Source organism: Durio zibethinus, chromosome 7 (genome assembly GCF_047325235.1).
Source record: "Durio zibethinus cultivar Kanyao isolate XHJ-2024 chromosome 7, ASM4732523v1, whole genome shotgun sequence".
NCBI classification, from domain to species: domain Eukaryota; kingdom Viridiplantae; phylum Streptophyta; class Magnoliopsida; order Malvales; family Malvaceae; genus Durio; species Durio zibethinus.
Genome location: NC_143168.1, coordinates 23,940,045 through 24,081,109, shown reverse-complemented (window position 1 = coordinate 24,081,109; position 141,065 = coordinate 23,940,045). Strand labels below are relative to the sequence as shown.

Here is a 141,065-nt window from a genome sequence, read left to right as displayed (position 1 = left end):
CCGACATGATGGCACAGTAGCCGGAGGTCAAACGCTGGCATAACCCATGGAGCTCTTTTTGAAGCTCTGAAATTTTTTTACAGAAAGGATAAAATGAGTTGAAAAACAATTTTGGTTTTGTATAGAAAAGTAAAGCCCAAAACGACATTGTTTAATGCTAAGAAGGATCCACGTGTAGAAAGGGACCCGACCCAAGATTCACACGACCTGTCCTTCAGTCAGCTTTGAATAGGTTCAATTGAACTGCTCGTCGAACCACCCCTCAGTCAATTCAACCAGGCTGAACTAGAACTGACCAAACCGACATTGATCGAAATGTTAACTTGTCCAGTTCATGTATTTTTTATTTATTTTATTTTTTTACAATTTTTTAATATTATTTTTGTTATTTTAAATTTTATTATTTTTATTTATACATATCAAAATGTTTAAATTTGCTAGAATAAATTTTTGTTATTTTATAATAACAAATAATAAAGATAAAAATAAACAATTAGTATAAAGCTAAAATTTTTTATAATTTTGCTAATTTTAAAAATAAACCTTACAAAATAAATAATAATAAAAATATATATAATTATTATAAAATAGAATAATAAAAAAAATTTTCCTTGCTTAGATGTTGGAAGGAATATAATCGTATTTCAAAAAATAATTCTACCTAGATGTTGTGAAATTATAAAAAAAAAAATTAAAAGTATAAAAAAATAAATAATAAAACAATAGTAAAATTAATAATAATAATAATAAATTTTCATAAAAAAGAAATATGTGAAAATTTTTAATTAATTTTCAAAAATTATAAAATCGAACTTGCTTCATAAATTCGCCTAGATATTAGAAATTTTTAAAGATGTTCGCGTTTTCTTTAAACCCTAAAAACCAAACCCTCAAACCTTTAAAACTCAAACCAAAACTCTAAAATCCAAAATCCAAAACTCAAAACTTTATTTCTTAAAATTCAAAACCTAAAACCCCAAATTTGGTACGCAATCCCGATTAATCACCCAAAAGTCACTGAACTTTAAAAACTTGACCCATACCAATGTTCAAACCATTCCAAAACTCTAAGGATACATGCAAAAATCTAACTTAAAATAATTTGTTCTCGAATGTCACCTAGACAATTGGGCATTTAAGAAACTTTATTTCATTAAGTTTTTCACGCAAATCCTTAATTTACTTTAATAATGGAATAAATATAATATAATAATAAAATGGGATCTTAAATATGAATAGTTGCACTTAAGCTCTACCTAGATATTGAGGAGTCAAGGTTATCTCATTATATTTAAGAATCCAATTTCAAATTTGTATTTCATCATCATACACAACACTTATTGGCTTACATGCATTTATTTGTTATTGTTTACACTCATTTGCATTTCTTTGTCTTAATTTTTACATGCTATTTGATAATACCCTCATTTACTTTTTTTGCACAAAATGTTTTATTTTAAAAATACAAAGTTATAAAATAAAATAAAAATAATATCCCAAAGGGAACAATTCTTGGTACTTTGCCTAAATATTAGAGAGTTATCAACAATTATCTTTCCCAAAGAATATTGTTTTTATTTTCAATGGATGTCATGGTAAATATCAATTAAAAGCGTTATCGTTAAAGTTCTACCTAGATGTTGAAAAATTTTAAGATAATTTTTTAACTTAAAGATTTTCTCGATACTCCTAAATAAAAAATTTTGATAAAATTAATTTTCTTTTTTTAAAAATAATAACATAGGATTATTATTAAATTTCAAATCGAAACCATTTCGTCCTAGAATGAAAATAATGCATGATTAATTGGTATTAATTTATGAGCATTGTGGAGGTGTTAATCCTTCTCCATGTGTAATCGACTCCCAAATTCAAAACCTAGTTTTCGTATATCAAAATTTATCTTTTGATAAACTTTAAACTCATTTTTATAGTATATTTAAAAAGACAAACTTTTGGGTGGCCAATCACACCCTAAATAAAATTGGCAGTTACTCCCTATTTTTTCTCGATTTTAAAATTTTTTGCATCTGGTAGTCCCAAAACCATTGCAACAATTATCTCTTTCAATCTCAATTAGCCTATAAGCTTGAAATGCTACACCACTCTACTATGTTTTTTCATGCTTATAATGTAATCCATAGTCTAATTTTATATCAATGCACTAGAGAATTAAGGATAGAACTTTTTCTACCAAGGTACAAGCTTCATAATCATTAAAAATTAAACTGAAATTGAAATTTTCAACCTATTAAAAAACTAAAAATTTAAATGACTTAATTTTTTTCAATGTTGTGGATAACTCATTTTAGAAATTACAAAAATGAAAGTTTTTCAATGAAAAGTGTTTATAGTTTGAGAAATAGTGTGTTTACCTTGTCAAGTACACATTCAACATGAGCAACATATGTGCATTCTTTACAACAATAAATTGGATGTTTTGGATTTCTTTGTTTCTCATAAATATCACAATAATATATTTCGCTATCATCTTCTTGAAATGAATTCATAATTGTGAGAGAATGTCTATGGTATTTATATATAAAAATAGATGGTATTAAACAGTTAAAATGAATGTTGAAATTGCATAGCATGCTACAATAAAAAGCACCCATCTCCATATTTTTGACAAAAAAAAAAAGAGCATTTGTTACATTTGAACCTATTTAAGGGTCTAAAGTTATTAATGATTAAAATATTCAATCTTTAGACAAAGCAAAACCGACACAATTAATAGAATTCACCTAAAAAAATATATGATATTACTCATAATAATTGCTTCTCATGTTGATTCACCTACCTAAGCATGGGTTTATGATGTTGTATCACCATGTTATGTTTAATGGCAAAGGTAAGAATTGGGTAAAAAGGGTGTTAAATACTATTTTCAAAAGGGAAGGGGGCAAAGTAGTATTTTGGTGGGACTATGCACTGTAGCATAAGAGAGGTGAAAATTTTTTGGGGGTTATGACCTTTGCTTGCCCACTTGGCTTCACCCCTGGTTGTGTTACTTCATGCTCCAAGCCAATGTGTGGTCCATAGTTAAATTTTGTGGCCAGTGACCAAGAACATTAAGGGTAACACTTTTAAGTTCAATTTTTCTTTTTATTTTCCCTCCATATGCAAATGTTTAGTACATTATATAGTTAAATTACCTTAAAAGAGAGTAATCAATGTGGTTACTTTTTCAAGTGTACATCAATATGAGTAATAAATGAACGTTCTTTACAACAATAAACATGATGTTTTGGATTTTGTTTTTCCTCACAAATATTACAATAGTATTTTTTACAATCATCTTCTTGCAATGATTTCATAACTATGAGAAAATGTTTATGATACTTATGTATAAAAGTATATGGTATTAAACAATCAAAATGAATGTTGAAATTGCATTCAACACAATGGTAAAAAATGCTCCTTTCAACACGCTTGGCAAAAAACATATGAACACTTGTTGCATTTGAACTTAATTTTTTTATATGTACTTTGGAAATAAGTAAGGTCATGCTTATGGCATTCATGTTTTAGGGAGGGTTTGAGTTTATCATAAAGATCATAAAGATCATAAAGATGAAAATTGCACTTACGACAAATGTAGATGTTTTCACTATAGCCAAATTCTAAGTTAAAGGCATTGCAATTAACATTGAAATTGTAGTTGTCATGTATCCAAAGAGGGTGTGAGGGATGGAAAAGGTGTTGTAAGATTTTGTTTGGTATCTTAATCAAGCATGATTGATGTACGAAAAATTTAACAAGACATTGACAACAACCATAAGACAGTCCTGATAGAGGCTTTTTGTATCAATTGCAGCATTACTCATACTCTTTCATGACCATGTTATAGTTGAAGAGGGTCAAGGAATGCATTTGGCAAAAATGCTTAATCATTTTGCCTAAGTCTTTAGAACTTTTGGTCTATTGAGGTTTTGACCACTAGTTGAATGCACATATAAGATTAGGGTTAAAACTACAACGAAAAAGCAAAACATTTATCATAAATGAAAATGTAACCATCAAACTTGGGATAGTACAAAGAAAATTGGTGTTTGGAATGGAGAAGATGTGAAATGTTTCGAGGCTACTATTACTCACAACATCTCTATTATAATGTATAAATCTGTAAATCTATAGCTAGACATAACTGAAGGAGTTGCCATTAATCTTTTTATTAAGGTGTGATTAGTCACCTAATTGATTCATGTCTACAAAACCAAAACTAGGTTTAAGAGTACAGTTATGTGTGAGAAAAGTTATAGAATAAAGACGAAAATAATACATTAGTACTCGCAAGTTATTCAGATTCAACTCAAATAAAACACGGATTTGACTCAATTATTATCAAGTCGAGCTCAAGTTCAAATAGCTTGACTTATCGATTGGGTCGAATTCAAGCATTTTTATATTCTTAAGTAGCTCACGAGTCTAATCGAACTTTTATATTTTAATATAGTTTAATTATTTTAATTAATAAAATATCTCAAACTTGAGTTCAAACTTGAGTACAAATAATTGAATTTTTGTAAAGTATAAAAATCGAGCTTAGTTTTATAAGTTAATTGAGCTGAATCGAGTGAGTTCAAGTAGCTTGATTTTTATCTCAAGTTGAGCTCGAGTTAGAAAAAAGAACGCGATTAAGCTCAAGTCAAGTTTTGAGCTTAAAGTTTTGAGTTGAGCTTCAGCTCAAGCTTAATATTGTATCGGCTCAAACTTAATCGATTACACCCCTATTATAGCACCCCACATCACCCACCCAAATGATGGTATCAATTTAATTTTATGTTATCCTACCAAATAATTTAATATAAAAAAATTATCCTTAAATTACTCCAATATGTTGGTAATAAATCAAGAATATCCCTTCACCTAAGGAGTATTCAAGGAGACTATTTGTCACACTTTGAAAAGGCTCCATCGTAAGACTCATTTTTATTAAATCCAATTTTTTGGATAAAAAAGCTCTTTATTTTCAAAAATATCCTCCAATATATTGGTAAAATTTTCTGGTAGAAATTATCCTCCGATATGTTAGTAGGATTTTATGGCAATTATTTCTTTTTTAAAAATTAATGTTTATTTAAAAATCATAACGTTCTCCAATATGTTGGTAAAACCTTATCTTAAAAAAAAAATCAAAATACTCTTCAGTATATTAATAAGACTTTATTAAAAAAAAATTTTTGAAATTTGTTTTTCATAAAAAATTTAGTAAGGTTCTCCAATATGTTAGTAAAATCTTATTTCAAAGATCTTATTTCCTTCCAATATGTTGGTAAGGCATTTTATTTAAACATTAATTTTAATAAATTTGAACCCTCTAATATGTTGATAAGGCTAAAAATTTACTATAAAAATTTATTTTAAATAAAAAAAAAAGAGAATAAACTAAGTAACATAAATAAATATACAAATAAAGAAGAAAAAAATAGCAATTATCTTGTCTTCTTTCTTATTTCTCCAAAACCCTCAAAATTTTTGTTGCCAAAACTTTTTCTTGAATATCTTTTTTTTTTTTTTCTTTCTTCTCAACTCATTTTTCTAAGATAGAACTCTCAAAAGAAAATTTTAATTATCTAACCCAAAACACAAGAAAAGACTATAAAAAAAAGTCTTAATTTTTTTTTACTCTTTCTCTCTACTTTTTGTTGTTTATATCTCTACTCTTTTTTTCTATCTTTTTCCATTGAATCTATGTTCATAATTATAGGGTTTAAATTATGAAAACCCTAAACTAGAAAAGGTTTTAATTTCACTTCAATTCTAACTTCAACTTTGATTTTAACCCAAATTTTATAATCCTAAATAAATAATCTCATACCAACTCAATCACCCCAAACTTTTCCTAATTTTTCTTTCTTTTTTTTTTTTGTTTTTTAACAAAAAACAATTGCAACCCCATACAAATGAAGGTGTCTACAATACCTCATAATTTTGGCATTCATCATAAACAAGCAGTGTTCATAAAGTTTTGATATCCATTTCAAACAAACAAAGAAATTAAGAAATACATTTAGGTGAAGATTGAAGAGAGAGGTAGAGTGGGAGCTATAAGGGGATGGAAAGGGTGTTACTAAAATATGAAGGCAAAACAATGAGTCTCAAGTGCTTAAACCATGAAAGGAAAAGAATATAATTAAAAATAAATAGGAACAAATTTAACTTTCCCTTCCCACATTGGAAAGAATAACGAAAATCATATAAGTTTATGCATTTTCTATGGTTGAAGAAAATAATTAACTTTCAAAGTTGCAAAACAATGATTTTGCAATTGTGAAGGAGAGATGCATGTACAATACTTCTTGTTGTGATATATAAAAGACTAAAATCTTGGGTTAACAATTAAAGTGACTCATCAAGAAATAATAGAAATTGCTTTTTCCCTTTCTAAAGAAAAAAACAAAAACATTTGTTTTTCCTCCGCTTAGAGCTTGGAATTGTTTAACTATGTGATGAGAACATTAAAAAAAATTTTGTTTTAATGACTTTACCTTCTTTTTTTTTAATTCCGTTATCCACTATGTTATTTCTTAACGTCGTTACTTAATTTATTGACTTGACATAAACAACTAATAAGATGCTAATATCTATCCAAAGAAATCTAGACAATGTTACATTATCAATTGTTACATCAACATTAATAGAAAATTCTAAAAAATTAAATTCTAAAAAAAAAAATTTTTTAAAAATTAGGAATATTTTAAAATTTTATAAAAATTTAAAAATATCAAATAGTTTTAGAAATTATAAAAATTAAAAATTTATTAAAACTTAAGAAATTAAAAAAATTCTCAAAATTTTAATAAAACATCCAAAAAAATCTAAAATTTTTTAAAAGATAAAACTTTTACCAAAAATAAAAATTCCTTCAAATTAAAAAAAATGCAAAAACGTAAAAATTTTTTGTGATATTTTTAGGAAATTTTTTTAAATGTTGATGTGGCAATCGATGATATGATACTAATTGGATTTTTTGATATGTGTCAGCATTTTATTAATTGGATTTTTTAAATTGTAATTAGCGTTAATCTTAAATACAAAAATAAATGACGAAATGAAAATTAAAATTGAAAATTTTATTTTTTTAGATACAAAACTATCAGAAAATATATAGTTTAGATACTATTTTTATATTTAACCTTAAAAATAAAGTTGAGAGTAGTCATTGCCCGTTTCATTATCATACACAAGCAAAATAGCAATGTTGACTCCAAAATTAGCTCGTTGTTTAATATTTTTTTGGAGAAGAGTGAGAAACTTTGCATGACAGATAGACCTATTTATAGATGGAAACCAATGACCTGGTCACTATTTTCCTTAACTAGCAGGTAAAGAATTTTCAAGAAGAATTATTTTTAAATAATTCGACACTTTTATCCCTCTTTATTTTACTCATTCTACGCAGTTATTATATGCTTAAATTACTGAAAAATGGTCTTGGAAGTAGTCATGATTCAGTTTAAAAACATATATCATATTCTTGACTTTTCACCATCCAAGTTGAATATTGTTAGTTATTTAACAGTTCAAATCTTAAAATTGAATATGAGTTTCCATCTTATTATGCTAATTTCATAATATAGTACTAATTTTATCATGATGGAAAGACTTGTCGTTTCTCTTGGAGACCTATTTCTCTCTAATTCAATTAAGGTAATACATGTTCATTTATTCTTTATTATTTTGGTGCAACGGGCCAACAAATTTTACGTAGAACTTGATCAATTGATGTCCAAATAGCATGTTTCACAGAGCACAAATACAATAAATTTATGTTAGGCTTGGAGCTTCTGTTCTATCTCTGAAAAATCTCTGTTTGAAAAGTCTATTATGACATGTTCATAGATACTTAAGATATGACATTAATGCTTATTACATTGAAAGCATTGATTTTTTGTAAGTTTACTTAATCTTGCTTTACTGGAAACGTTTCTTTGATCATTTCCACCGTTTGGTTAGCATGACCGGAGTAGTTTACAAAAGATTCTAGAAGCAATATAGTCTGAGAATTGGGGATGAATCTGTTGGAACTTAACTCTTCTAAATTGAACAGAAGTATTGAATATCATTACTCAGGCTTGGCAAAAAAATATGAACACTTGTTACATTTGAACTTAATTTTTTTATATGTGCTTTCGAAATAAGTAAGGTTGTCTTGTGGTATTCATATTTTAGGAAGGGTTTGAGTTTATTGTAAAGAACATGACGATGAAAATTGCACTTATGACAAATGTATATGTTTTCACTGTAGCCAAATTTTAAGTTGAAGGCATTGCAATTGACATTGAAATTGTAGCTGTCATGTATCCAAAGAGGGTGTGAGGGATGGAAAAGGTGTTGCAAGATTTTGTTTGGCATCTTAATCAAGCATGATTGATGTACAAAAGACTTAACAAGAAATTGACGACAACTATAGGACAGTCTTGATAGAGGTTTTTCATATCAATTGCAGCAATACTCATACTCCTTCATGACCATGCTATGTCATAACGTCTAGATCCGAGTATCCATCGCTAGACATTGACTTGGAGGAGTCGCCACCAATCTTTTTTATCTAAGTGTGATTGGCCACCTAAGGAATCTATTCTTTCGGGGAACATCTAAATTTAAGGGTCCCTAAAAGAGTAGGTTCGGGTCTACTAACCAAAATAGAGTTCGTGAGTTCGGTTACGTGTAAGGAAGGTTATAGCACCCTCACAACGCCCATCAAAAGATGGTACCAACATAATTTTGTGTTATCCAATAAGCCTTAAAATTTTACCAAGTAATTAACTATTGCAAATTATTCTTAATTGACTCTAATACTTTTAGTAGAAAATTGAGAAAATTCCCTCACCTCAGGAGTATGCAAGAAAACTACTGTTTCACTTACAGAGGCTCCATCGTCGGATTATTTAACATTAAAAAAATAAAAAGGAATAAAAGAATGATTGTGCAGCGAAAATTAATACTTTAAACTTTTCCCCAAAATATCTTTTGAAACTTTAATTTCGAGAAAAATTGATACTTTCAACTTTTTCCAAAAATATTTTTTGGAAACCTTAATTTCGAGGAAAATTGATACTTTTAACTTTTCCTCAAAAACCGTTTTTAAAAATTTATTTTTAAGAAAAATTGATACTTTCAACTTTTCCCCAAAAATATTTTTTTTATTTTATTTAAAGAAAATAAAATAATAAAACAAGATAAAAGTAAAAATAAAAAAAAATAAATAAAAGTAAAACAAAAATAAAAATAAAATAAAGATAAAAGAATATTAAATAAACCTAATCTAATTATAAAAAAAACAAATAAATAAATAAATAAAATAAAAACCTAGAGCGGCTCGGCTAAAGGCTCGGAGAGGTAGATCACGCGCGGGTCAAAAAACGGGTCAACGCTCGGGTCGGATCAGATCTTGGCAAAACACGCAGATCCTCTGGGTTATTTAACGCAAAAACGGCATCATTTTGGGAGGATATATAAGGCTGAATCATTCATTTTTTCAGCAGACCGAACCTCTTCCCTCTCTCTTTTCCTTCTTTTTCTTTCCCCTTTCTCTAGAACACCCGAAGAACTCTAGTTGAATATTCACCAGATTCTAGAAATTTTCATCGAAATCTGGATTTTTCGCCCGAAGTTCGTCGAAAAATTGATCGGTTTCTGGAAATGCTGTCGAAAACTGGTAAGTTGGCTAAAAACTTCCAACTTGGCCGAAATTTTCGTCGAAAAATTCAACGTTCGTCGAAAAATTTACCGGAATCTGAAAATTTTTTAGAAATTTCTAGAAAAAAAATTCGTACAAAAATCTCCAAAAATTTTCTCCGATTCCTAAAGCTATTCTTACGCCTCTAAACCCATCTTTAGCCTTCAAATCTCTTCTGTATGCCTTTTTCTCTCAACCAGTAGTTGTTTTTCTCTCTGTTTTCTTTTGTCTGTTCTTTCTATTCCTGAGGATCCCTTTTATAGGGATTGATCAGAAAAGTTTCTGATCAATCTCAATTCCTCTTTGGATCGAGATTCAATCATTGAATCCAACATGGACTCTTCTGATTGAATTCCAATCCAATCTTCAGCCGGATAAATCAAAAAAAATAAAAAAAATCAAATAAAAATATTAATGAAAATAAATCAAAAAAATCAAAAAAATTAACAAATAAATTAAAATTAAATAACAGATAAATTATAACATATAATCTGATATACATATAAATATTAACAGAAAAAAGAAAAAAAATAATAAAGATATATATATTAATAAATAGTAATAATAAATAAATAAATAATAAATACATAAGATACAAAGAAAAATATAAAATACAAAGCAAAATTGAGCTTACCCATTTGGACCAGGCCCAATTGATCCGTGCTTGGACCAAATTGGGTGTCTACAGCTACCCCTTTTTGTACATTTTCTGTGAAACAAAAATTACGCAAAGACGTAGACACCCAATCAAGACTCAACTCGACATTTTGTATTTTTTTGTTGTTTTTTTTTTTGTTTTTGATCAAAGCTCTTCTAAGCAGAGGCTTAACGATTTTGAGAAACATAAATGGCTCCTCTAATCAAAGGCTCAACAACTCGAAAAATAAATTGCTCCTCTAAACAGAGGCACCATGACTTTGAAAAGTAAATTGCTCATCTAAACACCACAACTTTGAAAATTAAATTGCTCCTCTAAACAGAGGCACCACCACTTTGGAAAATAAATTGCTCCTCTAAACAGAGGCACCACCACTTTGGAAAGTAAATTGCTCCTCTAAATAGAGGCACCACGACTTTGAAAAGTAAATTGCTCCTCTAAACAGAGGCACCACGACTTTGGAAAATAAATTGCTCTTCTAAACAGAGGCACCATGACTTTGAAAAGTAAATTGCTCCTCTTAACAGAGGCACCACGACTTTGGAAAGTAAATTACTCCTTAACAATCATGTCCAAAGGAGTTGAAAATTATGTTTGAAGGAATTTTAGGAGTTTATGCCCAAAGGTCTTATAAATCAACCCTGATACCAAAAGACATCCTATTTCAAGGATTAGGAACTTACCTGACAAGTTTCTTTTCAAATTTGAAAATATCTTCATATCTGTCTTCTCTATGTGGGATCTTGAAATACCTCTGCTTCTCAAATTTATACACTATACTTTCCTGAAAGTAGTATATGCTATGCAATGCATATGAATTTCAAAGCATACTATGCAAATGTTGGCTAATTAATTCCTATTCAATGTATGGTACTCAAGTTTCTCAAGCTCTTTTCTTAGGCATCAAGCCCTTTAATTCTTCAAAGATCCAATTACACTGCTCTTCTAAAATTGAGCCAGTGTAGCTCTTAATTGTCTCTTCCACTCACATTCTTCTTGTAAGAAATCTCTTCCCAGATTCAATGTCCTAATCAGGAACTGAACATCTCGATTCTGCCTTTGTCACTCTTGACTTATTCAATGTAATGTAAAAATCTTTCATGTTGTTATTCATTCATTAATCATTATTTCAAACTCAAAAAGTAAGAATTCATTTGCACATTTTTTCCATGGTGGGGTATTAGAAAGAAAGGAATATGAATGGTTAAGAAACAGTCATCAGAAAAAGACACAAAGAATGAAATATAATGTCTCTTATTAGCAAAATGTTGGCTAATTTCGACCAAAGGAGAATTACAATGATAAGCATGGGGACAAAGCCCAAAATGAACAATCAGATAATCATGATAACACATTTCAAAGTTTTTTTTTTGAAAACTCAACCCTTTGATGTATTTAACAACTTGGAATTCTTTCGAATTTGCTAGCCTTCATGTCAGCGGACTTTCAAATTTGATGCTGTATTCTCCTTATCTAAGCTACCTTTTCAGGTTTTCAACTTAGACAAACTCCCTATGACTTAAACCACCCTTTTAGGGTTTTCGCCTTGAGTCCTCCTTTTTCATTCACTTTTTTTCACTTTTTATTTTTATTTTTTTTAAGCATAGTATTTCTTCACAGCATCAGAATTTATAGGATGGGGTAAATTATTTTCATCCATCTCAGTCAATATCAGTGCTCCACCCGAAAAAGCCCGTCTCACCACATACGGTCCTTCCCAATTCGGAGTCCATTTTTCTCTACTATCATGCTAGATTGGGAGAATTCTTTTCAAGACCAACTTTTCTTCTCGAAAGCAACGGGGCCGAATCTTCTTATCATGAGCCTTCATCATTCTTCTTTGATATAGCTGACCATGGCACAGTGCAGTCAATCTCTTTTCTTCTATGAAATTTAACTGCTCATAACGTTCTCGAATCCATTCAGCTTTTTTCAACTCAACTTCTTTTAGAACTCTTAAGGAGGGGATCTCTATTTTCACTGGTAGTACAGCTTTCATCCCATAAACCAAAAAAAATGGGGTTGCCCCAGTAAAGGTGCGAACTAACATTCGATATGCATGCAATATAAATGGTAACTTCTCATGCCAATCTTTGTAAGTCTCGATCATTTTTTTCAAAATCTTTTTTATGTTCTTATTGGCTGCCTCAACTGCCCCATTCATTTTCGGACGGTATGGTGCCGAGTTATAATGCTTGATCTTGTATTAAGCACATATTTCTTGCATCATCTTACTATTTAGATTCTTGGCATTGTCTGAAATAATTCTCTCTGAAAGTCCATATCTACAAATGATCTCTTTTTTTATGAACTTACAAACTACAGAGCGTGTCACACTTGTATATGATGCTACCTCTACCCATTTTGTGAAGTAATCTATCATCACAAAAATGAATCTGTGCCCGTTAGAAGCTTTTGGGGTGATTGGATCGATGACATTCATGCCTTACATTGAGAATGGTCATGGTGATGCCATAACATGTAAAGTAAATGGTGAAGCATGGATCTTATCAGCATATATCTGGCATTTATGGCATTTACAAGCATAGTCAATGTAATCATTTTTTATCGTCAACCAGTAATATCCTACTCTCATGGTCTGTCTCGACATCATATGTCCACTGGTATGTGTCCCACATATTCCATCATGCACCTCTTCAATGATTTTTCTCGTTTCAATCTTACTTACGCACTTCAATAATACTTGATCCCTGCTTCTTTTGTACAAGACATCTCCATCCAGGAAAAAGCTCATAGCCAATCTTCAGATGACCCTTTTATCATTTTCTGTTGCTTGAACTGGATACTGCTGATCCTTAATATACTATAGGATGTCATAAAACTAGGGCTTTCCATCCTCTTCTTCTTCTATATTAAAGCAATAAGTTGGTATATTTTTAACATCTAATTTAATGGGCTGAATGTCGATATTATCATTAATTCGAATCATTGTTGCCAGAGTAGCCAATGATCAGCAATCAAATTCTCTTCTCGAGGTAAGTGATCAAACTGGATATCTTCAAATTATTTCATCAACTCTAGAATATACTTATGATATGGAACGAGTTTTGAGTCTCTTATTTTCCATTCCCCTTTCAATTGGTATATAACTAGAGCTGAGTCTCCAAACACTTTCAGTGCTTTCACTCTTCTATCTATAACAGCTTGTAAGCCCATGACACATGCCTCATATTCAGCGATGTTATTTGTGTAATTAAAATTTAACCTTGCTGTTACAGGGCAGTATTGTTCTTTTGGAGAGATCAAAATTGCCCTAATTTCATGCCCCAAGGCATTGGCAGCTCCATCAAAGTACATTCTCCAACATTTTTCTCTATACTTCCCTTCCTCCAATTGGGAAATAGTCATTAGGTCTTCATCAGGGAATTCTAACTTCATTGGCTCATACTCTTCAGTAGCACAATCTGTAAGAAATTCTGCTATAGCATCTTATTTTATTACTTTTTGGCTCACATATATAATATCATATTTCGAGAGCATTACTTGCCATCTAGTAATTCTTTCAAACAAAGAAGGCTTCTCGAAGATATACTTAATTGGATCCCGTTTCGCTATGAGCCACGTAGTGTGATAGAGCATATATTGTCTGAGTCTTTTGGTAGTCCACGCTAATGCACAACACATTTTCTCCAATGAAGAATACTTGAATTCATATTCCGTGAACTTTTTACTCAGATAGTAAATAGCTCTCTCCTTTCGGCTAGCCTCATCTTGCTACCCTAACACACATCCCATTAAATTTTCACTACAGTTAAGTATAAAATTAAAGGTTTTCCTAGAACGAGTGGCATTAATACTGAAGGGTTCGATAAGTACTACTTAATTTTATCAAACACCTCTTGACATTCTTCATTCCATTTCCCAAGATTATTCTTATGGAGAAGCTTAAATATGGGATCACATTTGTAAGTAAGCTGAGAGATAAACTGAAAAATATAGTTCAATCTCCCCAGAAAACCTTGAACTTCTTTTGATGTGCTGAGAGGTGACAGATTTTAAATGGCCCGTATCTTATCTGGATCAACTTCAATTCCTCTTTTACTGACCACAAAGCCTAGCAACTTCTCTGACTTTATCCCAAAGGTGCACTTGGCTGGGTTTAATTTGAGCTAGAATCTTTTCAACCTCTCAAATAACTTTCTGAGGCTGGTGACATGATCTTCATCCTCACACGACTTTGCAATCATATCGTCTACATACACCTCGATCTCTTAGTGCATCATGTCATGGAAGAGTGTTATCATGGCTCTTTGATATGTTGCCACAGCATTCTTTAACCCAAAAGGCATGACTTGGTAGTAAAAGGTTCCTCACAAGGTCACAAAAGTAATCTTTTCCATATCATCTGTAGCCATTTTTATCTGATTATACCCTGAGAAACCATCCATAAAGGAAAAAATCGAATGCTTAGCCATATTATCTACCAGTGTGTCGATATGAGGCAAAGGAAAGTTATCCTTTGGGCTAGCCTTATTCAAGTCCTGATAGTCTACACATATTCGTACCTTTCTATCCTGCTTAAAAACTGGGACTATATTGGTTACCCACTCTGGATACTTAGCCACTTGTAGAAAACCTGCATCAAATTATTTCTTCACCTCTTCTTCAATCTTTAGTCGTATTTCGGGCTTCATCCGTCTCAGTTTCTGTTGAACTGGCTTACATTTTGGTTTTAGGGGCAATCTGTGCTCCACTATCTCTGTGCTTAGCCCTGGTATATCTTGGTAAGACTAAGTAAATACATCTACAAATTCTCGAAGTTGGTCTGCCAATCGTTGCTTATCTCCAGATGAAAGTGAAGTGCTCATTCTGACATCTTTCTTATTCTCTTCATCTCTCAGATTCACTAAGTTCACTACCTCCTGATGAGGCTCAATTAGCTTATTTTCTTGTTCAATCAATCTCATTAGGTCCGAAGGCATAACATATTCTTCAGAATTCTCTTCATTGTCAAGTTTATCAGTGTTAATTGAATTCTCAAAGCTAACCTCTTGATTGTTATCATGATTATCTTCATGTTTATTTAAAGACCTGAAATTGAATGAAATGGGATATGTTGGCAAGATGTGCTTGGAAAGATGGAAATAATGAAGACACAAGAAGAAATGAATGAAAATGCATCCTTCTTTTTTTTTTATTAAAAATAATAAAAGGTGAATGGCCCAAAAAAGAAAGATCACCCCAATGCCTTGGGCAATAGCTATTGAGATGTTATAATTACATTGTATTAGTATCAAAAGTCACAGGCATCTCGATGGCACTCTAATTATTCAGCTCATAATCTAACGGACAAAGGCAAACCCACTCCTCTTGATTAAGCCCCACTTTACCATTCACATTATGATTCGGCAAAGAATTTTCACTAACATTCAGTGCAGTCACCCCTCCCGTATCAAAACAAATCATTCCATCCTTGATTAACTGTTGCACTTTATGTTTTAGGGTGGTGTAATTTTTAGTGGAATGACCAGCAATCCTATAATGGTAGTCACAGTGGGCTGTGGGTCGTACCACTTAGGGTAAGATGGCTTGAGGGGTTCCAATTTACTTGGAGCAATCAAATGACTATTGTAAAGCTCCTTATATAATTCTGTATAAGTCATTAGAATTGGGTCAAACACAGGTTTCTCATAGGTAGTTCGTTGCTCCCGCGAACCACCAATGGGGTTAGTTGGGCGATTTTGAGGTCTTGGGATAGGCTGAGTGTTAGGACTGTACATGGTATTTTGAGGCCTATGAGGGGTTTGATATGTTTGGGGGTATGGTGATTGTACAAATAGTTGGTATGGGTGAAGAGAAGTGTTATTTACAGTAAGGTAATATGACAGATATCCTGGTAGTGAGTGAGGTTGATAGCCTCAAAATTACTGTCTATCAAAGCTCACAGCCTGAGCTTTAGTTTCTTTTTTCTTTGGGACTCTTTTGCTAGATGCTTCATTTCCTTCTAGTTTGCCATTCTTGATGGCACTCTTAATAATTTCTCTCGAAATTACCATATCAGCAAAGTTTTTCATTGCATTTCCTATCATCTTTTCATAATAGAGAGGTTTTAAAGTGCTAACAAACAGCATTGTAGTCCCTTTTTCAGTCAAAAGAGGTTGTATTTGAAAAGTAATATCCCTCCATCTCTAGGCATACTCTTTAAAAGACTCGTTTACCTTTTTTTCCAAATTTTATAAAGACAAATGATCAGGTGCCAAATCGATAATATGTCGATATTGATCGATGAAATCATGTGCCATATCGCTCCAAAAGCAAATATGGGTTCTGTCCAGCTGAACATACCATCTGGCCGTAGAGCCAGTAAGGCTATCCTGAAAGACATGCATTAATAGTTTTTCATCATGAGCATGAGCTACCATCTTTCTGCAATACATTGTGATGTGAGTTCTGGGGCAATTTGTACCATTATATTTTTCAAATTTTGGTACTTTGAACTTATGAGGAATGACCACATCAGGGACTAGGCAGAGCCCAGCAGCATCAACTGACCCATAAAAATTAAATCCTTCCATAGCCCGTAGCCTTTTCTCTAGCATACTAATCTTGGAGATTTTTTGAGTTTCTACTCTTATCTTTTCTTTCTCTTTCTCTTTTAAATCATCTAGATCAGGAATTGGCTCTACCGCCTTTTCAGTAAAGACAGGATTTACATAGCTATTATAATGCCCTGGGTTGGAGGTTGATGGTATTCCAGGATATGTTGGATATGTGAAGTGCTGCGGTGGAACCTCTTGAGCAGACTGGGCTTGAGGTGGGCCAAAACCTGAAGGATACAAAAGGTCAGCCACTTCTTGTAGTGAGGGAACTTGTTGGCTTGTATTTTCTTCAACTCTTTTTCCCTTATTTAGCTTATTAAGAGCATCCAAAATTTTGCTCAACTCACTTTCCATCTTCTCCTGTGCTTTTTCTATCTTTTCAAATCTGTGAGAATTTTTCTGCTCCATTTGTTTGGCTCTAGATCTTGTGTTGTATCGATGGACAGGGTTCTCGCTAGATGGAGCTATCCTTGAACCTTGAGTACCATATCTTAGAATTAGTAATGTTATGCTATGCTTTATGTATGATGCTTTGATGCACGAATGAAATGTATATTTTTCTGAATGAAATCTAATATGAAATGGATGCAAATGATTGTGTTAAAACATGATCATGAAAGTAATACAGATGCATAAAATCAGACAAATAACATAGTTAGTTTCATGGATGAAATGAAAGTGATGCTGATGCATAATGTTACATATGATAATGAAAATGATGCACAAAGTTAAACAATCAAAATGATTAGATAAACACCCTTTTTGTGTCTTAATTTCAGGGTATATCTATCATTGGGTAGAAAGGGCTCCATCCTAGGTTTAGGCACTCTTAAGGTTCACTATATGCGGTTTTAAGGTCAAAATCTAAAGGTTCCCAAATTGCTCTTTACATCCATGTCCATCACAGACTAGTAAGGCACCCTAATCCTCACCTATTACAGGCTACAAGCGAAAAAGGTTCAATTTGAGTGGGAGTATTTCGTTAGCCACTGCGGAGGCATTAGATCTCACAAAAGCAATAAGTACTTTACTCCCTCCTAGAGGAATGGAGCTCGGGTGTAGAGCTCATGTTATGCACATGCATATGAATGACATAATTAACAAGGTAAATAAACATGAATGAATAATAACACATATATACAAAAAGGTTCAATTTTATTAGGCTTTTGGATAACATAAATTATTTACTGGCCTGACTCTCAAAGTCTCCAGTGGAGTTGCCAAGCTGTCATAACGTCTAGATTCGAGGATCCATCGCTAGACATTGACTTGGAAGAATTGCAACCAATCTTTTTTATCTATGTGTAATTGGCCACCTAAGGAATCTATTCTTTCAGGGAACACCTAAATTTAAGGGTCCCTAAGAGAGTAGATTCGGGTCTACTAACCAGAACAGAGCTCGAGCATTCGGTTACATGTGAGGAAGGTTATAGCACCATCACAACACCCATCAAAAGATGGTACCAGCATAATTTTGTGTTATCCAATAAGCCTTAAAATTTTACTAAGTAATTAACTATTGAAAATTATTCTCAATTGACTCTAATACTTTTAGCAGAAAATTAAAAAAATTCCCTCACCTCAGGAGTATGCAAGAAAACTACTATTTCACTTGCAGAGGCTCTATCGTCGAATTATTTAATATTAAAAAAAATTAAAAAGAATAAAAGAATGATTGTGCAGGGAAAATTGATACTTTCAACTTTTCCCCAAAATATTTTTTAAAAATTTTAATCTCGAGGAAAATTGATACTTTTAACTTTTTCCCAAAATATCTTTTGAAACTTAAATTTCGAGAAAAATTGATACTTTCAACTTTTCCTCAAAACCTTTTTTTGAAATTTTGTTTTTAGGAAAAATTGATACTTTCAACTTTTCCTCAAAAATCGTTTTTAAAAATTTATTTTTAAGGAAAATTGATACTTTCAACTTTTTCCCAAAAATATTTTTTGGAAACTTTAATTTCGAGGAAAATTGATACTTTCAACTTTTCCTCAAAAACCTTTTTTTTTTTTTGAAAATTTACTTTTAAGGAAAATTGATACTTTCAACTTTTCCTCAAAAAAAACTTTTTTTGAAAATTTATTTTTAAGAAAAATTGATACTTTCAACTTTTTCCCAAAAATATTTTTTTTTATTTTATTTAAAGAAAATAAAATAATAAAACAAAATAAAAGTGAAAATAAAAAATAAAAAAATAAAGAAAAGTAAAAGAAAATTAAAAATAAAATAAAGATAAAAGAATATTAAATAAACCTAATCTAATAATAAAAAAAATAAATAAATAAAATTAAATTAAAAAAAAACCTGGAGCGGCTCGGTTAACGGCTCGACTTAAGGAAGAAAAACGGCTTAAAGAATGCGGCTCGAAATGTCGGCTCGACTCAACTAACGGCTCGGGGAGGTAGATCACTCGTGGATCGAAAAGCGGGTCGACGCTTGGGTCGGGTCGGATCTTGGCAAAACGCACAGATCCTTTAGGTTATTTAACGCAACAACGACGTCGTTTTGGGAAGGTATATAAGACTGAATCCTTCATTTTTTTAGCAGACTGAACCTATTCCCTCTCTGTCTTCCTTTTTTTTCTCTCCCCTCTCTCTAGAACACCCGAAAAACTCCGGTTGAATATTCATATGATTCTGAAATTTTTTGTCAGAATCTGAGTTTTTCGTCGAAAAACTAATCGATTTCTGGAAATACTACCGAAAACTGGAAAGGTGGCCGAAAATTTCAAACTTGGTCGAAATTTTTGCTGAAAAATTCAACGTTCACCAAAAAATTCACTGGAATCTAAAAATTTTCTAGAAATTTCCAGAAAAAAATTTGCAAAAAAATCTCCAAAAAATTTCTCCGATTCTTAAAGCTATTCTTACGCCTCTAAAGCCCTTTTTAGCCTTCAAATCTTTTCTGTATGCCTTTTTCTCTCAACCAGTAGCTGTTTTTCTCTCTGTTTTCTTCTGTCTATTCTTTCTGTTCCTGAGGATCCCTTTTATAAGGATTGATCAGAAGAGTTTCTGATCAATCTCAATTTCTCTTTAGATCAGGATTCAATTAGAAGAGTCCATGTTGGGATTCAATCATTGAATCCAACATGGACTCTTCTGATTGAATTCCAATCCAATCTTCAGTTGGATAAATCAAAAAAATAAAAAAATCAAATAAAAATATTAATGAAAATAAATCAGATAAATCAAAAAAATTAACAGATAAATTAAAATTAAATAACAGATAAATTATAACATATAATCTGATATACATATAAATATTAACAAAAAAAGAAAAAAATAATAATAAAGATATATATATTAATAAATAGTAATAATAAATAAATAATACATAAGATACAAAGGAAAATATAAAATAAAAATATAAATATAAAATACAAAGCAAAATTGGGCTTACCCATTTGGACCAGGCCCAATTGATCCAGGCCTGGACCAAATTGGGTGTCTACAGTCGCCAAGCTGTCATAACATCTAGATCCGAGGATCCATCATTAGACATTGACTTGGAGGAGTCGCCACCAATCTTTTTTATCTAGGTGTGATTGGCCACCTAAAGAATCTATTCTTTCAGGGAACACCTAAATTTAAGGGTCCCTAAAAGAGTAAGTTCGGGTCTACTAACCAGAATAGAGTTCGAGAGTTCGGTTATGTATGAGGAAGGTTATAGCACCCTCACAACGCCCATCAAAAGATGGTACCAGCATAATTTTGTGTTATCCAATAAGCCTTAAAATTTTACTAAGTAATTAACTATTGGAAATTATTCTCAATTGACTCTAATACTTTTAGCAAAAAATTGAGAAAATTCACTCACCTCAGGAGTATGCAAGAAAACTATTGTTTCACTTGCAGAGGCTCCATCGTCGGATTATTTAACATTAAAAAAAATAAAAAGGAATAAAAGAATGATTGTGCAGGGAAAATTGATACTTTCAACTTTTCTCCAAAGTATCTTTTGAAACTTTAATTTTGAGAAAAATTGATACTTTCAACTTTTGCTCAAAAACCTTTTTTTGAAAATTTGTTTTTAGAGAAAATTGATACTTTCAACTTTTTTCAAAAATATTTTTTGGAGACCTTAATTTCGAGAAAAATTGATACTTTCAACTTTTTCCCAAAAATTTTTTTTGAAAACTTTAATTTCGAGGAAAATTGATACTTTCAACTTTTCCTCAAAAACTTTTTGTTTTTTGAAAATTTACTTTTAAGGAAAATTGATACTTTCAACTTTTCCTCAAAAAAAAACTTTTTTTGAAAATTTATTTTTATGTAAAATTGATACTTTCAACTTTTCCCCAAAAATATTTTTTTTATTTTATTTAAAGAAAATAAAATAATAAAACAAAATAAAAGTGAAAATAAAAAATAAAAAATAAAAAAAATAAAAAAAGTAAAACAAAAATAAAAATAAAATAAAGATAAAAAAATATTAAATAAACCTAATCTAATAATAAAATAAAATAAATAAATAAAATAAAATAAAAAAACCTGAAGTGGCTCGGCTAACGGCTCGACTTAAGGAAAAAAATAGCTCGGAGAACGTGGCTCAAAATGTCGGCTCGACTCGGCTAACGGCTCGGGGAGGCAGATCACGCGCGGGTCGAAAAACAGGTCGACGCTCAGGTCGGGTCGGATCTTGATAAAACGCGCGGATCTTCTGGTTATTTAATGCAAAAACAACATCGTTTTAGGAGGGTATATAAGGCTGAATCCTTCATTTTTTCAGCAAATCGAACCTTCTCCCTCTCTCTCTTCCTTTCTTTTCTCTCCCCTCTCTCTAGAACACCCGAAGAACTCTGATTGAATATTCACCGGATTCTAGAAATTTTCGTCGGAATCTAAGTTTTTTGTCGAAAGTTCATCAAAAAACTGATCGATTTTTGGAAATACTACCGAAAATTGGGAAGTTGGCCGAAAACTTCAAACTTGGCTGGAATTTTCACCAAAAAATTCAACGTTCACCGAAAAATTCACTAAAATCTGGAAATTTTCCAAAAATTTCCAGAAAAAAAATTTGCAAAAAAATCTCCAAAAAATTTCTTCGATTCCTAAAGCTATTCTTACGCCTCTAAACCCTTTTTTAGCCTTCAAATCTCTTCTGTATGCCTTTTTCTCTCAACCAGTAGCTGTTTTTCTCTCTATTTTCTTCTGTCTGTTCTTTCTGTTCCTGAGGATCCCTTTTATAGGGATTGATCAGAAGAGTTTTTGATTAATCTCAATTCCTCTTTGGATCGGGATTCAATCATTGAATCCAACATGGACTCTTCTGATTGAATCTCAATCCAATCTTCAGCTGGATAAATAAAAAAATAAAAAAATCAAATAAAAATATTAATGATAATAAATCAGATAAATCAAAAAAATTAACAAATAAATTAAAATTAAATAACAGATAAATTATAACATATAATCTGATATACATATAAATATTAATAGAAAAAAGAAAAAAAATAATAATAATAAATATTTATATATTAATAAATAGTAATAATAAATACATAAGATACAAAGAAAAATATATACATAAAATATAAAATACAAAGCAAAATTGGGCTTACCCGTTTGGACCAGGCCCAATTGATATGGGCCTGGACCAAATTGGGTATCTACATGCTATTGTTGAAAAAGGTTAAGGAATGCATTTGGTAGAAATGCTTAATCATTTTGCTTAAGCCTTTAGAACTTTTGGTCTATTGAGGTTTTGACCATTAGTTGAAGACGCACATATAAGATCAAGGTTAAAACTACAACAAAAGAGCAAAAAATTTATCATAAATGAAATTGTAACCATCAAACTTGAGATAGTACAAAGAAAGTTGGTGTTTGAAATGGAGAAGATGTGAAATGTTTCAAGGCAGTTATTGCTCAACATAAGATGAATGTAACCGAAACTTGCAACAATCACAAGTAATGGCCTAACCATGAATTCGCCTTTTACATCTATCATAACATGTTTGTCATAATGTATAAATCCATAAATCCATAGTTAGATACAACCGAAGAAGTTGCCATCAATCTTTTATTAAGTTGTGATTGGCCACCTAATTGATTCATGTCTAAGAAACTAAAATTAGATTTAGGAGTACGGTTACATATGAAAAAGGTTATAGAATAGGGGTACAAATGAAACATTAGTACTCACAAGTTTTCAAGTTTGACTCAAATAAAAAGCAAATTTGACTCGATTATTATTGAGTCGAGCTCGAGTTCAAATAGCTCAACTTATTAATCGGACTGAATTTGAGCATTTTCATATTCGACTTAAATAGCTCGCGAGTCTAATCAAGCTTTTATATTTTACTATATTTTAATTATTTTAATTAATAAAATATCTCAAACTCAAGTTTAAGCTCAAGTACAAATAATCAAGTATAAAAATTGAGTTTATTTTTACAAGTCAATCGAACCGAATTGAGCGAGTTTGAGTGGCTTTATTTTTATCTCAAGTCGAGCTCGAGTTAAAAAAAAAAGAACTCGATCGAGCTCAAGTTGAGTTTTGAACCTAAAATTTTGAGTCAAGTCGAGCTTTAATTTAATATTGTATCGGATCGAACTCGATCGATTACATCCCTATTATAGCACCCCCACATCCTCAATCCAAGTATCAGTTTAATTTTGTGTTATCCTACCAAATAATTTAATATCGAAAACTATCCCTAAATTACTCCAATATGTTGTAATAATTCAAGAATGTCTCCTCACCTAAGGAGTATTCAAGGAGACTGTTTGTCACATTTTAAAAAGGTTCCGTCATCGGATTCATTTTTGTAAAATCCAATTTTTATGGATAAAAAAAAACTCTTTATTTTTAGAAATATCTTTCAATATATTGGTAAGATTTTTTGGTAGAAATTATCTTCAAATATATTGGTAGGTTTTTATGACAATTATTTCTTTTCTAAAAATTAATGTTTATTTAACAATCATAAGGTTCTCCAATATGTTGGTAAAACCTTATCTTAAAAAGAAATCAAATTGCTCTTCAATATATTGATAAGACTTTATTAAAACTTTTTTTTTAAATTTGTTTTTCATAAAAAAATTAGTAAGGTTCTCCAATATGTTAGTAAAACCTTATTTCAAAGATCTTATTGCTTTCCAATATGTTGGTAAGGCATTTTATTTAAATATTTATTTTAACAAATTTGAACCCTCCAATATGTTGGTAAGACTGAAAATTTATTATAAAATTTATTTTAAATAAAAAAAAAAGAATCAACTAAGTAACATAAAGAAATATACAAATAAAGAAGAAAAAAATAGCACTTACCTTGTCTTCTTTCTTATTTCTCCGAAACCTTAAAAAATTTTGTTGCCAAAACTTTTTGTTGAATATCTCATTTTTGTGTTTCTTCTCAACTCCTTTCTCTAATATAGAACTTTCAAAAGAAAATCTTAATTATCTAAACCCAAAACACAAGAACAGACTGTAAAATAAAAAAATAAAAAAATAAAAACTGTTAATTTTTTTTTTACTCTCTCTCTTCATTTTTGCTCTATATATCTCTACTCATTTTTTCTATTCTTTTTTCGTTGAATCGAGGTTCATACTTTTAGGGTTTAAATTATGAGAATCCTAAACTAAAAAATGTTTTAATTTCACTTCAATTCTAACTTTAACTCTGATTTTAATGCAAATTTTATAATCCCAAAGAAATAATTTCATACCAACTCAACCACCCCAAACTTTTCCTAATTTTTCTTTCTTTTTTTATATTTTTTAACAAAAACCAATTACAATCCTAGAGAAATTAGGATATCTACAATACCTCATGATTTTGGTATTCATCATAAACAAGTAGTGTTTATAAAGGAAAGGTTTGATATCCATTTTAAACAAACAAAGAAATTAAGAAATACATTTAGGTGAAGATTGAAGAGAGAGGTAGAGTGGGAGCTATGAGGGGATGGAAAGGGTGTTACGAAAATGTGAAGGCAAAACAATGAGTCTCTCAAGTGCTTGAATCATGGAGAGGGAAAGAATATAGTTAAAAATAAATAGGAACAAATTTAACTTTCCCTTCCCACATTGGAAAGAAAAACGAAAATCGTATAAGTTTATGCATTTTCTATGGTTGAAGAAAAGAATTAACTTTCAAAGTTGCATAACAATGATTTTACAATTGTGAAGGAGAGATGCATATATAATACCTCTTGTTGTGATGTATAAAAGACTAAAATCTTGGGTTAACAATTAAAGTGACTCATCAAGAAATAATAGAAATTGCTTTTTCCCTTTTTCAAAGAAAAAAGGAAAAAGGGCGAAAACATTTGTTTTTCCTCCACTTAAAGCATGGAATTGTTTAACTATGTGATGAGAACATTAAAAGAAATTAATATTCTTTTTATTGTCATTTCAATCTTAAATTTTTAGTTATTTTATATTTGCAAAACTTTAAATATACTAAAAATTTGAAAAACAAACCATTGAGTAAAAGTAATATAATAATATTTAATAATATTAATATCCAATACTTGACAAAAAGGCTTACATAAGCAGGGTATATAAGCATTTATTTTTTTTTCTTTTGCAAAATATAAATCGTTACTATAATGAGGCAAACAGGTCAAACATTATCCATCAATTCAAGTGGATTAAATAAATGCTTTCCTTAATTGTTAGCCCACCAGAATTTGGACTGCAGATTTTTCACCACGTTCTTGTCCAATTGGAAGGCCTTGACAAGAACATCAGGATTAATGGGTGGGTTTGATCCAAACACTGCATTGGCAATTGTAATGACACCAGGATTCTGGCTGCTAAAAGCAGCAAAGGCAACAGCATTGGTTTTCCCCACGTTGAACTGGAAGTGAATGAGGCCAACAGGGAAAACAAACACATCTCCAGGGTATAGGACCTTGGTGATGAGGCGATTATCTGGGTTGGATGTAACAAAGCCAACGTAAAGTGTGCCCTCCACAACGACTAGAATTTCCGTGGCACGAGGGTGAGTGTGAGGGGGGTTTAGGCCACCGTCGGGTGCAAAGTCAAGTCGAGCCAATGAGATGCCAAGAGTGTTAAGTCCTAGTATTTGGGCAACATTGACTGGAGTCACAGTTGATCCCACTGGATTTGATGTGTTTCTTGGGATGTTGAGCCCTGAAAAGAAGAAGTCTTCTGCTTTGGCAAGCTTTGGATCCTTGCAGAACTTCCCATTAACAAACACTGCATATATGAAGAGCAAAAATATGTTATTTTCATTATTCCATGCAACGCTTATAGATTGTTTTAGATAGTTTTTCTGCCCAGAAATTTTGCTTCCTACTGAGTTGCTTTGTTTTAGGCACATATTTGAAGTAAGTTTAAGAATAACAGAGAAAAATAGAACATACCACCATCCTTGGTGTCATTGATGGCGACACAGAAATCCTGGAGAGGGCTAGGATCAGATGCATAGGCAAATGAGGAAGCTAGAGCCAAGAGAGAAATTGCTAGGAGGAAATGAGGACCTTTCATTGTGATAATGTAATTTCTAGCTTAAAATCTTGTAAGTTTGATTGCTTTGGAAGGGATGAGAAACTTTGCGTAAGAACATGCCTATTTATAGATTAACTGGAGTCTTTGAACAAGTCTATAATTTCTCATTTTCATGAAGCAAAAGAAAGATTTACCAAGTCTGCCTCGATTTATTTTTTCCTTCTAAATTTCTGATGAATTGTTCTTCAACCACTACCCATGTCTACCCATCGAATTCCCTATCCCTATGCTTACATCAACACACAGTTTTGTCGTGGAAGTAGTCATTTCTGTCATTATATTATGTCTGTTGTAGTACTAAAATACAACATGAAGCCATCTTGTTGACTTTGGCATAAATCCAAGTTGCTAACTAAACCTGCCACCGCAACTCCTGGTCATATAAAATACAGTTAAAAATTAGGGTTAAATATAAAATTAACCTATGTATTATATATTTTTGGTCAACTGGTGCTTAAAGAAATTAAATTATTAATAAGTATTTAAATTTTTATTCCATTATCCACTTTGTTATTTTGAACTAATGCCATTACTTAATTTATTGACTTAGCATGAATAGCTAATAAAATGTTTATATCTGTCAAAAGAAATCTAAACAATGTTATAATATCAATTGTTACGTCAACACTAATAGAAAATTCAAAAAATTATAAAAAATTTTAAAAGAAAATTTAAAAAATATGAAAAATTAAAAATATCAAATAGTTTTCTAAATTCTAAAAATTAAAATTTTATTAAAACTTAAGAAATTCAAAAAATCTCAAAATTTTGATAAATCATCCAAAAAAATCTAAAAAATTGTAAAATTTTTTGACAGATAAAACTTTTACTAAAAATAAATATTCCCTCAAATTAAAAAAAAAATTCACCAAAACATAAAAGTTTTTTGTGAAATTTTTAAAAAACTTCTTTAAATGCTGATTTGCCAATCGATAATGTGGTGTTAATTGAACTTTTTGATATGTGTCAACATTTTATTAAATATTCATACCATGTAATCAGTATTAATTGTATATACAAAAATAGATGACGAAATGAAAATTAAAACATTAAATTAAAATTTTTTTTTTTTTTACATACAAAACTAAAAAAAAATTTATAGTTTAGATGCTATTTTTATATTTAACCTTAAAAATAAAGTTGACAATAGTCCTTGCTCGTTTCATTATGATACACCAGCAAAATAGCAATGTTTACTCCAAAATTAGCTTGTTGTTTAATTTTTTTTGGAGAAGAGTGAGAAGCTTTGTATGACAGACGGACCTATATACAGATAGAAACCAATGACCTGGTCACTGTTTTCCTGAAGAATTATTTTCAAATAATTCCACTCTTTTATCCTTCTTATTTACTCATTCTACGCAGTTATTATATGCTTAAATTACTGAAAAATGGTCTTGGAAGTAGTCATGATTCAGTTTAAAAACATATATCAATATTCCTGACTTTTCACCATCCAAGTTGAATATTGTTAGTTATTTAACAGTTCAAGATTTTAAAATTGAATATGAGTTTCCATCTTACCATGCTAATTTAATAATATAGTACTAATTTTATAATGATGGAAAGATTTGTTTTTGTCTTGGTGACCTATTTCTCTCTAATTCAATTAAGGTAATACATGTTCATTTATTCTTTATTATTTTGGTGCAACGGGCCAAAAAATTTTACGTAGAACTTGATCAATTGATGTCCAAATAGCATGTTTCACGGAGGAGAAATACAATAAATTTATGTTAGGCTTGGAGCTTCTGTTCTATCTCTGAAAAATCTCTGTTTGAAAAGTCCATTTTGACATCTTCATAGATACTTAAAATATGACATTAATGCTTATTACATTGAAAGCATTGATTTTTTGTAAGATTACTTAATCTTGCTTTACTGGAAACGTTTCTTTGATCATTTCCACCGTTTAGTTAGCATGACCGGAGTAGTTTAGAATTGATTCTAGAGGCAATATAGTCTGAGAATTGGGGATGAATTGGAACTTAACTCTTCTAAATTGAACAAAAGTATTGAATATCATTACTCAGGCTTACACTGAGAACTTTGAAACTTGGTGCTTTCTGTGCTCATTGAACTAATCAGCAAAGCACATCGGTAAAAGAAAATTGCCAGATTTCTTGCACTACTTGATCAAAGAAAAATAAACAAGAGTTATTAAAAGATTGGTAGGTGATAATATTGACATTAAGCCACCAACAATCCAGATAAAGCACAACAAATCTTTCCCGTGGCTAGTAAAGTTACATAAGACTGCTACTTCTAAGACCATTACCTCCCTTTGTTTTAAATGGTCACCAGAAATTGTTTACGACAAGTTTGGTACTGATATTAGGTTTCTAATATGAAATTAATCTCCATTCCAATGTGCCTGCAGTTTCTACTTTTCACAGGTTTATTCATAATTTGTTCTAAGAAGAGCTATGGGCAAGTATGGGGAAAAGAAACTGGGTTTAATTACTATTGCATGCCATGATAGAAAATTTATTAATGTGCAATTTTTAATATTTTATATGTAAAACATAGGTCAGTAAATATTGAAAAAATCAAAATGGTTAGATAAGTAAAAGTCTTCCCCTAGTAGAACATATATGTCCGTGCTAATTTTTATATACATAGAAATTATTTAATTCATTATCAATGTATTAAAAATAAACCATATATATATATATATATATATATTCATCCCTATAGCCTAGAACTGTGACATGTGGACTGCCACGTCTAATTTACATATACTTTTATCCTCTATTACTTAGAATTGTGACATATGGATTGCCATATTTGCAACCTTCATTTGCATCTAACATACATATATTTTCATCCCCTGTCACCTAAAATTATGACATGTGGACTGCCGCATAAGTAGCCTTCATTTGACATGTAAGATCATTAAATTGTCATATATTTATTTTAAGTTACGAAATCATTCAAGCTTAATTATTCCCCTTCTACGTCTTTCATTCTTAGGGTTTAGAGCTAAGAACGCTTCATTTTCCATTCCCAGTTTACTGCCTTCTCAATATCTGTATTCCTTTTTCCTTTATTTCAAAACAAAATTATTATATTTCCCTATTAAAAAGATAATGAATCTTTGAAAGAGTCTTTACAGTTTGAAAGAAGATAAATTTGCATTATTCAAATTCTACATGTAAGTAACCAATTGTCTTCCCTACTCATTATTATCTATTTATTGCTTCCAATTTTCATTCTCCAAAAACAATTCAACATTCATATTTTTTCATCCTCTATTGCTTAGAATTGTGACATGTGGACTACCACATATGCAACTTTCATTTGCCATAGATAGAGTTGGCAATCCAACCTGTACCAATCAGGTTTCAACCCAACCCTATAAAGACTTTTTTTTTTTTGTGAAAATCAAGTTTTAGGTCAGGTCAAGTCGAGTTTTAGATAAAAGAGTCAGGGTTGGGTTAAAGTGTAATTTTAGACAAATCCGCCATGACCCAACCTGGTATGTATATAAAAAATAATTTGTTATTATTTATTTAATTTTATATTATATTTTTTTATATCTAAAAAATAATATTTTATTAATTTCAGATCGAGTCGAGTTCAAGGCAAGTAAAAACCCGTCCCGACTCAACCTACTGTCATCTCTAGCAATTTAAGACCATTAAGTTGGGATATCATTTTAAGTTGTCTAGTCATTCAATCTTAATTATCCCTCTTCATCTTCTATTATTGATCTACTACTTCCTCAGTATCTGTATTCCTTTTTCATTTATTTTTAAAAAAAATTATTTTATTTTCTTATTCAAGAGACAATGAATTTTCTTTATACAGTTTAAGAGGAGATGAATTTGTACTTTTTAAATTCTTTATGTAATACTACTCAAATTCTTCATGTAATTAATCAACTATCTCCCATACTCATTATTATCTATTTATTGCTTCCAATTTTCAATCTTAAAAAACCCATTCATCTAACCATTGATTTTAAATATAAATATTTTTTACTTAATTTTTTAAAGAATTCATTCTTTATATTGAAAGGTTTGTGGGTACATTAATTCATATAAGTAATCTTTTAAATGGATATTGGTTGTCAAATTCTAAGTAATAACTCTTTATCTCCTTCTTCTCACAAATTTTTTTCTATTTCTCACATTTGTTTTTGAAAAATCAAAATCTCCCTTTTTTGTTAAAACCAAAAAATAGAACAATTTTTTCCTGATTTGAAGAATCCAATTGAATAAAAAAAAATCCACTATCTTAAAAGGAATCACCAAATTTAGAATTTGTTTAATAATTATCTAACCACATTTTTTTCAATTGGGTTATTTGCAATCTCTCTTACAATACAAGTATTTTTTTTCTTTTTCAATTTTAAAAATTATATTTTTATTATATTATCATTGCATTATAGTTTTGATTTAGCAGTAAAGATTTTATAAAAAAAAGTGAGATAAATCATAACTATTGATTAGTGACTTTATTTTTGAAGATAAAATGAGTAAGGGATTTTTTTTGGGATTTTAGGTTAGATCATAACTTAGCTTAAATTTATTTGCCTTTTTTATTGTCGAAAATATGACATTTCTTTATTTCTACACATTGTGACTTTTTCACTTTTAAAATCTATGAGATATTTAAAATGTATCAAAAGGGGGTTTTTGTTTATTTTACCTTTTGAATTATATATTTTTCTTTTTCAATATATATTAGATAATAAAAAGATAAATCATAACAACATGCAGGTTGCTACCTTTTGTGTGTGTGTATATATATATATGCTTATTTTCCAACAAAATTTTAGAAATGGAATAAAATAAATTTAGAAATGGATAAAAAACTTGGCAAATTATATGTAGGTATATACATTAATTATTAGAATGGTATAAAAAAATCCATCCAATTATAAATAGTTGCAGAACAATGATTTTGCATGTGTGAAGGAGACATACGTATACAATACTTCTTGTTGTGATATATAAAAGAACCTTGGGTTAACGATTAAGGTGACTCATCAAGATAACAAATATTGCTTTAATGACTTTGCTTTTTTTCCTCAAACCCATAATTCAAGATTTATTAACCTTTTATACGGGGAATATAAGATTTTTCTAGCTTTTCAAAAAATAAAAGGAAAATGTTATTATCCCCTTTTTTAGATATATTTTCATTCTATTTTTTAGCCATTACAAAATTATATCTATTTCCTTTTATTGAACATCTAAGAGATATTTTATATTAATTTTTTACTTTACTTTTTGAATTAAAAATTACAATTTATCAATGTATTTTAAAATGTATTAAGAACAATCAAATCCAAATTAGTCATAAGAGATTATGTGCCAAACAAAGGGAATACATAAAAAAATATTAAGAAAAAAAAAGAAATAATAATCAATACTTAACAAAAAAGCCTACATAGCAATATTGTTGTATTGGCACATAAAGCAAATTATTCCTCACTTTAATTTTTTTTTCTTTTCTAATATGAATAGTTATTATAAAATGAGAAAACAAATTTCAAACAGTATCTCAAGTCTCAACTAAATTATAACTTCAATTCAAGTACAATGAAATAATATGCTCTACTTATTTGCTAATAAGGATTCAAATAATGGCATTGTTGTGGGCATTGTGGTTGTTATTTTGTGGTTTGAATAATGGCTATGATATATTCAAAGCTCACCATTTGGTATGGAATATACAAGCTAAAAAAATTCTTTAAGGCTTTACTTTTATTTTTTCTCTCTCTCTCTCTAAAATAGAATTCTGTAACTTCTCTTTAATAAAAAAAAAAAAAAATCAAGAACCTCAATTGCCTCAACCCATTGAACAACTAGGCTTCACTGTGCTAGTTGCCATGCACCACCTCCTACCACTGGTGATTGGTGCCAAAAAAAAAAAAAAACATTTTTGTTCTCCTTAGTCTCTTCATTCCTTTAATTGGATTAAATTCTACAAAAACTCTCTAGGATCACCTAGATCTAAATCAAAAAACAAATAATGTCGCTATTATTTGCACCATTTACCACTATTGAAATAAACAAAAAATAATTGAAAATTTCCTCTTTCACCTCTTTGATATAAGCCTAGAAGTAAACCTTCTCCCAAAATAATTAAGCTCTCAACCCTAAACAAAAACACACTTAGCATATATATATGTATATATTGCTTTGAATGCTTCTAAGTATGATTCTGTTATTGTGATTATCTTACTTTGATTCTTCTTATGTTGTTTGCTTCTGAGTAATTGTTGATTGTACTTTAGGCTAGATGATTATGTGCTTGTAACTCCATTTGTTTTTTCTAGATTAGCTAGGATTGTTGTTTAGTTTCTTGATTGTTCGAATTTATTAGGTTTTGTGGTTGTCGAATTCCTTCTCCCAAATTTTCCTCCTTGACTACCAATTGTAAAAAACCTTTTTGACCAAAACTTTTGCTTTGTTTGCCTTTGTTTACCTTTGTTTTCTTAATAATATCATCAAGATGCCACCAAAACTATGAGTTTAGAAGAAAAACAACTGCAAAAGTAGACTAATCTTGAAAAAATGCTTGAAGAACTAATTTGATTTCAGAAGAAAAACAACTGCAAAAGTAGACTATCTGTGTTTGAAGTCAACTGAGGTTGATTTGTTTTAGTTTGTGTATTATTATTATATTATATGATATTATATTATCTTACTATTATAGTATAGTATATTAATATATTATATGATATAGTGTATTATATTATTATTACCATTATTACTATTATTATTTTATTATATTATTATCATTATTATTATACTTTACTATTTTTATTTTTATTTTTATTTTTATTTTTTCCTTTTCCTTTCTCTTTGATCGATAATCTAGGAAACTGAAATTCAGAGATTCAATGCAGTCAAAAGGCTTTAATTCATAATCAAAGAGATTTTTCAATCAATCCAAGAAATCAGCAATGAACCTAAACATATGTTGAGGTTCGAGCAGAATCAAATCCCAAGATTCAAGCTTGGATTGATTCTATCCATTTTCTAATTTTGTTTTAAGGCTGCTTATAAATTGGACTAACATTATAAAAAAACACATAGGAGGGGATTTTAGGAGACACAGTGAAATTTTGGAAAAATTTTAGTTGTTGTACTCTAAGAATAGATTTCTAGGCAATAGGGTTCTATATTTTGATATGAAAAATTGTTTCTAGGGTGTAGTTTTAGGTTCTTGGAGTTGATATTGAAGTTTTGGAAGGTTTGGGAGAATTTTGAAAAATCTTGAACAGTTTGGCAAAATCTAGGTTTTTCTAGAAAATATGAATTTTTCGATGAATGTTTAAAGTTTTCGATGAATTTTTTAGCTAGATTCTAGCAACTTTTCTAGAAACTTGTGGGTTTTCCAGTTTCTGATTGAATTTTTCAATGACTTTTTCAAAAACTAATGAGTTTTTCAGTTTTCGATTGAAGTTTTCGATGGGATTCTTGAGGAATTCTAGAGAGAAAGCTAAGAGAATTAGGGTAGAGAGAAAGGGAGCAAAGGGCATCTGAGAAAAAAACACAGGAGCTTGGCTTATATACTGACCTAGAATGACATCATTTTGGACAACCCAAGATCCATGCATTAATCCAGTGACCCGCGCGCCAACCAACACTCTAACCCGACCCAATCATAAGGTTTTCTTTTTTTTCATCTTATTTTTATTTTTTGATTTTATTTTTTTAGCTCATTTTAATTTTAATTTTTTTATTTTATTTTTGAGAAATTTATTATTTTTTAAAAATTACTTCTGTTATTTTATTTTTGAAAATAAAAAAAGTTAAAAAAAAAGAAAAAAAACAATAATAATGAAAAAAAACCTTTTCAAATAAGTTTTCAAAAAAAATCCTTTCAATAAAAATTTTTTTTTTCAAATAAAAAATTCTTACAAAATAAATTCACGAATTCTATCAAACTATTAGAGAATTTTCATAAATTTAATTTTTAAAATGAAATCCACCAATCTATTGAGAAATTTCATAAATCATTTTTTTAAATAAAGAAATGTATATCCTCTAAACTATTGGAAGATTACTTCAAATTAAGTCTTAACAAATTATTAGGAGACTTAATGAATTTTTTAAAATAAATTTTTTATAAATATTTTACAATAAAATCTCATCAAACTATTGAGAGATCTACTTCAAAATAAGTCTTACCAAATTATTGAGAGACTTTACTAATTTTTTAGAATAAAATACTTCAATAAATCTGACAACGGAGCCTTTTTAGAATGAAATCCTAGTCTCCATGAATACTCTTGAGATGAAAAAATTATCTTAAAATGCTACCAAACTATTGGGGCAATTTTAGGATTAATTTTCAATATTAAATGTTTTGGTAAATTATGTGATCAAGGCTTGGATAATTTGAAACCAAACTAGTACCATCTTTCGGATAGGCGTTATAGGGGTGCCATAACTTTTCTCACATGTAACCGTACTCACAAACCTAAACTCTGGTTTCGTAGATCAAAATCTACTATTTAAAAATACCTAAGTCAATCTTGAAACTCCTTTTTAAATAGAACAGATTCAATCACATGGTCAATCATACCTAAACAAAAAAAATCTGTGGTGACTTCTCTAATACATATCTAGCGATAAGTCCATAGATCTATACGTTATGACAATAGCATTCATATCTTAAGTACTATACAATTGGTCCAGAAACACATGCATTACTAAAATTTTTCAATAATACTTAAATAAGCTTCAAATTATTTAATAAATTTATGTTTAACAAAATACATAATGAATACACGATTAATTTGGTGCATGTGAATCAAACTACGCGTCAAAAGTTGCTAAAACATAGATTTGCATGCACCAAATCAGCGCTTTATCAATATTTGCATGTATTAATTAAATGCATGATAAATTTTCAAGCCATAAGTTAACATACCATCTTTAACCGCACATTCTATGTAAACAACTAACAGTCCAAGACATTTTTTACAATAATAAACACCTTTTTGTACATTTCTTCTTTTTTTTTTTTTCACATTCATCACAATAATACTTTTTCTAATTATTTTCCACAAAATGATCTTTAAGAATGAAAGGATAACTATGACGCTTGGAATTAACTTTATATAAACATTAACAATTTTCAAAGGAAAATTCATATCACACTTAATATAGTGGTACATTGACTTTACTCCTAAAAATTTATAGCATTTGTTACAAAAAAGACTAAGAAATAAAAATTTACTTACATAGGAGAAAATGAGTTTATTCGTTTGAAAAAGATAAAGATTGTGGGAGCGAGACTTTGATCTTAGAAAATGCCTCCAGGAACTAGCACATGAGAAATTAAGGTAGATATTGTATTGCAAACAACTATAGCAGCACTCTTAGGGATTTGCAAGCAAGACAGTCACTATCAATTATTAATTCCCCTAAGATATATGTGTGTAAAGCTAGGGTGTGGAGTGGGTGGAACAGGAGGTTGATCTCTTATGGTACTTTTCCAAGACAAAATTCATAAACATAAAATTAGTATTGGAACCAACAATAGGCTAGACCTAAGGTTTTTGAGTGGCATTTATGACACCATCTTATGTTTTTATAACTGGGCATAAAATTCCTAAGGACCATCTTATTCATAGGTTGGATAAAATGAAGTAACTCTGTTTGTTAGTCTAACTTAGCCTAGAAGCCTGAAATGCTCATGCTCGCAATGCAATCCATAATCTCATTTTATATCAATGCATTGGAAAATTGAAGGTAGAACTTTTTATGCCAAGGTACATGTTCGATAAATCATTAAAAATTAAATTGTTAACCTATTAAAAAATAAAAAATTTAAACGATTTAATTTTTTTAATGTGGTTGATAACTCATTTTAGAAATTACTAAAATAAAAGTTTTTCAATTAAAAGTGTTTAAAGTTTGAGTAGTAGTGTGCTTTCCTTGTGAAGTACACATTAAACATGAGCAACATATATGCATTCTTTACAATAATAAACTGAATATTTTGGATTTCTTTGTTCCTCGCAAATTTCACAATAGTATACTTCATTATCATCTTTTTAAAATGAATTCATAATTGTGAAAAAATTTCTATGATATTTATGTATAGAAGTAGATGGTATTAAATAGTCAAAATGAATGTTGAAATTGCATAGCACACAACGGTAGAAAACACTTCCTTCCACATTTCTGGCAAAAAAATATGAACACTTGTTGCATTTGAACCTATTTTCTTTAGATGTGTTCTGAAAATAAGTAAAATTATGCTTATGGCAATCTTGTTTTAAGGTTGATTTGAGTGTAGTGCAAAAAACAAGAAGCTGGAAATTACATTTATGTTACAACAATGATAAATGTTTTGCTATAGCATAATTTAAGGTCACAAACATTGTAATTGCTATTGAACATGAAGTCATTGTATATTTTAAAAAAGTGTAAAAAATGAAAGAGTGTTGAAAGATTTTGCTTAGTATCTTACTTTGTCATGATTCATAGAACAAGGACTTGACACTACATTTATAATAGCCATAATGCATTCTTGGCAAAAGTTTCTCACACCAATTGTAACAGTATTTATACTTTCTTTCCTTTTTGTAATTGAAAAAGATCAAAGGATGCTAGTCACTGAAAATGCTGAATCATTTTACCTAGATGAAAGCATTTATCCAAGAGGGTGTAGTAACTCAAAAAGCAACTAAAGTGCATGTTTTATGTAAGTAATATTTACATCTTTCATAGATACAAGCAGGATTAAATGAAATTTCCTACCTACATTCCTCACAACAAAAAAGCTTTTCATCTTTTCCAATCGTTTGTTTAAAGGTTGAATGGTGTTGATTATTAAAATATTTAATTTTTAAATGAAGCAAAATAAACACAATTAACAGAATTCACCTAAAAAATAATATGATATTATTCCTAATGATTGCTTTTTATGTTGATTCACCTACTTGAGCATGGTTTTGAGATGCTACATCAACCGATTGTGTTCTTTCATGCTCCAAGCCAAAATGTGGTCCGTAGTCAAATTTTATGTCCACTAACTCAGAGGATTAAGGGTAACTTTTTTTTTAGTTTAATTTTTTCCTCCATATGCAAACGTTTAATATAACATTTAGCTAAATTACCTTGAAAGAGTATAAAGAGTGTGCTTACCTTGTCAAGTGTGCATTCAATATGAGCAATAAATGAACATTCATTACAACAATAAACATGATGATATAGATTTCATTCTTCTTTCAAAATATCATAATAATATTTTTTGCAATCATCTTTTCAAAATGATTTCATAACTGGAAGAGAATGTTTGTGATACTTATTTGTAAAAGTATATGGTATTAAACAGTCGAAATGAATGTTAAAATTGCATTTCACTCAATATTTAAAAATGCTCCCTTTAACATGTCTGGCAAAAAAATATGAATACTTGTTACATTTGAACTTAATTTTTTAAATGTGCTTTGGAAATAAGTAAGATCATGCTTGTGGCACTCATGTTTTAAGAAAGATTTGAGTTTGGTGTAAAGAACATAAAGATGAAAATTACATTTATGACAACTGTAAATACTTTCATTGTAGCCAAATTCTAGGTTAAAAGGTATTACAATTGCCATTGAAATTGTACTTGTCGTGTATCCTAAGAAGGTGTAAAAGATGGAAAAGTATGTTGTAAGATTTTGTTTTGGTATCTTAATCAAGCATGATTCATGTACAAACGACTTAACAAAGCATTGACGACAACCATAGGATAGTCCTGACAGAGGCTTTTTACACCAATTATAGCAATACTCATACTCTCTTATGACCATACTATAGTTGAAGATGGTCATGTAATGCATATGGCTAAAATGCTTAATCATTTTGCCTAAGACTTTAGAGTTTTGGGCTTTTAAGGTTTTGACCATTAGTTGAAGAAGCAAATAGGAGATCAAGGTTGAAACTACAATGTAGACAATACTATTTGTAGCAATGAGAAATAGTGAAACATTAATCCTAAATGAAATTCCAACCGTCAAACTTAAGAAATACAAAGAAAGTTGGTGTTTGGAGTAGAGAGGATGTGAAATGTTTCAAGGCAGCCATTGCTCAGCATATGATGGATGTAAAGGCCTAACCATCAAGCGTCGATTGCATCTATCACAACATGCCTTATGATTTTGGTATTCATCATAGAGCAGGTAGTGTTCATGAAGGAAAGGTTTGATATCCATTTCAAACAAACAAAAGAGTTAATAAATACACTTATGAAGAGATCGAAAAGAAAGGGAAAGAGGGAGCCATGAGGGATTGGAAAGGGTGTTATGAAAATATGAAGGTAAAACAATGAGTTTCCCCAGTGCTTGAACCATGAAAAGGAAAATAATATAGCTAAAAATAAACAGGTCCCTTCCTTCATCGAAAAGAATAATGAAAATAGTATAAGTTTATTCATTTTCTATGGTTGAAGAAAAGAATTAACTTTCAAAATTACAAAACAATGATTTTGCAGTTTTGAAGAAGATACTTCTTGTTAATATAAAAATTAGAATATTGGGTTAACGATTAAAGTGACTCATCAAGAAATAATAATAATTGCTTTTTCCCTTCCTCAAAGAAAAAAAAAATGAAAACATTTGTTTTTCCTCCACTTAAAGCATGGAATCGTTTAACTACGTGATGAGAACACTAAAGCAAATTTTGTTTTAATGACCTAGTGAATTTTAAATTATTGATTTGAGGCAAATTTTCTTTTTTACTCGAGAATGAACAATTTTTTTAATGAATAATTTTTTGTCTTTTAAAAAAAGAGAACCATCCTAAAAATTTTAAAAAAATGTTATTTTACTTTCTTTTTTTATTTCTCCAAACATTGAAATAATGTATTGGTTCAAATTGAAATATTTTATTTATAAATTGATTGACGAAACCATGAATGTCATTGGATTCCATAGTTGGTATACATGAATTGCTCCAAAAAGCATTACTCCATATATGAAAAATTAGTAGATCTCATTAAACTCATACAAGAAAGCATTACTCCATATATGAATAATTAGTAGATCTCATTAAACTCATACAAATATATTATTATGATATCATAAGAGAAGAGAGACAAGTAACATTATTTATGAAAATAACTATTTGATATGAATGAAAAAAAAAATTCGTCATATTGTTCGTAGAAAAAAGTCAAAGTTTTCAACTAAAACAACAGCGTTTAATAGTTTCTAATATTTATTACTAAAATGTTACTGCCGCTTCGCATGGAGATTTTTTAATTTTTATAAAAAATAATTTTAGAAATTTTATCGTTTTAGTTTTTTATTTTTTTAGACTAAAAAAAGAGTTTGAAAATATTATATCTAACGCTTTTTATATGGTTGTTTGTTTTGATTGGTTATTGTTAATTTTTTGTAATTTATTAAAAAATCTCAAATCTAGTATTTTTAGTTTTTTAATTTTATACTTTTTCGTTTTTAAAAGACATTTTAAAAAAATATATTTAATTTTAGATTTGATAACTTTTAAAGAATTTTTATTATTTTTTGTGAGAACTTTTAGTTGATTTTCATGTAAGTTATTTTTTCAATTGATTAAATTTAGTTGTATTTTTTTATGTCTTAATATGTGATTGAAATTTAATATGGTAGTTAGTTTTAAGATTTTGATAGTTAATTTTTTCTTGGATAAGTTAAATATATTTTTATGGATTTTTTTTATTATTTAGGTGCTTTTTTTTTTTTTTACAAAAGCATTGGAGAGTATTAGAATTGCCAACAATACATTATCTTCCCTACACTGGACTCCTATTATTCTTTTTATTATAATTATAATTAAGTAAATAAAATTTTCAAAAAAAAAAATTAGTTTTAAAAAATTCTACATGGTAAGTAAAGAGTTCACCACATGTTAATATACTAACCCATAAAAAAATATTTGCATAAAAATTTTAAAAATAAAAAAAAATACACATGAGGCAAGCAATAAACTTACCACATGTCACCATTCTATCCATTAGTGATTGTTTTAATATATCGGTTATAGATAATTCATTTTCTTTTTATTTTCATTTCAATCTTTAATTTTTGATTTTTTTCACAAGCAAATCTTTAAATATACTAAAAATTTGAAAAACAAATCATTTAGTAAAATTAATATAGTAATAATAATTAATAATATTAATATCCAATGCTTGACATAGACGCTTACATAACCATGGATACATAAGCATTGTTTTTTTCTTTTGCAAAAAATAAATCGTTATTATAAGGAGGGAAACAGGTTAAACATTATCCCAAACAAATTACAACACCAATTCAAGTATGATGAAATAAATGCTCTCCTTAATTGTTAGCCCACCAGAATTTGGACTGAAGATTTTTCACCACGTTCTTGTCCAATTGGAAGGCCTTGACAAGAACATCAGGATTAATGGGAGGGTTTGATCCAAACACCGCATTGGCAATTGTAATGACACCAGGATTCTGGCTGCTAAAAGCAGCAAAGGCAACAGCATTGGTTTTCCCCACATTGAACTGGAAGTGAATGAGGCCAACAGGGAAAACAAACACATCTCCAGGGTATAGGACCTTGGTGAAGAGGCGATTATCTGGGTTGGATGTAACAAAGCCAACGTAAAGTGTGCCCTCCACAACGACTAGAATTTCCGTGGCACGAGGGTGAGTGTGAGGGGGGTTTAGGCCACCATAGGGTGCAAAGTCAAGTCGAGCCAATGAGATGCCAAGAGTGTTAAGTCCTAGTATTTGTGCAACATTGACTTGAGTCACGGTTGATCCCACTGGATTTGATGTGTTTCTTGGGATGTTGAGCCCCGAAAAGAAGAAGTCTTCTGCTTTGGCAAGCTTTGGATCCTTGCAGAACTTCCCATTAACAAACACTGCATATATGAAGAGCAAAAATATGTTATTTTCATTATTCCATGCAAAGCTTTTAGATTGTTTTAGATAGTTTTCTTGCCTATAAATTTTGCTTCCTGCTGGGTTGCTTTGTTTTAGGCACATATTTGAAGTAAGTTTAAGAATAACAGAGAAAAATAGAACATACCACTATCCTTGGTGTCATTGATGGCGATGCAGAAGTCCTGGAGAGGGCTAGGATCAGATGCATAGGCAAATGAGGAAGCCAGAGCCAAGAGAGAAATTGCTAAGAGGAAATGAGCACCTTTCATTGTGATAATGTAATTTCTAGCTTAAATCCTGTAAGTTTGATAGCTTTGGAAGGGATGAGAAACTTTGCTGGAGGACATGCCTATTTATAGATTAATTGGAGTCTTTGAACAATTCTATAATTTCTTATTTACAAGAAGCAAAAGAAAGATTTACCAAGTCTGCTTCGATTTTTTTTTCCTTCTAAATTTCTGATGAATTGTTCTTCAACCACTACCCATGTCTATTCATCGAATCCCCTATCCTTATGCTTACATCAACACAGTATTGTAATGGAAGCAGTCATTTCCGTCATTAAATTATGTCTTTTGCAGTACTTAATACAAAATGAAACCATTTGTTGACTTTAGAATAAATCCAAGGTTGCTAACTGAGGCTGCAGGCACTCCAGGTCATATAAGATACAATTAAAAATAAAGTTGATAATAGTCCTTGCTGAGAATCATTACATTTGGCTCTGTTTAAACATGCAACTGGCCTGGGCAGGTTTCTTATGCTGCTGCTCATTCAAATATAAATTTCTGGTATAGCTTACATTACCATGCTGGCATGGCTTTATAATTAAGTAGGAAATCATGGCTTTCAAATTTGACCTGATCATGTAAACATTTTTCTGGCATGTAAGGGCATGAACATATACACTGCTACTCTTAACTATATAGGCCTCTATCATCTTTCTGATTCTTACCATCCAAATTTAATGAGATTATAGGTGCTTGAAAATTGTTTGTGATTTTCATCTGATCAGGCCTAATTAATTTCTTAGTTACTTAAAATGTTAAAAGACAGCCATTGTGGGTTTATCTTCACTCTTTTTTTTGGTACGAAGAACGTCGCGGCTGCTGGAGAAGAGGTTGTATAGCCAAATTGGGAATAGGAGAAGAGGTTGTAGATGCAAGAATTTGAACTCCAAACCTGCTGAATGCCATCTCTTAAGAATAACTGCATAAACCAATAAAACTAAGCTGCAAATTCAGTTTATCTTCACTTTCACTTGAGAGTAATTAATATTGAAACCTTTAATATGATTTTTTTTCCTTCATTTTCTGCTCCTTTTATTGTTCTTGTTCACTGTTTTAATTGTAAAAACGATTTCGAAGAATTGCTGCTGCAGGCCGGCTGAAGGAGGGGTCCTGCAAGAAAAGCCTTGGAAAGATTCAAGACTGGTTTTGTATCTCTAGATAAATTTACATTTTCTTAGTTGACACAGTTCAATCTTAGATATGCATGGACAGTCAAACACATTTCATGTGAATTTGTCCATTATAGATTGGAACTGTTCAGAGATTGATCAATTAATTGGCAAATAATGAATTGCTTTGAAAAGATCACCAGAATCATGTATAACTTAAGCAGGAAACAATCATGGAAGAAGTGAGGATATATATGAAATTATGAATTAAAAATCAGAATTCCTAGCTCTTAGTTCCGTATGAACTATGGGAGATGAACTTTTCAATTTTATTCTCCTGAATTTCTCTTTGGTTTATTTTAGGCCCTAAAGATGGTTGACTTGCTTAATAAGAACAAGAAAATCAAAAAAATTGCTAGAAAAATGTGATTCGATAAGGACAAAAATCTCGATAATAAAGGATAATAAACCATTTGTCTTATGCTAACATAGGTTCATGGAGAATAATGATTTGTAAATTCAAAACTATAATTTATTATGAAGAAATCTCACTCTGCAAAATAAAATAGAAGAAATTTGTTCTGAATTGGGAAGGAGTATGAACAATTATGGAGAAAAGCTCCACATTCTGGCTACTCTTTTTTGGTGAAAAAAAAAGTTTAAGGTGAGGGGAGGCTTCTGTGTTTCAGCATCAGGACAAATCGTACAAATCACCCATTTAGGAGGACTGTTCGAACCTAGGACACATTCCGCATTTCCTTTAACTTAGATGAAAGTGAGACTCAATGAACCTTGGTCCACTACTTTAATTTCTGTGATACTGGAAAATTAAAAGAGCTATCATGGTATTCTTTTAATATCTTAGTGCTGGAATAGTTAATGTCAGTGCTGAGAAGATGATGCTGATGATAAAAGGGAAAAACACATCAACAATCTTGACCAAGTCATCACCATTTCAGGTTTATTAGCAAGCATAGAGTTGATATCCACCTGAGAACCGCCTGCTACTCTAATTTTATTATCTACATCCACAATTCTCATACTTTTTGCTTCCATTGCTAAGTTCTATTTTGGAAACAAGTAACTTATTCAAGTCCCAGAGGTATGTCAGATTAGACTTTGTCATCAGCTGAGACAAAAAAATCTATCAGAGATATATATAAACCCTGAAGCCTTAGGTTTACCATAAAGCTTGGTTAACTATAAATGTAATCCGCAAATGGAAAGCAACATAGAATAGAAAATAGATGCCCTGGCTGCTTCACCATTATAGATATAGAAGCACAGTAACCTTGAAATTGTTTAAGGGGCAATAAATGGGAAATTATTTTAAAGTCAATAGAGTAGTTAAACAAACAAAGAAAATATTTGGTACCTAAAAAATGACCAGTTCCATTGCAAAATGTACTGATGTAATTATGGGAAGATTAAATTTGATGAGGATGAAGTCGCAGATCATAGCTGAAGAATGATTCATCTAGATTTTTGTTTAAACAGTAATCACTTTAGACTTGGTAAATCTTTCATCTTTGTTTTTAAAAAAAAATTAAAAAGAAGGGAAATGAATAGACCTGTTCAGCGACTGCTATCTATAAATAGGCATGCTTTCAAGCCAGATTTTCTCACCCCTCACCAAGCAACAAAACTTAAAACAATTTAACCAAAGACAGCTACCTTACAACAATGAAAGGTGTTTATTTCCTTGTGGCGTTTGTTCTGTTTGCTCTGGCTTCCACACTTGCCTCTGCCTCCGACCCCAGCCCTCTTCAGGACTTCTGTGTAGCAATTAATGATACCAAAACTGGTGGTATGTTCTTTAATTCTTCTTTTGTTTTCCTTGGAATGTGTTCATGTCAACACCTATACTAAATACAGAATGTTTTTTCTTTCCATTTATGCAGTTTTTGTTAATGGCGAGTTCTGCAAGGACCCAAAGCTTGCCACCCCAATGGACTTCTTCTTTTCGGGGCTCAACATTCCAGGAAATACATCAAACCAACTAGGATCAAAAGTCACTCCAGTCAATGTTGCCCAAATACTAGGACTTAACACTCTTGGCATCTCATTGGCTCGACTTGACTTTGCACCCTATGGTGGCCTAAACCCCCCTCACACTCACCCTCGTGCTACAGAAATCCTAGTCGTAGTGGAGGGCACACTCCTCGTTGGCTTTGTTACATCCAACCCCGATAACCGTCTGATCACCAAAGTCCTATACCCTGGAGATGTCTTTGTTTTCCCAATCGGTCTCATTCACTTCCAATTCAACGTAGGGAACACCAACGCTGTTGCATTTGCTGCTCTCAGCAGCCAAAACCCAGGGGTTATCACCATTGCAAATGCAGTCTTTGGCTCTAACCCTGCCATCAATCCTGATGTTCTTGCTAAGGCCTTCCAGCTGGATAAGAACATCGTTAACCAACTTCAACACCAGTTCTGGTGGGATAACAACTAGAGTAATATTTCTGCACCTATGAAATTTATGTAGTAGCTTGTTTTGGATGATGTTTGTCTTGTTTCTCTCATTGAATTTAGTATAATTCTTTGGGTTGAAATACAAAATAAAGATGTTGCTTATGTACTTTGGCTTATGTAAGCCTCTCTGTACTTTAATTTCATCATATAATAAAGGAAAATGAATGAATTTGTTTCCTTCTTGGAATTATTGGAATTTGACATGGCATTCCCTCATTGGTTTGTCAGTTACAACAACTGTCACATGATCTAGATTTAAGAATCATCCGTTGACCCCTCAAAAGTTATATATAAACCCTTCACAATTTCCCTGCCTTTTCCCTCTTCCCCTGCACGCATTTCAAGCAAGAAACACAGTCTCTCTAATAAAGATTGAAAATTTGAAGAATCAACCGAGGCAGAAACAATGGGTGACATGAACCAAGAACCAGACTTTGAAGTTCCAAACCAAGAAGAAGATGATCTTCAACTCCAAGAATCCATCAACCTCTCCGGCCTCCACCTTGACAGCTTCAAGAACAACCACCAAAACCACCATCCATGCATAACCTGTGCCTGCAATGTCACCGCTTCCAACCCAATGAAACGTCCTTCTCCTGAACCAGTCTCAGAACCCAAGTCCAAAAAACCTTTGCTTGACAGTCACCAGTACTCCCTCGCTGGCTTCTCCAAGATCCCCCTTCCACAGCTTCGCCGCTCCGCTTCTGACCCTTACACCCCTCCAAAAACTAACCTTTCAGAGAATGCAAAGGCCTTGGATGATACCCCATTGTCAAAAGGAAGTGCTTCTTGTTCAGCATTGCCTCCAAGGGCCCCTGCTTTAAGCAGGTCAATATCTGATCCCATTTTATCTCCTGGTAAGTCCTTCTCAAGGTCTTCATGCTTCAACGAGATGGGGATAGAACTGATCAAGGAAGAGAGTCCCAGTGTCAAGGTTGGTTCTTTCTTCATTTAAAACTGCTTCTTTTGTTTCTTTTTTTAATTGGGTTTATCTATTTTCTTGGTCCATGATTGATTCTTTTTCTTGGAACCGTTGGGTCTGGTTTAATTTTCACATTGCTTGTTTTCTTAAGATGTTTGTGGTTAGAGGAAGTGTCTTAAACATTTTGGTTCAAGATGGATTCTGAATGTTAAGATTTTGACTTACAAAAAAAGAAAAGCATATTAAGGATTTTATATGTATGTTAATGGCAGAGATTGAGGAGAATGAAGGAGCGGATGAAAGAGATGAGACAATGGTGGGATGAGGCCATGCGAGAAGTTGAAGATGTGTGGAACACTGAGGCAATAAAGGTTTGCTTTTCTAATTTTTTTAGGATCAAGTTTACTAGTAGCTGTTTGATTGCCAAGAAAATGGTATAAGGAAAAAGAACTTTTGATTCTTGTAGTTATTCTATATCAACAATGGTAGCGAATTTTGGGGGATATAGTGAAAAAAAAAACACAAACAAACAAATTTCTGAACTTTTTTAACATTTTAGATGGTTGGTTTTTATCCATTTAGCTTGCATTTTGTCGTTGGTGTTGACATGTCAAGTTTATTGTTATAGGGTGATGGTGAGGTGGATTGTGAAGAGGCTGTGAGAGTGGAGAAAATTGGGGAATGCTTGGACCTTGATTTCAAGTGCCCTTGCGGCAAAGGCTATAAAATTCTTCTGTCTGGAAAGAACTGCTATTACAAGCTCATCTAGATTTGGTTTAGCAATGGCTTCAAAAAGTTCTTACCATCAATGATTGAGAACTCATCAGTCATCATATTTCGACTTCAGTTCTATTGTTAGGATTTATTCTTCTGGCACCTGCACCAGTTAGAGGAATTGCAGCTATTATTTCCATTTAGGTCATATCTTCTTTGAACTACGTTAGCTCATTCTTTTTGGTCAATTTTCATTCACCTATGAACAAGAAGGAATGTATCTTGTTGTATTTCTTCTATAGATCCCTAATGGAATAAATACTTCTGTCCAATAAGATCCAGATATATCTTTTACATGTGTTGTCCAAACTGGGAAACAACTTGCTAATTTTGTAATATGCTAAAATCCGTGCAGACAGGCTTGCATAAGCAGAGGTCTATAAGGAACCTTTTTATTTAATATTTCGAAAAGAATTGTTGCTATGACAAGGGATCTCAAACATTGTTCAACATAAGCTGCAATGTAGAAACATTTCTCCAATTGCTACCCCATCAGAATTTGGACTGAAGATCTTCCACCACATTTCTGTCCAGGTTAAAGGCCTTGGCAAGAACATCAGGATTAATGGTTGGGTTTAATCCAAACACTGCATTTGCTATGGTAATAACACCTGGATTCTGGCTGCTCAAAGCAGCAAGGGCAACAGCATTGGTCTTTCCCACGTTGAACTGGAAATGGATGAGACCAACTGGGAATACGAAAACATCGCCCTTGTTCAAGACTTTGGTAATTCTATGATTATCCGGGTTGGATGTAACAAAACCAACATAGAGTGTGCCTTCCAAGACGACTAGAAATCTCGGTGGCACGAGGGTGAGTATGAGGAGGGCTTAGGCCACCATTAGGTACATAGTCAACTCGAGCCAAAGATATCCTCAGAGTGTCAAGTCCTGGTATTTGTGCCTCATTAACAGGAGTGACACTTAATCCAACTGGATTCGAGGTGTTTCAGCGGATATTGAGCCCTGAGGAGAAGAAATCATCTGCTTGGGCAAGCTTTGGGTCTTTGCAGACCTTCCCTTTGACAAACACTGCATGTAAGTAAGAAATGTTAGTCAATATCATGCCATCCAAAACATCGGATTTCACGTAGTTAGAAAGCAGCAATGTACTAGCTTCAAGTGTAGACAGAAAATAGAGCAAGAGAAAACTTACCAGCATCCTTGGTGTCATTAATGGCTACACAGAAGTCCTGAAGAGCACTAGGGTCGGAGGCAAAGGCCAAAGACGATGCCAGAGCCATGACGAAAAAGGCTAGGAGAAAACTAAGGCCTTTCATTCTTGTAAAGATAGCTTTGTAGCTTAACAATTCTTAACAAGTTTTATTGCTAGATGAGGTATGAGAAGCCTTGCATGGATGGATGGCTATTTATAGGTTGAAGCCATTGAACTAGTCTATGATTTTGCCTTATTTATTTTAGTTATTTAATTTATACCAAATCTGAAAGTCGTTACTCGGCATCTATTATTTTAATTACTCTGTAAGTCATTCTTCAACAGGCCTGCACACTTATGCTAATCTAATTCCTCTTCCTCTGCTTACATCAGTACATATTGAAATACAAGAGATCACTTTTAAGCTGTCATATGTGCCGGTCTTTTCTTTCTTAACTTGTTCTGTTGAATTATAGGTCCAGCTATGTTCTAATTGCATTTTATGGATTGAAAGTGACTCACAACAATATCTAAAATAAAATTGGTCCTAGTTCTTGTTGAAAGTTCCCTTTCACAAAATATATAAATAAATAAATATATATATTGACATTCTTGCAGCTGATGCAGGTGTCATACAGCTTCCAGTCACATATGAGGAATTGCTTATTCTTCATAATATTACAATATATTTACCATCAAGTAAAGGGTTTGTAAGATGGAAATCAATGCTTTCATGGGCTATGGACTTCGTTCCATGAAAATCTGTTCCTTTCAACTGATTTTTCACCGATTCATTTAAAAATGCAAAAACTTGAGGATGTTGTTTTCGAAGAAATAGCATAATAGTATAATACACCTTCATCTCCTGAAGAAACTGTCTAGGTTGACAACAGCAGACAAGTTTTTATTTTTCAAAAAGATGGTGCAGCCTGAGAATATAGGAGTTGCAAGTGTTGGAATCTGAACTTCTGATCTGTTGGATGCCAGTTATTAAGTTAGAAGTGATTGCATGAACCAATTGATTTAATTTTTGGGTTCAAGGACAAGTTTCTTTTGATTGCCTTTTATCCAAAATTTTTTAATTAAGCTTATTCTTGTTATATAAATACAGATGAACCTAAAAAATTCATTCACTGTAATGTCCCTTCTATTCATATCTTTCTGGTGTAGAAGTTTTTGAGCATCAAAAATCATTGCAATCTGGTGAAATAATTTGCATACAATTCAAGCTATGCAAAGAATTATTGGTGATGCAACAAAATATGGAGCTGGATTCAATGAGTCTGGTTCTGTATGATGCAACAGATTGAAATCTCAACTAACTACTTATGAGTGAAAACTATTGAAATTGACTCCCCAAATTCAAACATATGCCAACCAAAGCTGTAATCTTTTATAGTCAGCTTCCATTTTTACTCTGAAAACTATAGCCTAGGGTTACTGGAATGAATTGAAATTGATGAATTTGTGCCTTGTGTTTTAAACTGCTTATTAGGACCCTTAATATACTTCACAGAAACAAATTTAAGATGTGGATTATACTACGGAAGAGGGTCGTTAAGGCTTTGGTAAATGATAATGACATCAGATCCTCTAAACAATATTGAAAAACTATGGAAATTGTAGTCCCTTATTTATTTATATTAATTTTTATATTCAAGATTATCGAAAAATTGAATCTTGATCACCAGAATTAAGAATTCCTTCTTTGAAAGAATGCTAAATTAAGCAAACGAATATGAATATTCCAAAGAGCTTAATTCATTAAATTCATACAATCACTTTTAAAACGTAATATTCAATAAGTTTGAAATCAAATCCAAACACTTACAACTTATTCTCTTATTTTCATATTGTAATTTTTTATTACCAAAATTTATCAAAGCAATAATCAGACGACGAAATTAGCCAAAACTAGCAAAGAGAATATCCAAAATTCCAGTACGAACCGATTTGAGAATCATAGATCACCTAAATAAAAGCAAAAGAAAAACATCCTACTAACTTGCAAGTACAACACAGAGCGAATGAAATTACAAACAAATCCAATATGGAAAAGCCGAAACCACTTGAATTTTGAACATTAATTTAAACAGCTCACCATAGAACGCAAGAAAACTATCTACCACTAACTGTTAACATTATCATCTAACTTACTTCGTTTCATTTCCACCAACTTGTTAATAATGATTTTTTCATCATCTTCAAACAATCACCCAAGATAATTCCTTAACTTTCAAGTTTTGATATCCTCATCTCTAAGCAAAGAATTTATCCGTCGATAAATAGATATGTAACTAAAAATATATTAAATAATGCGAATAAATGCTTTGTTTTGTCCTGAATTTGATGAAACTAATGCATTAAATGCGAAAAAAAAGTTTTAAAAAATCATAACCAGCACTATATAAACACCTGTTAATCAGGCCCTTCCTTTATTACTAAAAATTATTGCCGTTCAAATAATTATTAAAGAAATCTCTCCCTCTTTTAAGAAATTGCTACTAACTTATTTAAGTTTGAAGGAATTGAAAATTGAAGTCGGTAATCCGAACCCGGATAGACCCGCAAAATCTGAAAAGCAATCTGGTATATTCTGCAATTTCAAAGGTTGAATAAGAAAAGAAAGAAAATCTCTGTATGTACCATGTAAGAAAGCGTTGTATTATCTAAGAAAAATGTAGAATAAAAGCATTGTTTTCTTTTGAATTTGGTGAATACATTGATTAAATACAAAAATTTTTACGCTTATAAGCACCCGTTGATTAGACCCTTGAACCATGATCGCTGAAATCAAGAGTCTAATATTTTACTAACAAATCACAAGACAGAAAATTATAGCTACTAATTGCTGAAGCATATTTAAGTTTGAAGGCATTGAAAATTGAAGTTGTTAATCTTGCCCGGGACGGTCTTACACGACCAGCAAAGGAGCTGTCAGCATCTATTGCAGCCGTGGAAAACAATTTCGGTGTATTCTGCAATTTCGACGGTTGAACAAGAGATGAGAAAAATGTAGTATTTTAGAAGCAACAAGGCAAAGAATGGCAAATTCAAGCTTAATTTCTCATGCATCAGCATGTAATCAACTACTGATTTTATGGATTAAGCAGTATACCTTGACCATATGAGCCTTTTCTTCCTTGATCCACCCCCTAACACCTTTCTCAATACTTTCTCGCAGCTTTATGATGAATTCATCGGAAACTTTCGGAATCGAGGCAAAGAATCATTAACATTCTAATCATCATCATCATCATAATCGTCATCTCCTGATTTAGATAATTCAGGCACTTCCAGTATATTTAGGATGCTCTGCAGGCAGTACTAACGCTAAAGTTGGTGAATTGGTATTATTATTTAATGAAAACAAAGCAATTAGGAATGCATGGCTATAATATTACTTTACGCATATTTGCTCTTTCTCTTCGGACTCCATGATCAACGTCTGAATCAAAGGCTTCCTTATGCTTTTGAGCAAACTCATCCACCAGTTTTCCAAAATCCCGGGACATTATATAATTTCAATCCTGCATCTGCATCAATTTATGTTTAAGAAAAATTACAATAATAATCAAATAATTTTAATATATATCAATAAAAAGAACCAATTAACAATAAATTCACGTATAATTAAACGAAACTCACATAATTTAGGATAAAAAAATACATATAATTTTCTATACCTTAATTTATTAAACAAGGCTTTTCAATTCATCAGTTTTTTTTTTTAATTTATTTTCATTTAATTATTTTTATAATAACTAATATTATGAACTTTTACTTGACATTAAAAACTTTGATAGTCTTTGCCATGGGAATTAAATCAAGAACATGAACAAATTAGCATTTTTTCAGATAGCAAGATTAAAGAAGTAGAGATACAATCTTATGTTTTGATTGAAAGAAAACATATCAAATTGTTAAGTATGTTTCCCTATATTATATTACACAAATTTTAATCACCAGTTATCCAAAAAAACAAACAAACATAATTTAAAACATCGTACCTCTTCCAACCATTTTTGCAAAAGGTGTTGTGTGCAGCGGTAAGTACTACAACTCTTTATGAGACAGAAAATAAAAGTTAAATTAGGGTTAGGGGATATATAGGGTATTAAAGGGTCTCACCAATTTTTTTTTTTAATTTCGATACCCTTAAACCTCTTATCCTAGTAACCTTTTCAATTTACTTTAATTCGGATCACTAAAATTTTTGGGTATCAAAAAAATTTAATAGTTATCAAAATCTTAAACGGAATCAACACAATAAAAAAAATATGTTTAAAATTAGTAAAAATGAACATTAATTTGATCATGATATCTAAATAAAACATGGTCATGTCTTTGATCCCAAATTGTTGGAATTTGCACCTTTGAAATCAATCTTGTATATAATTTGTTGGTGCTGAGCTCCAACCTAAAGGTATTCATATAAATACAAAAGAAAATGATGATTAGAGATAAAGGCAAGGGTGTTCTCTACATTTACACTCCGACACACAAGTTAACAAGGATCAGGTTGGAAAATGAATAAGAAAGTAGGAAAAAAAGAAAGATATAGGTTAAATGAACTTAATTTCATAATGTTTGAGTTTTCTTATTTATAGATAAGCTGAGGAAGATAAAAATGAAACATTTAGGACAAAACCAAGCTGAGGTAGCACTTACTATATCAGGCCAATCTGATATGTCAAGTCGGCGCAAAATAATCAAAATATCCCTGATTATCTGCTGAAAGCTTTGAGAGAAAAAAAAATCATTATATCATTTTGATCGTTATATGCCCCTAACAAAAGTCATTTTCTTAGAGTAAATTAGAGATTAAAGACAATGAAATTAAGCATTCAATCCTATTTGATTTTAGTGGTTAATGGAAATTGTTTTATGCTATTATCCTTTATTTGTTTCATATTATCAAACAAATATTGTTATTTACATGATTCGATCAATAATCCTTGAGATTTACTATATGGGAAGGAAATTTTTTTAGTGTATTTTACTTTCAAGCAGAAGAATAGGAAATACTGCATCATTTAAAAGGATATCTTCAAAATTTTATATCCTTGTTTGAATATGCAAATCTTTCGATGCAAACTCAATCCTAAAAACTCTCTTGACTAGTAAATTAATATTTTATTTATAATTGTGATTAATAAATTGATTATAACAATTCAAATTTTCGAAGTTTAAATATAAAAAATTATCATGAACGACAACAACAATAGATTTCAAAGAATAATCCGATTACATGATTTATATTGATATAATGCCAAATTGCCAATCATGTTTGCAAATAACTTCAACTTTTTATTAAAGTCTTTTGAGATCTAGAAACATTATATTTTTAATTAATGTAATTTAAATGTAAAATTTGAAATCTTGATTGTAGAAGACTTTTATTTACAATAGGTCATTTAAATGTTAAAGGTAAGTAAGTTAGAAATGTAAAAAAAACAAATTAAATATAATTTATTATATGAAACATTTTAAAATTTAAATTAAATTAAAATAATTAAATATAGTACACATAAGTCATACTCGTAAGACAATTATTTTTTTTTATCAAAAGTTTTGAAGTTCATTTGTTTATATAAAATTTGCTTTTTTTATCTATTTAAACTAAAATTAACGTCACTTAACACGTTTACATAAAATTCATCCAAAAACTTTATTAATAGTACACATGTATAAAATTAGTGAAATGAATATTATTGTGATCACAGTGCAATTAAAACGCCCAGAGAGAGTGTTTCATTAGATTAAATTTTTCATAAAAATAAAACAAAATCTTTTTAGGTTTTTTTATTATTTTACCAAACTCAAAAAATATTTGTAAATATGTTATAATTTGGGATGAAAATAATTTTTATGATAAGTTTCATGTCCACGCTTTCCTACGAGAGCACAATGAACAATTAAAGAAATTTAATTTGTGAATTTAATGGCATTCAAAGAATAGTAATATAATGTCATGAATTTAGAGATAAAAGAATGAGCAAGGGAAAGAAGATAGTGCATTGAATTATAACATTCAAAGTATTTGAAGTTTATATGAGTTGATCACAAGGATCATTGGGTATAAAACTATTTCATTCATTAATTGTAGTTGATGATCTTTATTTTACATTAAAAAAGTAAGAAATGAATCTACTAATGACTTTCCAATACATAGAACACATATTGATTCACAAAAAATTGTTTCACTTAATTCTTAAAAAAAAAAATAGTTTCAATTAATTACACCAAACTAAATCTTTGTTAAGAAAAATGATAGATTAATAATTAGAGGAGAAATAAAATAAAGATTCAAAACTTGTGAGAAGTAAAGATGTCAATTTTACATAAATCCAATAAGAAACTCGATTTTTCATTTAATAGAGACAAGTATGAATATTAAATTTTGAGGATAAGTATAATTTTGAAATACCCATATGATATGGGTTAGGACTAATAATATAGCATACATCTCGTATTCATATTTGATATATTTAAATATATATTTAATAAATATATATAAATTAAAAAATTAGTATGTTATGTTTATTAGGTCCAGGTTTTTATGTTATCTAAACTTAGTATTTTTAAATTTAAAATATATAGTACTTTTAATGTCTTAATGAATTTTATATTTCAAATTAAATAATAAATAAATAAATAATACCTTTTATTATTTACTAATAAATATTTTTATAATATAAAATATTATTATTTTATTACTATTGATATTTTTAATAATTTAATAATAAATATTATTATTTTAATATTTTATATTAATAAAATAATATGTTAATAATAATAATAATAATAATTTTGTTATTTAAATGTTTAATATATTAACATAAAAATCTAATGCTATATTTGGTTAGATATTAATAAAAGAAATGAAATGAAAGTTTTTTAGAAAACTGTACATGTACTTCTTATTTTTATAATTAAAATTAATAAAAGAAATAAAAAGAATTATAATAACTATTGTTAGGATAAATAATGAAAAGAAAAGGAAATAATTCATTATAATTTTTTTTAATTATAATTTTTTTTTATCAAGTAACATATAATATACAAATATATATTTATACTATCTAATTTATATAAACAAATCTTTCTAAACAAAATTGAACATGTTTAATATGGTAAGATATATTAGCTAGTTATTGATTTACTCTTAATTTTGTGTTTAATTTAACTTTTTAATTGCTTCTAACAATAATTTAACTTGTTTTGTTATTAAAACTTGTAAAATCATAAAATATTTATAAACTGTAATGTTATATAAAATATTCATAAAAAATTATTTTTGTAAGAAGTGTCAATTATATAATCAAATCTAATGTCATAATAAAAATATATAATATAATATTTTTTTATAATAATAAAATTTTTTCAACTTTCCTTAACTCTTCTCCCAAACTGAGATATTAAAAAAATAATAATTATAAGGAAAACTAAAAGTCATTAAGTTTTTACTTCTTTCTTTTCCTTTAAATTAAAAGTTTATCTAAACAAAAAATAAAGTTTTTCTGTTCCATTACTTTCTTTTATTTTCTTTTTCTTTTCTTTCTCTCACCTTAATTCAAACATAATATAAAGGTATTGGAATTATCCATACCTATTATACTCGTGAAAATGAAGATGAGTATAAATTTAAAATACCTATTAATTATAGATACGAAAATATATATAATATAAAAAACTAAAGATTGGGATGAGCAATGCTTTATCTTTTTCATTGACATCCCTAAAAAGAAGTTCCACCATCAGTTTGACTCTCTTGGATTCAAATGAAAATAATCAACAAGCTACTTTTATTAGAGATTACAACGGGTCAGGTCGGGATAAAATTTTGCTCGTCTCGAACTCGATTCGAAAATTTTTTTATTTTTTATATTTGAATCCGATCCGAATTTAAATTATATAAACCATACGCGATTCGACCCGAAATTAATAAAATATTATTTTTTAAAATATAAATATATATAAATTAAAAATTAAAATTTTAAAAATAATTTTTTATATAATATCGAGTCGGGTCAAATTTGTCTAAAATCCGAACCCGATCCAACCTCGATTATTTTTTAATAATATCTGATCTGACTCGAAACTCGATTTAAAAAAAAAAAAAAAAAACCGATCCTATGAGATTGGATCGGGTCAAAATCTATCGATTCCGGATTGGATTGTCAATTAAAAGCCTTCTAATGAGTTCTTAAATGATTTGAGTATATTAGTTAATTGAAAATACCCTTAAATAAAAGGAAAAATAAAAAATATCTTTACTTTTCTAAAATTTCAACATGAACCAATAGTTTTTGTTTAGTACATAAGATGCTGCAGCCTAGAAATAAAAAAAAATTATAAATATTAAAATTCAAATTTTAAATTAGTTGAATATTATTTCATAAAAATAATTGTTCAGTTTTCAACTGCTAATTTAAAAAGCTGACAAACTAAAATAGATGTCGATCTCTTTCGGCGAGAAAAAGACATTAATTCAAAGTTTTTCATCTATAAAAAAAAAAAAAAAAGAAGAAAAACATTTCAAGAATCAACTGACAACCTAAGAAATGAGATATAGTACATTTAATTATTCTACATATTTTAGATTGCATAAATTGACTAGCGATTGATTTTTTTGCGTTAATAAATTAAAACTTAACTAAATAATTAAATTTATATACAATGAGATTTTAACTTAAAATCTTAAAATTTTAGGATTTTTTCTTTACCATTAAATCAAACTCTCATTGACTAAATATAAATATAAATATTAAGCGGCAATGAGTAATAATTTATTTTTGAGGTTTCAACCTGACTTATTCCAATATGAATTATTTTTTTTAATAAAATTTGATCAAGATGTGCTGATTTTTTTTTTAAATCACGATCGAATCGAAAGCTTTAGAGTATTTCATCAAAGGTATATATAAAATATATTTTTTATTATTTGAAAATAGGTTTAATAAATTTAATAATTGAGAATTTTGACTTCAAATTGACATTGGATTTAAGCGAGATGGGCTTTTGAAAGACAAATGGGGTAAAGTTAAAAATGAATTTAGAATGATCTACCCTGAATATGTAGCATATATAAAAGTATCTATATTTCCTTATTTATATTTATACATTTATATTATACTAATAAAGTAATTATTTGACCTTAATTTAACAGATTAACACATAGATTAGCACATCTTAGATATTTGAAATTAATTAATTTCAATAACTATTTTGGCATTGATTGTCCATATGATTATTAAATTCTAATAAACATAATAAATTAACAAATAAGTGAATAATTTTGCTTGCTTATTAAATGAACTAAAAGATTAAGCAATAAGGTGTTTAATTAGTAAGGAACTTGATAATGATTGTGTATTAATGAGATGTTTAATTTGTAAGGAACCTAATAATAATTGTGTAATGTTATCTTTCTCAATTAAATTTTACCGTCCTCATTCTTCTGAGATATTTTGATAAGATACAATTTTAATTGTTCACTTTTATTTATGCATTTATTGATTATTGATGAAATATGTTCACCATCCTTGAGTGTTCTTATGATATTGGTTTTGTATAAAAAAAAATGCAAATGAAAACTTGGTTAAGATCATGAAATTTTCATAAAAATATTGTAAAATGATATTATAATATGCAAATAATATGTGAATCGATTTTAAAACCATAGCAAGCGTGGGTATGTTGATAGTAAAAAATGACTAAATTATAAAAAAAGTCTTTGAAGTATTTAACATAATTTAACTAAATTCTTTATTATTATTTATCTAAATAAGTCAATCAACTCTTATTTTCTCTTATCAAAGCTCTTCTATTTTTATATCAATGACATGTTAGCATATTTTAAGATATATGAACAATGACAAGGGAAACAAAAGTACACATATGTAAAAAAAAAAAATTTTCAAAAAAAGATAATTTAATAAAAAATTTTATTAATTGATACCATAATTACAAATAATTATAAAAGTAATAATATATAAAATTAATAAAAAATAAAATGTCTAAATTTATGTGAAATTTAATAAAATTATTAATTATTTGATCATAATTGAAAACAATTAATTAAAAATGTATATAAGTAAAATTAATAAAAAAATCCACATTCATATAAAAAATATAAAAATGATTTTAATTTCCTTTTTACTAATTTCCTTATAAATATAAATATTTCCTTTTTATTAATTTTATATAAAGATATTTTTTATTAATAAATAATTATTATTTATTATATTTATTAAAATATAAATATGATTTATTAATAAATAATAATAATTATTTGTTAATAAAAAATATTTTTATATAAAATTATTAAAAGGGAAATATTTATATTTATATTAAAATTAGTAAAAAGAAAATTAAAATTATTTTTATATTTTTAATATGAATGTAGATTTTTTTTATTAATTTTACATATATACATTTTTTAAACTAATTATTTTCAATTATGGTATCAAATAATTAATTAATTTTTTAAATTTTTATATAATTATAGACATTTTTTCTTTTATTAATTTTACATATAAATATTTTCTTTTATTAATAAAATTATGTTTTACTTATATATATATTTATTACTTATTTTCAATCATGATTAAATAATTAATCATTTTTATTAATTTTTACATAAATTTAGGCATTTTATTTTTTATTAATTTTATAATTATTTTTAATTAAAATGTTAATTAATAAAAATTTTTATCAGATATTTTTTTGAAAAATTATTATTTTTACACATGATTTTTTTGCTACATCATTGTCTAAGATCTTAAAATATATCGACATATTATTAATATAAAGGTCAAAAGGCTTTGATAAAAAAATAATAATAAAAGTTAAAAAATTTATTTAGATAAGATAATAGTTATTAACAAATGATTGGTTTAATTAATTAAATTATTTTTTTTATGAAAAAATCTTAGATTCAATATCTATAATTATTTGTATTAAATTTTCAGGTATAATATATTTTATTTTAATTTAAAAAATTAAATAATTTATTTATCTTAAATTTTTTATCAAATAAAAAATAATAATAGTTCACGAACATTGTTAAATTGTTTTGAATAGGATTTTTTTTCATATTTTAACAACAAAAAAAAATAAAATTACGAAAAAGAAGGAAAAAATAGCTAAGCTGTAAGCTGCCAGGACCAAAAGGTTTGCGCTTTCTGTTTTAGAGCTCCACTGCTCCTGCAAAATTCAAAACGCCATGAACCCTTCTTCAATTCATCCCTCTTTCCCTTAGCAAGACAGTAACCCTAATTTCCCAATCCCTTCGCTCCATCGAAACCCTAACCCTGATTGCCCTTCCTGTCTCTCCACTGCTCTCTCCTTCCTCACCTCCCTCCTCTCTCTTTCCAACCAAACCCTCAATTCCCACTCTACCCTCACCAAATCCCTAAACCCCAACCTTGTCCCTTGCCCTTTCAACTCCAATAGTCTCCATCCCCCAGAATCCCTCTTTTCCCATTCCCTCCACTGCCCTTCCCCTCAAAATCTCAACCTTTACCCCCCAAATTACCGAAATACCCTCAAACCCCCTACAAATTTCCATCCCCGGACAACCTTTTTCAGGGAAAGCAATGCTCTGAACTTTGCCTTTCTTTAGATGATTACTTTTCTGATTTTGGGTCTAATTTCTTTTACAAAGATTGTCCCAGTGTTGTTAATTTGTTTGATGTTAATAACTCCAAAAAACTGTTTACTTTACCGGGCGTTTTATCCGTTGAATGTGTTAACTTTGAGGGTTTTAATAAAGGAGAGAGTAAGGTTAGTGAAAAAAAAGGGTTTAAGGGTTTTAGCTTCGGGTTTATGGGAAATTAGAAGGGAAGTTGAGAAGTGGGGAGATTACCCTGCTTTGTATTCGTTTAATGTTGTTTGTGGGATGTTGGGGTCGAAAATGGTGAAAGGAAGTGATCTGAGGAAATGGGTAATTGCTACTTCGCCGCGGTTTGGTGTTGTGATTGATGAGTATATGGGCGATCATATAGTTTTGCTGGTTAAGTTATGTTTGAAAGCTGTTGTGAGGGAAGCGGTTGGTTTGTTGGAAGTAGGGATGGAATATGGAGAAGCTAAGGAGAAAGAATTGGATGTGAATTTGGGGAGGAGAATGTTTGAATGTCCTGTTTTATTTCAAGTTTTTATGTGGTTAGGTTCTCAGCTTTCTGTTTTGTATGGTGACGTGAATGGGAAGTTCTTAACTATTAATATGATCAAACAATGTGTATTAGAAGGTGCATCACGGTTGTTGTTGTTTCCAATGGAAGAAAAGGTGACTGATTCACTCAATTTGGGTCAAGAATGACGAAGTTTGAAGGGTAATGGTGTTGAGGAAATTAAACTTGAGGAGCCAATTGAACAAAGTAATGAACCAGTTGAAACAGTCGATGAAAATATTGGTGTTGGGGTGATATTTGTATCCCAAGCAGCAGCAGCAGTTGCAGCATTGTATGAACGGAATTTCCTTGAAGAAAAACTAAATCATTTACGGGCTTCCCAACCTCTTTCAAGATACCAGCGGTTAGTTACCATTTTCAGTTCATTGTCTTCAGACAATCTTCCAAATATTGTTTTCTCCAAGGTTCTTATAACCCTGTCATGCTCTCTTCTTCACTCTTTTCATTTTGCTGTATTGTTTGCGGTTCAAAATTGTTTTTCTTTATTACTATTTTTTTTTATTGTAATGATGTCTCCTAGTTTTATTGTAAGAAGATTCAAAACTATGACCTAACATGAGACCCTAGAGTTATGGAATACAAGGCTTAGTTTGTTGTTGTTGTTGTTGCTGTTTATGTCTCTTAGTTTGATATTACCACTGAACTGAAATATATTCAGTTAATAACAAAAAGGTCATTGCCTCAGAATTGCTACATTTAGTTGGCATAATTGATGCTGACATGACTAATAGAGGTCTCCTTGACGTGTAGGATGGCTGAGCATGCTTATGTTTCAGAGATAGCTGATGCGGAGCAGAAGAAACGCCCTAACTATAGACCTATAATTGACCATGATGGGCTTCCTCGGCAGGCATCATCTAACGAGGTACAACTTCATCTATTTGCCAAATGTTTTCAGCTGCACCTGGCTTTGGAATTTGAAGCTATGCTGTAAGAATCTGGCTATTTTGATGTTACCATGGCATAAGGCTGAGAGCTGTGATACAAGTTTACATTACCTGGCTATGTGGACTTAGGTCCTGGAATTGAAACATTATGTCAACCTATTTTCATAAAGCATTCTGTTAAACTTGATTGACATAATAATTTTTCTCTTGAGATGGATAAGGGTTTTGAAGTTATGACCATAAAGAGCTGAAGTAGAACAGAGTTAATGACTGCTATTTGACTCAGAGCATATAGTGCATAATCTATATCACTAGTATGCTGCTTAGCATCTTTCTCTTTATTCTACTTGTTTCCTTACAATTCTTTTTCTGTTTATACAAGGAAATAAGTAGGACTAAAACAAGAGAGGAGATATTGGCTGAAGAAAGAGACTACAAAAGACGAAGGATGTCTTATCGTGGGAAGAAACTGAAGTGGACATCATTACAGGTGTGAAGTCTACTTTTGAGGTGTGATTGCCTTATCGGGATTCTGCTCTCTTGTTCGTTATATTATATTTGCTAACTGATGCTTCAACTACGAATGCTGATTTCTTTTTATTCCTTTACTTTTTTTTCGAAAAAAGAAACTTTCAACCCAGGATAGACTGTGAGAAGCCTACATACCTGCTAAGGGAGTGAAGAAATTTCCATTTATAATATCTTTTTCATTGTGCATGTCATGTAGTTCTAAAATGTTTCCTCAAATTATATACCTTGGTGAAGGAGGGTAACTTTTAGGAATCATTACTAACAAGACATTTAAATTCAGTTAATTTAGTCAGTTAATTTGCAAGGTTGTTATACTTCTCATGTAGTGCTTTAAGTTATTTCAATTTTTTTATAGGTTATGAGGGATATAATAGAGGAATACACTGACGAAATAAAAAAAGCAGGGGGTATTGGTTGCTTTGTCAAAGGAGTGGAAGAAGAAGGGTTGCTACCATCTAAATCACCAGTTACTTATGATCGTGCTGTGGATGCTGATGAGCAAAGAAAAAGTACCAGTGACATTTCTGAAGCAGCTAGAGGTAGCCCAAACCATTACAAGAGAGGATCACACTATGACCAGCTTAGTAGATCTACAAGATTTGAGGATTACTCGCGGAATGATTTTGAGCAATCAAGATGGCATGAGCTCCGTGATCTCCTTGAAATCTAAGGAGAAGCATAGTTAAAGAGAAACATAGAGAAGAGCATCATTCTGGAATCTCAAAAAGACACAGAAGTCATGGGCGATCAGATGAGTGAAAAAGTTATAGAAGGGAACATGATGATGCAGAATCCACTAGAGCCACACACTATGAGAGTGGAAGTTAGGGTTGGCATTGGGTCGGGTTCGGGGCGGGTTTTGCTCGCCCCGAACCCGACTCGACTTTATCATCAATAAACCCGGCCCCCGACCCAACCCGAAATTTTTTTATTTTTTCATACCCGACCCGACCCGAAATTAATAAAAATATTATTTTTTAAATATAAATATTTAAAAATATCATTATATAAATATATATATATAAATAAATAATTAAAAAATTAATTAAAAAATAATTTTTTAAATAATATCGGGTCGGGTAGGGTCGGGTATGCCTAAAACCCGACCCCGATTATTTTCTAACATTACCCGACCCGACCCGAAACCCGAAATTCAAAAAAAAAAAAACCGACCTCATAGGGTTGGGTCGGGTCGGAACCCGCCGGGGTCGGGTTGAATTCCCATCCCTAGTGGAAGTCGATACAGTGTTTCTAAATATAAGGATTACAAATCATCTTATTCTGTTTCTAATACTTCAGATGACTTTCATGTAAGAAAGGATGATCAGAAGTTGGACAGTAGAGACAGGAACCGAAGGAGTTCTTATGAGAATCATACATCAGGTTCCAGGGCACAAAATGGATTTGATGATGGATATAACCCTTCAGAATCTGTTGACATGTATGAAGACGATGTCTTTGTTGGTAGCAAGTATGTCAGACCAGAATGATATCATGGATGTGCCAGCAGATATTCTGCAAATGAACTATATCCTTATTCCTTGACTAGGTTCCTTTTTTGGGATGAGTTTATAAGCTATTATCCTTTAGATCAGATCTGGTGATTTTATTTATATAAAGTGTTGTTTTTGACATGGTTACTTTAATAACTTTGCACTTTGCGGTAAGAAGTCATCAGGCTTCAGCATTATCTCAATCTGTATCCTCCTTTGTATCCTTTATTTTATATTTTTTCTGTTTTTCCTGCTGGCTCTTTTTGATTTTGACATTTGCTTCTTGATTTTTCCCATTCTGAACCAATGTAACAAAGGAGACCTAGTGTTGGCATCTTCATTTTCGGTATCCGTTTTCTTCAGGACGTTACAATCTTCATTATCACGAGTTATGTCATCATGGAACTTTCATGAGAGCCATTAAGAGCATATTAACGTCTTTATCCATATCCTAATTTTCTTGGGATCATTATAGGTTGCTATTTATTTATCTAAAGTTTGTGTATTACTTTTTCTAAAGAAATCTCAGAATGGAGAGAAATTAATATGGGAAAAATACTGAGAACATTTTTTTTTTTTAATATTAAAGTGTGTCTATCTGATGACTCTATTCATGCCTCGTTTTAACATGAAGATTGGCTATGATTTAGATCTTTGTTCCCGCTCTTGTCTTTCTTTACTAGCAGGTTAATGAAACTTAAAATATTCTATGTTATGGTCAATTTCGCATTTTCTGCTATACTTTCAGGATGTTGCAGTTGGCATATTATACCTAACCACTTCAGGTTGCAATCAATGTTGGTATGCTCTGAATTTATTTTATGCACTTTCTATGATTGAGATCTTTATTTTCTGTTGTTTTAAGGTTGAAACTTATTAAAATGTCTAATGGTAAGCATACATATGTAAAAGGTTGCCAAAAGGAGAAGGTGGAAAATCCTTTGGCTAATGCAGAAACACTTGCAGTCTCTATCTTCTTGTACATTAATTGAAGATTTTACAGGTTTGATATGGTATCTTATAGCTTCAAACTACCCCTGCCAAAATTCTCTGGCAAGCATTTCCATGTCATCTTCATTGTTGTCATCGTCGTCGATATTGTTGATATCACTGTAATCATTAATGTTGTGATGTTTTCATGCATATTCTTGCTGCTTTTCATCTATATCTCTGTTTGTACAGGTTGCCTTCTTGATTTCAATCTCCTTACAGCTCTTGTTCATAATTGTAGATGGCAAGGGATGGACTTTTGGCAACAGGTTTGATCGGCCCTATACTTACTGCAGATTTTGCTGGAGGAAAGTGTGTGGAGTTTTACTATAATTTTTTTTTTTAAATTTGAGAGTGAAAATTATAGTTGTATAATCAATTAATCAGACTTTACTTCTAAAAAGGTTTGATAAATGTAATGACTTCATTATCTCCAAAATTCAACACGTTTCTCTTGCCAATAAGAACTTATGATAGAAGTCATTCTAACATAATATTGACTGTTGAGCCCCACTTCAGTCCTTGGTATGATGATATTTTGTACAGGTTGCCTTCTTGATTTCAATCTACTTACAGCTCATGTTCATATTTTTAGATGGCAAGGGATGGACTCTTGGCAACAGGTGTGATCGGCCCTATACTTGCTGCAGATTTTGCTGGAGGAAAGTGTGTGGAATTTTACTATAATTTTTTTTTTTGAGAGTGAAAATTATAGTTGTATAATCAATTAATCAGACTTTACTTCTAAAAAGGTTTAATAAATGTAGTGATTTCATTATCCCCAAAATTCAACACGTTTCTAAAATGGTTTGATCGGCCTTATACTTACTGCAGATTTTGCTGGAGGAAAGTGTGTGGAATTTGACTATTATTTTTTTTTTTTAATTTGAGGGTGAAAATTAAAAATTTAGTTCCTTTTTTCTTTCCAAGAAGCAAGAACCTGTCTTTTTTTAATCGCCAAAATAGAGGAAAGTGCAGAGCAAACTAGAAACAACATATAAGAAAATCCATTCAATCAACTCGATTTTCAATATTTTCTTTTACATTCTCTTCCTAGACACATTGCAACTTTGTTTCTGTTCATTGGGTATCAAAATCTTGTTCTTTCTATTCCTAAAGTACCCGTTTTTTTTTTTTAATGGCTGAAAAAGAGGAGTCAGAGGCAACTGGGGAAGAAACAGAGTTAAAGAAAGAACTGCAAAGGGTGGTGAAGATGATTCTTGAAGAAGATGGTTATGGAATTAAGATTACGATTGAAGCTATGAGAATCTTGTCCCGTTTAGCAGAATTGATGTTAAAGAAACATCTTGGTCTTGGAATGGACGATACGGTTTTACTTGAGAAATTCAAGTGCCCTCTTTCGGGTGAAATCATGGGTGATCCTGTAGTTTTGGCTTCAGGCCAGGTTAGACTTTAAAGCTTGAATCTTTTTTCTTTGTCCCTGTATTAGTAAATTGGTTTTCTTTATCATGCTTTAGACTGTTTGGATTTTGGTTGGTTTGTTGCATATTAAGGTTTTTGTCTGCTACTAATTCTTTCTTTAATGCTTTTTAATTTTCTTTTATTATTTCATTGATTCTTTTATCATTTCATGCATGTAAAGCCAAATTCAATTTCTTTTTTTAATGTGATCTACCCTTGTAGTTGGTCCTCGTTTTAGTTCCAGGCATAGGGAAACAACTGGCAAAGGTTCCATGTTTATTAAAATTGACCTTTACAATAGAGTTATGACAGAAATTTGTTACAATGGAAGTAAACTGTTTTATCTTGCTTATGCCTATGTGTTCTGTGTCTGTATATGTGGTGTGTTTCTCTTTTTTGAAATTGAGCAATTTGAAAGAAATCCCACGGTAACTTTGCAAACCTGATAGGTTGAAGCTCCAAGATTTTCAAATATGAAGCTATCCTCAGTTAGTTTCAGTTGGAAATGAATCTGGTGTGTGGCAGATATCCATGATTTTAATGAGGTTAAACTTCTCTAAAAAAGCTGTTTCTTGTCTGGTTAAATATCAATAGGTAGAGGGGCATTACTCTCAATCATATTGGTACATTACTGAATCTGCTAATAGCACACTGAGGGTTTTGTTTCTTCTTAATCATCTGCATTGACGGTATCTTCTCAATTTTCAGACTTACGATAGGCCACACATTCAGAAGTGGTTGAAGGAAGGTAACCTAACATGCCCTCTATTGAAACAAGTGCTCTCCCACTCTATCCTGACCCCTAACTGCTTGGTTCGGGAATTGATTTCACACTGATGCAAAAAAAGTGGCATTGCACTACCAAAATCCTATCAGGATATTGATGGAGAAACGATGACTGAGGTAGACCGAATGCACTTAAACTCATTGCTTGAAAAGATGTCTTCTTCCCTTTCTGATCAGAAGGAAGCTGCTAAAGAGCTTCGGAGACTAACAAAGACAACACCATCATATAGGGCATCTTTTTGTGTGTTTACTAAAGCCATCTCTAGATTGCTCAGTCCACTATCAGAAACCAAGGTTGAGTCAGATCCTGATCTCCAGGAGGATTTGATCACTACTGTTTTAAACCTTTCAATTCATGACAACAATAAGAAACCAGTAGCGGAAAATCCAGTTGTCATCCCTCTGCTTACTGAATCTTTGAAGTTTGGAACCATTGAAACAAGAAGAAATGCTGCAGCAGCTCTCTTCACATTATCAGCACTTGATTCAAACAAGTTCGTCATTGGAAATTCTGGTGCTCTTGCTCCTCTACTTCAACTCTTATGTGAAGGGCATCCATTGGCAATGAAGGATGCTGCCTCAGCAATATTCAACCTTTGTCTTGTATATGAGAATAAAGCAAAATTCAATGAAATAGGGGCAGTGAAGGTAACCCTGCAGAAGATCAAGGATGGCATACTTGTTGATGAGCTGTTGAGCATTCTTGCACTGCTATCTGCACATCACAAGGCTATTGATGAACTCGGGGATCTTGATACCCTGCACTGCTTGCTTCAGATCATAAGAGATAGCAGTTCCGATGGTACAAAGGAGAACTGTGTTGCAATCCTGTACAATGTGTGTTTAAATGATCTGACTTTGCTGATGGTGATCAGGGCAGAAGAAATTGAAAAACATACTCTAGCTGAACTTGCTGATACAGGGACTAAAAGGGCCAGAAGGAAGGCCAGTGGCATCATCGAGAAAATACATAAAGCTTTTCCAACCATGCATACAACTTGAGGAAATAAACCCAAAGGGAAGTCATTTTGTACCTGTATCCAGTCATTGTCTAAACAATAGTTCTGTGTTTTGCATTGCTTAGGTGGTCCTTGAAAACTGTGGGGAGCCATTCTTTGAATTTGACAAGCAATTCTAAAAGGATGCTCTAAGTATCCATGATTATGAAACGCCCAAAAGCAAGCATTCCTCAGCAATTCAGATTTAACTTAATTAATTCATGCTCTTATCTTTATAAGATAGCATCCGTTATTAAAGTTTAAATTCTTACATCTCCAACTTCTACTGTTGCAGATTATGACCTTCTTTAAAAAAAAAAAAAACCCTTATTACCTGCTCAAAGATCGCATTTCTTGTGATAATGAAAGCCCAAAATTAATGGACCTTCCTTTAGAAATCCACTACCTGAGAGGCTTTTATATCAGACGCATTATCCCCCTCTAAATGGACTTTTATAAAGCATCACATTGGATTTGTTTGCAACACTTCTCTGAAAGTAGACAAAACTTGGAAAGCAGAAGCCTAGAAATCAATTTTTTTTTTTCCCTTATTTTTCTCTTTTGTCTAGGAAGCCAACAAATCGGTGACACCAGAAATTGTACCAAAATGGTTAAAAATGCAGTCAAACAAGAGCGATAGATGCCTTGCTTGCTTTCACCCCTGTAAATCAGCAGCCAACAGAAAACTCAAATGTTTCTACTTTGCTTGTCAATTCAATCCAGAAAGTTTATGATCACGGCTCCGAATGACAGTAACTAATAGCATTAGCTCAAGATGGAAACATAGCAGACTACTCATATGATCTCTCAAATAATTCTCAAGAGCCACCTTAACTATCAACGTCCGAATTTCCTAAGGATGTGTCATGTGCTTTCCTGAAGATGATAGAGGCTATTGACAATATTCCTTTTCATCACTATCAGAACGCCTTTTGAAACCTTTAAAACTGCACCTCCAACGAAATATGGATAACCTCGACTATAAAGAGGACATAAGAAAATAGTAGGATATTTTTTCTTTTTGCAATTGTAATGCATGCCTCACTTTTAATGTTCTAATAATGCCATTATACATCTTAATTTGGATTGTTTTCTTTATATATGAGTTTCTTTATTTTCTTACTCTTCTTATTTTCTTTTATTATAATTATAAATTCAATTAATAAAGTCACTTCCCACAATTGCTAAGTTAGTACACGTTTGATTATCATATCATATTACAATGGAAGAGGGTTGACATCTAAAATTTTCACTACAAAGCAAGCTCATCCTGACCAAGAAAATACTCATCCAACTATCTTCATTAACATCCTATTAAAACATCACTTTATAATAAATTAATTAATCTTTAAATAAGATCATTAAATACAGCTCACATTTACTTACATGATTCTTTCTCAAGCTTTGCATAAATTTATCATTAAGTGTCAATTCCTTTGATTACATCATGTCCTTCCTCTCATACATAAGATTAAAAAAAAAACCCTAGGTACAAATAAATAGAGAATTCTTCTCTTTTAAGCTTCCTAAACATTCTTAACAATTTAACTTTAAATATTTGATTAACTTGAATGTTAAAAGCGCATCTCGAAAAATCAACTTTGCTTAATCATGTTTTTTTATCGTAAATTCAAATCATCTTTCATATAACCTCCAAATCACTAGTCATCCCACCAACACCCAATACACCTTCAACATCTCTCAACACTGCTTGCTTTCTGATTGAATTTTTTCTTAGAGCGCATTTGGTTCGCAGAATCATAGATTTTGAAGAAAAGTAAAATCTTCGAAAAAATGTGATACTTGAGATTTTTTTTCATTTTCAAGGTATCCCGCTTTTAGATTCACTCGTTTGGTTGGAGGAATCCACAAACATTAAATTCTGAATAATTATTGTAATCTCCTCAAAATAATAACTATAATCTCTAATTTTTATTAGGGGATTATTAAAAGTATTTTTTATCAAAAATACTTTGAGTAATACCTTCCAATTTTTTAAAATGAATTATTCAATAGGTATTACATATTATTATATTATATTGTGTTTCTTCATAATTACTTTTATTTTTATATTGACAATTTTTTTTCTGTTCAATTTAGGGGAATGTCTGTAGTTGTAAGAAAGCAAAAGTAAAATATGTGTCATTATCGATAAATGTGAAATTTATTCTTTTATGCTAAGTTTATTTAGATAAATGTTTCCTAAACCTACTTTATTTTTTAGGTATCTGATCAATCATGATATACTGAATGTGGATATTATATTCTTAGTTTTATGAGAGAAATAATTTTATATGATTTTATAACTACACAATTCAATGTTAGTATTAATTCCGTACAATACTAATATCTTCCAATAAAAAAGGCTGAATTATGTTATCGTTTATTAACATTTACTTTTGATTTTTTTTTTTATAATGGAAAAGTAAATGAAGTTTCACGAAAGATGAACTTGATGAAATCTGTAAAGAGTGGTCTAATTATATATTATTGTTCGCTACACCTTTGAGATTAGAGAATATTGGTTAGGTGTAAATGTACGCATTATATTGTTTATAATGTTTTTGACATGCCATGTTGAATGAATAATTTTTAATTTTCGATTGGGGTATTTGTTTAATATTATAAGTATATATTTATTTTATATCAATTGGTTGCTTATATAAATACACATATATTGAATACGATTATTTGAAAAAAATATTTTTATATGACAACGTTATCAGTTATAAATTCGAATGTGTGACATAATATTGAAGTACTATAATATTAGTAATTTAAATTTCAAAATGTAATTATAGTTTCACAAATATGTATTTGATTCACACAAGTAGGAATCCAATATAAATAAACCCATGTTTAACAACAAAGCAATGATTTGCATATTTATAACCTTCCATTTCTTGCCTTAATTAAATAAAAAGGTTTCCAAAATTATACAACAAATCTATAAACAACATGTAGTGCGATCTACATGTGTCTAAGATGAAGAAAGTCAAACAATGGGCGATATGCATTACATTTGTTTAATTGTTTCCTAATATAATTACTTCTAAATATAGCTGGCATCGTAAAGAAAAACTCAACTTTATAATTTTCTGTCATCATATACTTGTTGGGCTAAAAGCCTCAAATCCAATCACACCAGCGGAAGCGAAATCAAACAATAAATCAAACACACAAGAGACAATAATTTAACGTGGTTCGGTCCAACTGACCTACATCCACGGATGAGAAACAAGATCCACTAGTTGTAGAGAATTACAAACATACATCAAATCATCAACCTCACTCAATAATCAATACTCATAAGACACTCTCAATTTTCTCTAGTCCTATGAAGTATTCTCTACCCAAACAAACACAAACTCAAACTCTTGTGCACCCTTTCAACACAACCAAACACATACCCATATGTTCCCATACATCATACCTATGTGGACCCTCTCAATCTCCTCTAGTCCACTCACAAACAAACATACATACCCATAAGACGTAAAGCTCCAATACTCCTATGTGGTGTCTGTCCCACAAAACCCTACAACTCTCTTACATCTTTTTCTCATATCTAACCCTGTAGAGACTTCACTTATTTATAACCATACAAACTTGCCCATTAAAAATCCCTCTCCTCTTAGAATTCTTCTCCTATAAGTCAAACTTGCTTATTAAGAATCCTTTTCCTTTTAAAATTCTTCTCTTGCAAGTTAAACTTACCTATTAAGAATCTTCTTTCTCTTGGAATTCTTTTTTTGCAAGTCTTCTTGTCCATTAAACAATATCTGACAAATCTCAAACAAATCTCTTATGGGATTTGAGTCAATATTCCCAACAATACTCAATAGTGACAAATATTTCATCAGTCGTGAATTCGTTGAATTGCATTATTTTATTGAAAAGTAACCTTTTTTTATCCTTATGCTCCACTTTTGTCTTAAAATAAACTGAAATGTTTTTTATAACATTCATAACTCGATCATATGAAGCACCAATATTACCAATTTGATGCACCAACCCAACAATTGCTCCATCATCACTCCTAGCATGCTTTTTACCTGACAATGTTGTCTTAGTGTTATTCGAAGCTGCAGATACAATGTTGTCTTCATCATCTTCTCTCTCCTCATTTCCTTTGACATTAATATCAAAATTAGGAGAAAAGTATCTTCATTAGTATTTAATGATTCAATTGCATCGATTGTTGTTTTAGCTCATTGACTAGTTATTTTATTATATCCGAATATCACTTTAAAATCATCAAAAAATAAAAAAGGTTTGTTCCTTAACCTTCTAACATGTAGGTGTGATTAACATAGTTCAAACAAAGACAAATCTAATAAAAGCCATTGAAAAAAAAAATGTAAAAACGATAGATAAGTCATAATATCATCTAAAAAAATTTATTCGAACCCATTCATCAAATATTTTTTTCTCAGCTATGAGACATTTTTTTTATTAATTCATCAAAATTTTTTATATCACAAATTATATGATATTATCTTTTAAATAACTTAAATTAAATCGATGTAAGGGTGGCTTTAAGTTTCGAAGTAAGAATGACTTGCTTATACGAAAGAACAATACGAAAATTCACTCCAACTTTCAATCTTTTCTTTTTATTTCTCTCTTCCCAATTATAATCCCTATTTTAATTTCTTCCTTGGGTATTAAAAAATTTAGTTCCTTTTTTCTTTCCAAGAAGCAATAACCTGTTTTTTTTTTTTTAAATCGCCAAAATAGAGGAAAGTGCAGAGCAAACTAGAAAGAACATATAAGAAAATTCATTCAATCAACTAGATTTTCAATATTTTCTTTTACATTCTCTTTCTAAACACATTACTACTACGTTTCTGTTCATTGCGTATCGAAATCTTGTTCTTTCTATCCGTAAAGAACCTGTTTCTTCTTCTTTTTTTTTCAATGGCTGAAAAAGAGGAGTTAGAGGCAACAGGGGAAGAAACAGAGTTAAAGAAAGAGCTGCAAAGGGTGGTGAAGACGATTCTTGAAGATGGTAATGGAATTGAGATTACGATTGAAGCTATGAGAATCTTCTCTTGTTTAGCAGAATTGATGCTGAAGAAACCTCTTGGTCTTGGAATGGACGATACGGTTTTGCCTGAGAAATTCAAGTGCCCTCTTTCTGGTGAAATCATGGGTGATCCTGTAGTCTTGGGTTCAGGCCAGGTTAGACTTTAAAGCTTGAATCTTTTTACTTTGTCTCTGTATTAGTAAATTAGTTTTCTTTATCATGCTTTAGACTGTTTGGATTTTGGTTGGTTTGTTGCATGTTAAGGTTTCTTGTCTACTAGTAATTCTTTCCTTAATGCTTTTTAATTTTCTTTTATTATTTATTGATTCTTTTATCATTTCATGCATGTAAAGCCAAATTCAATTTTTTATTTTATTTTAATGTGATCCATCCTTGTAGTTGGTCCTCTTTTTAGTTCCAGGCATGGGGAAACAACTGGCAAAGGTTCCATGTTGATTAAAATTGACCTTTACAATAGAGTTATGACGGAATTTTGTTACAATGGAAGTTCACTGTTTTATCTTGCTCATGCCAATGTGTTCTGTGTCTGTATTCGTGGTTTGTTTCTCTTTTTTGAAATTGAGTGATTTGAAAGAAATCCCACAGTAACTTTGCAAACCTGATTGGTTGAAGCTCCAAGATTTTCAAATATGAAGTTATCCTCAGTTTCAGTTGGAAATGAATCTGGTGTGTGGCAGATATCCATGATTTTAATGAGGTTAAACTTCTCTGAAAAAGCTGTTTCTTGTCTGGTTAAATATCAATAGGTAGAGGAGAATTACTCTTAATCATATTGGTACATTACTGAATCTGCTAATAGCACACTGAGGTTTTTGTTTCTTCTTAATCATCTGCATTGACGGTATCTTCTCGATTTTCAGACTTATGATAGGCCACACATTCAGAAGTGGTTGAATGAAGGGAACCTAACATGCCCTCTATCGAAACAAGTGCTCTCCCACTCTATCTTGACCCCTAACTGCTTGGTGCGGGAACTGATTTCACACTGGTGCAAGAAACGTGGCATTGCACTACCAAAATCCTATCAGGATATTGACGGAGAAATGATGACTGAGGTAGACCGAATGCACCTAAACTCATTGCTTGAAAAGATGTCTTCTTCCCTTTCTGATCAGAAAGAAGCTGCTAAAGAGCTTCGGAGACTAACGAAGACAACACCATCATATAGGGCATCTTTTTGTGAGTTTACTAATGCCATCTCTAGATTGCTTAGTCCACTATCAGAAACCAAGGTTGAGTCAGATCCTGATCTCCAGGAGGATTTGATCACTACTGTTTTAAACCTTTCTATTCATGACAACAATAAGAAACCAGTAGCAGAAAATCCAGTTGTCATACCTCTGCTTACTGAATCTTTGAAGTTTGGAACCATTGAAACAAGAAGAAATGCTGCAGCAGCTCTCTTCACATTATCAGCACTTGATTCAAACAAGTTCATCATTGGAAATTCTGGTGCTCTTGCTCCTCTACTTCAACTCTTATGTGAAGGGCATCCATTGGCAATGAAGGATGCTGCCTCAGCAATATTCAACCTTTGTCCTGTATATGAGAATAAAGCAAAGTTCAATGAAATAGGGGCAGCGAAGGTAATCCTGCAGAAGATCAAGGATGGCATACTTGTTAATGAGCTGTTGAGCATTCTTGCAATGCTATCTACACATCACAAGGCTATTGATGAACTTGGGGATCTTGATACCCTGCACTGCTTGCTTCAGATCATAAGAGATAGCAGTTCCGATAGTACAAAGGAGAACTGTGTTGCAATTCTGTACAATGTGTGTTTAAATGATCTGACTTTGCTGATGGTGGTCAAGGCAGAAGAAATTGAAAAACATACTCTAGCTGAACTTGCTGATACAGGGACTACAAGGGCCAGAAGGAAGGCCAGTGGCATCATCGAGAAAATGCATAAAGCTTTGCCAACTATACATACAACTTGAGGAAATAAACCCAAAGGGAAGTCATTTTTGTACGTGCTCTTTTTCTTCCGACATGAGACACAAAAATTCATATTCATACCTGTATAAAAACTAAACATGCCTACACAAATTTTCATATACTCATATCAGGCAAGTTTTGGTCCAAATGAGGCTCATAGATGACCAATGGGCAAAGAAAATTTTATCATCAGTGGAAATTGTACATTTTGGCATATTTATTTCTTTATGAATTCTTTTCCCCTTTCCATTTCCTCGCATAATCTAATTTATATCAGCAATATAGCCTGCTTTGAGTTCTAATATTGAACTGATTCTTTCTCAGATTATTATAATATCTGGTATGATCGGCAATGGAAGAAAAGGGAACAAGCAGACCCTTGTGAATGAGTCTACTTCAGGCTATTTGCTGGATTTGTTGTAGGGTCTTCATTGTTCATGTCAACACCAACTATTTTAGAGTGTCGGCACCTTATTACCAAATGTTTATATGTTTGATTAACGATCAGTACACTGTTCTTAGAAGGGGATAACCTTTACTATAATTTTTGTCAGATACTAACAAAAACCAATTCGGATGGTGGCTATAAATTTACATCTTCAGGGATAATAAAGAAATTGGTAAAGGTGCCAATTGATGTTGAAATCCAGTGTACACATCATACGCTGACTTGTATTCCACAGCCGTGGCTGTCTTTAGTACATTTGAATAGTTATCAGCTTATAAGAATCTGATAGACTAGAAAGTGCCAACCACTGCCTGCTAGCAGACATGTTAAAGTTTACAAACAATAAAGAAGCAATTTATAAACTAAATATGAATGTGTCGTTCACTGGTTGGGTCGTTAGGTTGAAGCATGGATGTTTAGTAAGGAATCAAAATTTTGTTGTGCTTTCTGACAAGGCAAGCAGATAGCAAAAGATGTCAATTTCAATGACCTATCTCAATATATCCAAATTAGAATTAAGATCTCTTTAATGTGTTAGAAACTAGACCTGATAAGCTTTCTAATCATATATGGCCCACATCATAATTCCTTGTAGATTAAATAATTTTTGAAATCTACGTCATATGCTGCTACTAGATAGCCTACATACCTTTTAATAAAAATTACGTATTTATTCATAGGAAACTCCAAATTCAATTCCACTTATTTCATTAGAAAATAAACTCAATAAGCTTTTCGAAAAATATATGGTTTATTCTATAAATCCTTGTATAAAAATTAAGACAATTTTCGTAATTCAACCTTGATACTGTTGCCTTATAGTCTGCATATCCTTAAGTAAAAATTAGACTACTCTCCATAGAAAACTCGGATTCGACTTCCATTTGTTTCATTAGAAAGTAGATTCAACAAGCTTACCAGTAATATATAATACTTATAGTAATAATCTATCCATTAATGCAAAATTCTATTTTAATTCACTATTGCAAATCATAGAGTTTTAACCAAAAACATAATTTCTCCTTCAATCTTTGAAAACTCAAATCCCCACTTTTACCCTTTAAACTCCATTCAATAATCATCAATAAATCTTAAGAACATGAAATAGATAAAGCCCAATAATTTACCAAAATAGACAAGATTAATGAAAGATTTCATAATTTTTTGGTTTTTTCTCAAAACTTTAACTTCATATAATAGCATCAACATGATATTTTTTTTCTTAATAAAAAGAGGACATATACTCACATTTAGGATATTAACTTGATTGTGACCTCTGCTTTTAAATCTTTAACTTGATTTTTCATACTCTCTAACCCTAAGGAAGACGAGGAAGAAGGATTCTTATTTTTTTTCTATTTCACGATAACAAGGTTTTTCTCTGATAAAACACTCAGTCACTGTTTCTTTAGTAATTAACCTCTTAATTAACTTAATGGGCTTTAGTAATAGTTTAGCCCAATTATCATTTGGATTGGGGCATTACAAAAGTATTGTTGCTGTATAGCAATATTTCCAGTTTGGCATAAAAGTTACTTTGAAATTTTAAACATATTTGCTCTATTAAAGAATTATTTATAGATTATAAGTTGAATTATACATGAAAAGCCAAATTAAATTTGATTTATCATTTTATTGATTCTTTTATTTCATGCATGGAATGCCAAATTCCATTTTGTTTTTAATTTGATTTACCCTTGTAGTTGGTCCTTGTTTAAGTTCCAGGCATGGGAAAACAACTGGAAAAGGTTCCTTGTTGATTAAAATTGGCCTTTAGAATAGAGTTATGACAGAATTTTGTTACAATGGAAGTGCAATTTTTTATCTTGTTCATGCCAATTTCTTCTGTGTCTGTATATGTGGTTTGTTTCTCCTTTTTTTGAACTTGAGTGATTTGAAAGAAATCCGACTGTAAGTTTTCAGACCTGATAGGTTGAAGCTCCTAGATTTTCAAATATTAAGAGTTATGGTTCGTTTGTTTCAGCTGGAAATGAATCTGGTGTGTGCCAGATAGGGATGTAAATGAGTCAAGTTACTCGTAAGCTATTCGAGCTCAACTCGAAATAAACCCCAGCTCAACTCGTTCATTGTCAAGCCGAACTCGAGTTATTCAACTAACTGTTTCTTATCAGGTTGATATCAATAGGTAGATGGGAATTACTCTCAATCATATTGGTACATTACTGAATCTGCTAATAGCAAAGTGATTTCCAAGAGCCTTGAGCTTCAAGATTTTTACCTTTCTAGCATAAATTTCCAGCACTCATTTTGGGAAAAAATAATCTGAGCCTAAATATTTGCATGGTCTTTTTGATTTCATACCTTCACCTTTCTGATTGATTTTCATATTTAATCTTGGTATTTTCTTCTCAATCATCTGCATCGACGGTATCTTATCGATTTTCGGACTTATGATAGGCCCCACATCCAGGAGTGGTTGAATGAAGGTAACCTAACATGCCTTCTTTCCAAACAAGCGCTCTCCCACTCTATCCTGACCCCTAGTTGCTTGGTGCGGGAATTGATTTCACACTGGTGCAAAGAACGTGGCATAGCACTACCAAAAGTTAATCTGGGTATTGATGGAGAAACGATTACTAAGGCAGATCGAATGTACTTAAACTTGATGCTGGAAAAGATGTCTCCTTCCCTTACCGTTTAGAAGGAAGCTGCTAAAGAGATTCGGAGACCAACAATGACGCCGCCGTCAAATAGGGCAGTTTTTTGTGAGTTTATTAATGCCATCTCTAGATTGCTTAGTCCACTATCAGAAACCAAGGTTGACTCAGATCCCAATCTCCAGGAGGATTTGATCTCAACAGTTTACAACCTTTCACTCCATGAAAACAATAAGAAACTACTAGCTGGAAATCCTGTTCTCATCCCTCTGCTTACTGAATCTATGAAGTTTGGAACCATTGGAACAAGAACAAATGCTGCATCAGCTATCTTCTGTTTATTAGAACTCGATTCAAACAAGATCATCATTGGAAATTCCGGTGTTCATGTGCCTCTCTTCAACTGTTACGTGAAGGGAATTCATTGGCGATGATGCATATTGTCTCAGCAATATTCCACCTTTGTTCTGGATCTGAGAATAAAGAAAAGTTAATTGAAATAGGGGCAGTTAAGGTAATCCTGCAGAAGATCAAGGATGGTATACTTGTCAGTGAGCTGTTGTTCATTCTTGAACTGCTATCTACTCATCACAAGGCCATTGATGAACTCGGGGATCGTGAGGCCCTGCAATGTTTGCTTCAGATCATAAGAGATAGCAGTTCCAAAGATACCAAGGAGAATTGTGTCAGAATCCTGTACAATGTGTGTTCAAAAGATCAGACTTTACTGACGGTGATCAGGGCCGAAGAAATTGAACAGCATACTCTAACTGAACTTGCTGATACAGGGACTACAAGGGCCAAAAAGACGGCCAGTGACATCATTGTGAAAATACATGAAGCATTTCCAACTACACAGACGGCACATGCTCTTTTCTTCTGACATTAGACACACAAATTCATGTTCAGTTACCTGTATCAAAACTAAACATGTCTCTACAAATTTTCATATATTCATATCAGGCAAGTTTTGGTCCAGTGAGACTCATAGATGACCAAATGACATGGAAAATTTTATCATCGGTGGAAATTGTACATTTTGGCATATCTGCTTCGTTATGAATTCTTTTCCTCTTCCCATTTCCTCTCATAATCTAATTTATATCAGCAATATCTCCTGCTTTGAATTCCAATATTGAACTGATACTTTCTTGGATTATTATAATATCTAGTATCATCGCCAATGGAAGAAAAGGAAACGCGCAGAGCCTTGTGACTGAGTCTAATTCATGCTAATTGCTGGAGTTGTTGGGTCTTCATGACTGTTTTCACTGTTCTTAGAAGCGGATTACCTTTACTATAGAGAAATTGACAAAAGTGCCAATTGATGTTGAAATCCAGTGCAGACATCATGGGCTGACTTGTAATTCCATCATCCGAAGTTCTTTCTTATGGTGTTAGGTTAGTATAAATATCACTCTAATCAGAATGTTCTTCCTTAAAAATTGTTTGTTGGTGACAACCATTGGCAACATTAGTTAATTTGTTGGTGTCACTTGACTCGTGATAACAATTCAATCAGAAATCTTATATATATTATAGATTATAGATGATGTGATGTAAAAGAAAAGAAACTTGATTTTTTTAATTCCCCTAAAGAGGATTTAGATTATGATATTATTCCCAGTCAACCATGAAATTTAGAAACAATGCCTGGGTAAAGAGGAAATATTGATGCACAAAATCTTATTAAAATTTAGGAATATCTAAAATTTTGGTGAAATTTGTTATGATATTTCAGAAATTCATCAATAAAATTTCTATCAAGTGCAAAAATTGTAGACTCTTCTACTAATTAATGGTTAACAATAATGTCAAGGTAGAAACAGTTTTAGCAACTGATGCAAAATAAAATCTTATGCATTTTTATCATCAATTGAATGTGGATTAAAGGAAAAGAAAAGATATATGTATCCTTGTTTGGATAATTAAAATTAATAAAAAAAAAAGAATTTTAACACCCATTATTTGGATAAAAAGTAAAAAAGATAAGAAATGATTCGTTATAATAATTTTTTTTTATTATAACTTTTTATTACCTGTGATTTTAAAGCATTCTTGAATCATGATATATTTATTATCTTGTATGATCTCATAATTGCTGCTATATCAATGATTTTCAATCAAGTATAATAGAAAGATATTCTACAAATATGCATTGATGAATTTTTTTGTCATTGCTAAAATTTTAGCATACTATCACTTTGACAATATATTCATACAAAAGCTATTAAATATAAAAAATACAATTATATAAAAACATTACATCTTATAAACTCAAAAAATATATCTATTCATATTCAATCATTTATCCAAATCAAATCACTAAAAAATTATAAAAAAATTTTATATTAAAAGAAATATGTGAAACTTACTTAAAAAAGAAATAGCTTTGAAAAAATTACAATAAGATTATAATGTGATTAAGTTTTTTTATTAGGTTTTTAATATTAATAAAAATATGGATATAATAGTTTTTTTATAAAAATAAAATTTTTTCAACTTTTTTTTCTTAGCTTTTTTTCTAAATTAGAATATTAAAAGAATAAAAATTATAAAAAAGTTAAAAGTTATTGAATTTTCACCTATTTTTTTTCTTTAAATTAAAAATTTACCCCAACAAAAGAAAATTTTTTCTGTTTTTATTACTTTCCTTTATTTTACTTTCCTTTTCTTCCTCTTCTATGACATAGTGTAAAGGTGAATTACTCATGACTTTCTTCACCCTCACATCCTTTTTTTTTTTTTAATTTGCAAGGGTTTTTGAAATTCAATGGATGATTTACCTATGGTGTAAATTCATCGGTAGACAAGGAAAAATCACCACGTAATCACAGTCATTTCTCACTACAAGCTTTGTTTAGTCAAACATTTTTTATGAAACAAAAAAGGAATAAATCAGTAAATCTCCGGTCTAACTACAACTTTTTCCTTACAAACACTAAATTCCAGGTGGGAGAGCAAATTTCGTCTTTCAAAGTCAGATTCATGTTGCACAAGATGGTACCAAGCATGAAAAGAATCCAGGCATTTTCTTCTGCATTTGAACACCAAAATAAACATGTCAGAAACAGCTTAACAAAAACCATCAACACCCACCCCCCACCCACCCCCAAAAAGAAAAATTAAAACATATTCTCATAGATGGGGCAGCGTTTCAGCTCTGGTTCTATCACCTCCTTGGCCCATGGCGTTCAAGGGCTAAAACAAATTTCGAGCCTAGCCAGCCCTAAGTAGACCTCAATTTAGAAAGAAAAAAAAACCCGAAATATTTCTCTATGATTAATTTATTCATAGTGGGATTTGAGGAGTTTTTCAAAGGGATGAAAAAGACCCTCCCGTTGGAATTGACCAAAAAATCAATGTGCCCCACCATGGCTCATGATCAGGTCCATGGAAATTTAGTGGAACTTGTACACTTGTATTAAGCCAAAACCCATATTTTAAATGAACAATTTAAAAATAAAAACCCATAATTCAAAATTAAGAAAAAATGAGATGGAAAGGGACATACTCGCTTGGAAGAGCGGAGGAGCTCAGGGGGGATTTTGTAGAGGTCTTCATCAACAGGCTTGGGATGTCTAACAGGCAATCTCTTGGGAGGACCGACATTGGTTTTGAGCTGCTGACTACTTGTACTGTTATTATTAATACTAGAAATTGGCACATGGTGGGGATGCTGATGCTGGTATTTCCTTGGCGGCTCAGTCACGTCACAAACTCTCCCTGCCTTCTTTTGCTCCTTAACGTGCGGTTCTTTCTTTTCTCTTACCCTACTCACCTGCTAGATGGCACCAGAGTCCATACCCTCCATTATTATTCAACATTACTCATGATTTCATTTTTTTAATATGAGAATAGAAAAACAAAAGTTGTAATTACTTAAATTTGAATGCAAATTCGCTGAATGCAATCTCATAAAGATACCGTATAAATCAACCGAACTAGATCTGAATTCTAATTACTTCATTCTTTGATATTTCATCTCATCTCTCTTATCTTTGACAAAAAAAATCTAGATCTAACAGTTAGTAGTAACAAATATTGCACCAATGATCGAGATTTGACAGTTATATTTGTAAATGTTGCAATTATACTGTAATATATTTCGAGAAAGTTCAATGCATGCTTATGTTCTTTGGTTCTAACAAAAAACCAAAAAAAAAAAATTCTTGCGGGATTACTAGCTAGATTTCTGGAAAACAATTTCTAGGAAATGGGCTGCAGAAAACATTTCAGATTGGCAACATCGTTGCCATGGTTCTACAAGAAAGTTCCCATAAATGGTATTGATCTATGTTCCCACAGCACAAAAACAGTGAAACAGTTCTGCAGAAATATAAAAAATGACTCGTTCTTTTCTTTTGTTGAAACTTTGGATTTTCTACATAATTTATAAGCTCAGCAACAAATAATCAGTACAAATATGAGAATCAGATAACGAACCTTTCGAGCAGGAGCAAGATTACGAGAATGTTTCCTTAAATCAACAGTATATAAGTCACCAGGAATATTATAAGGATTAGATTCTCCTGATGAAGAGCTGAAACGAATCAAACCAGCTTGTCTAGCACATTCAAAGTACTGAGTTATAGGCAGGTCATTTGCATAGTCCCAGTCTCCAAATGCTGGTATCTGCCCACTTCTCTTGCAATAATCCTAAAGAAAACGAACAAAATCCCACCAGAGAATTAGCTTTAAAGGAGAGATTCAAGATTCAAAGAAGTTAAAAAGAAAAAGAACTTACAACCATTGTGGGGATGTTACTTGTTAGTGACAGATCCTACTAGGAATTAATGAAGAAGCCAAAAGAACGAGTGATTACAAAGGTGGATGAAAAAAGATTGGGCTATAAAAGGTTTCTTTCAAAGAGAATGAGAACAGAAAGGCTAAAAAAGAAAGGTATGGGGATTCTCAAGAAAGCTACAGAAGATATAAATTCTAGTTTAGAATTACACAGAAGATGAGAGAATCTACAGATAAAAGATAGAGTTTCAGCTCCTTTTCGTGGAAACACCGTTATATAATAAATGCAGAAAAAAAATTAAAGGAGTGTATAATAAGGAAGAAAAAAAAAAGGATGAACAGAACAGAAGTCTAGTATTACGGGCTTGGTTAGTCAACTTTTTCTCGTTATTTCGGCTTTATTTAAACTCAACCACAACTTTTTTCTTGTCACTTAACGGAACATCCGTATGTAACTTTTTCTCATTATAATATATGATGCAACTTTTAATTTTTCCAAACCTGATCCCATGCTTTGCATTGCTTTTAATCTAATTCTTTTCTTTTTTGTTTGTTTAATGGTTTCACGCGGCAATGTCAGGGAATGGGACCCTTAAGAAAGCAGGTTGTGTTCACAGTTCACTTGGATTTTGGAGCTGTTAACTGTTACAAAAAGTAGGTGAGGTTGCAGACTTGCAGTGAACTGAAAAGCCAATTTCTTTGGCTTATCAAAGATTTGTTTTAACATTTTTTAGACAAAAGGGTTATTGAAGATCTTTAAAAAAAAAAAGAAAAAGGTTGGATATTGCTTAATAGTGGCTGTAGCCACCAGGCAAATGAGTTACAGTTGCCCTTTAATCTGGAATGAGAAGGGGAGCTGCTTTCGTGAGAAGTTCTGTCAAATGGTCAATGCTATATCCAACCAAATTCCGATATATTATCTTCTGAACGAAGGATATGGAATTTTCATTGGAAAATTTTGGCCAAATCATGAATTGACAAAGACTATTGAAAATTTTTTGTGCAATATTTGTTCTAAAAGTATTGATTCTAAGATATGAATATGGTCATGCTTTTCTCATGATAAAGAGTAATATTCACTCCATTGAAAGCTCTTCCAATTTGGTTTTTGGGTTAGGACTTTCATTAGAAAGAGTAAAGTGCACTCCATTTAATGTCTCTCCAATTTGACTTTGATAGGCTAAAATATTAAAAAATTTTAAATTTTATTTAGATAAAATTTTATATTTTTATAACATTCAAATAAAATTTTATATTTTAATTTATATCCAATTAAAATTTTATTTCAAACTAATTATAATTTTTTTAATTCTTTTTAATCATGTAAAAATTGATTTTTTTAAAATAAGTAAAAGTTTTATTGCAAGCATTTAAATTGATTTTTTCATATTTAATGGTTTATTTAAATATAAATTAAAAATTAAAATTTTTATTTAAAGATATATTAAAAATTAAGAATTTATTTAAATACAAATTAAAGATTCAAAATTTATTTAAATTAATACAAATATAAAATTTTATTTAAATAAACTGATAAAATTTTAAAATTTTATTTATTATTTTAGCCATTTTGGCATCCAATAAGACAATAACAGATTGCAATATTCGACTAACTTCACTTACAAGAGGCAAAAAGTTTAAAAAAAAAAAAATCTCCACTTGTTTTTTAGTGCTCTTTGTACAAAACTTCAAACTCTTCTGTAGACTAAATGCCAAACCCACAAACCCAGCCCCAACTGGCCAGACCATGCCAAAAGAAACTGATGTTTCTACCCTTGTCTAAAGTAAGCTTCATTTGAAAGTTCATGAAATTTTGGTGTATAGCATTTAAAATTATGATAAAAGTGGAGTATTTTAGAAGTTAAGAAACACGTGAGCCGATGATAAAATGCTGAAATTTTAATTTTAATATTTTTAAATATAAAAAAATAATATTTTAAGAGACAGTTGGGCTACCTGTTTAAAATAACTTTTTAGCAGAAAGTTATGTTTCTTCAATTCTCAACCATGCCTACCTTGCGGCATTTACCCTTCAAATCATGGGGGGATTTGTAAGTTATAAAACATCATAAATCATAATGTATAGCATTTCGAAAGGTACGTTACTTCATTTATTGGGGGATCAGAGATAGGGTGATTAGTACATATTTGCATTTAAACCATCCAAAAAGATGAACAGAAGTGAATTGCAGCAGTGCTACATTTTGTCTTTCACTTGGGTAATTTTTTTACTGCCTTTATTTTCATCCGCAATACACAATTCTGGAAGATGTTTTGTTTTTCATTTAGCAAAATTTGGGGAAACTACGTATTGATGTCACCTTTCGGGCTGATAGTCATAACTTTGAAATTACAAGAGAAAAAAAAAGCATTTAAAAATAAAGATAGAAGGTATTTTTTACATTTATATTTCAACTTTTAAATCAGATATAAAAATAAAAAAAATAAAAAAAATAAATAACACTTAAATTATTTTATTTATAAATGAATGATGAAAGATTTATTAAGTTAAATAATAACGTAATCGAATTGACGTAACATTATTTATATTAAATTTATTTAATATGTTAAATTAATTTAAAAATTAAAAATATTTTTAATTATTTGTTGACAGTTTTTAATAATAAAAAAATTTATCTTTTAAACGTAAAAATATCCTTGTAACTATGGAATACATATAAACATTTTGCCTATAAGTACTTGTCATTCAATTCTAAAAAATTGTCGTCTAATTTCTTTTTTTTTCAATCTTTTCAACTTCGAACCCCAAAGTTCTAAACCCAAAGAACAAGAAAATTTTCTTGGAAATGAGAATTTCTTCTCACTTTTTTTTTTCTTGTTAAGGGTCTTGACGTGAGAGATAAGAACTTCATTTTTTTCATGGAGAAATGAGAAAATAAGGAAAAAGGCAGAGTCATTTTCTTGGCTCAAGCTGCACTGCTGCACCAGCCAAACCTCGTGGAGTGATATATGGTTACCTTGCCTAATACAGTGATACTATTTGACTTGAAAAACCAATAAAAAAAACCCCACCTAGGGGCTTGAGCAAGCACCGATGGCACCTGCCACAAAGGGTCAAGAATGCCATCAGTTTCCTCTCTGCCTCGGCTTGACTTGAAGTGAAACTCCCCAACAAAAAACAAAATTAAACTTTGACAAGAAGGTTTCGGAAGTCAAAATATGGTATAAAATCAGGGGTTTTGTTGTTTAGCTTGAATGAAAATGACAGTGGTAACCGACCACGGAATGAGAACATGGGTTCGGAGGGTGAAAATTTCGTTCACGTGAGCCTCCAATGAAAGAAGAAATTGGGGCAAAGATAAAAAATGGAGGACAGAAACATGTTACTTTCAAATCTATCGGTACAGAGGGCAAACCGCACACAATCTGCTAGAAATCATTATAAAATCAATGTGACAGAAAAAAAAAATCAGTTTCACATTTATTCTGTGTTTAAGTAAGGATCGAATCTAACAAATCTTAGGTCATGCAACATGTTTTTACAGAATTGTTGTTTAGCAGTACATATATTCATATCATATAATTTTATCAGTCAGGAATGCATGTGAATGGTAGCTGTGAAGAAGTAAATAGCACACCAAGCTGTTTCCAACAGGAAGCATTTGTCAGCCTTCAGACCACCCTTCATATTGTTTATATAGACTCCAGATCAATATCAGGTCAGAGCGAAGGCATTTGAAGTAAATCAAAGTTAATGACCAAGCAGATTTAAAGTCTGTTTGCCTCAGAACGAGTCAAATGAAAAAAATGTAACAGTGACTTGTAAAACTGAGAGAAAGTAGGAGCAATTCATGGTGGAGAGACTGGTATGGGGATCGATAACTGCATCGAAGAACAATCAAATTGAATTGAATTCTCTGTTATGATTCTGTCATGGAATCAATATTGTAAGCGAACTGATGAGGATCCTAGCCTAAACTTTCATCGATTGAAAAACTGTGGACCAAAAACTAGATTCAATATTAAGATCCCTTTGTTCTTCGTATGCGTGTTGTCTATCCATCATCAGACCGCAGGTTCCAATCTGACTAAGCAAGCATTGACTCAAAGATTTTTTTTTATATCAAGAGATCACGTAGGAAAAATGTTACGGGAATTAAAATTTTAATTTTAATTTGTTGAATATTATTTATCAAAAATAATTATATAAATAAATTGAATTAAATTCTGAATTTATTATCTCTTAAATTTAATGTCATATTTTACTTTTGTATTTTACAAAATTTTCTAATGTAATAATACCTATATTTTTTTAACTTTGTAATATGATATTTGTATTATCATTGTCCATGATAAATTTATATGTGAATTAACACCATTAATTTAAGATGATTTAGCTTTCAACCAATAACATGCTGACAAGTGGCAAATAATGGCATTTCATCAAATTATATGAGATACACCTAAATGTCAAGACATAGTTTTTTAAAAAATATTAAAAACTTTTAAAATAAAATTTTTATTTTTTAAAATGAAAAAAGATTCATAAAGTTTGTTTAAAAAAATTTATTTAAAAAATAAAATATAAATTTAATAAAATAAATTTTATTACAAATTTATAAAAAGTAATTGAAATTTAGAATTTTTTTTAAATTTTTTCATTTTTCAAAAAATAAAATAACAATAAAAATTATTTTTATTACTTCCCTATAACTTTTCTTTTTCTTGCTTTCCTTTTTTTTATTTGAAAATTAAAAAACTCAAATTCCAAAAAATATATTTTATTTTTTAAAAATAAAAAAGTTTATAAATAAAATAGAAAGTTTATAAATTTTTCTTTTTTTTTTTTCCTTCAGTAAAATTTATATTTCATGAAAAAAAAATTTAAATACTTATAGAGAAAACTGGCTAGAGTAAAATTGAAGTTCAAATCAACTTCTATTCTAAGTATGTACTTTTGAACCCAAAATGCCAAAAGAATAATAATAAAACATAAGGCAAAAACACCTCCTGACAAAAGGAGTTTAGCTTTTCCTTCCAACTCAAGTACTTCCAGGAAGTTGAGAATAAAAAGACCATGTCAATCAGAAGCCCAATATTAAACCATCAAGCAAACATTCTTTCTATCTTTTCAATCTTCAAAAGCTTTGCTTTTTCTTCAGTAAATTGACGTTAACCCCAGCTACACAACACAACCAAGCGATTAAATTCTCTGGTAATTCCTCACATTTTCTTTCAAACCCCTTTCTGTGATTAGCTATAGATCTCAAATTCTGCTCCTTTTCATAGAATTCTCTGTTACACTCCTTTGTTTAGTGTTTTTCTTTGATGGGTATTTAAAATTTTGCTGGTTTTTATTTCTTGTGGGTTTTTTTTTTTTCGAGTTTGTTGACTTGGTTGTTTTTAGGCCGTAGTTTAGGGACTAAATTAATAAAATGGGAAAGTTTAAGGCTTTTATTTCATTTTCTCTGCTACCAAACAGAGGCTTAGAGCAGTTTATATTTGGTTGCTGAGAAGAGTGATGAAGCAAAGTAGAGGAAACATAAGAGAAAAAAAAGATTACTTTTGAAGATAATGCCTTGTTTCTTTGTTTTAGTTTTTGTATATAGCTTATACCATTTGAGTAAAGTATCAGTCACGTTCAATTATGTTTGACGTTGTCATTTTAAGGTAATTTATATTATGTATGGCAGTTTTAAACATGATATGATGATACAACATATACAATACCAAAAAGACACAAAAGCGACAGTTTAAAATTTTAGCACAAAACGTTTTTGGGTTTGGCAAAAACCAAAAAAAGGTGTTTTGTGTTTGACGACATGAATTATGACACAGAAATTGTCATGTTTTACATGTGTTTGACATGAAAGAGACTGACATGAATTGACAAATTGTCATGTCTAATCTATATCTATATATCAAACCTAGTTAAGATTTATGTTATCACATTTTGTTGCATGATGCAAATTCTATTGAAAACCAGGCATTGTTTCCTATGTATAGAGCTCATACCATCTCGGTAACATATCAGCATTTTCAGTTAACTTTAACCTTGCCATTTTAAGATAATCCATATCTATATATCTTAGTTAAGATTTGTGTTATTATATTTTGTTGCATTTTGCATATTCTATTGAAAACCGGGCATTGTTTCCTGTGTTATTAAAAGTTTTTTAAGTATATGATCATTGTCATGAAATTCCTTTACTGGTGGTTGTTTCTAGTAGGTATTTGAGTTGAACATCATCTTGATATTCTATATGGCTTACATCCCTCCACACAAGCGGCATTCAAAGGATTCGGAGATGCCAACACCAACTCCAGAGTTCCTTGTTCCCCAATTTAAGAGAAATGTACAGTTGAGAGCACCAAAGTCTAATGCTGATAGGAGTGGAAAGATCATATATTCGAACTATGCCATAAATAGATGGTTTGCTCTTGGTTTAGATGATGGGAATGGGGACACTTCAGATGCTCATCTTAAGCCAGTTTCAGTTGAATTTATTGAGAGGAAAACAGGAGAGAAACCTGTAATCTTGGTGAAGAGTAATTTTGATAAAGGTTAGCGATACATCATTTCCCAACTAATCTCCCTTTTCCCCCACTGTTTTTATTGCTTACATTGTGGAAAGCTGTTCTTAACTTTTTTTCTTTTTTTTGGATTGCCGTAGAGAACAATGAAGTGAAAGGGTGCCCGTGGTCATCTATTGCAGAAAAGGTTCTGCCAGACCTGTTATCTTCCTTTGAAATTGCAAGGGCTGAAACAGAGAACCTAGATTTGAAAGATGTAAAACCAGCAATGGTAGCTAGGTTTGGCAAAATACTTTTTCATGGGTAAGCATGGATTACTTTGCTATTGCTTCATCTAGTAAGGATAATTCTTTTTTCGCCAAATGAGTTGAATATGAAATGAAAATAACAGAAATTATACAGAGAGATCTTGTCAAATTTTAGTGGCTGAATAGAATCATTGCAGTTAAAATAGAGTACATTATTGAGGCTTTATGTAGTCATATTAATTCGTCCTTGAAGGAGATCAAGCAATCCCATTTTACACATGATACATTTATAGATAAATATTATGTCCAACTCCAATTAGTTAACAATTAAAGGGTCAATGCACTGAAGAAAAACACACTGTAACTGTAGCAATAGTTTCAGCAAATTGACTGGCACTTCTTATGTTAATATACTTGGTGCAGGAGCCCTTCAGTGAACCTGGAAAGTGTCAGAAAAGATTGTGTGACAGAGACAACATTGAGGAATTTGAAAAGATCATTTTACACAAGTCTTCCTGCTTCGTACACGGCAAATATTATGGCTAACGTTGCCCCAAAGATTGGAGTTGATTTCACAGAGGTGAAAGATACATACCATGTGAAGGTATATTTGCCCACTGTCTCTACTTTCTAGATCATGGTGCTCATATATTCGATTGTGTTAGCTATGGAATATTTTTAATCTCTTTGCATGTTGTGTAGTTGTCTGATACCACACGACCAGATTCAACCATTTCGTGCAAATGTAGTGTAGTAGATTTTAAAAGACTACAGCTATACAAGGTAAGTCTTCTGCTACCATAGACCAAGATAAGCGCCCAATATGTTGAATCTCCTTCTTGTGCTGTCATGATGTTGGTGTGCTATTATCAAATGCATCAATGTATTGCAATTTGTGAATAATATTTGGGTTATTGATTAGAGTGCTTTAATGCTCTCTGTCTCACTTTTACTCTCTTGCGCTCCTCTTTCTTTCCTGTTATTTTTGTGGATGCATACCATGATACAGAAACTTTTCTCTTGTAGGTAGAGCTAAACCCAGTGCGTGACATGGTTGTAGACATATCATGCCCTGATATGGATCTCGATTTGAGGCTGATGCTGTGCCACAAGAGAATCTTAACTTCTCCAACTGTAAGTTAATTTGCAACCTTGCTGTCTCTAGGGCCATTGGGTTTTAGCAATTTAGCATAATGACTTGCTCAAGCATGAATTTCAGTTCTGGGGCCTCATAACTTTTTTGTCTATAATATGGGCAAATATCATGTGAAATTTGTTCTATGCATCTGAAATTATGATAAACACTGAGAAAGTAACCTCAACTTGTTCTTTTAATGAGGTAACCATTCATGCCTCAATTTTTTTTTTGGTAAAACATGATTCTCCATAATCCTCCGATCGTCTTGTTGGTGAGGAGGAGATCATGTGATGATCCCTGGTTGGGTTTCTTTTTTCATTGTTTTTGCTCCATATTTTTTCAACTATCAACATATTTTAGAGTTCTTTTTTAATCTTTTTCTCCATAGTGAAGCAAGAATGAAGAAGATGGGTCTCCTGTGTACTTACATTATGATAAAGTTTTGTAACTAAAACTTTTATCATCTGATTTCGTATTTGACTCTTCCCAGGAAGATGAGATACAATGCATTAGAAATCTGATTGATTCAGCAGTTCTAGACCCAGATGTGAAGGGTGGGCTGAGATGGCCCCTTGGAAAAGCATCTAGTGGGAATAGATTCAATGTTGTTGGCATTTGGCACACAATGGCTACTGCTTATCAAAACTCATCCTTAAGACTCAAGGTAAGATATGCTGATCGATTTGATTTCAGAACTGCTTATGGGGAAGATTCGAAGGAGGTTGTCCTGAAGTTGAAAGGAATAGTTTCAGGACTGCTGGTAAGTGCCTCTCGGCCTTTTGGATTATTTGGCAACTTTATTAAACCCGATATTCTGGTGTTGAACTTACTGCACTGGTCTTGCCTTTAAACCAAAAGTTTTGTAGTAGCAGACTATGGTTGAAAAGAATTTAATGGTTTTAGCTGTATTTTAATGTTTTGGAATTGAAATGTAGCGTATTTTGTTCATATTGTTAATTTCAGACCATTTAAAAGCCTTGGTCTCTGCAGCCATGAACCATGCGAAAATGAGCAATAAACCTTCAACAATTTTTCGTTGAACTGTATATTTTTTTTCTCCATTTTTGCGAAGGAAATTTTATATGATTGTGTAACATTACTTCCTTTGAAATTTCAGGAGCAGGAGGTTGAAACAAATGTGATCTCCAACATGCTCAAAGACACCTTAAGTTTGATATGGCAACACTTCTTGCGCTGCGAGCCTTTTCTAACATAAAGGAATGCCTCCCTCTCTTCTTTTTATTCCTCACTTTCTGTGAGTTGTGCGTTTTCTGTTTTGTTGAAAGGCGATAGTTATAGCTTATCATGGCAAGCATCTAGTAAAGCCACAATATGAAATGTATGTATGCAATCTTGAAGAGAAGGGAAATGCAATTATATGGTTTGATTATTCCAACCCTTTCAATTCCTACATATATTGTTCCCTTTCTATTCCCCCCCTCTTTGTGGAAGGTAAAACCAATTATAAGTTTGGAGGCGAAGCAGCAGTCGTCAGGTTGGCCGCCTTTCAAATAAAATCCAACTTTAATGGAGAATGACTGATTGAGCTTGTAAAACAAAGGGAACAAAACAAAATGTATTGTAAAAATCTGCACTCAACTTGTATGATATATTATTCATTTCAATTAGAAAATCACGTCGAGAAGTATATCTACATAATTTACCTCTAATGAATAGCCACTTTTCATCTTTGGGTCTTTTTATGAATGGATTAACCAAACTTGGGTTAAGATATTTGAGTCAGACCTCTGTCCAATTGGAGTCATTATTTTATTATTAAATAAATACCAAATTTCTATTTAAAATTAATTAAAAATAGATTAAAAGCCTTAAGCATTTTTTTAATAATTAAGTTGGGAATTATAGATAGGCCTGGACTGGTCTTCAGACCTGAGCTCAAACAGAACCCAACAGGAACCTGCTTAACCCATTAGAACCACTGGACAAGCCGGCAAGACAAAGGAAAGTAGGCAAAACCACAACATAAACCACTGTCTCAACCGTTGTTCGACGGACAAAATTAACCTCAAATTTTCGTGTCTTTCATTTCTCTCAGACTCAAACTCTCTTCTTCCAGAATTCCCTGAAATGAAACTCAATCGTTTCTTAAACACAAACCCCACAGCAAACTCTTTACTACCATTCCTTTCTTTCCCTTTAAAGACGAAAAACCAAATTTCCTTGTTGAAATCACCCACTTCTCTTTCCTTTTTTTCAAAACCCTTTCCTTGTTTCATCCCACTTTGCTCTTCCAATCCTTCTACCAATTCAGCTTCAAAGGTATCTAACTTTGAGGCCGATGGATTGCCCCGAACGTCAAAATTCAATCTTGGAGAAGAATCTAATGAGAATTACAATGTGGGAGTTGGAAACCCAATTGTCCCAACTTTTGTTTCGACTCAAAATATGAGCTTGAGTGATCAGGCCTTCTATCTGTTGGCCTTTATTGCTTGTACGGTATGGTTTTTAAGCCTTTTGAGGTTTTTGGGTGCTTTGAGTAATTCTTGTTTTTGGCTTGTTATGTGCGTGCTTTCTATGTTATGGATTTTGGGTCTTGTTTTTTATGTATTTTTAGAGTTTTCTAAATGGAATTCATGATGTTTAGATGTATGAGAATATTGGAATGGTAGAATATGCTCTGTTTTGGGTTTTCATTGATGTTGGAATGGATAGTTATTAAGGGTTTTGTGACTATTTGGTGCTTATTTGAGATTTTTTTAATGGTAGCTCTTGGTTTTGGTATGTTTTATGTGGTTGCTTATTGCTTAGTGTCTATTATCAAATTTGATAGGTATTTTTTGTATGCATTTAGTTCTTACAATGTTATATATACTGGAATTGATGATGTTTGGATGTTTGAGAATTTTCAAATGGTAACTTGATAAGACTATGCTTTTCTCTTGTTTTTCAGTGCTTGGAGGGTATTTGTTTTGTGGCTATTAGGTGCTTGCTTTATACAGTTGTTTGTTGGTTTTGTATGGGTTGGAAGTGGAATTTGAAAAAATTGCTTCTTAATTACGATTTTGTAATGTATGAAGTTTGAAATGATGGCATAGTCTTTTTAGTGATGATTATAGTTTGCCTATTATAGTTTTGGTGGGTTTTTGTAGTTGTTTGGTGCTTATGAGATTTGAACTATTTGTTGGATGATTTTGATTTGGGCAGTTTTCTTTGGCTTGTTATTGACTATTGAATAGAATCTGTTATAAGTTGTGGTAAGAATTTAAGTGTTTAGTGTTGAAGTTTTCCATTTTGAAATTTTTATGATATTGTCTTCAAGCTTTGGTACTAAAGAATATGTTTGGTGTTGAGATTTGTATTTTCTGATTGATTAATACCAATCTCTTGGATAAATGCAGACTTCTGTGGCGTTTACAAGTCTGGTCATTGCAGCTGTTCCAACACTCTATGTAAGTTTTCAGATATTGTATCTGAAACTTTGACTAAAAGATTGATGTGATATGCTAGAGTCTATTTGCCATTTCATTTACAGATTTGATAATTTGTCTTTATCTCATTTTATGAATGTGATGTAATTTGATAGTAGCTGTAATGTATAGTGAACAATAATGTGTAATATTGCATGGTTTCATCCATGCCTTATTTGTGATTTCAACGGTCAAGACTGACAGGACAGTTCAAGCTTGTTCCTCCTGATTATGGTGTATTCCTAATATACTCAGTGTTAAACTTTAGTTCTGTACATTTCATGATCATTTTGAAGTCTACATCAGCCTCAATCAAAGAAAAGGAGCATTTTGTATTTTAACATTTATTTCTTTTTTTGCCTGTTCTGCAGGCAATGGGAAGAGCTGCAATTTCTCTCTCCAAGCTAGCAGATACAGCTCGAGAGGAACTTCCCAGTACTATGGCTGCAATTAGGCTTTCAGGCATGGAGATCAGTGAACTTACACTGGAACTAAGTGATTTAAGGTGACAGTTAAATCCTTATGTCATTTTTTTGGTTATGCATATAATTGTTTCTCATAAATCAGAAACCGTAGGTGGATTCCCTGTTGTAAATAGAAGAGAAGAACATGTTGTGAAACAGACTAATGCCCTCTTCGAGGAAAAAGCAAAATTTGCCATACAAGGTTCTCTTTCTCTAGGATTTGTTCTATCGTGGGATATTTAGACAAAGACTGTTGGCAATAATTATTTTAGTTCTAGAACCAAGAAATTTTGTTTCTCTGGGGAATTCTTGTGTACTGCTGGAAGAGTATACTGCATATTTTCTTGTACCAAATTTCATAGCATGTTGTAGTCAATAGAGGTGTAATGCCTTTTTGACACCATGGATAGTGAGATGTAGACTTTTAAACTTTTCTTTTATTTTCCATTTTCACATATGATTTTGAGTATAATGCTTTGATTACTTGATACTCAGCCAAGAGATTGCTAATGGTGTCAACAAATCAGCTCAAGTTGTGCAGGCCGCTGAAGCTGGAATTCGGCGGATTGGTTTGCTTGCTCACCGGCAGACACTGTGTAAGTTCAAGAGCTGCAACTGAACATCCCCCTCCCCCCCCCCCCCCCCTCGCCCAAAAAAAAAAAAAAACACAGGCATGGTACTAAAATTTTTTTATCAAATTGACTTTTTGTGACATCTCTATCCAGCAATGATTCAAGAACGGGCTAGTTTGCCTATCATCTCTTTACAACCTGTTGTTACCGGGGCTGCTAGAAAAACTTCTCATGCTGTTTGCCAAGCCACAAAGACTATCATGAATATCTTCTATCGAGAATTCGGCTCAGAGAACAACGATGAGAGTGGCATTGATAGATTGGAAATATAAGGAGTTAACTGCTTCTTGATACTAATGGATAGCTGATGTCTATATACATAACATAAAGAACCGAGGCGCCAGACAAAAGTTGTTTACTCTTCCAACAGTATCTATGCCCAAAAATTTACAACCTATTTGATGGAATATGTTGTTTTTATCTGGGCTTTACACTTTCTTCCCCCACTTTGTATTCCATGAGTTTGTGGATTTGTTTCCAAAGCAGGAATGGTTTAAGTGATGCAAATATGCATTACAATTTTTGATGAATAGACAATTTGATTCAGTAAAGAAGGCTTCTCTTTTCAGTTCTCAGTTGGAAATCTGTGCCAAATTTATTTTTAAGCTGTTCAGCCTCTGCCTCTTCATATATCTTTCCTCCTTCCCATTCCACTCTCCTCAACCATTAATTTATAATTCCCAAACCCAAAATGCCAGTCCTCAAATTCAGAGGCGTTCCCCTGCTTGTTTTTAGGAGAAATATCCATCTATAATTAAGCTAAGGCTTGGATGGATATATGTATAGTCAAGCCAGAGTCAGCCTGCCCCAAAACTTATTTTCTCAATAAATTTTTAAATCTGAAATACAAGACATCATGTACAGATATAGGTTGAGCTCTTCTTTATTATTATTATTTTTTAATCAATTAAGATAGCAAAAGAGATTATAAGTATTAAAATTTAAAACTTTAATTGATTAAATGTCATTTTTTAAAGATAACTATATAAATAAATTAAATTAAATTTCAAATTTATAAATATTTATCTATTGGCATCATATATATATATATATATATGGTTGTTGATGAGATCTATGATTGACTAATAAGGAAGAGAAAAAACGAGCTTGATAACTTGAACCAAAATATGCTTACCAAAAAAGGTGTATCTTATGGAAATCTAAGCTGAAAGTTATGCTATTCATCATACTAAGCTATCGTCTCACTCAATTTCTTCAAACAATTCAAAAACAAAATTTTTCAATAGTTATGATTAATATGATAAAGTCATATCCGAGTTTTAGTAATTAAATTTAAATATATATATCAATTGAGTATTTAAATTGATAAATTAAAACTAAATTATCGGCTAACTGCTACTTTAGCTAATAAAAAAATTAATTTCATAACGCTTTATAAATGAATAAGCAACATTCATTTATATGAAAAACGTATCATGTCGCTCTGGTGCAAAAGAAAAACATGTGGTCAGGAAAGAATTATAACACAAATTGAACAAATCCATTAGGAAAGAAAAACATTTTTGAAGCTAAACTCCAAATTAGATACATGATAAAGATTTAACATGGACTCCGCCCTCTTTTTGAACCCAATTATACAGCTAATACATATCGAATTGTTTCTATCACAAACCATAATATGAACATTTCACTGCCAAGCTCATTACATGAAAATATTAGTATTTAGTTAGTAGCTTAATTTGAACTTTATTTTTATTTTTGGTATAGTCTTGCCAATAGTTGATAAAAGTTTAGATTTTTAATTGCAGTGATCAAAATTTAAATTTTGATAATTTTTAATAAAAATTTTTTAGTATTATATGTACATTTAAGTGGTTGATAATGCTTTGCATTTCAAACCAATTTTCTGAAAATAGGCTTGAATTTTAAACTTAAAAATTTTCAATTGATAAACCCATTTAGGGAGAAAAAAAGAGTTTGGAAATTTTCTCTTCAATTAGATTAAGATAGAGCTAATAAAACTCGAAGTGTTTCCATCATAAACTGCAATGAAGGATTTGACTAGTAAGCCATGACATGCAAGTTGTACTTAATGGCTTTGAGTTTTAGAATTCTCTTTTTTTGGTATACAAGACAAAAGACCTTTGATCTTATATGCATTTGAGTGGCTGAATATGCTTTGCAATTCCAATCAATTTACTGAAAATGGACTTATCTCCCCCATTTTCTTTTGATTAGCAGCTAACAACTTTCCAGGAATTGTAAATATCAAGCAAGATTGAGAATGAAGTTCAAAGGAAATCAGGAATCCACTAGGTTGTGATCAGGGCCGAAAGGAAATTAAACTTTATAACATCCTGATCTCACATCGGATATTATCCATTATAGTATATATGTAGAGATTTAAACCTATACTAATGAGATTTTTTTTTTTTTTGATAAAACCATAAAACATTCAGATTAAAATGAATAATACCTCATAAATTGAATGTAAATCTCTACAAACTCATCTAACTATTTCCCTGGCATGTTTACAACCATGAATTGTATGATTTGATCTTAATGTCAGCTGGTACTTGAGCTGACTGATCAATATAATTAGGAAAGCCAAACTACAATGAAAAAAAATCAGTGTCCTAACTCTTATTATGAGCATATAAATAATGGGTTTGAGAAGTATTGGGACTTAAGTTCTTCATTACTGAGAAACAGTGTCAATCATAGTGAAGTGCTTCGAAATGGGATTCTTGACCCCTCATCATCAGCTGGCTTTCATATTTGGTGTCTTGGGTATTAGCACCATTCTTGTCTTTCAAATGTTTAATTAGTTCAGCTCACCTTGTTAGAACTAGGCTTCAATTTTCCATTCAGGTTTCTTCGCCATCAAGCCAACTTCACTTGTATCAACATTATTACTCTGTCACATCCCTTCTAGTCACCTATATGATTCTAGATTGCGTAATTATGACCTCTATTACTGTAATAAGTTTGCTTAAAAACATTGCAATCCAATATTGGATCATATATTGTGTATGATGTTCCTTTGTTTTCTGTTTTGTGTAGGTAACATTGTTTCATTCTTGGTGTTCTTGGCACCAGTGTAAGAGCCATTCTGTTTCTGAACAGATTTGTATATATTTGCTCATGAATCAATGGTACAGCGCTGATATCTCTGTCTCTCTGTCAGGCCAACCTTTTATACAATTTACAAGAAAAAAACTGCTGAAGGATACCAACCAATTCCTTATATGGTTGCACTTTCCAGCGCAATGATGTTACTGTACTATGGTACGCTTAAGACGGACGCGAATCTGATCATCAGCATCAATAGTATAGGATGTGCTACAGAAGTTATCTATTTGGTATTATACTTTATATATGCACCTAAGAGGGAGAAGGTAACGTTTGTTGCTTGCAATTGTGTTTCATCATTTTGGTAATGAAAAGACTCATTTAAAAAAAATGACATGAAAATGTTATTGAAATTGCAGGTTTTTACAGTGAAATGGATAATCATATTCAACCTTGGAGGCTATTGCTTGATCATGGTACTCACCAATTTATTGATAGAAAGGTCGAAACGTGTAACTGTTATGGGATGGATCTGTGCTGTTTACAATGTTGCCGTATTTGCTTCTCCTTTAAGCATCATGGTTTGTAGCTACAAGAACAAATTTCATTCTTTCTATTAATATAAGGAATCTCACTTGTCTGGATAAATCCCGAGTGCTTGAATTGCGCTAAACATATGCCGTTGATAAGTCTATTAGTCAATTTCTGTTATGATCTTATTCTCAGTACTTCAAATTTCCTCTTCAGCTTTCTGATTGACAATGTATCATAATTTTGTTACAGAGGCATGTCATAAGGACAAAAAGTGTAGAACACATGCCATTTTTTCTTTCCTTTTTCCTCACATTATGCGCCACAATGTGGTTCTTCTATGGAATTTTCCTAGAGGATTTCTACATTGCAGTAAGTCATTCATATAAACAGGATTTCTTTTAAAGAAACATCCATTTGTGCTTCAAAAGACTAACATGAAAAAACATTTTGATTTTTGTATGTTCAGTTGCCAAATGTGTTGGGATTTTTGTTTGGAATAGCACAAATGATCCTCTATGTCATATACAAGAATCCAAACAAGGATGTTGAAGTAACAGAAAAGCAGCAAAAAGGAGATATAGAGTTAAATCTGAGCTCAGTGGAGGATGTAAACCCATGTTTGGCAGATCATCAACTGGGAATCAAAGAAATTACAGTAGTTACTGCTGAGAAGCCTGTTGAATCATACAAGATTAATGCATGATCATGTCAATGGAGATTTTATTTATGGCAACCGCATATTCAAGCTTGAAAGACAAAGTTCAAGGGCGAGGAATCAAAGATATGTTTCTTTTCTTGGGGGGAAAGTAGCAAATTCTTTTCCCCTTTGTTTTTCTTTTCCTTTTTTGTTCTTCTCCCCATGTATTAAGTATTAATAAGGTCCTGTAGAACTAAGTGCCATTGATGTGGGAACAACTTATATGAGATCTGTGGAATGTCTGTGACAATGAAAAGATGGAAAATATGCAGAATGTCTCACTCTGAAAAGAATTTTATTTGCTTTTCATTGAATTAGGGCCATTCAATATGGAAAACTCCAGACTCTAACAACCTATGTAGATCGATAACCAAGCAATAATTAAGTTCTTTTGACAATAAAAATGAGTAATTAACATCTCAAACCTTTAATTGTTACTATATGAAAACATTAAACAAAGATATATCACTTCTCATATTAACATGAAAATATTTGTTCAAGGAGAATTAGAAAGACCATTCAAACTATTGAATATTCTAATCTAAATTTGTGCTTGGGGAATTTGTACTGTTAGTTTGGTCTCAAAGATTTTGTTGCTGATTTTTGGGTTAGCTGGTGTAGTCTCAAAGATTCCTTTTCTGCAACACAGTCTATGATCGGACCCCAGACTTGTCGGATGCCACTTTTTAAAAGTAGCTGCATGAACTAATTAAGCTAAGTTCTGGATTTTATACTTTTCCAATTTTGATGAGCTGTAATTGTAGTACAACAAGCTAATGCTGATAATTTTAGATATCATTTTTGAGATGCAAGCTGTATGTTGTTGATTTATGAGTAATAGATTGGAAAGGAACAAAAGAAAGAAAAGCTCAACAGTTGCTTCCATCTTTTTTGCCTCCTGTCCATCATGATCAGATAGCAATCTCCTATCATGACTGTCTGAAGTACATTGGATCTTCAATAAAAACATTGAAGCACTTAAAGATCTGGGATTTTTCAGGCAACAAAGAATACATTTATTGTCTTCAGCAACGAGACACTTTAAAACAAGTACATATTTTTAAAGAAACACTGCAGATTTTGATGATTTTATGCAGTATTTTCAGGAAGTTCCCATAGGATAGCATTCGAGTGGATGTGACAACTTCTGGCTCTTTGAGATCCATTCTAGCTTGAAATCTAATGTAAACTAACAATAAAATCTCCCCCATCTTTGACATATTCACTAGTAATTGACAATCTTCAATTCTTAAAAAGACGATAATTCTTTCTTCTATTCTGAATGCGGATTTGGATCTTCGCTGCCTCCGGGGACGGAAAGATCCCTATATGAGCTTGATCAAAAGGAGTGAAGCAAAATCATCACAGCGTCATCCTGGATCGCAACAGGTATATGATGAAATAGCATTCCTAATTTGGATCTTTTATTTTGTATCAGTCGAAATCACTTCCATGGACCGTGACTGAGGTGTTGCTGATGGACCAATTTCCTGCCTCATTTTCTGCACATAAAGAAGTCATTACAAGTTATCTTCCATCATATTTTAACAGATAGAAGCTGTAAAGAAATGATAGCATTAAATATTGAAGTAATCAAACCATGTCAGCCACTGTGTTTTTCCAAGCCTTCTCCATCTCATCAAAAACAACATCAATTGGTGGTCGACCTCTACTTGATTTGGCAACACAGAGGACAGCAATCTTTAGGATGGCTTCGAAATCTGTCTTATTGAGATTACCATGTAGCCTCGGATCTTCAAAATCTGTTAATGGACGATTTCCCATGCTTACATCCTTTGCCTACAGAAATTCAAATTGGTTACAAAATGTGTACATTTCTTACTGATAAGAGATGTGGGGAATTGAGGGAATTAAGTACTTTTCGTGTCAGCTGTTCACTGGCATCAAGATCCAACTCAAAAACTTTCTGTCCTGACAGAAGTTGCAAGGCCACAATTCCAAAGCTGTAGATATCACTGGCACAGGACAGCTTTGCGTTGCTCATGTATTCTGGATCCATATAGCCTATAGTTCCTCTAATATCTGTGAATACTTTGCTCTCCTCCATTCCCAGCATCCTCGCCAACCCAAAATCTGATAGCTTGGGCTCCAAGTCTTCAGTCAAGAGGATGTTTGTGAGCTATGAGACAACCATTCAGCATTGGGAAAAAAATTAAACAAGAATTGATTATATGAATATGAATATGAATATTCAGTTGCTTCCATAGAGACAGATCAGTAGCATATGATCTATTTTACCTTAATATCTCTATGAACAATGCATCCATCAATGTAATTGTGGAGATACCTCAGCCCAAGTGCACAGTCTCTTAGGATCTTAACTCTTCTTTCCCATGTCAAAACACGGTCTTTCCCTGAAAAGCATAGTATGCAGCTTAAAGCAAATAGAAAAGAAAATAAGGGGTGCTATTTTCATGCCCCATATGGCCAGGACACATCCCTTCCAAAGCCTGACCACTGCAATTTGGGGCGGAAAGAAAGCATCTCTGAAAAGAGGAGCAACATGTAATGGTTCAAGAAAAATTACTTAGGAGATGCTGAGCAAGATTCCCTGCAGGACAATATTCCAAGACCAAATACTGCTCATCATCTTCGATACAGCAACCAAGTAGAGAAACAAGGTTTGGATGTCGAATCCTGGAAAGACCTGCAACTTCCCTGGTAAAAGAATCAGAGGAGTTTTCTTTCTTTATCTGCTTGATAGCCACAACTTGTCCACTAGGCAGAATGCCTTCGTAAACTTCACCAGCACTCCCTCTACCTAAACTCTTTCTTTTATTGTTCATACTTATAGCATTCTCAATCTCAGCCTTGGAGAACCTGTAGAGGCCAGACCATGTAGTGGTGTCCTTGGATGGAATACGTTTAGGAAGTTTTCTTTTGCTCTCGCTCTGGCTCTTCCTTGAGGCAACAAATTTTACCAAGACAAGGGTCAGAATTAGTACAACAACAGCTACAAAGACCGCAACCAGTGCTTTTGCTAGGGACCCTGATAAGTGATTTCTGTGAGCATTTGAGGTCATAAAGGAAAAACGGAACTATAATTTTCATTGGTAACATGGATCAAACAGAATCAAATCAGCAGAGGAGATGGAGATAAGCAATTGAACTTACGTTTGAGCTTGACGTAGCGTGGACCTGTTAGGCAATTAAAAAATAGCTCAAAGTCAGGATAGGGAATTTGAACCTAAGGCAGAAGAGGTTCTACTTAAGTTCTGGTCCTTACCAAAATCATCCAAAGAAGACATACAGCTAAACAAATTTGCGCCAAAAGAGCTATCAGTAACACTCGTAGATGCAACTGAAATAACTGCTGCTAAATTACATATTGTTCTTTCAGTACCATTTTTTTGCCCTTTAAATAGTTCCAATAGATTCTCCACCACCTTTGCTATGGCATCAGTGCAATTTTTGCAGGAATTGTCAAATGAAGAACTTAACTTAGCGCATATGTCTACTGCTTCAGGGTAATATGCATTGCCTTGAATATCTGATAGAAATAGGCTTGAGCACTTGCTACTGCCCGAGTAGAAATCATCAAATCCACAAGAATCTATAGAAACTGATTCTTGGCTTGAAAAAGGAGAATTACATTTTCTCCAAGAATCTTCTTCAAGGAAGATGATACCGTCTAGAGTATCATTAGCCCGAGCTGCAAGAACTTGGGAGAAGGAATTGAGTGCGTTTCGACAGCAATGAGTTGAGTGGATACTGCCCCATAATTTGACCTTCCCGTTTTTACCAATGCAGTTAGCACTTGGTAGATAAGGGTATGAAGTGAAATTCAAGACACAGTCTGCAAACGCTATGAACTTTGTCAAAGCTTAGATAGGAAAAATGGCTCTCACGTACCATGCAGAATTTGTAACACTAAGCATTTTTGTTTGAGCAAAATATGTACTATTATCTTCATTCAAAATTTTTTGAAGAAAAAAAAAATGAAACATGTGTTTAAAATGTCTAATTCAACCAGAAGGTGAGCTCAGGTTTACCTAAACTGTTAATAGAAACTAGCTGAAAGATTGCTCCACAATGAATGAAAATATGCACAATAGGCTCAAATCCAGGACAAAAAGACAAAGTGAAAATTTAATTGAAATATGGATTAAGCAACAGAGAAAAGAAAAGAAACCTGCAGCATCTTGCGCAGGAGAACCAATAGCAAAGGCAAAGAGAAAGAAGCTGCTAATGCAGAAGGCGGCAAGTTTCAGCCAAGGATGAAGTGTTTTCATGTCCTTTTCCCGCTATGGTAGACCTGAAGAAAAATGAATATTTATAAATGTGAAAGCGAAAAGCTGAAATTTTCCATTGAAGAAAACCCAACGGTTTATTTATAGAACATTGTTTTCCTAGTGACTATCGTTTAAAAAACAGGATATTCTTACCTGGCAGCTGGATTCTTACAGCTAACATTACAAACCTTGAAGTTGTCTCCCATTAGGCATTTTATCAGTATCTCTATACTGGAGTTCTTAACATACACTTAAATAAAATAAAATAAAAAAAAGAAATCCAGAATTTAGTTCAATAAGTTCATTCAGCCACAAGTAGCATCCGATAGGTCTGAATTAAATTTCAACATCAATTACCCTTTATTTTGTCCTTAGGTTACGAAGTGCTTTGTAATATATATATATATATATATATATATATATATATATATAAAGAAAACTCTGGTGTATGGTGAAGTGAACAAAATTTTCCTTGATGTTAACTCCAATTTGAAGATTCTTATGTATGCAACACAGTTAATCCAATGATAGATTCTAAATCACATCGCCGCATTCATTGATCAAGAAAAAAATATCAGTTATGGTTGTCCTTTATCATCGTATTCTTCTTGAAAAATCCAAGAAAAAATTAAGTTCCCTTGTCAACATCATTTTCCATACTGTTGTAATTTCCTCCTACATTAATAATTAAATCTGATGTTTCAAAGCTTGCATCAAAAGTTTGGTACGTGAGAATTTAAGGCTTTTCTAAAGGGATAACAAATTTTCACTCTATTTTTTTTTTCTTACAAGAGGACAATCTCATATGACTATATCACTTCTCATATTAGAATGTTTTGGTTTGAATTGCTTATGTAGACCGAATCAAATTCATAATATGTATAAACCGAATTTTTTTGGGTACATATGATGTGAGATTATACATTAATAATCGATTTAATTTGATTAATCAATTTACTATCAAATTAATTTTAATTGATTATAAAAAATAATTATGAAAAAATTTTGATTTTTAATTAATTCGATTAAATAACATCATCATGTTCAAACTGCATTTTTATGTCAAGACATTGAGATATGGCACACTTTTTGCAGTATGAAATGATTTCACATGATAAAAAGTATATTAGAGTTCAACATATAAGATCAAGACTTACAATGGATGAAAGGTTCCACAGCTGGAAAATTGTTCTGGTTATCAAAATTCAATCAAGCAGTAAAACTGTAAGCAGTACAAGTAGATAAAAAAATGGACATCAGGGTTAAGATGCTCAAAGACAGTGGCTCTTAGTTGATTAAATCTAATTTAATTTCTTTCCCCTACGGCTTTCATCTTTTTTTTTTCTTCTTCTTTTCCCCTTTGAGTCTTCAAGGCAAAAGCTAATGCAAATCCAACTTTATCGTCAAAGCTGATATGTCAAACTGATATCACTTCCAAGGATATCAAGGTGGGTGGTTCCCACGAATTTATTCTATTCTTGGCTCTCTGCAACTAATGCAAAACATAACATTTTATCCTCAATTCAATCTGGAATTTATGTATGAAATTTAAAAAGAGAAAAGAGTGGCCTTAAATGTGAAAGTAATGAAACCATGTCACCCAAAGTGTTTCTCCAAGCCCTTCCCGTCTCACCGAGGACAATATCAATTTTTGGACGGCCAGTACTGTTAAGTTGTGGGAGCTTAATTATTATCATGATTGTCTTTACATAAGTAAGTATTTTGGGTTTTTTTTTTATCAAATTTTGAAAAATAGAGATTTAATCTTAGAGTAACTTCGAAATGCTGCCTTATAAATAAAAAACCAAAAGATGTACGATGACAATGACTTGAATTTCATCTTGTTTGAGCAAAAATCCCAACTGGGGGTAAGCACTTGAAATCAATAACAATAATAGAAAAACAAAGGTCAAAAATTGTTTAGACGTTTGTGATCTGACACTTAAATCAAAAAATAAAAAGAGAGGAAAAAAAGAAACTATGAAAATAGGGAAATGAAAGAAAATGATTGGGTTGCTTTACCTAAAGAGTGAGAAAAGAGTAGTTTTACCTGTAAGATGACATGATCGAGTCTAAATGAGTCGACTTGAGGTCGCAGGTACCGAACCGACGAGGATTAAGTCTGACCTTATGTGGTTTTTGGCATCCAACATCCAAGTGACATGTCAACTAGGTCATGTGGATTGTCACATTGCCTCTGATGAAGTATCCTTCGAGAAATCAAGTCGGTTTGAACATAAGCTCGGCCAAATCACTAGAAATACTCTCATGGTCTTGAAGATTCTTATGTTAGGAGAAAACGATTTTGCCATGTGTAATCATTTATATCACATCTCTTTCATGTTCGTGCTAATGCATAAACGATGGAAAAAAATGCAACCTGATGGATCATCTGGGGAAGGAGAACCAAAAGAGAAGGCATAGACGAAGAAGCTGATAATGCAAAAGAATGCAAGTTTCAACCATGAAAACGAGATTTTCATGTTTCTTTCTTATAATAACACTTGGCAAATAGCTCTAGAAAGATTGTTGCACGAGGAAGAAGAAAATCAATGTGCAGTATGATAGTGGAAAAAACTGGAGTTAATTTCTTGGGAAAAGAAGCCAACCAAAAATATACTTATACACCATTGTTTCTTAATTAGTGACTATTGATGAAAAAACAGGATAAGAATTCTTGTCTGTGTTTACTTGTTTCTTACCTCTAAGTAGCTCCTAGCCTTTTAAAACGTTGAAATTGCCAAGGGTTGTTCATGAATTTACCAGGTTTTATGGGTTGATTAATTTTCCCTTAAAATAATACGGGAAAATTTGTCGTTTAAGGAGTCAAATCCTAATTCCTTGAGGTCAAGTCCCTTTAGCATTAATCTTACACCTTTGAAGATGTCGAAAACATGTCTATAATTTTGTTCCACGTGAATTTTCATGGTTTTCATGGCCAGATTCATTTTAGATGTTCCAAAGATTGTACTAAAATTTTCATTTTATATTCGCTCATGATAAGTCGATCCAAATTTAAATATAATATCAACAATTTACATTGTTAAAGTTCAACTCAATCCCACAATTCAGACTTCAAATTTTATTCAGCATCTCATATTAGAGTTTTTTTTTTTTTTTTTTGCTTTCTTGGAGTTAAAACATAGGATTATCTAGCAAATTAGATTTTTTTTTCTTTCTTTTTGTTGGGTCGAATGGAGTTTAAGACACGAGTATTACACTCCTTCGGTCCCAATATTTTTATTAAAGATATTTTAAAATTATGAAAATTTGATTTTATAAAAAATTTTAAATTTTAAATATTTAATATATTCAAATTAAAATTTTTTTTTAATTTGATAGATATGAATATCTTTCAAATAATTTGAGACTGACGGAATTTTTTTTTAAAGTTGAAATTTGGTAAATTTTGGAGAAAGTGCCAGTTAGAAAAGGCAGGAAGAACAAAAATAGAAACATAGGATACGTAAAAGGTCTAGTTTCCACACATTGTCTTATCCTATGTTCACTTACAGACGAACTCGCCCACAAGTTGTTGGCTTCTTGCCGCTCTTTTTCTGTTGACGTCCTCATTTCCCTGCCTGCTTCTCTCTTTTACAACCATAACTAACATTAAAATCAATTAGAACCCACCATTTTTTTCTTCTCCATTAAACTAAGGTCAGTTTTTTTTTCTCTCTTTCTCTTCAACAAATTCACTTTTTTTTTCCTTTTTTAGTTTGTAACTTGGTCTTTCCTGCTGAATTTCATTATGTCATTGCTTGGTGGGAAATGGATATGATTCATTAATTTTTTTTTTCTTTTTGTTTTGGTTTGAATGGGTTGTGCTAGCATTTGGGTTACTTTCCCTTTTTGTACATTTTTGCTCTGCCTTTGTTTTATACTTGGTTAATATGTTGGAATTGAGTATTTCTTGCTAAATTTTCCAATGAGATTTGTTTGGTAGGAAAATGGGTTTTATTTGTAGGTTGATAATTTGTTTCAGATATGGTAAACCAGGGCAATTGGGTGCTTTTCTTTTGATTGTTTGCTTCTTTTGTTCATTACTTTTGTGATCCACTAATGGAGTTAACCGAGGGAGTCTATTTTCTGTGATTTTTGTAGTTCATAAATGTTAGTGGATGATTGTTTTTTAAATGCTCAAAAGAAATTATTGCTGGAATGGGAAGTTTATTTCAGATGTTTTTGTATGGTTTAGTGAATGACAGTTGGTTGCTTAAAGTGCATTTCGATGGTATATGGTACAATGTTATTTCATCCCCTTCAAACTCCAACTGCTACATGATGCATATAGCTGCAAGTAAAAATAGTGAATTTCTGCTGCAATAATTGCGGAAATTATCAGAAATATGAAATACTGATTTTTTGTGTCATAATCAGGTTGTATGTGGGAGTTGAGATAGTGAAATATGGCACAAACTGCACATTCAATATATTTTTCCCACGGTAAAAGTGTCAAAGTGCCATGTAGAACATCAGGACTTACTAGTAATGAAAGGTTTCACAGGAGGCCAATAGCTTATTCTCATTGCACAGTGCTAGTGAAAATTCAATCCGGTGGCAGAAAGTCAAGGTACTCCCAGTTAATTAAGTTGAATACAAATTATTCTACATCAGAGTTAAGATGTTCAAATCAGCTGTCAAGAAGAAAAGAGGTGAATTTCTCATCGAATAGCAGCAATAGAAGAACAGCTAAGGTAGTATTGTTTTCTTAATGTGCAGTTCTTTACTAGTTGACAACATTCTGTTTCATTTTATATTCATATCTTTTTTACTTTTCATCTTCTTCTTTCCCCTTTCCCCTTTGAGTCTTCTTTAAGGCAGAAGATTCATCCGTATTTTTGGTGCCTACCATATCAAATATCTTAGAACAATGGAGCAATTCACAGATTGTGAAAGTAGTTGGACTGCTTGCATGTGCATACTTGGTGATTCCATCAGCCGGTGCTGTTGATGCTCTAAAAACGTGCTCTTGCTTGTTAAAGGAGTGCAGGTATTCAATCGAATTAAGTGGAACTGTTTTCTTATTTTGTAGTTGGTGTCTCATGCTTTTAACTTCAGCTCATTAAAACATTATTACAAGATATACTACTGCACTAGAGTCTTGCTAATAATATTCCTGTTTTCTTAGTTTTACCCTGTCAAAAGCATTGGAAAGGAATTGCTTAGGAGGTGCCTTTTACTGCATAAATTGTTCACTGAAGGCCTAGTTATTTTTCTTGTTTTCCTTTATTTCTGTTTTTTTTTTTCTTCCCTTTTATTTGTTGGGGTTGCTCCATTTCATCTGATACAGTTTCCCACATTTTTGCTTCTTTGAGATTGTAATCTATCCTTCAGTAAACAGTGTGTGAAACACAATAAAGTGTGTGAAACACTGATAGGTAAGGAGATCTATCTTTGAACCACCACCAGTGAGTGTAACTATCAATTTTCATTCATCAGATATGTTATACAACTCCAGAACAGAATTAAATCTTTAATTTATTTTTTCTTTCAGCTTTATACCGACCTCTGCAGATTATTTTAGGTTGCCATTCTAAGTCTATAAAGATAAAAGTTGTCCCTCTTCTAACTTGATGCACAATATTTTTCTTGTCAGGATAGAACTTGCTAAGTGCATTTCCAACCCTTCATGTGCTGCAAATGTTGCTTGCCTCCAGACCTGCAATGATAGGCCGGATGAAACTGAATGCCAGGTTAGTTCTGTATATTTCTTGTAAATAATGTATGTCTAATGATGAGGCAGTTTCTGCCTAAGGGATATATATGATATATATTATGCTTTACAGGCTTATTTGTATTGGAACTTTTGCAGATTAAATGCGGGGACCTCTTTGAGAACAGCGTTGTAGATGAATTTAATGAGTGCGCTGTCTCACGCAAGAAGTGTGTGCCTCAGAAATCCGATGTGGGGGAATTTCCAGTCCCCAATCCTGGTGTTCTTGTTGAAAACTTCAACATTGCAGATTTCAGTGGGAAGTGGTTCATAAGTAGTGGCTTAAATCCTACCTTTGACACTTTTAACTGCCAGCTACACGAATTCCATACAGAAGGTGGCAAACTGTTAGGGAATTTGTCTTGGAGAATACGAACACCAGATGGTGGCTTTTTCACTCGATCAACTATGCAGAGATTTGTGCAAGATCCAAACCACCCTGGGATTCTTTACAATCATGACAATGAGTACCTTCACTATCAAGATGACTGGTAACTTCTGTTCCCATATATATCCTTTAAGTTATACCACTTCCAAACAAAACTTTTCAGAATGGGTACAAATATTGACCCCTGGCTTACAGCTACTAAGATATCTTTTAAGTATATCCTGAATATTAATTATTCAGTCACATTTGAGGTTATTAATTGGACGAAATAACTAGCAAGAAAGTTTGATTTGAGCTAGTATCACATTCATGTTTCCTGTGGGTCTGCTTTCTTGTTTTGATAGCAGAAAGCATTTCACATATATGTTAAACCACTTGATACCACTATCACCACTGGATGACACCAAGGCAGAAGCATTTCACATATATGTGCTTAAAATTATAATCTGATGCTACCTGAAGGTAAAATATAATGAAATGAATCATCTGCTAGCTTGGTATTTCTGCGTTGCTAGGGGGCATGAATAAATTATTTTGAAGAAAAAACAAAAGTGATAAAGCAAGATGTTCAAAACATATTTTCTGGATTAAAGTATATAGAAAGGAGGGTAGGAGAACAAATTTGATGACAGCAAGAAAGTTCAGCAGTACGAAAGCAGGATAGATGAGACGGAAATTCTTAGCTATGCAGTTTAATTTGGTTGCTAACTCCTCTTCCATATGCCACTTAACAGACAGATGCAGACTGAGATGCAGATTTTTGCTGTTTTTAGCCTCATAGTTGAGAGTTTATGGAAGCATTTATGGCACATACCTAGTGCTTTGCAAGTAGAACTTATTGTGCACTAGCATCATGCTTTTACGTGAAGAAAAAACTAGCAAACGCCATTAGTTATTATGGACAGAAACCTGTGTCAGTAGACACTTCAGTCACATAATACAATCACTACAGATTGAAATAATTTGAATAGTTGTAATTGAACTGCCCTCTATGCAAGTTTTCTGACTTTCTTTCTGTAGGTTAGGCCGTTTTCCTAATATCCTTGCTTTTGGACTCACCAGTTAATCAATATGCAGGTATATTATATCATCCAAAATAGAGAACAAACAGGATGATTATGTATTTGTATACTACCGGGGTAGGAATGATGCATGGGATGGGTATGGCGGTGCCGTTGTCTACACAAGAAGTGCTGTTTTGCCTGAAAGCATTGTACCTGAACTTGAAAGGGCAGCTAAAAACGTTGGGCGAGATTTTAACAAATTCATCAAAACAGATAATACTTGTGGTCCAGAGCCTCCCCTTGTAGAAAGACTTGAAAAGAAAGTAGAGGAAGGAGAGCAGACCCTCATAAGAGAAGTTGAACAGATTGAAGGGGAGGTAGAGAAGGAGGTAGAGAGGGTTGAGAAGACTGAAAGGACCTTGTTTCAGATGTTGGCAGAAGGTTTTAAAGAGCTGCAACAAGATGAAGAAAACTTCTTAAGGGGGCTAAGTAAAGAAGAAATGGAGCTGTTGAGCAAGTTGAAAATGGAAGCAAGCGAAGTGGAGAAACTCTTCGGAGAAGCACTGCCACTTAGGAAACTAAGATAGGTTTCACAAGTTCAATAGTTAAATGACAATTTTTGTCAAAACTGTATAGCGTATATTGCAATAAGTGCGCACGGATGCTTTCTCAGTTCAACAGAAATTTCAGCTATTTTTCTCATTAATCATTTGTTTTTCTCATTAATCTTATCCTACTCTTTTCCTTTCTATGTTGTATTTTTTGTTTAACTTTTACAACCAAGCATTAAAAAAACTGGTGGGGAACATTTTCACAGTGTCTTGAGAGGAGATACCAACAATTGAATCAGTCACCAACTTTTCTTTTCTTCTATGAAATTTTTTATTCTTTAACCCCAAAATTTACACCTTAAGATATTTGAAACAAAAGGACAAAAGCAAACAAGATTCAGATTTGAGGAATTTGCAACACTTTGGTACCTTCCATTACACATTGAATTTTAAGAATCTCAACAATAAAAGAATGAAAGCAAATCTCAGTTCCAACATAAGGATTGTATCATTTCATCTCGTGCACACTCCAGATCATACATATCTCAAGGTGAAAGAAACCAGAAGGAATAACTGGACATTAAATCCTCTGTAAGACATCCCATTCAGGAACTACTGAAGCTAGTAGCAATTGGAATGACAATCACAAGAACAATCAGCAACAGAAGAATGATCCCAATGCACATACACTTCCTGCTGCTCCTCTGGTACTGTTTTGCCGTGTTGAGCTCTTTGGAACCAGCCTTCACATAATGGCTTGCGTTCATCACATGATGCTCAATATCATCCATTTGTTCTCCTTGTGCCTCCACCATCACTGCCATGTCCAAAAACACCTGGTGCAGCTCCAACAAGCTCTTCTCAATCTCTTTAGCGGCGTCATGCCTGTCCTGAATCTCAACCATTGTCTCCAACACCTTCCCACGTCCATGCTCTTGTATCGCACGCGTTAAGAACTCCTCGCCCCCATTACCATCAGAAATTATCTTCTCAATGATCTCTTCGTCAGGGCTCTGCCCAGTCACTGTAAAATACCTTCTCCCCACAGTTTCCTTGTACTCAGTCATCATCTTCTGCCTCAAGCCTTGAAAATCCATCATGAGCTCCTTTAACTTATTTCTCAAGCCATTAGTGACAGCAATCCTAGTCCTGTAAGCTAGGGTTCCTTCTTTGCAACCTGAGAGGCGCTTATTAGCAGCATTGGCACGATCCATTTCTTCAAGCTGTGCCTTGATAGTCCTGGCCTTCTTTTGCACAGTGACAATGTCACTGTTGATTTTGTTCCGCAAAGCCTTCAAGGACTCAGGTTTGTGGAGAGACTTGCTTTCTTCATTGGATTCTTGCAGCTTGCTCAAGAGTTCACGGATTACTGCCATCTCTTGCTTCACTTTCTCAGCTTCTTCAAGGAATAGTCCAAGGTTTTGGTCCATAGTGTTTCCTTTGGAGGACATTTCTAGATCATAGTCAGGTCCAGCTTCAAGATCTTTCATTGCCTCTTTCTTGAGGTCTACATAACTCATAAAGGATTTGGTCATCAGATCATTCATCTTTGCTATCTGAAATTTTCCTTAGAACCTAAAAGAACAAACCAAAAGAGAAAAAAAAATTCCTCACAATCAGATAAACCGTAAATACATGAAATAATCGTTACATTCATGAAAATGAACCCCAAAATTCCCAACAAACACTTTAAATATGTCATATCAGCTGCATAGTTGATACAAAAAAAAATTTCTATTTCAACATAAAAGAGCAATGAATTTTCCAACTATTGAAGTGGGTTTTCTCAAAATGAACCGAGAAAAAATGGTCAGCTTATCTTTTACTAAAAACATATATATATATATATATATATATATGAACTGGTGAAATGGGTGTTCCCATACCTTGAATGCAGCAGCTGCCTGCTCTAGTTTAGCAGACAAAGCGAAAGATATATGGAAAGAATTTGATTAATGGGACTTTGAAGATGAAAATTAGAGAGAAATTGAAGATGAAAATTGGAAAGAAATCTGAGATATCAGGTGTTTGAATTTGATTGTAAGCTGAGAGATAGCATTAAAAGAAGGGGAGTCTCACAGCAAAGAGAAGGCAACAAAAAAAGTAACCGTTACAGCTATGAGCTCCAGTACTCCAAACGGCTATATTTTGGGTGGCCGTTGTTTTAATTTTTTTTCCGTTTAAAATTGGGGCAGATTTCTAAATTTTCAGTTTTGGTGACTGCCTAAGCAAATATTAGACCAACGTAATCGGATCCAAGGAAATAAAACAATTATTATCGTGGATTAATTTAAACAATTTAAAATTAAACTCAAGTAATTTAAATAATTATTAAAAAATTAATAAATTTAAGATTTAAATTTAAATTCTTATAATTTTTTTCGTTATCCCTAAAAAACAATTTTTTTTACGACAAATGAAGTTTTATCTTATCAATGAATGGAAGGGAATAAAAAATTTACAAACGAGGCCACAAAAGTTGAGAGAATTGAAAAATAGAAATTTATTAGCTAATATTGAAAAAATCCAAATTAATTTCATACACTATTTTTGGACGGTGAGATTAGATTTTTTTTAAAGATTTTGTGATTATTTTGTTAGGTATAATTGAGCGTGATATAATTTAAAAATTTGAAAATATGACACGTGTTTGAAGATATTATTCAGAAAAGGTTTTTTTTTTTAATGATTATTATTTTGGTAAAACGAATCTTACTTAGTGCACGAAACCTACCTTTGAAGTTTTCGCGGTGCGTTACGATGAGGATGGGAAAAGCACTCGCACTTCTACACTACTTTAAGTTTATTTGGTCCCGTTTTAATCTTGGATAGTTTCAGCGCTATTATAAATGTTTTGGTGTGTGAAAATCAATCTTATTCAGACAGTGTTGGTTCTCTAAATCTTAGGAATAAAAATATAAACCATCAATGTCTGTCAGTTTGAGTAATAAATAGTTTGAATTTTTTTAAATAAAATATTAATTTTAAATATTATAAATAAAAAAATAAATTTAAATAAATTTATTTTTTTATAAGATTCCATCTATTCAACTTTAAATCAATTAAAATTTAATATAAAAAATAAAATTTTTTAAATTTATTTCTCATAAAAAATCAAATTTAATTTAATTTTAGATTAATCAAAACTCAAAATAACAAAAAAAATTGACTTATTCATTTTTTTAATGATAAAAAAATACATAATTCATTATTATACGATTTTTTAAATATTTTACACATAAAGTCATAAAAATACTATCTAAATGATTTATTTCATATTACGATTGACGCTATTTGGAAAGTATATCATCAATAATCATTGTATATTATAATTAATTAATTAATGAATTATAATTTAAATTTTTTTTAAAATTTTATATGAAATTTATATTTTTATATAATTTTTATTAGCATAAATAATTATAAAATTATAATTAAAAATTATAAGTAGAATGCCCTTGTAAGTAGTAACTTCTGCTGGTATTTAAAAAAACCAATCGAAATCCCCCTCGCCTCTCAACTCTGCTTCTCTTATCCCATTCACTCTCTAAACCAAAATTTCTCTTGTAACAAAGCAAATCCCTCCTCCGAAAACCCGTCTTCCATTTGCGTGTTACTAAACATTTCTTTGAAAAAAACCCATCAAAGCTAACACAAAACCTTAACCATGGGTCCAATAAAGATTGCAATAGGGGACATGTTGATTACTTTTATGTGGGTTTTTTGTTCATCGATGTTTGGTTTGTTAACTTCTTTTGTAGCCACCGCCATTGGTGTCGAAACCGTAGCTTGGGCTTCTATTGTTATCATCACCGTCATCATTTTCGTTTTCGTTTCCATCTTTAATATTATCGGTGAATTTCTTGGTGGAGCTAGCTTTAATCCTACTGCTACAGCTTCCTTCTACGCCGCTGGTGTCGGTGACGATAGCCTTATTTCCATGGCCCTCCGGTTCCCAGCTCAGGTTAAACGAAATTTGTAATCTTTTTGTGTTTTTCATCGTGGGTTTTTCATTTTTTTGACGGAACTCTATTTGATTTAACCTGGATCCTGCTTTTTTTAATCTTTTTGGATCGAATTATATGATTCCTTTTGCTTTAATCTTATTGATCTTTTAACTGTTTGATAGGTAGTAATTGATTAATTCTGTAATTTTTTTTTTGCGGATCAGCATTAAATTCCTGAGAAATTCTTTTTTTTTTTTTTTTTTTTTGTCCTGAGAAATTCTTAATTCTGCATGAAGAATATTTTTTTTTCTTTTTTTTGCCTTACCTGACACGATAGTAACCCAATAACAATATGCCATTGCCAGGTCAATGAGTGAAAATAGTTTACTCTCTCTCTCTTTTTTAAAGCTTTAGTTGTTTTCTTTGTTTTACTGTCAAATATTCATTATTTTTACTTACTTTTATTTTGTTGCCAGTCTTTTTTAGTGTGTGTGCGCCTTTTGCTCACATTGGTTTAGCATTCCTTTTGGTTTTTTATTTTTGATTTTTTTTTAATTCCTTTTAAACTTTATAGCTCTACAGAGCAGTGAATGTGAAATGTTGCCCTGTCTATTCCTTTTTTCTTAAAGATTTTTTCACCTTTATTAAAGATATTTGTGTGCCAAAAAAATGGAAATTTAAATTGAACAATACAAATTTAGAATGTGAAATGTGAAATGTTGCCCTCTCTCTCTCTCTCTCTCTCTCTCTCTCTCTCTCTCTTTTAAAGCTTTAGTTGTTTTCTTTGTTTTACTTTCAAATATTCATTATTTTTAATTACTTTTATTTTGTTGCCAGACTTTTTTAGTGTGTGTGCGCCTTTTGCTCACATGGGTTTAGTATTCCTTTCGGCTTTTGATTTTTTTTTTTAATTTCCTTTTAAACTTTATAACTCTACAAAGCAGTAAATGTGAAATGTTGCCCTGTCTATTCCTTTTTTCTTAAAGGTTTTTTCACCTTTATTAAAGATATTTGTGTGCCAAAAGAATGGAAATTTAAATTGAACAATACAAATTTAGAATGCTCATTTACCACAAAAGTGGTTACCGAACAGAATTATGCATTGCGAAGAACGAATCATGTTAAGTCTTTGCCTTGTTTTTCCTGTTTAGCACGAGAGTAATGGCATCTTAAGCTGTTTGAAAACAATTTAAACATCTAGCTAAAATGTTAAGATACATTACTGAAAATAAAATGCCTCACTGGCAGGCTGCAGGTGCCGTGGGTGGTGCCTTGGCGATCATGGAGGTCATGTCGGAACAGTACAAGCACATGATAGGGGGACCATCTTTGAAAGTGGATACACACACCGGAGCCATTGCTGAGGGGGTCTTGACTTTTATAATTACCTTTTGTGTTCTTTTAATCATTCTTAGAGGTCCGCAGAGTACAATATTTAAGACATGGTTGCTTGCCATTGCGACTGTAGCATTAGTCATGTCGGGTACTGCTTACACTGGACCTTCCATGAATCCTGCCAATGTAAGTTAACCTTTTTTATTTCCATATGTTGTTTTTCTTTTTAATCGTGTTTAAACCACATTCTGCTGTGATAATAGTAAGTTTTTTATACTTTTCTGTCATTGTTTCATTTATGTACTATAAATGCTACACAAGTTTATTCCTTTTGGAAGCACCTGAAGTATACGCGGTTGTTTATATTTCCAACTAGGGATATGTCTGGCTTGCTTGTTAGTACGTCATTGAGTTTAGATTCTTTGGAAAATGATTGTACTCTGCCCATCCCTCTTGTCTTGGTGCTTTTGTAATATTTGTTTGTATTGGACTGCTTCTTCTGAACATGTGCTCATGATTCAATCTTGGAAAGCTAGTCCCTGTTAGTCTCCTGCCCCACAGCCAACCTTTTTGATAATTAGTGAAAGATCAGAGAAGATTTCTTGTCCTGTTCTGTATGTAGACTTAAGTTTCTGCTATTTTCTGGATCATAGTAATTTAAGGTTATAACATTGTCATGTGGTTTAAGTATAAGCAATTGCCATTGTCAATATGCTTTTTCAAGCATAATGATTAATGCATGCCAGTCTATTGGATGCAATTGCATGTTGTGGTCAATTTAAATATAAGCAAATAGCCTAGACTCGTTTTTGTTGCTTCCATTCGTGTTCGTTCTTTTGGTGACTTTGCCCTTTTTCTTCCTTATTGCATCTTTTCTATGAGTCCTGATTACACTTCCTATTCGATAAAGTTATTCTTTAATGCAGTTATGCATCCTATTAATTATGTATTTACTGACTTTTCATCAATTCTTTAAATTTTATAAGTTCATAACTGGTCATTTCTTACTTTTCTTTTTAAAAGTAATTTTAAACCCTAAGTAATTGCATTACTAATGGTGAATCATGTTGCAGGCCTTTGGTTGGGCATATGTAAACAACTGGCACAGCACATGGGATCAGTTTTATGTTTATTGGATCTGTCCATTCATTGGAGCTATATTGGCTGCATGGGTCTTTCGACTCTTCTTCCCCCCACCGCCAGTGAAGGTGAAGAAAGCCTAAGGTGGTTTTAATAAGGTTCGTGTGGCCATCAACAACAATATATAAGCTAAATGTTTATGTAATAAACAATTCTTTTTTCAATTTGGCTAGTCTGACTATCAGTTTCTCCCATTTATTTGTGGATATTATTAATGAAACATTCTTGCTGTGTAGTGCCTTTTTTTCTGCATTCTCTTGTTTGCTTGGCTGCAAATGTCGTGGAAATCTCTTACCAATCCTCCTTTCTTTTCTGTTTTAGTAATCAGGTTGAGCTTTTCCCGGATGAATAATCCTATGTTCCTTCTACTCTTTAATTTTCTCAAAACATCTGTGTTCAACCATCTATGGCAAAGGTTTTGGGAAAACTTATACTTGTGTTGATGCATATGTCACGGGCTTCGGTCTTACGCCTAGGTATTGTGCGGCTTTAGACAGGAAATTACCGTCTGTATGAAGCTCCCGGCTTGTGACACATACATATGTTTTGAGATTCGCCGTCCCAGCGACACAGAACATGATGCTAGTGCAGGACTCAGCTCATGCAAAACTGCAAGTTCTGCATGCATGAATTTGTAGAGAATTGGTTCTTAAATAACCTCGTAGTATCGTAAGTTTGAAAGAGTCGAGTAAAAGCATTATCTTCTGGGAAGTTACTGTAGCATGTGAGTCAGCATACTTTGTCAAGACTCATGATCGAAAGGAAAAAGAATTCTTAGTGTGTTTTAGTTGATTATGTGATTTTAAACACGATATGAAACGTGAAAAAAAAAATGAAAATCATATAATATAAAATTTTAATAAAATAAAATAAAAAATATATAATACAAAAGTTATATGATTTAAAATATTACTAAAAATTATATATTAATTTGATTAAAATAAAAAATATATATTTGGTATTTGATGCATTTATATGAATTATAATAAGATAATTTTTATATTTTATATAAATTAAATATAAAATAAACAAATATAGATACATAAATAATCTGATTTATATTTTAATTTGTAATATTTATAATTTAATAAAAACATATTTACAAGAGTATGTACCTACTGTTGGTTTGTCAAATTATTAAATGAAATCATATTTATAAATGATAAATTTTAAATCACTTTGAAGTAAACAAAACAAAAATAAATTGCAAAAATTTGTTTTATTACAAAAATTAATTTTTTAATTTTTTAAAAACATATTTTTGTAATAAATTAAATACAAAAATATGCATGGGAATTATCACCGATCTCTTAGCACTAATTACAAAAATAAATTTTTAATATAAATTTTTATTGTATCTAAAAGTTTTTTTTTTTTGAAAAAAAATTACTGTATCTTTTTTTACTTCGGATTCTCACCAAAAAATTGTAGTCCAAAATATAAAACCTTAAAAAAGATTCCTTTACATTTCCACTTTCTTTGCCTCTCCCAATTCTTTCAAAATCACTTCTTAATTTCACAGATTAAATTTTTTTAATTTTTAATTTTTGAATTTGAGGTTGACATTCCTATAAATTCGAAAATTCCGAAATTTAGAAACCTGGAAGATCTGGAGCCATTACCGGCTTCCTCCGGCAACGGCCAGATCCGGTACCGAACACCATCCTCAGCCGAGCTCCTTGAGTCCGTTCCAAACGGAAGCTCAATATCCCCGACCGGAAACGTTACCACCGATAGCCTCGAAAAGATTATGAAGCGTTCAATGACGAGGCACGAGTCCATCTCCGACAAAATCCACAAATACCGAGGTGTTTTGCTGGTCATCTCCATCCCTATCGTGCTTATAACGTTCGTGTTGTACGTAATGCCGGGGAAATCGGCGTCTGATACGTCCGTGCTGGAGGAGATCGAGATAAATAGCAGGAAAGTAGGGGCTTCGAGAGGCAATAGGAATTATGCTGTGATTTTCGATGCGGGGAGTTCAGGGAGTCGAGTTCATGTTTATTGTTTTGATCAGAATTTGGATCTTGTTCCAATTGGCTCTGAATTAGAGCTTTTTGAACAGGTAATTTCTTTTTTACATTTTTTAATATTTTTTTTATATTTACTTTGGAATGTAGCTTTGGAAAATGATAATTTGAATGGTAATGTACTAGTGTTTTTTAATAGATTTGCTTGGAATTAGAGCTTTTTGAAATGTTAACTTCCTTTTTATGATTTTTTTTTTTATAACTTTGTTTATATTTTAGAAGGGAATATATATATTTGGAATGCTAATTAATGTAAGTAGAAATTTTGTAGTAGTATAATATTTTGCTTCTTTTTTTACCAATTTTTTACTGTATTAGTGGCATTAATTTAATATTTTAAGCTCGAATTTCCTAGATTTTTGAAGTAGGATTTAATTTTATACTATTTATACTATTTTGTTTAATTTTAGAAGTAAAATACTTAAATTTGGAATTTTTGGAGAGAAATGAAGCTTTGAAATGGAAATTCAAGTGCTAACTTAATACAGTAATCTTCCTTTTTTGAGGCTGGTTTCTGTTATTATTCTAGTGGAATTTATATGATATTTTCTATTTTTTTTTCTCCCTTTTTGTTGATATTTAGAAGTGAAAAATTAGATTGCTAGGAATGTGAATTCGAGGATATAGTTGTGAATCTAAATCTGGAATTTGGGTGAGAAGTGTAGCTTTAACGGTAATTCAATAGTATAATCCTTCCTTTTTTTTTTTCTCTAGCTTTTGTAAAAGAGTATTTATATTAGTGGCCTTTATGTGATATTTGTGTCACAGTTTGGTTCAAATACTTTAAAGTAAGATTTTACATTGTATGCTCTAAAAGGGAAATTTACTTGGATTTGAATAAAAAGAGAAGCTTCTAGCATCAATTGGTTGATATTTTTCAAGGTGCCATTTTATTTGTATGCTCTGGAAGAAATTTTTTCTTGAATTTTATGGACTGTATTACATGTATTAATTGGTTTTCTGTGGTTTGATATGTTGTAGCTCAAACCAGGTTTGAGCTACTATGCAAAAGATCCGCAGGCTGCAGCGAATTCATTACATTCTCTTCTTGACAAGGCAGAAAGTGTTGTGCCACTAGATTTGCGATCAAAGACTCCTGTCAGAGTTGGGGTAGGTATACATAGATGCATCATGCATGCTTATTTGTGAACTATATGAGCTTCTTAAATTGCTGAAAAAATGGGACTTGGAATGTTGTGCAGGCAACTGCTGGTCTGAGGGCATTAGAAGGCGATGCATCTGATAGAATTTTGCAAGCGGTAATTTTACTTTTGGAAGCATTTTGATTATGTTCACAGGTTTTATTTTGTCATTTCCTTGTGCTAATGTGTTTTTAAATAACTTGTATAGGTTAGTGAACTTCTGAAAGATAGAAGCACCCTCAAATCTGAGGTAAATGGGGTCAGAATTCTGGATGGCTCTCAAGAAGGTTCTTATGAATGGGTATGTTATGCTGAATTTCATATACTTTTTATACTATGTTTTTAATGTGGGCCTAAAGTAATTTTGCTTTTCAAGCATGGTTATAGGAAAAATATGCTACCAAGCCAGCAGCAGAATGGATTTTAATGCATGCTTGATCAGGCTTCTTTTTGTTGTGTAGATTGTAATCAAATTTTACATTATTCCTAGGACATCTTACATACTGTAACTGGTCAGCATGATCAGTCTTAATCAAGATGATTTCATGGGGAAGATCAATTCAAGGGGGGAAATCCTTGGGGTCATCTCTGGGTAATCAAGGGAAATACTCTAAAGCTAGGGTCATATAGATACATAGATATATTTTGCTTTAGAAGCAAGTATTTACATTTCACAATGATGTTAAACTTTTCTTCATTTATAGGGAGTAACACACTGTCAAAGATCAAGATCCATTGCAAATTTTCCCACTGGTTGGGCCAATGGACCTAATTTGGGACTTTCTTAACTGTCATCTTTTGCAGGTGACAATAAATTACCTATTAGGGAATTTGGGACGAATATATGGAGACACAGTTGGCATAGTCGATCTTGGTGGTGGATCTGTTCAAATGGCATATGCCATCTCCAAGAATACTGCTTCAAAGGCTCCAAGTGTCCCAGCTGGAGAGGATAATTATGTACATGAAATGTATCTGAAGGGATCAAAATATCATCTCTATGTTCATAGGTCTCCCTCTTTCATTTTGACAATTTAATTTTATGATTCTATTAGTGATTTGAAATGGACAAAAAAAAGAGAAATTTTATGGCTTGCGATTCCTACAGCTGTCAATTTTATCAGATGTTTCTTTATTTGGTAATTTTTATATTTCTGTAGTCTCATGAAAATCCATTTTTATTCATAATTTTATGTTTTATTTAATATAGTTTTTCCTTTTGCATACAGTTATTTGCACTATGGCTTATTGGCAGCTCGAGCTGAAATTTTGAATGTCTCTAAAGATTCTGGCAACCCTTGCATCCTGGAGGGTTTTGATGGTATGTCTAAATTCTTTCAATAGGGACTTTTAACTCTTCAAAGAGCTTTTCTTTTTGGGCTGCATATGACAGTTTGCTTGACAGACTCAATATCTAAGGTTTTTTAATGCTTTGATCACTGAAAATTTGTGATCTTCGGCAATTGGCTGTACAGGCAATCAGCTTCCTACTGAAAAGTGTAGTTCATCTCTATTCCTAATGTTTGAATGCTCTGAAGTTTGAGTAGTTATAACGTCCTTTATTCTTTGGTTGGCAGAATATGTGCCATTTAAGTACGTAACATATTCGGCATTTTATCTTTCTAAGGTACTTACCAATATGGAGGAGAAGAATATAAAGCATCTGCTCCTTCATCAGGCACAAGCATGGAAGAATGCTGGAGGGTGACTCTCAAGGCTCTCAAAGTAAATGATACATGTAAACATATGAAGTGCACATTTGGTGGTGTATGGAACGGTGGAGGTGGAGGTGGACAGAAGAATCTCTTTGTTGCTTCTTTTTTCTTTGACAGGGCTGCCGAGGTATTGCTCAAAGAATTTTGATACCTGAAATAAACTATGGAAGAAACTGATTATAGCTATTCTAACTAAATTGTTTATGAATACAGGCTGGTTTTATTAAAGCCACTGATCCTGTTGCAAAAGTTCATCCTCATTCGTTTGCAGATGCTGCTAAATGCGCTTGTGAAACCAAGTACGCGGATGCTAGAGCAACATATCCAAATGTGGGCGAGAGTAACCTGGCATATATTTGCATGGATCTAGTTTACGAGTACACTCTGCTCGTCAATGGATTTGGTAAGTCTATACTCTATCTTTGATTCGGTTATGCAACTTCATTCTGCAGACCCTATTAAAAGGGAATCTTAGGATTGTCATCATCCCACGTTGTCTTTTCTCGGACAGGCCTTGATCCTTACCAAAATATTACATTGGTGAAGAAAGTGAAATACCGCAATTCCCTCGTCGAAGCTGCTTGGCCACTAGGCAGTGCCATTGAGGCCGTATCATCATGAAGTAAAATTCAAAAGTCATGCAGCTTGTAATCACTCACTGGAAATTTTCATGGCTTCTGGTAATTGAATGAAGTGAGCAGCATGTTCATACTTGAAATCGGATTTTGGAGGGAATAAGTGAGAAGAGTTTCATTTATCTTCTTTTGTAATTACATTATTTCTAATTGTTCTGATTTTTATAATTTTTGTGAGAGATTTAATTGAATTAGTTCATTATACACACACTAGGGCTGTGAGAAGAAAGAAACAAAGAAAATTGACAAAACCAAATCAAACTAAAATGTTATTTGATTAATTCTGTCATGTTTATGTTACACTTTTCAATTTCATTTCTTTCTTTTTTGAAATTTAAAAAATAATATTATGAAATAAAATACATTATTATAAAATATATAATCTATTTAGATAAATATATAAGCATGGTACATTTATCATGTAAAAATAAAATAATTAGTTTTCTTTAGAAGAAAATAAAAAAGTTTAAAATCATTTTTAACATTAAAGTTAAAAGTAATTAATATTAATTATAAAATTTTTATTATTTATCATCAAGAAATTAATAGTTAAATTATATGTTTTCATTTTTTAAATATATTATTTAATTATATATTTATTTTATTTAATTGAATCTATACTTTTAATAAAAATAAAAAGATAATTAAAGGGGAAGTTAGATAATAAAGCTTGATTAATTGTATTTAAAAAAAAAAAAAAACTTGATTAATTGTTTAATCACGTGCGGGAATAAGAGACACGTGTGGTTTGGGAGATGGGAAAATTATCTCCCTCCCGAGTCCTCACCTGAGATATATAACGCGCAAGGAAGAAGGAAAGTGGGGGGGTTAGAAAAACAAAGAAAGCTTGATTCAAAGCAAGAGAATTTTATTTCACTTTCAGAGTTAAATTGTTGAAACGGAAAGTAGAAAAATATTTCTCTCCTCTTATGATTACCCAGCCAGCATAGTTCTCTTCATGTAGTCATTCTCTCAAACACTTTGTAAACAAGCTAGAAATGTGGCGAGTCAGGTTTACAAGATCAAAACTTTATGTTTTTTCAATTTTTGCAAATACCCATTTGAAAGCAATGCATTTAAAACCAACCCAGTATCAAAATCCCATCTTTGGGACAGTTGGAACAACAACAAAAACGATAGCTATTACCAACCCCTTGAATATTTGCTTCCCATTTCAGTTATCCTCTTTTTGCACTTCAAATATTGATTTCCCAAGTGAATCGAAGGTTGAAACTTTTGATAATGATGATGATAATGGTGAAGATAGTGAGGATTTTGATGGCAATAGTGTAAATGGATTGAGTTTAAGCAATGAGGGTGTTACTCAGGATGTGAAGGTAATTATGGACTTAATCCATGAAACAGGTAGTAATTATGTTGAAATGAAGAATAAGCTTGAGCAATGTGGTGTAAAGGTTTCGTCTGAGTTGGTGGTGGAGGTTCTTTCTCGGGTTCGAAATGATTGGGAAGTGGCGTTTACATTCTTTTCATGGGCTGGGAAGCAGCCGAATTATGCTCATTCTTTGCGTGAATATCATTCAATGATTTCTATTCTAGGGAAGATGAGGAAGTTTGATACTGCATGGGCGTTGATAGATGAAATGAGAGGAGGGCGAGCAGGGCCGTGTCTCGTGACACCACAGACTCTCTTGATCATGATAAGGCGTTACTGTGCTGTGCATGATGTGGGAAGAGCTATAAATACGTTTTATGCCTATAAAAAGTTTAAATTTGTTGTGGGAATTGAGGAGTTTCAGAGTCTGTTGTCTGCCCTTTGTCGATACAAAAATGTGCAGGATGCTGAGCATCTGATGTTTTGTAACAGGGATGTCTTCCCGTTTAATACCAAGAGTTTTAATATTATACTGAACGGATGGTGTAATATGATTGGTAGTCCACGTGAGGCAGAGAGGGTTTGGAGGGAGATGAGCAAGAGAGGTGTTCGACATGATGTTGTTTCATATTCAAGTGTCATGACCTGCTACTCAAAATCCTCTAATCTTTACAAGGTACTGAAGCTCTTCAGCCAGATGAAATTAATGGGGATTGAACCAGATAGGAAGGTTTACAATGCAGTAATCCATGCTCTTGCAAAGGCTAGGCATGTAAAAGAAGCTATCAATCTTCTGAAAACTATGGAAGAAAAAGGTATTGCTCCGACTGTTGTTACTTATAATTCACTGATCAAGCCTCTATGCAAAGCCCTGAAGATAGATGAGGCTAGACAAGTCTTTGACGAGATGTTGCAGAGGGGCCTCTCACCTACAATTCCAACCTACCATGCTTTCTTTCGCATTACAAGAAATGGGGAAGAAGTATTTGAGCTCTTGGAGAAGATGAGAAAGATGGGCTGTCAACCATCCAATGATACCTATATCCTTCTGATACGAAAATTTAGTCGATGGTGCCAGTTTGATAATGTCTTCAGGTTGTGGAATGAGATGACTGAAAAGGGAGTTGGTCATGACCGTAGCTCATATATTGTGTTGATTCATGGGCTATTTTTAAATGGAAAGCTGGATGAAGCATACAAATATTATATGGAGATGAAGGAAAAGCAGTTATTGCCGGAACCAAGGACAGATGAGATGCTTAAGACTTGGGTTTCTAGTAAGCAATTGGCAGAGCGAAAAATGGCTGATCTGAAGAATAACCAATTGCTAGATAATCAGTTGGACAACCAAATTAGAGTTGAATCAAAGAAATTTGATCAGGAGAAAGATTTTCTCAAGCAACCTGAAACCAGAAGAGTTGTCAGAGAAAGGGGCTTTTCGTTTTGGGAGCAATAGGTCTGCATGATACCATAAAACTCCACATTTCGTGCTTTGTGTATGGGAGTCTAGGCTTCAACGCTGAGATTCCTTTGGATACCATCCGGTGCATGACATTCTCCATCACCAACGGCAATACAGGATGCATCATCACCTTGCAACTATTTGATAATACTGTCTAATATTGTGGTTGAGAACATTCTTTTTGAATCATGAATAACTGATTCTGAACATGCATTGGTTTTGAATTAATTGGTTGCTACCCCTTGAATGGCATCTGTACATCAACTTGAAATGCACATTATCCTTTTATGGATGGTAAGATGTTATTGTGCTGCTTATCACAACTGTTTCTGGATCTATATTTGGCCTGATTTGAGCTATGATTTTTCCTGTAACTAACTTATAACTTGTGGCTACTAAGTCCTATGGGCATAGAGCGAGAGGGCTAGCACAAATATTGCTCCTGGCAAAAGAAGAAATGGATACCGTTTGCTAGATATCTTTAGCTCTACTTTTGCAATATTTTAGCCACGAGTGCCAAGTTTCTGGATTCTTGCAGTTCCTTTGTCGTGAGCTCATCACTGTCATGCAGATCATACTGCTCCTAGTAGTACAACTTTCTGTAAGACATTCTTGGCACTAATTTTGAGTTGCATTTTCATATTTTATGCTTGGTAGCATACCATGAGACAAGCAGTTAGGCCTTGTTGTCTTTTGTGTCATTTTGTTTGGCCTTGAAAGAAAAAGGTTTTAGAAAGCATTGGAGATGTGGAAATTAGAATTGCTTTGAAACCTTTCAATGAAAGTTTGCACTACTTTTTAACTTGGAATTATGAATCATTGTGAATGATTCCCAGAACTCATGAAATTCTTTATACTAAATATTTTCATAGTAGCCACTCTTCAGGATCTATGAGATGCCTATTATACATAGTTCAGTATCTCTATAATATCTTTGGATCAATAAAATTTCAGATTTATCTGAGGTAAAAAGGGAATTTAGATGAAGAAACCTTTTTCAATGTGGTGGAAATTCTTATAAATGAGCTATTTAGGTTTTTATTTTTTTTATGCTGTTGTCTTATATGTGATATGGCCAATCACACTAAGATGTATTTTATATGTGCCTAAGCAGTCGTTACTGGAACATGTGGAAATATTCATAAATAAGTTCTATTTCTACAAGGCCTGGCTGAAACTCATGAAACAGTGATTCTGCTTTAGCTAATGGCTCTCATATTAGATATATGGTTGTGCTTGTCTACAAGTCATCTTGACTTTACTAAGTATTAGTCAGCCTGATAGATGCAATTCTACCATTTGTGACTCCACTGGTGATATGTGAAAATTAAGATGACATGTAAAAAAACTTATCATGTGCCTAATTATGAATGGAAGTGATATTTTTCTAACATAAATTACCATTTTGTGACAATACTTTCTTGATTTGGCTCCACAATTCGCATCTCGTGTTTGTAGAATTTTTCTGAATATTTGAAGATACCCTTTAAAAATTTCGTTGTAGCAATTTTGTAGGATGTAGGAATAGACACTTTGAAGGACACGTGCAGACAGCAATGATAAAAAATTTAAAAAATACTACAATATTTTTTTATTATCTGATTGACTTCTTGGTTTCTTTGTTGAATAAAGTGTCCTAATCTCTTGCTAAATTTGTTAAGGTTGAGTACCAATGTCATTCTCTTGCTGAAGACATTAAAATTATGCTTAAGAAATTAAATATCTCTGGCCAGTGATCGTTCTTTGATGGTGATTCTGCATCGGACCATTATTCTATACACAGCTGGTGGAATTAGCAAGTTTAAAATATTGTCACTTGTCCCATTATTTATATTGTTAATTTATTCAAATGTATCCTAATAGGGCATTGGTAACCATCTAACCCCGATGGTGGAGTTTAAAAACTCCATTGGCAGTGTATTAGATGGTTTCCCCTTCTGCATATTGTTGTCTGGAAGACTAATATAGCTCCTCCCATTCCTTTGTTCCTCTTTGGCTTTGACCTAGCATTACGTGTGTCATTATGAAGTCTGTAATCTCCTAGGGTTTTTCATATGTCTTACTATAAATCAAATTGCTTCTCTTCCCTCTACTCCTATTGCATTGAGGGAAAAATGATAGAGTCTGTAATCAGATTGTACCCAATCTCCTATAGTTCATTTGCATCCTTACTTTAAATCAGTTGGTTTAATGGAGAGTAATTGAGATTTGTTTGTTAAAATCTTATTAATTAACATGTAAATTTTTGTGTATATGCATATAGAGATTTATGGATTTACATATTGAGACAGTAGCTATTTTGCGTATTCTCACACTAATAACTAGATTTTTTTTCACTCAACTGTATGAACACAGCATCTTTCAGGTTGCTAATTTATTTTCATCTCTTTCATACTTGTGTTTACTCTCTCAGGATCTCCAAATTCTTAATTCATCCACTTGCATTTTATAGGTGTGTTGTTTCTTGACTATAAACATTCATATACTGTTAATAGTCATTGACTTCTTGCCCATTTACAAATCCTTTAGTTTGAAAGGTCTTCCATCCAGCAAGGCATGTGCTAATGAGACTGATTAGTCAAGCGTAATATATGCTTTGCTAGTTTAAGCTGAGCAATCTATCTTCTGTTATTGGGAGAATTTTCTACAAATCTGATCTGATAATTGATGATTAAAAGTATGGATGTTGACATTTGACTTGAAATCAAGATCTCAAGCAGCCTGTTGAAATTAAGTTTATCTAATAATTACTAGCTTTTAGTTTTATTGCTGTTGAATTTGGTAGTGAAATTAAATGCTCATCAAAGCTACTTTGACATCTTGTAGCTTCATCATGGCCGAGCTGCCTAGTTGTCCCTACATTCTTTCACTTCATAGTAAGTAAACTTTTCTTTTTGCTTCTCAATTCCAATATCACATAAATTTAGCTGCTCAATGTGAACAGGAATGTGGATGAAGCAGCATTCCATGCTGCAAGGAAAATGGAAAAACGAGAATGAAAAGCTGAAGAAGAAAACTCTAGATTAGAATCTTTTTAACATATAGAAAACTCAAAGCATCTATTCTGGTGAGGCACTTATGGCTCAGAGAGAGTAGATGGTGGTCTGTGAGTTCTTGACTTTAGATTTAATTCCAAGTTAGGCCTAACTCATTATCTGGTGCGGTGTCTCAGATTGGAAAAACTGGTGCATTTCCACTGACATGAGATAACCACTAGCCTATAGATTAGGTGAACTACACGTGGAAAACTACAGGGGTCATTTTCATGACTTTTTCATACTTGGAACTTTGCTAGCTGATGCGTTTTCTTACATGCCATCCATTCCTTTGACTAGTCTAACTTGTGTGTTTGTATGATTATCCCATTCTCAGTTAATATCCCAAACAACTTGATGTAATGACTGATTGCACGTTCGTCTGGGGTCGGAGTTAAAGCTACCCTGGACCTATGATGATAAGCCAAGGATGAACTTTGAAAAGGTGGAGATAACCATGTGATTGCTTATCTTCTTTTCCACCATTAAATTACACTTAACTTTTTCTTCTCCTCACAGGCAAATCAAAAGTCAAGGTTCTCACAACTAAGTAGAGAGATGGTTTTGACCGTTGTTATCTGCAATCAAGAAGGTACAGCACCTTTGGTTTCTCATATTGGCTTGACTTATAGTTTTCGACTTTTTCTTTGATGTCTATCTACAAGCTGTGAAAATGGGAACTTTAAGGAAAATCATTGGCTACTTAATCAAGGGATGATATATACAATAAATTCATTGACATTTTGACACGTGAGTATTTGAATTTCAGCTGAGCAAGTTACCTAGTACATGGAAAGTAAAGGAGGTTGAGGGCAAGAAAGCTTGAATTCCCGGGTACTTTTGTTTTTCATCATACATGACATAAGATTCAAAGCATGAATCCTATTCTTTGCATGACAACAAACTGAACGTAAAGCTCATCAGGCCAAACAAAAGCATCTTTGAAGGATAAATATCAGCGTCTCAATAAAAGTTTTGTCGATAATCATAAACTTCTTTTCTCATTCTTATTGATTCTTTAGCATATTCTCCCGGACCCCCATCTCTCTACTTTTGTTTGTCTTATTAATCTTCCTTTTTGTCCAAATTTGGCACCTTCCTATTGAAGATCAACTACCTTTTGGCTCATTATATTATGGAACCCTTGAAGTCGTCTCCCCAGAAATAAGAAAATCATATTTTTTTTCTTGTCATTGTTCTTAGAAACCTGCCGTGCTAGTTTTGATTGCCAAGAAATCTCAAGGAATAATTAATTGCCACAGTTTTAAACTTTTAAAATCTTTTCTCAGGTCTTCCTTAGTAATCAAACAAAACACATATAGTTTTAAACTTAACTCCCCGTAGAATATCAATGCTGTTTTTTCCTAGTCCACATAAGACGCTATGGTTTGCTCCTTTTGACATTAAAATTTCAGCCCGTTTGCATAGGAAAGCAAACTTCTCTTAGTCTACCTCATTAAAAAATGAGATTGGATCCTAATGAAGGAAACTAAACTAGATTAATTGAGCACGTGATCGATTAAAAACCACGTAATTTGTCGAGTTTTTCACGAAAAAGTTGTTTTATGTGTTCTTAGTGATGTTCTTTTTTGTGGTTGAATTACCTATGTGCTTATATAATATACACCCGTCATTGTCCGGAATGAAGGAGTCATAACTTGCTATAAGTATGTCTAATAATTTAAACTATGATATGATGATATAATTTAAATATGTACGAAAATATAACATGAAAATGATACGGCTTAAAATTTTAACAATAATTATATATGAATTTAATAAAACCAAAAAATAAATTTTATATTTTCATGTTAATATGAATTATGATATGTAATTTTTATGTAACATAAGACACGAATATATAAATTTAAATATTTTATATAATTTGGATATATAAATTATCAAATGTTAGTTATGACTCTTTGCTTTTTTTTTTGGGGTAGGGACATTGAAGAGAGATTCTTGTTGGTACATGAATGTATGACTAAATCAAAAACTCACCCACCAAAAATGCACGTAATCCATGTCGTTTGCATCGTAGGTGTGTGGGAACATTATTCAAGGATTGACTTGGCTTTGTTTTTTCTTGTTTTTCTTTCAAGCTATTGGATTTCCCCTTGATGAATTATAAAAATGATGGTCATGTTTTCACATTGTATGGGAAAGAGGACTAGATAATATAATAAGAAAATTCAGGTAGACTTAGCTATTGCTTGAAACTATTGATTTCAGGGTGAGAGAGATTAGACGTGCGCGCCACATGCATTAGTCACTAATTAACTTTGATTAAGAGCTTGTTTGCCTCATGCTTATATAACTAATTAACCTTGATTAGGATCATGCTGACATAGCCAAGCATTAGAAAAAAAAAAAAAAAAAACCAAGATAGGTTAGGTTTTAGATATAGTCCAAAATTCTATAATTAAAAAATAAAAAATAATAGATACCGGTGGTTATCCAGGTCAAAATTTTAGGTTTGATTTAGATGCATGATAAAAAAATTTTAATCATTGAAACTTTACGTTTTATAATTAAACTCTAAAAATTTAATCATAAAACATAAAATCTGCGGTGGGACGATGGGAGGGTTCTGATCACGTGTTCAAATCTTAATTTTAGTAATTGCAGATTCCAAATGAAAGTATTGGGAATAATTAAAATAATAATTTGCTAGGTCCAGACGTCTCAAACTAATTAAGCTTAAAAAGGAATGTTAGCAATTTCTTGCTTTATATATATATTAAGTTGAGAGAGAACAGACTTGGATGTCTGTTTTAGAGACATAATCCTTTCATGTTTACACTAAAAAGTTATGTGAAATTCAGTTTACTACTTTGCCCAGTTTAAAAATTTTAAGAAGACATATGATTGAAGTTCGACTTCAATCTTCTCTTTTCTCTTAATGTAAGACTCTATCTCCTTTGACAAATAAAAAAAAAAAAATTCTTAATCAAGAATGTTGGGGGCAGGTGCAAGAAATTTTATTATTAGAAGTGATAAATTATATCATTTGGTCTATTTTATTAATAAATAAATAAATAAATATAGTATAAGATATATGTAATGTGGATTGTGGATAAGCATTGAAGTAATAGTGCTACTAGTATTACTGTATTATTCGCACATCAGTTCCAATCATTTAAAACGTATTGAACACTCAAATCAATTGGTCTTCAATCCACTATTCTACCAAAAGTTGTGATTAAGATCTTTTGTTTTTTTTTTTTTTTTCTCTATATCCTCCAATTATAAATTCATTTATATATGTAATTTGAAATAAATTGTTATCTCCTTTCTAAGATTATATATAATTTTTATAATATAATAAAAAATATTTTAAATTTTATCTAAATTTAATTTTATTTTTAAAACGATATTAAAAATGCACTCATTTGCATTGATAATAAAATCTTAACATATCTGTTGGTTACTTGTTTTGAATAAAAAAAAAATGGTTGAAATGGTACTTTAATTTCTCAAAATTTCTGATTCAAATGGGAAATGTTCACAATTCAAATGATGGTCTTGAAACCTTTTGTCACTTAGGGAGTAAAGGACTACCATTCACTCATCAATCTATCACTTTAATCCACCGAACCCCAATTTTGACCAATCTTATCTGTCATCTCCAAACAGTACCTTCTCTCTTTTTTCTCCCACGGCCCTATCTTCAACAGCCTTACCCTTTTTGTTTTTACCTTCCTTTTTATAACCATTTTAAAGGCAAACATCCTTGTAAAAATTGAAAATTAAAGAACAGGTAAAGAGTTGCACATATTTACGGCAACTATGATTAGGACTGCCACAACTATAACAACAACAACAGCAACACTTTTTTTTTTTTTTCTTCTGCAGTTGAAAAATTATTATATAAAGCATATTTACATCGACTAAAAATAATAGGGTTGTGAAATTTTATTTTGTTATAAATTTTTTGTTTATAAATTCACAAATATTAGCAAAATTTTATGGCATGTCAGATCTTAATTGAGTGAATTTATAATTAAGATAGTAGAAAAGAGGCATAGTGTGGGGAAAATGCTTTTATGAAAAATATATTTTTTTAAATAAAAAATTATAAATATTAAAATTTACTTTAGTCTCACGCATGAAATGCCAAAACATTGGAAGATTGACACGTGGTGAGATTTATGAAATGACAACGATGTGTCATTAGATTAAGCTCATCCATGACCATGAATAAGCCGCCATCTTTTCCCATTCGTGGGAGAAGGTGAAGACAAGTCCAAAGGGGAACCAATAATGTTCAAGGCTCAACAGCTGGCACGCGTTGTGGGACCCTTTGAAATCCAAATTATGCAACTGGTGCCTTCCTTCCTTGGCCTAATCCCCTCCATTTTTTTTCTTTGTTTTTCCACATAACGACAAAACTCCTACCTCCATAAAAGGCCAACCCTTTATCCGCTCCCAAAAATTTCAATCTCCTTCTATCTCTTTGAGTTGGTTTTGGTTTTGCTTCCACCAAAACCAATCCTGGAGGGCCCTTCTTTGCTTCTTTCTTCTTGAATTCGAGCTTGTTATAGTCTATAACTTAGTTCAACTTGAATTATTTTAAGCTTTGTCGAGTTAGTTTGATTAGAACATGAAGCACCCACAATCAAGTTTGCCTCCAGGGTTTAGGTTCCATCCTACAGATGAGGAACTCATCCTTCATTATCTAAAGAAGAAGGTGAGTTCCTCACCTTTCCCTGTTTCCATCATCGCCGATGTCGATATCTACAAGTTTGATCCCTGGGACTTACCAGGTGAGGTTTTCTTTAACAACCCTTTTCATGTTATCATCATTGGAAATCATAAAATAGCTTCTTAGAGTGTTTTTTGGTGTTGTTATTGTCATGTTAAGGCTTGCTTTGACGTGGAAATGTTATGTTTGTTGTTGTTTTTGATCAGCTAGAGCTGCCTTTGGTGAGAAAGAATGGTACTTTTTCAGTCCTAGAGACCGCAAGTACCCTAACGGTGCAAGGCCTAACAGGGCAGCTGCGTCCGGCTACTGGAAAGCAACTGGCACGGATAAGGTTATAGTTACATCTTCAATGGTAGCCGGAGGGGGTGGAGTGCAAGAGAATATTGGTGTAAAGAAAGCTCTGGTGTTTTACAAGGGAAGGCCTCCAAAGGGGATAAAGACTAATTGGATCATGCATGAATATCGCCTTGCTGAGAACCCTAACTCCAACTACAACAATAGGCCAGCGAAGTCTAAAGATTGCTCCATGAGGGTGAGTCTCATCTCTAAACAGTGCATTTGATTGTCATTAAAATTGAGTTGTTGCATCAAGAAAATTGACCTTTTATCATGAGTTAAGAGAAGGTTTTTGGAAACTATGATATACATCACTAGAAAAGGAAGTGAAAAATATAAAATGATGGCATTTTTGTAGGATCTTGAAAATTCAACTTATGCTGTGATAATTGTTATAACGACATTGATTTTTCCCCTTCAAAAAAAAAAATCAATGATTGCATTTTACGTAGTGGATTTATAACTTACATGACATGTAATGTGGTGCAATTCTAATTGAACCATTTATTCTTTACTTTATGTTCAAATGTACCCCTCAGCCCTGACATTTTCATTTACACATTCATGCCATCCTGTTCTGATTAATGTTCTTAAAAATGATATGTTCTAGTTAGGTTGGGGGTCTTAGGAGAACTCATTGGATGGCAATGGCATGCACATTTACTAAGAAAGTATTTAGATAAATGAAATATTGAAATCTTTTGGCAGGAATCTTGTGACTGATCTAAGTTTATTTCTCTGTTTTTTATTGTATTTTTTCAGTTAGATGATTGGGTTCTTTGCCGGATCTACAAGAAGTCCCATGCTTTATCTTCAACATCAACAGCAGCAACAAGTGATCTGGATCAAGAGGAAGAGGAAGCAGAACTGTTCATTCAGGATGCCCTTTTGCCTGCCCTGAAAAGTCCTCCAAGCAACAATACCCTCCAGCCTCAGAAATCCTGTTCCTTCTCCAACCTGTTAGATGCCGTGGACTACTCAATGCTGAGTAGCTTCCTCGCCGACAACCAATGCAACACAACTGCATATGAATCACCTTCTTTCAGCTTTGCGAACCTTGAACAGCTCCCGATCAATAACTACACCAATACCATCAACAGCGGCAGCATGTCGCTACAAAAGCTTCCCCAGTTGAGCTCTTCAGTTCCAAACATGGAAAACAAACTCAAGCGCCAGTACTCAAGCATTGATGAGGATTTCTTGCACCCATCAAAGAAACTTATCAGTTCTTGCAGTTACAGTAATAGCACCAGCCAAAATGACATGACTCAATACAACTTCCTAAGCCAGTCATTCTTCAACCAGAGTCTACTTTTAAGTCCTCACCTTCAATTCCAAGGATAAAAGGAAAATTTCTAAAATAAAAAAAAAAAAAAAAACAAAAAAAAGGTGGAATATGGAAAAGAAATGAAGCGGGAAGATGAAAAGAATAACCAACGATTGAGCTCGTCTAGCGTTGGTGAAGGTGTGAACAAAAGGAAGCGTGTTTGGTTTTTCTGTAGGAAAAATGATAAAACTTGGGTTAGAAACATTAAACTCCTTGGAGTGGTATCAAAAAGCTGATACCACTACATAGTCAAAAGATAATGGGAAAGAAATTGCAAAAGGAGTTAAAAAGGAATCATTCATGATTTTTGTAGAAAATTTTATGTAGTGGTGGAAATGGCAGATCAAATTCACACTTTGTAAATAGCGTGTTGCTTGAATTTGATGATTTGATGTATATTTTTTTTAATGAAAGAAAAGGAAAAAGGTTATTATTCTCAAGCGAATACTTTACTTTATATCACCAATTTTCCACACCAATTGTTGTGCCAAAGACAAGTGGAATCAAGATTGTCATTTCCCATCGAGTAAGAACACAAACAAGTTGAAGAACGTTTGGATGGGAATTGGATACTTAAATTCTTTTTATTATTATTTATTTATGAATGATCTGTTATACCCTATATTTCCCAATAATTAAACCCAAAATTTACATGGTGTTAATCAAATATTTCAATTAAAGACAAGAACCTACAAGATCTCTCTGGCCAGCCAAGTTAACAAGTAGGTACACTTCTTAGTTATGTTATTTTTTTGAGTTAAATTTAAAAATGTAAATAAATTCAAATATAAATGAATTTTATTAGATTTATGATTTGTTCGATTAATTAATAATTATAAAATATTATTCATAATCATTTGTTTAATTTAATAAACAAACAAAAATCGAATCTGTTTATCTAACATTCTATTTGCTTACACTCCTAATTAAATTTTTTTTATTCGTTTGATGCTCCGATAAGAGACAACTTAGGTAGCTGCCTCTTCACTAAAATACAACGAAATATGGGAGCAGTGACAAACAATGCAATACCCATCAAGCATTGAAGATTACAGGAATATCCTCTAATCTTGTTTCTATATTTGCTAATCTTGTCATTAGCAAACATTCAAGAAATGACATATAATGACATATGATTAGTTCCTAACTATAATTTATAGTAATTAAAGAAGAAATCTTGTTATAATCACACTAATTGTTCACATTTGCTTTGATTTGAGAAGATAGTAGATCGATTATGCTTGTAACTTAAGAAACGTCTAAATTATTGATGGGGCCTCCTTAAGAAAAGCTTGTGCAGAACATTGCTGGATACTGATATTCTTACTTTAATCAGTTCAAAGAGCTTACTTTACCCCCAAAACCCTCCATGGACTAACAGAAGAAACAGTAACTTTGTTTCCTATCTTCTTTGGTTCTATGCTTAAAAACAAGGGTAAATTTTACTTTCTACAAAATGGTTTAGGAGAAACTGAAAATTTACTACTAATTAGTTAATCCCATAACTTAGAAATGGGAAATTTAACAAAAAAACCACAATGATAAAAGTGTTAGTCTCAATCAAATGGGAAAGTTAGGCAGCATGATTGTAGACTTTTTTGGTACGAAGGATGCTATAGCTTGAGGATATGACAAGAGATTGCAAGTATTGAAATTTAAATTTGTTTAATACCACCTCCTAAGAGTTTTTGCATAAATCAAATTAGTTAAACTCCGAATTCATCTTACACCCTTTTTTTTACTATATAATTTAAGCTAAGTTATAGCTTTTTACTTTGCAACTGAAAAGTTTTCTTAAAACCTTATCAAGTTGAAAGGTTATAATTACTTAAAATAGTCATAGTTTATCTGGCTAGATTTGAGCAATTATTGCAGGCGGAAGCTTGTTATAGTAAAATTTTATCTGTTGCAGAATCTGAACTTATCTTCAATGTTTATATTACCTGAAAATGAACAAGAATAGTAGTCTAGAGTAGTAGCTGCAAGCCTGTAATGGCTTGTACAAGGAAATTTGTTTAAAACTGAGAGGATATGTTTAGGTTTGAAAAGTAAAAACAAACATGGAAAATGTATTTTCTTTTGTTTCATACCTTGGAGCCAGCCAGCCATTTCTTCTTTCACATGCCTAATAGTTGTCCGATTATTTGATGCCATTTCTTCTCTCAAATGCCAACTCCACAACCAATAAAGCATCATCAGTTTTAATATATTTCCCAGACCCAGCAACCAACTTGGCTTTATGATCTCGACCAATAACACCAATGGCTGCTTTTCCAGTTTTTTTTTTTTTCAAGAAACCAATCACTGTTAATTTTAATCCATCCTTCCATTAGAGGCTGCCAACGATCTGAAACTATCATCCTGTGTCCAATTGCTTCCTGCTCTTACAATGAATTCTTCTTTTGTCTCCACCACATTTTAGTCATGGCCACATTGATATCATCACAAAGACTTTTAGGCAACTTGTAAGTTGTAACAGGCCATATCATCATCGACACTTGAAAGATGTGTAGACAATGATTTTGACAGTTAGGACCCTACAAAAAATTCTTATTGAGCATATGAATCATCATCGACACTTTAAAGATGAGTAGATAATAGTTCTTCATGAATAAAGAAGATAAATATATAAATGAAAACTTCAATAATACTAATGCAACAATTTATATTTTCCTTTGTAATTAACATTCTACTAATTAGATATTTAGGTAGTTTAATATTTCTAATTTCCAAGTTAATTCAAGTTAGCTAATTTGGACTCACCATAATTGAAGCCTATATAAAGAGAAAAAAGAACAAATTAAAACAAACAAATCTGGTCATACTACAAAACTGGAGATGATAAAGAACATCAGCTGCTTCTTCTTGTTTAGATCAAAATCAAACAAATGGAATTCCCTTTTGGTCATGGCCACTCTCACACTGATCACCACCATAGAAATGATGATCAAGAAAACCAAGAAAGACTAGCAGCACCACATCATCAACACCACGAATTTGATCCACCACCAAGCCATGTTATTGATGTGCACCATAGTGGTGGTGGTAGCCAGCAGCCTGAGCTAAGTTCATTCAACTGCTCACAACATGTTACACATGTTGCTCATGAAAGTAGTCAAGAAAGCTTTGATGATCATCATCAAAGTAAAGGTCATCATTGTCTTAGACCCCACATGCCATCTTTTACTGATCACCTTCAGTCTTATTCTGGTTCTGCTTCTCAACTCTATGAGAAACGTACTGTTTGTTAGAATTGGGGGTTGGAAAAACTAAGAAATTGAAGAAAGGCTTCAAAACGTTTAATGGTATCACTATTTTTGAGATTTTATTTCCTATCACTTGATTAATTGGTATGCAAAAGAGTTACTAATGATAAAATTTGAAAATGCAAGAAAACCCAATAATTGACTGCATTTTGTATTGATGAAATCAATTTCTTGAATATTCATAAGCATAAAAATAGGATTATATACTAAAGCAAAATGGCGTATTAGCGGTAATTTTATAGAGGCCTTTCACTTACAAACGCCGTTAACTTCCGTGTTTTCATAAAACTTCAGGCGTTTATTATCCAAACGCCACTAAATATTCAAATAGCAGTGTTGTTACTTATAAACGTCACCCAAGACTTGATATTAGAAGCGTTTCTCGATTAAAAAGCCTTAAATATTTTTTATTAAAAGTTTCGGTGAATAGTTAAGGTGTATTTTTGGCAGACAACACCTTCAATAATCACGTCATAAAAAATTATATGAGATTAATAAAAGCGTTGTCTACAAGAAACGCATTTAATATTTAGAATAAAAATTTCCTCGGGCTTATTAAATTTTTTTTATTTTCTACAAAAATTATTTCAATATTAAGGTTATCAAATTGTTTAGATCGTACGGGTGTTTACCATAAGATTATTGGTTTGATCCGTCCTTTAGCCTTTTTTTAGGTTTAGGCACAGATTATTTGTTATTGATTATTCTAGGCATTTTCTTGGTAAAAACCCCTTCATTAATTGGTTTAAAAATTTTTTCATAGAATATTGATAGCGTTTTTCGTGGAGAGACGCCCTTAATAATCAATAGCAAAAATATGCACTCGATTCTTGAAGGTATTTTTGACCGAACTTGCCTTCTATAATCTAATCGATAAATTTTTTTTTTTTGGATTTTTAAAGGCAGTTTTGTAAGAAACGCCTTCAATATTCCATAGACAAAATTTGGATGAGATGGTTGAAGGTGTTTCTTGCTCCAAACGCCTTTAATATTCCCAACAATAAATTTTAATTATCGGATTATTGAAGGCAGCTATATCCAAAAACGCCTTTAATATTCTCAACGATAAATTTTAATTGTCGGATTATTGAAGGCGGCTATATCAAAAAATGCCTTCATAAACATGTTGTTAGGATTATTGAAGGTGTTACCCGTAGGAAAACGCCATTCATAATTCATTCGATTAATTTTTAGTCTGTATTATTGAAGGTATTTTTTGCCCAAAATGCCTTTAATATTCCAGACAATAATTTTTTTGGGGGATTATTGAAGGCGATTTTGATAAACAACACCTTCAATGTTTTCTATTAAAGGTGATTGAAGGCATTTTCTTGCTAAAAATGCCTTCATTAATTGCATCAAAAAAACATAATTGATATTTTATATGTGAAGTCAGTTGTAGGTTTATACCCAGAAAAACATTTGCTGTCAGTTGTATATTTATGCCCAGAAAATATTTAGTTTATATATCTGATACTATAAATTACATTTTGGAATTTGCATAATGAACATTGTTGTATTTCAAAAAATTGACCACACATCCGAAATTAAAACTGATAACGTTGCCATATTAATATACTTTTCTGAAATAATCGTACTCAGTAATTTAATAAGTACACATAGTGTATTCATATTAAGTATAACAATAATATTAAACCAATACCCCCAATGTACAAACTTAAAGTTTCCTTTCAACATAGCATGTTAAAAACATTATAACAATTTATTCCATATATATTTACATTCAACCAACAATGTCTAACCTGAAGGTTTATCAAGATTAATAAATGACAATACATAATCACACCATTCTTTACGGACTTCATCCAACTCATCTTCTATAAAGCTTTCTTTACCCTCCCACTAAAAAAAAATCATAAGTAAATGTTAAGAAATGAGAACATAATGTACCATTTTATTTTTTGAATATATAACAAGTTAATGAAATTTATACTAACCTTGAATGGTGTGGTCATAAAATCATGTAACACTATCTCCCGCATAAAAGGAAGGACATAATATCCACATTTAATATTACTGGGTTAATGAGGTACTTGAAAATTAAATTTAGTTGGTTTAGAAAATATTTATCTACACAAATTCAGCATTAAAAGAATAAATTTGACATTTATCGGTAATGACACCCATTTCAATTTTTTTATCTTCTTATTGAATGCAGATATTACCCCAATTTGAAAAGAAAAAAAATTAGTGGGAACATTAATAAAATTTCTTATGAAGAAATAGAACATATATAATATAATAAAGTACTGTAATACCTCTTTATAAAAGTTTGAATATTGGAGTTAGGCATCACCATTGGATTAACTGAATTAAGAAAGTATAGCGTGAAGGATTCGGTGTCAATCACAATAAGCACTCAATGACGACTGCAAAATAATAATAATGATATATTCAGAATATGCATCAGATCATAAAATGGAGCATGTTGGAGTAAGTAAGGTTGGAATATAGCTTACTGCACATTATACGGGAGCAAATAATAATCAATCGATCTTTTCATGCATAGGATCACATGATTAGCACGATACACGACTATGCCACTCTGCTCACTAATGAAGTTAAGGTCAATGAATCTAAATTTGTTCGTCAACTATCTTCCATTCAGCTCTCTATAGAGGAAGCTACACGATAACAATCAACACTGCTGGTTAGTATTACATCTTAATACTAACTTACTACATATTGAATGTGCATATTTGTATTTATAAGCTAATCTCATATAAGTAACGATTTCAGCAGCTAATAATTCATCCATTTCACAAAATTCTTTCACCTTATCCACACTAATGAAAGAAAATGATTGTTTATCAAATAAGTCTTCCTCAAACTTAATGGATATGAAGTTTTCATCGGTACAATTCTTTAGCGAATATTTTGTTAACTCATCCATTGAAGCTTGGGCAAAGGTTAGACTTTGAGTCTGTACATCCTCCTACAATATTTAATGAAATATAAGTATTAAAATCGAATCAA

The 141,065-nt window shown here is 31.8% G+C and overlaps 15 protein-coding genes and 5 pseudogenes across 27 annotated transcripts; 14 read left to right on the top strand and 6 right to left on the bottom strand.

Moving 5' to 3' along the window:
* Window positions 1-25,520: 25,520 nt before the first annotated feature.
* On the bottom strand, window positions 25,521-26,492 carry LOC111277839 (germin-like protein subfamily 1 member 13). Its single transcript, XM_022864261.2, has 2 exons — window positions 26,242-26,492; window positions 25,521-26,074 (listed from the first exon to the last, which is right to left on the bottom strand). The coding sequence occupies exons 1-2, from the start codon at window positions 26,363-26,365 to the stop codon at window positions 25,521-25,523; spliced, it is 678 nt and encodes a 225-aa protein (XP_022719996.2). The 5' UTR covers window positions 26,366-26,492.
* A 14,171-nt stretch (window positions 26,493-40,663) lies between these two features.
* Window positions 40,664-41,682, bottom strand: LOC111277836 (germin-like protein subfamily 1 member 13). The gene is made up of 2 exons (XM_022864258.2): window positions 41,395-41,682; window positions 40,664-41,227 (listed from the first exon to the last, which is right to left on the bottom strand). Exons 1-2 carry the CDS (start codon window positions 41,516-41,518, stop codon window positions 40,674-40,676), a joined length of 678 nt encoding a protein of 225 aa, XP_022719993.1. The 5' UTR covers window positions 41,519-41,682; the 3' UTR covers window positions 40,664-40,673.
* A 2,610-nt stretch (window positions 41,683-44,292) lies between these two features.
* LOC111277834 (germin-like protein subfamily 1 member 13) lies at window positions 44,293-45,282 on the top strand. Its single transcript, XM_022864256.2, has 2 exons — window positions 44,293-44,455; window positions 44,550-45,282. Exons 1-2 carry the CDS (start codon window positions 44,332-44,334, stop codon window positions 45,101-45,103), a joined length of 678 nt encoding a protein of 225 aa, XP_022719991.2. The 5' UTR covers window positions 44,293-44,331; the 3' UTR covers window positions 45,104-45,282.
* Window positions 45,283-45,377: 95 nt separating this feature from the next.
* On the top strand, window positions 45,378-47,095 carry LOC111277525 (uncharacterized). The gene is made up of 3 exons (XM_022863953.2): window positions 45,378-46,057; window positions 46,318-46,416; window positions 46,674-47,095. Exons 1-3 carry the CDS (start codon window positions 45,530-45,532, stop codon window positions 46,812-46,814), a joined length of 768 nt encoding a protein of 255 aa, XP_022719688.2. The 5' UTR covers window positions 45,378-45,529; the 3' UTR covers window positions 46,815-47,095.
* On the bottom strand, window positions 46,876-48,099 carry LOC111277524 (germin-like protein subfamily 1 member 11; annotated as a pseudogene).
* A 10,994-nt stretch (window positions 48,100-59,093) lies between these two features.
* Window positions 59,094-63,221, top strand: LOC111277100 (U11/U12 small nuclear ribonucleoprotein 48 kDa protein-like; annotated as a pseudogene). The gene is made up of 5 exons (XR_016343676.1): window positions 59,094-60,515; window positions 60,923-61,037; window positions 61,442-61,549; window positions 61,946-62,423; window positions 62,828-63,221. The product of XR_016343676.1 is annotated as a U11/U12 small nuclear ribonucleoprotein 48 kDa protein-like (transcript).
* Window positions 63,222-63,481: 260 nt separating this feature from the next.
* Window positions 63,482-67,450, top strand: LOC111277099 (U-box domain-containing protein 9-like; annotated as a pseudogene). Its single transcript, XR_016343675.1, has 4 exons — window positions 63,482-63,884; window positions 63,996-64,086; window positions 64,315-65,478; window positions 66,204-67,450. The product of XR_016343675.1 is annotated as a U-box domain-containing protein 9-like (transcript).
* Window positions 67,451-71,945: 4,495 nt separating this feature from the next.
* On the top strand, window positions 71,946-75,169 carry LOC111277098 (U-box domain-containing protein 9-like). Of its 2 annotated transcripts, XM_022863261.2 has the most exons (3): window positions 71,946-72,463; window positions 73,190-74,298; window positions 74,592-75,169. In XM_022863261.2, the coding sequence occupies exons 1-2, from the start codon at window positions 72,200-72,202 to the stop codon at window positions 74,267-74,269; spliced, it is 1,344 nt and encodes a 447-aa protein (XP_022718996.1). In that variant the 5' UTR covers window positions 71,946-72,199; the 3' UTR covers window positions 74,270-74,298; window positions 74,592-75,169. The 2 variants fall into 2 exon arrangements, with proteins under 2 accessions (XP_022718996.1, XP_022718995.1); XM_022863260.2 differs by lacking the exon at window positions 74,592-75,169 and having other exon boundaries at window positions 73,190-74,520.
* A 1,351-nt stretch (window positions 75,170-76,520) lies between these two features.
* LOC111277523 (U-box domain-containing protein 9-like) lies at window positions 76,521-78,775 on the top strand (annotated as a pseudogene).
* Window positions 78,776-80,153: 1,378 nt separating this feature from the next.
* On the bottom strand, window positions 80,154-82,374 carry LOC111277832 (uncharacterized). 3 transcript variants are annotated; one of them, XM_089763948.1, is made up of 4 exons: window positions 82,084-82,374; window positions 81,780-81,992; window positions 80,848-81,117; window positions 80,154-80,370 (listed from the first exon to the last, which is right to left on the bottom strand). In XM_089763948.1, exons 1-4 carry the CDS (start codon window positions 82,084-82,086, stop codon window positions 80,320-80,322), a joined length of 537 nt encoding a protein of 178 aa, XP_089620074.1. In that variant the 5' UTR covers window positions 82,087-82,374; the 3' UTR covers window positions 80,154-80,319. The 3 variants fall into 3 exon arrangements, with proteins under 3 accessions (XP_089620074.1, XP_089620073.1, XP_022719987.2); XM_089763947.1 differs by having other exon boundaries at window positions 82,081-82,371; XM_022864252.2 differs by having other exon boundaries at window positions 80,848-81,114; window positions 82,081-82,367.
* Window positions 82,375-87,039: 4,665 nt separating this feature from the next.
* On the top strand, window positions 87,040-91,350 carry LOC111277094 (uncharacterized). Of its 2 annotated transcripts, none has more exons than XM_022863254.2 (8): window positions 87,040-87,255; window positions 88,271-88,604; window positions 88,715-88,877; window positions 89,246-89,426; window positions 89,525-89,605; window positions 89,849-89,956; window positions 90,451-90,720; window positions 91,078-91,350. In XM_022863254.2, the coding sequence occupies exons 2-8, from the start codon at window positions 88,304-88,306 to the stop codon at window positions 91,174-91,176; spliced, it is 1,203 nt and encodes a 400-aa protein (XP_022718989.2). In that variant the 5' UTR covers window positions 87,040-87,255; window positions 88,271-88,303; the 3' UTR covers window positions 91,177-91,350. The 2 variants fall into 2 exon arrangements, with proteins under 2 accessions (XP_022718989.2, XP_022718990.2); XM_022863255.2 differs by having other exon boundaries at window positions 87,054-87,255; window positions 88,268-88,604.
* A 155-nt stretch (window positions 91,351-91,505) lies between these two features.
* Window positions 91,506-95,059, top strand: LOC111277095 (uncharacterized). 2 transcript variants are annotated; one of them, XM_022863258.2, is made up of 5 exons: window positions 91,506-92,417; window positions 93,320-93,370; window positions 93,760-93,893; window positions 94,348-94,448; window positions 94,578-95,059. In XM_022863258.2, the coding sequence occupies exons 1-5, from the start codon at window positions 92,049-92,051 to the stop codon at window positions 94,754-94,756; spliced, it is 834 nt and encodes a 277-aa protein (XP_022718993.2). In that variant the 5' UTR covers window positions 91,506-92,048; the 3' UTR covers window positions 94,757-95,059. The 2 variants fall into 2 exon arrangements, with proteins under 2 accessions (XP_022718993.2, XP_022718994.2); XM_022863259.2 differs by lacking the exon at window positions 91,506-92,417 and adding an exon at window positions 92,513-92,586.
* A 1,711-nt stretch (window positions 95,060-96,770) lies between these two features.
* On the top strand, window positions 96,771-99,022 carry LOC111277093 (bidirectional sugar transporter SWEET9-like). The gene is made up of 6 exons (XM_022863250.2): window positions 96,771-97,235; window positions 97,509-97,545; window positions 97,633-97,843; window positions 97,937-98,098; window positions 98,301-98,420; window positions 98,518-99,022. Exons 1-6 carry the CDS (start codon window positions 97,184-97,186, stop codon window positions 98,752-98,754), a joined length of 819 nt encoding a protein of 272 aa, XP_022718985.1. The 5' UTR covers window positions 96,771-97,183; the 3' UTR covers window positions 98,755-99,022.
* A 688-nt stretch (window positions 99,023-99,710) lies between these two features.
* Window positions 99,711-103,410, bottom strand: LOC111277092 (somatic embryogenesis receptor kinase 2-like). Its single transcript, XM_089763946.1, has 9 exons — window positions 103,155-103,410; window positions 102,902-103,024; window positions 101,996-102,565; window positions 101,884-101,907; window positions 101,297-101,758; window positions 101,008-101,123; window positions 100,628-100,888; window positions 100,348-100,548; window positions 99,711-100,250 (listed from the first exon to the last, which is right to left on the bottom strand). The coding sequence occupies exons 2-9, from the start codon at window positions 102,999-103,001 to the stop codon at window positions 100,173-100,175; spliced, it is 1,812 nt and encodes a 603-aa protein (XP_089620072.1). The 5' UTR covers window positions 103,002-103,024; window positions 103,155-103,410; the 3' UTR covers window positions 99,711-100,172.
* Window positions 103,411-106,485: 3,075 nt separating this feature from the next.
* NPQ1 (non-photochemical quenching 1) lies at window positions 106,486-110,858 on the top strand. The gene is made up of 6 exons (XM_022864250.2): window positions 106,486-106,661; window positions 107,382-107,698; window positions 107,822-107,994; window positions 108,601-108,697; window positions 108,817-109,208; window positions 110,183-110,858. The coding sequence occupies exons 2-6, from the start codon at window positions 107,411-107,413 to the stop codon at window positions 110,694-110,696; spliced, it is 1,464 nt and encodes a 487-aa protein (XP_022719985.1). The 5' UTR covers window positions 106,486-106,661; window positions 107,382-107,410; the 3' UTR covers window positions 110,697-110,858.
* Window positions 110,859-111,062: 204 nt separating this feature from the next.
* On the bottom strand, window positions 111,063-112,690 carry LOC111277091 (syntaxin-related protein KNOLLE pseudogene; annotated as a pseudogene). The gene is made up of 2 exons (XR_016343674.1): window positions 112,547-112,690; window positions 111,063-112,235 (listed from the first exon to the last, which is right to left on the bottom strand). The product of XR_016343674.1 is annotated as a syntaxin-related protein KNOLLE pseudogene (transcript).
* Window positions 112,691-114,129: 1,439 nt separating this feature from the next.
* LOC111277830 (aquaporin SIP1-2-like) lies at window positions 114,130-117,869 on the top strand. Of its 3 annotated transcripts, none has more exons than XM_022864248.2 (4): window positions 114,130-114,624; window positions 115,856-116,128; window positions 117,016-117,180; window positions 117,411-117,869. In XM_022864248.2, exons 1-3 carry the CDS (start codon window positions 114,328-114,330, stop codon window positions 117,163-117,165), a joined length of 720 nt encoding a protein of 239 aa, XP_022719983.2. In that variant the 5' UTR covers window positions 114,130-114,327; the 3' UTR covers window positions 117,166-117,180; window positions 117,411-117,869. The 3 variants fall into 3 exon arrangements, with proteins under 3 accessions (XP_022719983.2, XP_022719982.2, XP_022719981.2); XM_022864247.2 differs by having other exon boundaries at window positions 117,404-117,869; XM_022864246.2 differs by lacking the exon at window positions 117,411-117,869 and having other exon boundaries at window positions 114,131-114,624; window positions 117,016-117,334.
* Window positions 117,870-118,436: 567 nt separating this feature from the next.
* On the top strand, window positions 118,437-122,885 carry LOC111277090 (apyrase 2-like). Its single transcript, XM_022863246.2, has 9 exons — window positions 118,437-119,147; window positions 120,094-120,222; window positions 120,315-120,371; window positions 120,463-120,555; window positions 121,059-121,264; window positions 121,484-121,575; window positions 121,882-122,096; window positions 122,183-122,372; window positions 122,481-122,885. Exons 1-9 carry the CDS (start codon window positions 118,833-118,835, stop codon window positions 122,588-122,590), a joined length of 1,407 nt encoding a protein of 468 aa, XP_022718981.2. The 5' UTR covers window positions 118,437-118,832; the 3' UTR covers window positions 122,591-122,885.
* A 540-nt stretch (window positions 122,886-123,425) lies between these two features.
* LOC111277088 (Tetratricopeptide repeat (TPR)-like superfamily protein) lies at window positions 123,426-129,470 on the top strand. Of its 3 annotated transcripts, XM_089763944.1 has the most exons (6): window positions 123,426-125,693; window positions 125,800-126,000; window positions 128,226-128,275; window positions 128,772-128,879; window positions 128,954-129,026; window positions 129,204-129,470. In XM_089763944.1, the coding sequence occupies exon 1, from the start codon at window positions 123,603-123,605 to the stop codon at window positions 125,391-125,393; it is 1,791 nt and encodes a 596-aa protein (XP_089620070.1). In that variant the 5' UTR covers window positions 123,426-123,602; the 3' UTR covers window positions 125,394-125,693; window positions 125,800-126,000; window positions 128,226-128,275; window positions 128,772-128,879; window positions 128,954-129,026; window positions 129,204-129,470. The 3 variants fall into 3 exon arrangements, 1 of the variants encoding a protein (XP_089620070.1); XR_016343673.1 differs by lacking the exons at window positions 123,426-125,693; window positions 129,204-129,470 and adding an exon at window positions 127,813-127,851 and having other exon boundaries at window positions 125,864-126,000; window positions 128,954-129,089; XR_016343672.1 differs by lacking the exons at window positions 123,426-125,693; window positions 125,800-126,000 and adding an exon at window positions 127,731-127,851 and having other exon boundaries at window positions 129,204-129,339.
* A 3,403-nt stretch (window positions 129,471-132,873) lies between these two features.
* LOC111277086 (NAC transcription factor 47-like) lies at window positions 132,874-135,242 on the top strand. The gene is made up of 3 exons (XM_022863235.2): window positions 132,874-133,200; window positions 133,346-133,671; window positions 134,238-135,242. The coding sequence occupies exons 1-3, from the start codon at window positions 133,038-133,040 to the stop codon at window positions 134,817-134,819; spliced, it is 1,071 nt and encodes a 356-aa protein (XP_022718970.1). The 5' UTR covers window positions 132,874-133,037; the 3' UTR covers window positions 134,820-135,242.
* The last annotated feature ends 5,823 nt before the right edge of the window (window positions 135,243-141,065 follow it).

Coding starts and splice junctions, on each gene's coding strand:
- LOC111277093 (XM_022863250.2), top strand. CDS start 97,184: ATGGGATTCTTGACCCCTCATCATCAGCTGGCTTTCATATTTGGTGTC. Junction 97,236..97,508: donor TTTCATATTTGGTGTCTTGG/GTATTAGCACCA, acceptor TGTTTTGTGTAG/GTAACATTGTTTCATTCTTG. Junction 97,844..97,936: donor ATGCACCTAAGAGGGAGAAG/GTAACGTTTGTT, acceptor TTGAAATTGCAG/GTTTTTACAGTGAAATGGAT.
- LOC111277086 (XM_022863235.2), top strand. CDS start 133,038: ATGAAGCACCCACAATCAAGTTTGCCTCCAGGGTTTAGGTTCCATCCT. Junction 133,201..133,345: donor TGATCCCTGGGACTTACCAG/GTGAGGTTTTCT, acceptor GTTTTTGATCAG/CTAGAGCTGCCTTTGGTGAG. Junction 133,672..134,237: donor CTAAAGATTGCTCCATGAGG/GTGAGTCTCATC, acceptor GTATTTTTTCAG/TTAGATGATTGGGTTCTTTG.
- LOC111277830 (XM_022864248.2), top strand. CDS start 114,328: ATGGGTCCAATAAAGATTGCAATAGGGGACATGTTGATTACTTTTATG. Junction 114,625..115,855: donor CCCTCCGGTTCCCAGCTCAG/GTTAAACGAAAT, acceptor CCTCACTGGCAG/GCTGCAGGTGCCGTGGGTGG. Junction 116,129..117,015: donor CTTCCATGAATCCTGCCAAT/GTAAGTTAACCT, acceptor ATCATGTTGCAG/GCCTTTGGTTGGGCATATGT.
- LOC111277092 (XM_089763946.1), bottom strand. CDS start 103,001: ATGAAAACACTTCATCCTTGGCTGAAACTTGCCGCCTTCTGCATTAGC. Junction 101,908..101,995: donor GTCTTCTTTGGATGATTTTG/GTAAGGACCAGA, acceptor ATTGCCTAACAG/GTCCACGCTACGTCAAGCTC. Junction 101,124..101,296: donor TCTTGCTCAGCATCTCCTAA/GTAATTTTTCTT, acceptor TATGCTTTTCAG/GGAAAGACCGTGTTTTGACA.
- LOC111277098 (XM_022863261.2), top strand. CDS start 72,200: ATGGCTGAAAAAGAGGAGTTAGAGGCAACAGGGGAAGAAACAGAGTTA. Junction 72,464..73,189: donor TAGTCTTGGGTTCAGGCCAG/GTTAGACTTTAA, acceptor CTCGATTTTCAG/ACTTATGATAGGCCACACAT.
- LOC111277095 (XM_022863258.2), top strand. CDS start 92,049: ATGAAACTCAATCGTTTCTTAAACACAAACCCCACAGCAAACTCTTTA. Junction 93,894..94,347: donor CTGGAACTAAGTGATTTAAG/GTGACAGTTAAA, acceptor CTTGATACTCAG/CCAAGAGATTGCTAATGGTG. Junction 94,449..94,577: donor TGCTCACCGGCAGACACTGT/GTAAGTTCAAGA, acceptor ATCTCTATCCAG/CAATGATTCAAGAACGGGCT.
- LOC111277836 (XM_022864258.2), bottom strand. CDS start 41,518: ATGAAAGGTGCTCATTTCCTCTTAGCAATTTCTCTCTTGGCTCTGGCT. Junction 41,228..41,394: donor CAATGACACCAAGGATAGTG/GTATGTTCTATT, acceptor TCATATATGCAG/TGTTTGTTAATGGGAAGTTC.
- LOC111277094 (XM_022863254.2), top strand. CDS start 88,304: ATGGCTTACATCCCTCCACACAAGCGGCATTCAAAGGATTCGGAGATG. Junction 88,605..88,714: donor GAAGAGTAATTTTGATAAAG/GTTAGCGATACA, acceptor GGATTGCCGTAG/AGAACAATGAAGTGAAAGGG. Junction 89,606..89,848: donor AAAGACTACAGCTATACAAG/GTAAGTCTTCTG, acceptor TTTCTCTTGTAG/GTAGAGCTAAACCCAGTGCG.
- NPQ1 (XM_022864250.2), top strand. CDS start 107,411: ATGGCACAAACTGCACATTCAATATATTTTTCCCACGGTAAAAGTGTC. Junction 107,699..107,821: donor GCAATAGAAGAACAGCTAAG/GTAGTATTGTTT, acceptor GTCTTCTTTAAG/GCAGAAGATTCATCCGTATT. Junction 109,209..110,182: donor CTTCACTATCAAGATGACTG/GTAACTTCTGTT, acceptor ATCAATATGCAG/GTATATTATATCATCCAAAA.
- LOC111277839 (XM_022864261.2), bottom strand. CDS start 26,365: ATGAAAGGTCCTCATTTCCTCCTAGCAATTTCTCTCTTGGCTCTAGCT. Junction 26,075..26,241: donor CAATGACACCAAGGATGGTG/GTATGTTCTATT, acceptor TCATATATGCAG/TGTTTGTTAATGGGAAGTTC.
- LOC111277525 (XM_022863953.2), top strand. CDS start 45,530: ATGGGTGACATGAACCAAGAACCAGACTTTGAAGTTCCAAACCAAGAA. Junction 46,058..46,317: donor AAGAGAGTCCCAGTGTCAAG/GTTGGTTCTTTC, acceptor TGTTAATGGCAG/AGATTGAGGAGAATGAAGGA. Junction 46,417..46,673: donor GGAACACTGAGGCAATAAAG/GTTTGCTTTTCT, acceptor TTATTGTTATAG/GGTGATGGTGAGGTGGATTG.
- LOC111277088 (XM_089763944.1), top strand. CDS start 123,603: ATGTGGCGAGTCAGGTTTACAAGATCAAAACTTTATGTTTTTTCAATT.
- LOC111277090 (XM_022863246.2), top strand. CDS start 118,833: ATGAAGCGTTCAATGACGAGGCACGAGTCCATCTCCGACAAAATCCAC. Junction 119,148..120,093: donor AATTAGAGCTTTTTGAACAG/GTAATTTCTTTT, acceptor GATATGTTGTAG/CTCAAACCAGGTTTGAGCTA. Junction 120,223..120,314: donor AGACTCCTGTCAGAGTTGGG/GTAGGTATACAT, acceptor AATGTTGTGCAG/GCAACTGCTGGTCTGAGGGC.
- LOC111277832 (XM_089763947.1), bottom strand. Junction 81,118..81,779: donor ATCTTGCTCCTGCTCGAAAG/GTTCGTTATCTG, acceptor GGTGCCATCTAG/CAGGTGAGTAGGGTAAGAGA. Junction 80,371..80,847: donor TCCTCCGCTCTTCCAAGCGA/GTATGTCCCTTT, acceptor GTTCAAATGCAG/AAGAAAATGCCTGGATTCTT.
- LOC111277834 (XM_022864256.2), top strand. CDS start 44,332: ATGAAAGGTGTTTATTTCCTTGTGGCGTTTGTTCTGTTTGCTCTGGCT. Junction 44,456..44,549: donor TAATGATACCAAAACTGGTG/GTATGTTCTTTA, acceptor CCATTTATGCAG/TTTTTGTTAATGGCGAGTTC.